The 121,896-nt window shown below is 43.6% G+C and overlaps 2 protein-coding genes, 1 long non-coding RNA gene and 2 pseudogenes across 10 annotated transcripts; 3 read left to right on the top strand and 2 right to left on the bottom strand.

Moving 5' to 3' along the window:
* The first annotated feature begins 1,857 nt into the window (after window positions 1-1,857).
* On the top strand, window positions 1,858-64,449 carry LOC106613092 (kinase suppressor of Ras 1). 7 transcript variants are annotated; one of them, XM_045724677.1, is made up of 20 exons: window positions 1,862-2,257; window positions 21,615-21,755; window positions 51,099-51,237; window positions 51,337-51,739; window positions 51,966-52,102; window positions 52,325-52,394; window positions 52,856-52,939; window positions 53,030-53,091; window positions 53,211-53,323; window positions 53,449-53,629; window positions 53,993-54,034; window positions 54,410-54,467; window positions 54,632-54,689; window positions 58,464-58,706; window positions 59,775-59,971; window positions 60,141-60,237; window positions 60,335-60,474; window positions 61,086-61,217; window positions 62,036-62,171; window positions 62,400-64,449. In XM_045724677.1, exons 1-20 carry the CDS (start codon window positions 2,123-2,125, stop codon window positions 62,544-62,546), a joined length of 2,715 nt encoding a protein of 904 aa, XP_045580633.1. In that variant the 5' UTR covers window positions 1,862-2,122; the 3' UTR covers window positions 62,547-64,449. The 7 variants fall into 7 exon arrangements, with proteins under 7 accessions (XP_045580639.1, XP_045580633.1, XP_045580634.1 ...); XM_045724678.1 differs by lacking the exon at window positions 53,993-54,034 and having other exon boundaries at window positions 1,864-2,257; XM_045724681.1 differs by lacking the exons at window positions 1,862-2,257; window positions 21,615-21,755 and adding an exon at window positions 31,883-31,998.
* A 2,801-nt stretch (window positions 64,450-67,250) lies between these two features.
* On the top strand, window positions 67,251-92,413 carry LOC106613095 (galectin-9B). Its single transcript, XM_014215012.2, has 8 exons — window positions 67,251-67,568; window positions 86,428-86,516; window positions 87,390-87,597; window positions 88,199-88,318; window positions 88,404-88,721; window positions 90,399-90,487; window positions 90,796-90,952; window positions 91,199-92,413. The coding sequence occupies exons 1-8, from the start codon at window positions 67,533-67,535 to the stop codon at window positions 91,343-91,345; spliced, it is 1,164 nt and encodes a 387-aa protein (XP_014070487.1). The 5' UTR covers window positions 67,251-67,532; the 3' UTR covers window positions 91,346-92,413.
* LOC106613096 (uncharacterized) lies at window positions 69,072-70,109 on the bottom strand. 2 transcript variants are annotated; one of them, XR_006771201.1, is made up of 4 exons: window positions 69,867-70,109; window positions 69,657-69,775; window positions 69,496-69,563; window positions 69,072-69,337 (listed from the first exon to the last, which is right to left on the bottom strand). It is a non-coding gene; the product is annotated as an uncharacterized lncRNA (long non-coding RNA). The 2 variants fall into 2 exon arrangements; XR_001330440.2 differs by having other exon boundaries at window positions 69,657-70,094.
* Window positions 92,414-111,084: 18,671 nt separating the features above from the next.
* On the top strand, window positions 111,085-111,710 carry LOC106613055 (phospholipid scramblase 2-like; annotated as a pseudogene).
* A 626-nt stretch (window positions 111,711-112,336) lies between these two features.
* LOC106613104 (phospholipid scramblase 2-like) lies at window positions 112,337-113,160 on the bottom strand (annotated as a pseudogene).
* Between the last annotated feature and the right edge of the window lie 8,736 nt (window positions 113,161-121,896).

The raw sequence follows: 121,896 nt of genomic DNA, 5'->3' as shown, positions 1-121,896 counted from the left end.
CACACACAGGGCTATCGTAGACAACCCTGAGGCTACGGCTGAGGACAGGAACAAGTACAAGAAATCTCGCTACGACCTCCGCAGAGTCATCAAACGAGCAAAACGACAATATAGGAATAAGGTGGAATCATATTACACAGGCTTCGACGCCCGCCGCATATGGCAGGGGTTACAGTCCATTAATCAGGTCAACACTTGCAATGCCGTGGAACCGGATGATATTCCAGGGCAAGTGTAACAGTATAGCTTCCGTCCCTCTCCTCGCCCCAACCTGGGCTTGAACCAGGGACCCTCTGCGCACATCAACAACTGACACCCACGAAGCATCGTTACCCATCGCGCCACAAAATCCGCGGCCCTTGCAGCGCAAGGGGAACAACTACTTAAGGTCGCAGAGCGAGTGACGTCACCGATTGAAATGCTATTAGCGCGCACCACCGCTAACTAACTAGCCATTTCACATCGGTTACACAAGATCTCAGAGCATGCTCAGAACAGCTGGCAGGTCATTTTCAACCTCTCTTTGTCCCAGTCTGTAATCCCCACATTTTAAAATGACTACCATATTTTCTGTTCCCAGGAACTCTAAGGCAACATGCCAAAATGACTACCGCCCTGTAGCACTCACATCAGTAATCATTAAGTGTTTTGAAAGGATGGTTATGGCACACATCAACTCCATCATCCCAGACACCAAGGACCCACCCCAATTTGCATACCGCCTCAACAAGTCCATAGACGACACAATCTCAAATGCTCTCCACAATGCCCTCACCCACCTAGACAAGAGGAATACCTATCTGAGAATGCTGTTCATTGACTACAGCTCAGCGTTCAACAGCATTGTCGCCTCCAATCTAGTTACCAAGCTTAGGACCCTGGGACTGAACACCTCCCTCTGCAACTGGATCCTGGACTTCCTGACGGGCCGACACCAGGTGGTGAGGGTAGGCAACATCACCTCCGCCACCCTGACCCTCAACACCGGGGCCCAACAGGGGTGTGTGCTTAGTCCACTTTTGTACTTCCTGTTCACCCACTACTGTGTGACTACGCATGACTCCAACACCATCATTAAGTATGCCGACGAAACAAAGGTGGTAGGCCTGATCACTGACGACGGTGAGACAGCCTATAGGGAAGAGGTCAGAGACCTGACAGTGTGGTACCAGGACAACAATGTCTCCCTCAACGTGAGCAAGACAAAAGAGCTGATCGTGGACCATAGGAAAAGGAGGGCTGAGTACACCCCCATTCACATTGACGGGGCTATAGTGGAGCTGGTCAAGAGCTTCCAGTTCCTCGGTGTCCAAATCCCTAAGGACTTAAAATGGTCCAAACACACCAACACAGTCATGAAGAGGGCAAGACAATGCCTATTCTCCCTCAGGAGGCTGAAAATATTTGGCATGGGACCTCAGATCCTCAAAAAGTTATACAACTGCACTATTGAGAGCATCCTGACTGGTTGCATCACCGCTTGGTATGGCAACTGTTCGGCATCCGACTACAGGGCACTACAGAGGGTAATGAGTTTTTTTGTGCTTACCAGTTAACCACATGTCTATAGTTAGCTAGCGGTCTATGGCTAGCTAGCTGTTAGCAGCCAACGGCTAGCAGTTTCTTACTGGCGATAAAAACAGATGATTGCCATAATTTTTTCGAAACAATACTGATTTATTTAATGTAACAAATTGAACCTTGTAAACAATTTGTTGTAATTCATGGTAACCTCATAAACAATTCATTTAGACTCGCCGTTTATTTGAAACGGGCGTTTATTTGCTGAAATGTGTGCCGTTGCCCCACAGAAGTTAAAAGACGACCTGGAACGCGGCCACTCTGTCAAACACCATGCAGAAATAAGTAGTTTACGTAGCTCTTGAGAATACACGGAACCAACTGTGTGCTCATTGAAGTGACAGAGCTAAGAAAGGAAAGGTCGTAGATTAACTGTTCTATTAGTTTTGTTTGCAGCTCTTGCCTGCTTTTTCGCTGTTCAAACTCGACTAAACCTATCAAGCCGTGCCAACGACGAGGAATGGATATTGTGCCAGTCAAATGTGGAAGGATGGTTCAAAGTAATTAACTATCGGACGGGGACAGGGAAGGTGGCGCAGCGATGGACAAGGACGCACTCTACCAGTGCGAACTCATCCAGAATATGATCGAGATTTCCATCTCTAGTTTACAAGGACTCCGAACCAAATGCGCTGCAGTGAGCGATCTTACTCAGCAAGAAATACGCACTTTGGAGGTACAGTATGGGTAGCATAGGCATAACATACACTTTGAGTGCTATCATAATACAATTCAGCTTGTTGGTGTGTGTGTGAGTGTGCGTGCGTGCGAGGGAGAGTGAGTGATGGTGGAACATGTAAATGTTTGATGTGTGTTGTTCTCATGATATAGGCTACTAGATTGTTTTTTGTAAATAGAAAACAATAGAATAGACATCGCAGGCTCCACATTCTTAAAATAAATTCAAATAATACACTAATCTCATGCATGTAGGCCTGGCCTATAGATGAACCGTCCTTGATGTGCTGTAGGCCTATAGTAGGTATATTGTATTTAGGTTCAACTTCCTTGCTCCTTCCATGCCCATAATCAATAACAGTTTCGTAGCCTAAGGCAACACTCAACATGTCACACATCAAAACAGCCTAACAATCAACATTTCAACCAATGTGTTAAAACTGTTTATTGCAGATTATAAACGAATAATTAACAGTTTATGAATTTATAGAACTGTAAGACAGAAACACATTGATGAAAGGAAATGGGGTACAATGAAGGATATGTCTGGCTGTCATCAGACAAAGTCTCTGTGATATTCTCACACATCTGTCCCCCTCAATGAATCCTGTCAGTTTCACTTCTCCCTCAAGTCAGTCTGCCCCTCAAGCAACTAACAATGCACATCTCTACTCCTCACTAAAGGAACATTGAGTAGCCACTTCCACTGCGATCCATTCACATTGTTAATCAACTGGGTATTACAAACAGAGCAACGTCCTTATAATGTAAAGCCCTTTAGGATCATACATTCTGTACATGGAGATGCCAACTATCATTATCATTGTAAATTATTTTGTACATAATGTTTCTGCCACCATATCTTATGACCGAAAAGAGCTTCTAGATATCAGGACAGCGATTACTCACCCCGTACTGGAGGAATACTTTTTCTTCAACGAGTCGGACAGGAAGAATTTACTTCAGACACCCGACAAGGCCTTCATCCCAGTAATTCGCAGGAGAAAGAGACGGAAGAATCGTGGATGAAGATCCGAGTGCCTTGTTAGGATCCGTCTCCGAGAGGGTAATCTACCTTTACCATTGGTCCTATTAGCCAACGAACAATCAATTGATGATAAAACAGACAAACTACGATCATGTATATCCTACCAACGGGATATTAAAAACTGTAATATCTTATGTTTCACCAAGTTGTGGCTGAACGACGACATTAATAACATACAGCTGGTGGGTTTTAAGCTTTTTCGGCAGGATAGAACAGCAGCCTCTGGTAAGACAAGGGGTGGCGGTCTATGTATATTTGTAAACAACAGCTGGTGCACGAAATCTAAGGAAGTCTCAAGGTTTTGCTTGCTTGAGGTAGAGTATCTCATGATGATAAGCTGTTGACCACACTATTTACTAAGATAGTTTTCATCTGTATTTTTTGTAGCTGTCTACATACCACCACAAACAGATGCTGGCACTAAGTCCTCACTCAATGAGCTGTATAAGGCCATAAGTAAACAGGAAAATTCTCACCCAGAGGCGGCGCTCCTAGTGGCCAGGGACTTTAATGCAGGAAAATTCAAATCTGTTTTACCTAATTTCTACCAGCATGTTAAATGTGCAACCAGAGGGAAAAAACTCTAGACCACCTTTACTCCACACACAGAGACATGTACAAAGCTCTCCCTCGCCCTCCATTTGGAAAATCTGACCATAATTCTATCCTCATGATTCCTGCTTACAAGCAAAAACTAAAGCAGGAAGCACCAGTGACTCGGTCAACAAGAAAGTGGTGAGATGAAGCAGATGCTAAGCTACAGGACTGTTTTGCTAGCACAGACTGGAATATGTTCCGGGATTCTTCCAATGGCATTGAGGAGTACACCACATCAGTCACTGGCTTCATCAATAAGTGCATCGATGACGTCGTCCCCACAGTGACCTTATGTACATACCTCAACCAGAAGCCATGAATTACAAGCGACATCCGCACTGAGCTAAAGGGTAGAGCTGCTGCTTTCAAGGAGCGGGACTCTCACCTGGAAGCTTATAAGAAATCTCATGCCCTCTGACGAACCATCAAACAGGCAAAGCATCAATACAGGACTAAGATTGAATCGTACTTCACCCGCTCCGACGCTCATCGGATGTGGCAGTGCTTGCAAACTATTACAGACTACAAAGGGAAGCACAGCCGCGAGCTGCTCAGTGACACGAGCCTACCAGATGAGCTAAATTACTTCTATGCTCCCTTCGAGGCAAGCAACACTGAAGTATGCATGAGAGAATCAGCTGTTCTGGACGACTGTGTGATCACGCTCTCCGTAGCCGATGTGAGTAAGACCTTTAAACACTGTTTCCCATGCTTGTTCAATGAACGATAAACAATTCATGAACATGCACCTGTGGAACGGTCGTTAAGACACTAACAGCTTAGGCAATTAAGGTCACAGTTATGATAACTTAGGACACTAAAAGAGGCCATTCTACTGACTCTGAAAAACACCAAAGGAAAGATCCCCGGGTCCCTGCTCATCTGCGTGAACATGCCTTAGGCATGCTGCAAGGAGGCATGAGGACTGCAGATGTGGCCAGGGAAATAAATTGCAATGTCCGTACTGTGAGACGCCTAAGACAGCGCTACAGGGAGACAGGACGGACAGCTGATTGTTCTCGCAGTGGCAGACCTCGTGTAACAACACCTGCACAGGATCGGTACAGCCGAACATCACACCTGCGGGATAGGTACAGGATGGCAACAACAACTGTTCGAGTTACACCAGGAATGCACAATCCCTCCATCAGTGCTCAGACTGTCCGCAATAGGCTGAGAGAGGCTGGACTGAGGGCTTGTAGGCCTGTTGTAAGGCAGGTCCTCGCCAGACATCACTGGCAACAACGTCGAATATGGGCACAAACCCACCGTCGCTGGACCAGACAGGACTGGCAAAAAGTGCTCTTCACTGACGAGTCGTGGTTTTGTCTCACCAGGGTGATGGTCGGATTCGCGTTTGTCGTCGAAGGAATGAGCGTTACACCGAGGCCTGTACTCTGGAGAGGGATCGATTTGGAGGTGGAGGGTCCGTCATGTTCTGGGGCGGTGTGTCACACCATCATTGGACTGAGCTTGTTGTCATTGCAGGCATTCTCAACGCTGTGCGTTACAGGGAAGACATTCTCCTCCCTTATGTGGTACCCTTCCTGCAGGCTCATCCTGACATGACCCTCCAGCATGACAATGCCACCAGCCATACTGCTCGTTCTGTGCGTGATTTCCTGCAAGACCGCAATGTCAGTGTTCTGCCATGGCCAGCGAAGAGCCCGGATCTCAATCCCATTGAGCACGTCTGGGACCTGTTGGATCGGAGGGTGAGGGCTAGGGCCATTCCCCCCAGAAATGTCCGGGAACTTGCAGGTGCCTTGGTGGAAGAGTGGGGTAACATCTCACAGCAAGAACTGGCAAATGACCCTCCAGCATGACCATAGGTATTAGGTATTCCATGAGGAGGAGATGCACTGCAATATTTAATGCAGCTGGTGGTCACACCAAATACTGACTGTTACTTTTGATTTTAACTCCCCCTTTGTTCAGGGACACATTATTCAATTTCTGTTAGTCACATGTCTGTGGAACTTGTTCAGTTTATGTCTCAGTTGTTGAATCTTATGTTCATTCAAATATTTACACATGTTAAGTTTGCTGAAAATAAACGCAGTTGACAGTGAGAGGACGATACTTTTTTTTTTTTGAGTTTATGTACATGTAGGTAGAGTTATTAACGTGACTGTGCATAGATAATAAACAGAGAGTAGCAGCCGCGTAAAAGGGGGGGGGGGGCAATGCAAATAGTCTGGGCAGCCATTTGATTAGATGTTCAGGGGTCTTATGGCTTGGGGGTAGAAGCTGACTTCCTGACGGACCTAGACTTGGCGCTCCGGTGTCGTAGCAGAGAGAACAGTCTATGACTTGGGTGGCTAGAGTCTTTGACATTTTTTAGGGCCTTCCTCTGACAGATCCTGGATGGCAGGAAGCTTGGCCCCAGTGATGTACTGGGCCATACGCACTACCCTTTGTAGTGCCTTGTGGTCAGAGGCCGAGCAGTTACTATATCAGGCAGTGATGCAACCAGTCAGGATGCTCTCGATGGTGCAGCTGTAGAACCTTTTGAGGAACTGAGGACCCATGACAAATCTTTTCAGTCTCCTGAGGGGGAATAGGTTTTGTCGTGCCCTCTTCACGACTGTCTTGGTGTGCTTGGAACATGTTAGTTTGTTGGTGATGTGGACACCAAGGAACTTGCAGCTCTCAACCTGCTCCACTACAGGCCCTGCGATGAGAATGGGGGCGTGCTCAGTCCTCCTTTTCCTGTAGTCCACAATCATCTCCTTTGTCTTGATCACGTTGAGAGAGAGGTTGTTGTCCTGGAACCACAAGGCCAGGTCTCTGAGCTCCTCCCTATACGCTGTCTCGTCGTTGTCGGTGATCAGGCCTGGTGTGGTGGATGTGTTGTTACCTACCCTTACCACCTGGGGGAGGCCCGTCAGGAAGTCCAGGATCCAGTTGCAGAGAGAGGTGTTTAGTCCCAGGGTCCTTTGCTTAGAGATGAGCTTTGAGGGCACTATGGTGTTGAATGCTGAGCTGTAGTCAATGAATAGCATTCTCACATAAGTATTCCTTTTGTCCAGGTGTGAAAGGGCAGTGTGGAGTACAATAGAGATTGCATCATCTTTGGATCTGTTGGGGCGGTATGCAAATTGGAGTGGGTCTAGGGTTTCTGGGATAATGGTGTTGATGTAAGCTACAGAAGTGAGTGCTACGGGTCGGTAGTCATTTAGGCAGGTTACCTTAGTGTTCTTGGGCACAGGGACTATGGTGGTCTGCTTGAAACATGTTAGTATTACAGACTCAGACAGAGACAGGTTGAAAATGTCAGTGAAGACACTTGCCAGTTCGTCGGCACATGCTCGGAGTACACATCCTGGTAACCATCTGACCCTGCGGCCTTGTGAACGTTGGCCTGTTTAACCTCTATGGGCTAGGTGGGACGCTAGCGTCCCCCCCGTGGTGCACTCCATCAACAGCAGGTGCATTTCAAGAGCGGCAAATTTGAAACCAAATAAATGTCAAAATTCAAATTTTTCAAACATACAACTATCTTACACCCTTTGAAAGATAAACATCTCCTTAATCTAACCACGTTGTCCGATTTCAAAAAGGTTTTACGGCGAAAGTATAAAGTTAGATTATGTTAGGAGAGTACATTGACAATAGCTGTGTGTAATGTTTTGTCAATTCAAAGACAGGGTCACCAAAACCATAAAACCAGCTAAAATGATGCACTAACCTTTTACAATCTCCATCAGATGACACTCCTAGGACATTATGTTAGACAATGCATGCATTTTTAGTTCTATCAAGTTCATATTTATATCCAAAAACAGCGTTTTACTATGGCATTGATGTTGAGGAAATCGTTTCCCTCCAATAACCGGCAGTCAAGTCAGCACCACAAATTAAATAATTAAAATTAGAAAACATTGGTAAAATATTATATTATCATTTAAAGAATTATAGATTTACATCTCTTGAACGCAATCAACTTGCCAGATTTAAAAATAACCTTACTGGGAAATCACACTTTGCAATAATCTGAGCACTGCGCCCAGAAAAATACGCGTTGCGATACAGACTAGCCGCCATGTTGGGGAGATCTAAAATCGAAAATACTATGTAAATAATCCATTACCTTTGATTCTCTTCATCAGATGTCACTTCCAGGTATCACAGGTCCATAACGAATGTAGTTTTGTTCAAAAAAGCTCATCATTTATGTCCAAAAATCTCCGTCTTGTTAGCACATGATCTAAGCCCGCCGGACTTCACTTCATGAACGAGGGGAAAAAATATATTTACGTTCGTTCAAACGTCAAACGTTGTATAGCATAAATCATTAGGGCCTTTTTTAACCAGAACATGAATAATATTCAAGGTGGACGAATGCATTCTCTTTTATAACGTATTGGAACGAGGGTACCCAACATGAACTCGCGCGCAGAGTCTAATCGGCCATCACCGTTCCATGGCTCTTGTTCGGTCAGATCTCACAGTAAAAGACTCAAAACACTTTGTAAAGGCTGGTGACATCTAGTGGAAGCAATAGGAAGTGCCAAAACATTAATCAACCCCTGTGTGTTTCAATGGCATAGGCTTAAAGGTAATTCAACACATCAGGTATCCACTTCCTGTCAGAAAATGTCTCAGGGTTTTGCCTGCCAAATGAGTTCTGTTATACTCACAGACACCATTCAAACAGTTTTAGAAACTTTAGGGTCTTTTCTATCCATATATAATAAGTATATGCATATTCTAGTTACTGGGTAGGATTAGTAACCAGATTAAATCGGGTACGTTTTTTTATCCAGCCGTGAAAATACTGCCCCCTAGCCCCAACAGGTTAACCTCTCTGGGCTAGGCGGGACGAATTCGTCCCACCTACGTAACAGCCACTTGCAGCCTGTGGCGCGATTTTCAAAACCTTAAAAATCCTATTACTTCAATTTCTCAAACATATGACTATTTTACAGCTATTTAAAGACAAGACTCTCGTTAATCTAACCACACTGTCCGATTTCAAAAAGGCTTTACAACGAAAGCAAAACATTAGATTATGTCAGCAGAGTACCAAGCCAGAAATAATCAGACACCCATTTTTCAAGCCAGCATATAATGTCACCAAAACCCAGAAGACAGCTAAATGCAGCACTCACCTTTGATGATCTTCATCAGATGACAACCCTAGGACATTATGTTATACAATACATGCATGTTTTGTTCAATCAAGTTCATATTTATATCAAAAACCAGCTTTTTACATTAGCATGTGACGTTCAGAACTAGCATACCCCCCGCAAACTTCCGGGGAATTCGCTAACATTTTACTAAATTACTCACGATAAACGTTCACAAAAAGCATAACAATTATTTTAATAATTATAGATACAGACCTCCTCTATGCACTCGATATGTCCGATTTTAACCTTAGCTTTTTGGTGAAAGCACATTTTGCAATATTCTAAGTACATAGCCCAGGCATCACGGGCTCGCTATTTAGACACCCGGCAAGTTTAGCACTCACCATAATCATATTTACTATTATAAAAGTTTGATTACCTTTTGTTGTCTTCGTCAGAATGCACACCCAGGACTGCTACTTCAATAACAAATGTTGGTTTGGTCCAAAATAATCCATCGTTATATCCGAATAGCGGCGTTTTGTTCGTGCGTTCCAGACACTATCCGAAATGGTAAAGAAGTGTCGCGCGCATGGCGCAATTCGTGACAATAAAATTCTAAATATTCCATTACCGTACTTCGAAGCATGTCAACCGCTGTTTAAAATCAATTTTTACGCCATTTTTCTCGTAGAAAAGCGATAATAAATCCGACAGGGAATCTCCTTTTCGGCAAACAGAGGAAAAAATCACAAAGGCGGGGGCGGTCGGGTCACGCGCATAAGCCCAGAGTCCCTTGATCGGCCACTTGAGAAAGGCGATAATGTGTTTCAGCCTGGGGCTGGAATGACGACATTCTGTTTTTTCCCGGGCTCTGAGCGCCTATGGACGACGTGGGAAGTGTCACGTTAGAGCAGAGATCCTTAGTAAATGATAGAGATGGAAAAGAAGTTCAAGAAATGGTCAGACAGGCCACTTCCTGTAAAGGAATCTCTCAGGTTTTGACCTGCCATTTGAGTTCTGTTATACTCACAGACACCATTCAAACAGTTTTAGAAACTTTAGGGTGTTTTCTATCCATATGTAATAAGTATATGCATATTCTAGTTACTGGGTAGGAGTGGTAACCAGATTAAATCGGGTATGTTTTTTATCCAGCCGTGTCAATACTGCCCCCTAGCCCTAACAGGTTAAACCCTTTACAATGAAGATTTGTTAAGTTATTTGGATTTTTACGAATTATCTTTAAAAGACAGGGTCCTGAAAAAGGGACGCTTCTTTTTTTGCTGAGTTTCTTACCTCAATTACCTTGACTAACCGGTGCCCCTGCACATTGACTCTGTACCGGTACCCCCTGTATGTAGCCTCACTATTGTTATTTTACTGCTGCTCTTTAATTATTTGTTTCTTTTATTTATTTGGGGTATTTTTTTTCTTAAAACTGCATTGCTGGTTAAGGGCTTATAAGTAAGCATTTCACTGTAACTGTTATATTCGGTGCATGTGACAAATAAAATGTGATTTGATAACATCACCTATTCTGTACAGGTCATATCAGGTACAGTACCACTAAACTGGCCCACTAGCCTCTCTCCCAGTGTTCTCAATCTCCCATGGGATTGTTAAATTCAAAGCACTGGAGAAGGCCGTCTGATCTGAATTTCTCATCGCTATTAATGTAGCAGCATCTAAATTTGGACTTCTCTCCCTCCCACACATTCTCAGTGCGGGCTGTTGAAAGCTAAAGATAGAGTGAGAAACAGTGGGAGGAGAGGAAGGAAGGGGAGAAAAAGGGGAATGAGGAAAGAAGGGAGGAATATATGAAGAAGGAGATATCCAACATGGCTGTCTCTTATTACAGCCGAATATCGAGTGGCTTTCTTTGAGACTGGACTGGGGCAACCAGGGAACCAGCAGATAACAACATGGTTACGAACAAAAGAGGCAGCCTAAGCCACTGCCAGGCCTTTCTCTCTTTCTCTGTATTTGTCTGTCTCTTTCCTCTCCCGCCCTCCTCTCTCCCTTCTCCCCCCTCTCTCTTTCACTCCCTTTCTCTCTTTTTATTCTCTACCCCCCCTTTCATCTCTAACCCACAATAGGCCTGTCTGTCTGTATAGGGTGGTCAGGCCTGAGCTAAGTGGCTGCATGGGGAGTTGGGTTACTCAGGTCTGTCCATGTAAACGGCCTGTATTGTGTTTACATTGGATATTGGAGATGAGCAGACTGTTCTACACTGTCATTGTCATAAAGAGATGGATAAAGGACTCTGACCACAAAGGGAAGATATTATGTCCATCAGGACTGGTGTGTGGGGGGTTGGGATAGGCTAGACTTGAGCGTTGCTGGACACCAGATGAGGAAGAATTGGAGAGATGTTTGGTGCTGCCTGAAACATGGATCTTATGTAATTGCAGAAGTGGTGTTGTCTTTCCGACTGGTTTTCAACTTCCTCATATTAGCTGTACTGCAATTGCACAATAATAAGGTCATTCTTGTGTGAAGAGGATCATTCTTGTGTACAAGAGTCTCTTTGAATAGTTTGAACCAAAACACTGTCTTAGAGGATTGAGCTGTGCAGCTCGTAAACCAGGGAAGTAACTTTTTTTAAATCATGTCATTGGTCTCGTAAACTGAAGTCGCTGTCCTTGTAAACTTCACAGGCCTGTGATGTTGAATGTATAGCGAGGTTAATCCTGGGTGCTACTTAGGGCTGTTATGGTGACCATATTACCACCACACCAGCAGTCACTAGTCATGACCGCAGTCAAATTCCACGTGACCATTTAGTCATGGTAACTAGGCTTCTCCAAACTGTGCACTGGCTGATGGTCATTAGTAGCCTACCAAACTTGCTAACTGCCAGTCGCTAACGACCTGATACTCAGGGCTCTATTGTCCCTCTAATCACTCTGACATCAGTGCAAATGCAATCGAAAATCAAATCAAGCACTTCAGGAGAGCACATGTTGCGCAACATTTTTATAAGCTATGCAATAGGTTGTGAAAACAGAGTTTGGATGGCCTCTGTTAAAAAAGGGAGGATCCCATCAGCTTTCTATAGGCTAGGCCTACTATATTTATTTCTCAACTTTTGTAATATTAATAAGCACATTGCTTCGCATTACAACCGGAGTAGCCTAACTGGCTAGCATGAAAATGAACTCTGGGAAAAGTGTCCTCTATGTGCTGTTTAAGTGCATACGTATGACATGTATTTTTTTTACCCTGCTTCTGTTCCGACAGGTACATGATAATGGCCTATTCTCAATCAAAACTAATTTCACACATATGGTGCATTCGGAAAGTATTCAGACCCCTTGAGTTTTTCCACATTTTGTTACGTTACAGCCTTATTCTAAAATGGATCAAATAAAAAAATGTACCTCCTCAATCTACACACAATACCCCATAATGACAAAGCAAAAACAGTTTTTTAGAAATTGTAAAAACAGAAATACCTAATTTACATAGGTTTTCAGACCCTTTGCTATGAGACTCGAAATTGAGCTCTGGTGCATCATTTTTGCATTGATCATCCTTGAGATGTTTCTACAACTTGATTGTTGTCCACTTGTGGTAAATTCAATTGATTGGACATGATTTGGAATGGCACACACCTGTCTATATAAGGTCCCACAGTTGACAGTGCATGTCAGAGCAAAAACCAAGCCATGTGGTCGAAGGAATTGCCTGTATAGCTCCGAGACAGGATTGTGTCGAGGCACAGATCTGGGGAAGGGTACCAAAAAAATGACTGCAACATTGAAGGTCCCCAAGAACACAGTGGCCTCCATCATTCTTAAATGTAAGAAGTTTGGAACCACCAAGACTCTCCCTAGAACTGGTCGCCTGGCCAAACTGAGCAATCGGCGGAGAAGGGCCTTGGTCAGGGAGGTGAACTTGGTCAGGGGGCATTTAACCCAACCTCTCTGAATCCGAGAGTTGCGGGGGGCTGCCATAATCGACATCCACATCTTCGGCACCTGGGGAACAGTGGGTTAACTGCCTTGCTCAGGGGCAGAACGACAGATTTTTACCAAGTCAGCTTGGGGATTCGATTCAGCAACCTTTTGGTTACTGGCCCAATGCTCTAACCACTACCACCCCAACCTGCTTGGAGTTTGCCAAAAGGCACCTAAAGGACTCTCAGACCATGAGAAACAAGATTCTCTGGTCTGATGAAACCAAGACGGAACTCTTTGGCCTGAATGCCAAGCCTCACGTTTGGAGGAAACCTAGCACCATCCCTACGGTGAAGCATGGTGGTGGCAGCATCATGCTGTGGGGATGTTTTTCTGCGGCAGGTACTGGGAGACTAGTCAGGATCGAGAGAAAGATGAACCGGACGTGCTACCTGTCCCAGACCTGCTGTTTTCAACTCTCTTGAGACAGCAGGAGCGGTAGAGATACTCTCAAAGATCGGCTATGAAAAAGCCAACTGACACTTACTCTTGTGTTACTGACTTGTTGCACCCTCGACAACTACTATGATTATTTTATTTGACAATGCTGGTCATTTATGAACATTTGAACACCTAGGCCATGTGCTGTTATAATTTCCACCCGGCACAGCCAGAAGAGGACTGGCCACCCCTCATAGCCTGGTTCCTCTCTAGGTTTCTTCCTAGGTTTTGGCCTTTCTAGGGAGTTTTTCCTAGCCACCGTGCTTCTACACCTGCATTGCTTGCTGTTTGGGGTTTTAGGCTGGGTTTCTGTACAGCACTTTGAGATATCAGCTGATGTAAGAAGGGCTGTATGAATAAATTTGATTTGATTTGATGAATGGAGCAAAGTACAGTGAGATCATTGATGAAAACCTGCTCCAGAGTGCTCAGGACTTCAGACTGGGGTGAAGGTTCACCTTCCAAGAGGACAATGACCCTAAGCACACAGCCAAGACAATGCAGGAGTGGCTTTGGGACAAGTTTCTGAATGTCCTTGAGTGGCCCAACCAGAGCCCGGACTTAAACTCGATTGAACATCTCTGGAGAGACCTGGAAATTGCTGTGCAGTGATGATCCCCATCTAACTTGACAGAGCTTGAGAGGATCTGCAGAGAAGAATGGGTGAAACTCCCCAAATACAGGTGTGCCAAGCTTGTAGCATCATACCCAAGAACAGTCGAGGCTGTAATCGCTGCCAAAGGTGCTTCAACAAAGTACGGAGTAAAGGGTCTGAATAAAGCGTCTGAATACTAATGTAAATGTGTAATTTACGTTGTTTTTTTTATCAATTTGCTAAAATTTGCAAAAAACTGTTTTTGCTTTGTCATTGTGGGGTATTGTGTGTATATTGATGAGGGAAAAATACAATTGAATCAATTTTAGAATCAGGCTGTAACGTAACAAAATGTGGGAAAAGGGGTCTGAATACTTTCTGATTGCACTGTATATTATTTAGTATACAGTCCCAGTCAAAAGTTTGGACACACCTACTCAAGGGTTTTTCTTTACTTTGACTATTTCCTACATTGTAGAATAATAGTGAAGACATCAAAACTATGAAATAACACATAATCATGTAGTAACCAAAAAAGTGTTAAACAAACCAAAATATATTTTATATTTGAGATTCTTCAAACTAGCCACCCTTTGCCTTGATGACAGCTTTGCACACTCTTGACATTCTCTCAACCAACTTCATGAGCTAGTCACCTGGAATACATTTCAATTAACAGGTGTGCCTTGTAAAAAGTTAATTTGTGGAATTTATTTTCTTCTTAATGCGTTTGAGCCTGTAACGGTCGTCATACGTAGTGGACCAAGGCGCAGCGGGTTGAGTGCTCATCTTAACTTTATTAGAACACTGAACAAAAACAAAACAAGAAAACGATCGACCGCACAGTATTGCAGGCTACACACACAGCTTTGCAAAAACAACTTCCCATAAATCCCATGACAAAAACACCCCTTATATATGACCTTCAATTAGAAGCAATGAAGAGCAGCTGCTTCCAATTGAAGGTCAACCCCATCAACTAAACATAGAAATAGAAAGACTAGAACATAGAAATATACTAACAGAACATAAACCAAAACCCCGGAACACTCTAAACAAACACCCCTCTACATAAACACATATCCCAACAAACCACGAACCACATAAAACAAACACCCCCTGCCACGTCCTGACCAAACTACAATAACAAAATAACCCCTTTACTGGTCAGAACGTGACAGAGCCAATCAGTTGTGTTGTGACAAGATAGGGGTGGTATACAGAAGATAGCCTATTTGGTAAAAGTCCATATAATGGCAAGAACAGCTCAAATAAGCAAAGAGAAACGACAGTCCATCATTACTTTAAGACTTGAAGGTTAGTCAATCCGGAAAATGTCAAGAACTTTGAAAGTTTCTTCAAGTGCAGTCGCAAAAAACATCAAGGGCTATGATGAAACTCTCTCTCATGGGACTCCCAATCACGGCCGGTTGTGATACAGCCTGGAATCAAACCAGGGGCCTGGAATCGAACCAGGGTGCCATTTCTAGCACGGAGATGCAGTGCCTTAGACCGCTGCGCCACTCGGGAGCCCCTAAATGGTCAGTTCGTCCATGGCCTGCATAGTTATCAGACATGTCACCCAATGAGCATGTTTGCATGTTGCATTTATAGTTTTGTTTCCGATTAGGAGGACCTGTTTCTTTGTTAACCGCTCAACACAGAATAGCCGCATGTGCGCACTCCCTTGGAAATCTTTTGGAGAAAATGTCCTTTCTATTTTATTCAGCTTTGTTCAATTGTATTCTTCTTACTACAAAATAATATAAATAATGCCACAGGAATTATAAGCAAATCTTGTCTGCTAAAATAACTAGTGTAGCCCACAGACGTATGGCATAGTCAGATCAGGGCCTAACATGAAGACAATTTACAGTCTGCTATTCTGTTCTTCTGAAATAGACTACATTTTCTTCATATCATGTTTCTTTAGACCTGCCTAAAATAAATAATGGATTTTTTTGTGATGGTGTAGGCTAAATTAAATGGATTTATTACTCTTAATTTGACTTTTTAAAATGTAGATGTTCCAAACGTCTGTAGGCTATGCGTGAAAGCAAGGAGATGCTAAAGTGTTTATGTTAATTAACGATCAATTACCTTGAGGCTGGCAGTTATTTGCATGACAATCACCGGCTGACGAAATGTCATGACCGCCACAGCTCTAGTCCTACTGGCACCTTGTTACAGGGCCCTGTGACTCCTTCAGTCTAAAGTTAAATCTACAGACTGACCACACCTAACTAACAGCCGTCATCTGATTTCCATACACTAACTAATAATGCCACGGTGGTTAGCTTCTACTCTGTAATCAGATCTGGCAACCCAGGGATGGACATGGCCCATATTATCTGCCCACATTGTCTGTTTCTGTGAAACCTGTCATTAAATAAACACTCAGTCATTAAATGACTATCAATTTGCAGAGATTTTAACTTTTGAGGCTCTTGTCACACTTTATTGGGAAGATCATAGTAGTACTAGTTTGATCTTTTTGACGATTATCTTAAGCAGCAGCTACGGTGCAGTCAGTGGAAGAAACAGAACAAAAAAATTATGGGTCGTGTAGTGTCAGGAAACTCCCATGTGGTTTTTCAAACGATCTGTCTCTCGTTCCCCTCCCCACCTCTCTTTCTCTTTGTCTTGTTTGATTTCTCCTTCCTTTCTTGACCTTTTTGCTCGCTCTCTTTGTCACATCTATCACTGTTTCCTTTGCCTTAACTAAGATACACAAATGTTTTTTCCATAGATGGAAACTTATATGGAGAAGTGATGCTTACCGTTTGCGTACTGTGGTATTTTTCATAACCGCAATATACAAGCGCAGCTTCAAGGAATGAACTGTGGTAGTGGTTGAGAATGATATCTTGAGAACCAGTATCGTCCCTCCCCCACACAGGCGTTGTCTGGTACTTAGAGACTAACATTCAAAGGTTGAGTACTGGCAGCCAAGGCCACCTCCTTTATTCTTTCTGTGAAAAGGCCCTTTCCTTGGGTCATTGTCACACACAATACACACAATTTAGTTACACACACTGTGGTAAAACATGTGGGCACAGATACGTGCTGCCTGTCTGCCCAATGGTCCCCACTCAGCTTGCCCTACCCCTCGCTGCATGTGCCTGCCATGTAACAGAGCTGGGAGATGGAGAGAAAGATAGACAGTGAATAACGACGAGCACCACAGCGGAACGAGGCCAGGCGTTGTCTGGTGCAAACCAACACCGCCTGATTTCCTCTAGTCGCTCAGTGAAGTACATCAAATCAGCCATGGCCATTCTCTGATAGGGAGAGACAGGAGGGCATTCAGAGACAGTCTCCCTCAGACTGGTCTAGTGCTGATGAAACTTTAATGCTGTTCCACTAGGCCAGGCTCCCTAAACCCTACCAGGACCATCAGTGACTAACGATGGGAGCCTAAACATGAACTAAAACCTATTTACAGTTGCCCACCCTCTTAACTCACTCACCTTCAGCACCAGCTTTTTGGTTGAAATAAGCTCAAATCCAGCTTTGAAAAAACAAAATACTTAAAACACTGACTGAAATTCTGCAGACGTATTACTTTCAGCTGGAAAAAAGTAATAGAAGTAATGCTTGTGGCTGGACAGAGGGATAAGACTAGAAGTAATGCTTGTGGCTGGACAGAAGGATAAGACTGGAAGTAAATCTTGTGGCTGGACAGAGGGATAAGACTAGAAGTAATGCTTGTGACTGGACAGAGGGATAAGACTATAAGTAATGCTTGTGGCTGGACAGAGGGATAAGACTGGAAGTAATGCTTGTGGCTGGACAGAGGGATAAGACTATAAGTAATGCTTGTGGCTGGACAGAGGAATAAGACTGGAAGTAATGCTTGTGGCTGGACAGAGGGATAAGACTAGAAGTAATGCTTGTGGCTGGACAGAAGGATATGACTAGAAGTAATGCTTGTGGCTGGACAGAGGGATAAGACTGGAAGTAAATCTTGTGGCTGGACAGAGGGATAAGACTAGAAGTAATGCTTGTGGCTGGACAGAGTAATAAGACTGGAAGTAATGCTTGTGGCTGGACAGAGGGATAAGACTAGAAGTAATGCTTGTGGCTGGACAGAGGGATAAGACTAGAAGTAATGCTTGTGGCTGGACAGAGGGATAAGACTAGAAGTAATGCTTGTGGCTGGACAGAGGGATAAGACTAGAAGTAATGCTTGTAGCTGGACAGAGTGATAAGACTAGAAGTAATGCTTGTGGCTGGACAGAAGGATAAGAGGTATATGTGAGTCCAGTTCAGTCCACTGGTTGCCAGGTAAAAGCTTGCTTTCTGGGATCTGGTGTCCGAAGGTAAGGTGGACAACTTGACTCTACTATAATCTAACTCAAGGATGGGCAACTGGCCCCCCCCTTTGAAGGCCCTCGGATTAATCCCCCCACTGCATCCCTCATGATAAATTCTGATTTTCTGTGGCCCCTAACCCCATCAAAGTTACCCATCCCTGCTCTAACTGATATCTCTAGTCCTCTCTGTGACCCCAGCCCAGCATCTCCCATAATCTCATTTTTTTACATAAACGGGTTCCACTGTCTGTGGCTGCAGGGTTTCCATGGTGCTCGGTTGTCATGGCAGTGGCACAAGTCGACGCCCCCATGAGAAAGGCTGCTCGGTGTTCCTCTGAGTTTGTATGTAATGAGGACTATTTGCTGTTTGCTGTTCTGAGGGGAGAACTGTTAAATACCCAGTCAGTCAAGGATGAACTGAAACTGGCCCCTCCATCTCCACCTTCTCTGTTCAGGAGGTAGGAGTGCATATCAATATTCTACAGAGAAATGTTGTCCTTGTTTCCTCTCCTTCATCAACATTCTACATTCATGTTCTTGAGAGCTTATAACGCTGAGGTGCTTCTAAGACAAAGTTATTATTTTTTAGGCCTGAGTGTACAAAACATTAAGAACACCTTCCTAATACTGAGTTGCACCCCCCCCCGTGAAAAACCCAGCAGCATTGCAGTTCTTGACACAAACCTGATGCGGTCATGAAATTTCGTCAGCCGTTGATTGTCAAGCAAATAACTGGTAATTGACTGTTAATTAACATCAACACATTTACACTAGTTCATTTAGCAGACAATTCTGTGGCATTTTATTATATTATTTTATAGTATGAAGAATACAATTGAACATAGCTGAATGAAATAGAAAGGATATTTTCTCCAAATGATTTGAGGGAGTGCACACATGTTTCTATTCCGTGTTGAGCAGTTAACAAAGAAACAGGTACTCCTAAATACTTAATTTAGAGTTATTTATGTAACTTTAGTTGTGATACAAACATTGGGCTATATGTTTTGATTTTTAATATATTCTAAGTGTGCGACTAATGATCATTTGAAAAAAGTTGCATGAAAGGCATGAGCTCTGCTTTGTTTTTTTTTGTGCAGGCTGCACACACTTCATCAGTCTCTCATTCTCAATTTGACAAGCACTTGATAATGCCTCAAATTTCCCAGCGGCATCCCCTTTGTGTGGCCGTAATGCCCCCTAAAAGAATCCATGCCTTTTGCGGCCAGTGAATATAATAATTATAATTCCCTTCTCCAGGCTGCATGCTCCAAAGCACATCTCACTCAAATGGCTCTCCGTCACGTGATTGGGTCTTTCTCACAAACTACAATTGAAGACAGACACATCGGGGATGCAACTGTGCGAGTCCTTATCCAATTCGGAAGTGAATATTGAAGATATTGGAAGAACTGTCCCAATTTACTTTTCGTCAGTCAACAAGATGAGTAGGCTTAACGAACAGCAAAAGCACTAGCCTATGTCAATCTACTATCCCCCATAGTACAAAAGTTGACCTATTCTGTGAGAGAAAGAAATATTCCAAACATAGTCTGGGACAGTTGTGGTTTAGGAAAGATCCCAAATGACTACAACTAGCATCAAAACAACTTTTTTAAGCAATGAGGCTGACACAACAGATCAGAACGTTTAGCTTAAAATGTTGATAAACTATTAGGCTATTTCTTAATAGTATGAGCGCAGCAATGTGCACATGGCAGTATGCTATAAGCGTGAATGTTCCATTAGCGGGAAAACACCATTCTCAAAAGTGACCGCAAATGCGATTATGCAAGTAATGCTTTTATTAAAAGGGTGCATTTTATGGTGAAAATGATCTTCCCCAAACTTGAAACTCACATGCTGCGTATGTATGACAGTTAGGTTTTAAACCCATTGTAAAGCTAATTAATGTGCTTACTTTTAAGTTATTTGGCCACTTTAGTTGAGATACAAACATTATCAAAACATATAGGCTTGTGGGCTAGGCTACATGATATGATTTGAAAAAGTCGGGGGAAAAAGGCATGCATTTCTTGCCTTACTGCACACAAGCTGGGCATCATGACAAGTGATAATATGTCATTCACAAGTGGTAGGCTAATAACAACTATTCTTGATGTAATCTTGTCTTTACATATACTAAATAATATATGTGTGAAATTAGTTTTGATTTAGTCAGGAGGAAAAAAATATGTAATCTATGCACTTAAATAGCGAATGGAGGACGCTTTTCCCATGGTTAATTTTCATGCCAGCCAGGTAGGCTATACTCCTGTTTTAAAGTGAAGCAATGTGCTTAATATTAGGAGAGTTGATAAATAAATATAGTGGGATACTGATGGGATACTCCTCTTTTTAATAGAGGCCATCACTCTGTTTTCTCACACAATTGCATAGCTTATAGAAATGTTGCTCAACATGAGCTCATGGGCTCTCATTAAGTGTTTGTTTAGATTTTACCGTGACTAAATGGTCACGTGGAATTTGACTGCCATCATGACTCGTGACTGCCGGTGTGGTGGTAATACGGTCACGGTAACAGCCCTACGCCTGGCACCTGCTACCATACCCCGTTCAAAGGTACTTAAATATTTTGCCTTGCCCATTCACCCTCTGAATGGCACACATACACAATCCATGTCTCAATTGTATGAAGGCTTAAAAATCTTTCTTTAACCTGTCCCCTCCCCATCATCTACACTGATTGAACTGGATTTAACAAGTGACATCAATAAAGGATCATAGCTTTCACCTGGATTCATCTGGTCAGTCTGTCACGGAAAGAGCAGGTGTTCTTAATATGTTGTGCACTCAGTATATATATTTCTCTGTCCTCTATTTCTCTCCTCTCTCTCTCTCTCTCTCTCTCTCTCTCACTTCGGCCCACTCTAACTCTTAGTCGACAGGGGGATTTCCTCAGCCTGAGCTCTTGTCTCGCTTCTCACCGGTATTTTGCATAGAACACCAGACCTCATGCTGAAAATAACAAGAAAGAAACACCATGCAGTTTGTTCTCAAACATCAGTGGGTTTCACACCAGCAGTTGTCAGTTTGTCGTCAGTCTCCTTTGTTGAAATGAAATGAAACTCCCACACACTGTGCTTGCAAAGGATCAACTGTTTGTTGTGCTGCAAGTTTCATTATCCACTCATTATCCACTCATTTTGTTCTACTTGGTTATAACAACAATCAGATAATGCTTTTGCTTAGCATCGTCTGTGTTTCAGTTATTTTCGGAACTTTCTTAATGAAATATTTTTGTTCAGACCAAGCGGCCTCTTAACGCTCTTGTAATTGTGTTGTCACCTCCTCCAGGTGAAACTGACTAAGTACATCTGTAAGCAGCTGCAGTGTAAGCAGAGAGTGCCTGAGAGACAGAGGACCCAGGCCCTGGCCAGCTACCCTCGACTGGGAGACTGGCTCTGCACCATCAACCTCAGACCTGAACTCATACAGGTACTATTTGTTCACACTGTGTGTGTGTGTGTGTGTGTGTGTGTGTGTGTGTGTGTGTGTTCTTGTTATGCTGACCCTATGGGGACATTGTTTGCACACCTTCCATGTGTGGACGTCTTGACAAACTGGGGACAAAATCATGTTCCCCACAAGGTAGACCATTGTAACTGATAGAAAATTGCATGCTAAAATATGTCTAGTGTGAATATTATTTGGGTTCAGTCCCCAGAAGGTGTTTTTTTCAGTCACGGTGTATGTGAGTGTGTATCCAGAGAGCGCCCCTGTACCTGGGTTTTGGTACTGCAGTGTGCATATTTAATGAGGCTCAGAATGCATTTGCATAACATTAGCATATTCGCGTATTTGTGTAGATTTTTTCAATGCATGTCAGTTATCCATAAAAGTAAATTAATAAAATATATATTACACCTGACCAGAAGTGTTCCCTATGAAAAATATGCTGACCAATCAAATCCTTTGACACACATATTATATTATATATTAGGTCTATATTACATAGTCAAAATAAACACTAGCTAAATGCATTGTATGAACAACCAAATAATATCAGATAGATTTGCAAAACTCCCATTGATAAATAAACACCAATCAGCAATGTTTTGCCATTAAAACAGCAAACACGTTGTAATGCATGTGTTAGCATAACACTAGCTGGCTAGGTTGCCTACAATAGGCTAGCTGGCTATGAAGACTAGTAGGCTAACTGTAACAACATTAAACAGACCCAAGCGAAAAGCAAAGTAGTTTGCAAGCATTATTGGAGTATTATACATACACTGAAACCGTTGTATCATACCTAAAACTCGGCAAAATGTCCCCAATTGGTCAAATATCTGTTAGTTTACTATTCTATGGGGACTTTTGGTCCCCACAAGTATAGTTAAACATGTGCACTCTATCACACACAATCTACACACGTATTATTCATTAGTTGAATTGTTTATATATTGTTGTATTTTAGAGAATTTTTCAAATTTAATCCTGTATGTTTGGGAATTTTTCTGCAATAATATGCTCAGTCCAAAACTTTGCACAGCCCATAGACTGATGCGCCTGCCTCAGATAAGATGCTTGCATGTCTACGAACTTTAGGGAGAGGGGACCCACATCATGTGAAGTCGGCACTTTTTTAGCTATTGCAGAGAAGTCTCCGCTCCGCATCAGTATGTAATGAGTCCCTAAAAAAACTGAGTCACCTTTGTGTGGAGACTAAACTCATCAAGTCTTGTTTCAAAGTTATCTTTCAGTTGAACTAAAAACTCTGACACCACTGGAATCATCTGTACTGATGATGACTGGATATACACTGTAGGGAAATTGATGATTTTGTTTGTGGGCTCATATCAGAGGAGAAAATAACACATTTATTTTAAAAAGCAATACATTTTTCAAGCATGCCAATAACGGTTTTACCTCTCCCCTGTAGTCCAAAATTAAGTCCATTCAAGTGATTTTAAAATGTCACTCAAAAACAAACCTTAGCTGCAAACTCCTCATCAAGCATTTTCACTACTATGTGTTGGGTTTGTTGTTGCGGCAATCGCAGAGAAAAGCAATTATCTCCTCCATAAACTAGCATACTTTCTTGAGAGCATTAGGCCTACCATTATTTAGCTATTGAAGGCTCTACAGTGCAGGTGGAAAGGCAACAACGAAATGAATGCTTAGTTAGCTAAAGTTAACTAGCGAGATAACTGCTACAAGTTATGTGTTGAATTGGTGATCTAGTTAGTCTGTCTGTCATTATGTTATACCTGCTCTCTCTCCTCGAGAGTCTGAAAGGAATTAAATACCCTAATCTAAGCTCTGTTCAATGTTTGTGTAATGAACAGAGAGCTGGTTTCAAGCGCAGGGCGCAGCAGGTTTTATTTGTAAAGGACCACAGGAGGAGGCAGGTAGCTGGGTCCAGGGACAGTCAGAAGGTCATACACAGGGGGTCCAAAAGTGCAACAGTACAGGCAGGGAAAAGGCTAGTAGTAGTCCGGGAGATCAGGCAATAAGTAGATAACAGGATATCCGATTGGCTAAAGTACAGGCAGGGAATAGGCAAAAGGCGTTGTTAGTGAGGTAGGCAAAAAATGATCATACACGGGAGGAGACAATCACGGGAAAACTAGCGCTCTGAAAGCCGTGTGTAACAAAACAAACAATACCTCACAATGATGGGGTGCAAAGAACTGAACTAAATAGTGTGTGATAATGACATACAGGTGTGTGAACAGGTGATCAGAATTCAGGTGATTGGGATCTGGAGAGTGAGCTGCGTTCAGGGGATCTAGGTGTTTGAGAGTGTGGGCTGGAAAGTGAGCTGCGTTCAGGGGATCTACGTGTTAGAGGGTGTGAGTTGGAAGCAGACGTTACAGTAAGCATCAAATTCCAGTGAGAAAGGCTTAGTCTGAAGCCATTCGGCTATGGATTTCACAATCCTATAATAACGTTACAAGTTATATCACCTTAAAAAGGGTTTACTTACAACCTCTGGGGTATAACATGTTGGGCAAAGTGGTATAGGAGAGTCTGACATATAACCCTTAACCTCTTACATCTAGACGTTCCGCTAGCGGAACACCTGCTCCATTATCCAATGATGGGCGTGGCGCGAAATACAAACTCCTCTAAAATACAAAAACTTAAATTTTTCAAACATATGACTATTTCACAGCATTTTAAAGATAAGACTCTCCTTTATCTAACCACACTGTCCGATTTCAAAAGGCTTTACAACGAAAGCAAAACATTAGATTATGTCAGCAGAGTACCAAGCCAGAAATAATCAGACACCCATTTTTCAAGCTAGCATATAATGTCACAAAAACCTAGAAGACAGCTAAATGCAACACTAACCTTTGATGATCTTCATCAGATGACAACCCTAGGACATTATGTTATACAATACATGCATGTTTTGTTCAATGAAGTTCATATTTATATCAAAAACCAGCTTTTTACATTAGCATGTGACGTTCAGAACTAGCAAACTTCCGGGGAATTCGCTAACATTTTACTAAATTACTCACGATAAACGTTCACAAAAAGCATAACAATTATTTTAAGAATTATAGATACAGACCTCCTCTATGCACTCGATATGTCCGATTTTAAAATAGCTTTTTGGTGAAAGCACATTTTGCAATATTCTAAGTACATAGCCCAGGCATCACGGGCTAGCTATTTAGACACCCGGCAAGTTTAGCACTCACCAATATCAGCTTTACTATTATAAAAGTTTCATTACCTTTTGTTGTCTTCGTCAGAATGCACTCCCAGGACTGCTACTTCAATAACAAATGTTGGTTTGGTCCAAAATAATCCATCGTTATATCCGAATAGCGGCGTTTTGTTTGTGCGTCCCAGACACTATCTGAAATGGTAAATCAGGGTCGTGCGCGTGGCGCAATTCGTGACAAAAAAATATTCCATTACCGTACTTCGAAGCATGTCAACCGCTGTTTAAAATCCATTTTTATGCCATTTTTCTCGTAAAAAAGCGCTAATATTCCGACCGGGAATCTCCTTTTAGCTAAACAGAGGAAAGAAAACAAAGCATTCGGTCGACGCGGGCACGCGCCTGAGTCTCACAGTACTGTAACCAGCCACTACCCAAACACGCTACTTTGTTTCAGCCAGAGCCTGCAAAGCCACGATTCAGCTTTTTACCGCCTTCTGAGACCCTATGGCAGCCGTAGGAAGTGTCACGGGACAGCTAAGATCCTCACTCTTCAATAAACAGAGACAAGAAGAACGACACCTTGTCAGACAGGCCACTTCCTGCCTGAAACCTTGTCAGGTTTTTGCCTGCCAAATGAGTTCTGTTATACTCACAGACACCATTCAAACAGTTTTAGAAACTTTAGGGTGTTTTCTATCCATATGTAATAAGTATATGCATATTCTAGTTACTGGGTAGGAGTGGTAACCAGATTAAATCGGGCACGTTTTTTATCCAGCCGTGAAAATACTGCCCCCTAGCCATAACAGGATAACTTGAGTTCAGTGTTCGCCAATTAGAATTAAGAGGGGCCTAGCTTTGTCAAAGATTTTTATAACTAAACCAAGATAGACCACAGCCTGTCGTTTCCAATGGGAACAAATTAGTCATAGTGGGCAGGACAAGCAAGGAAGTGGGCAGAGCCAAGCACGAGCTAGAGAGATTCTATTGGCGCGTTCTTGCATACATATGTGTAACGCCCTGGCCATAGAGAGGGGTTTTTTGTTCTTTATTTTGGTTAGGCCAGGGTGTTACATTCTATGTTCTTTTTCTAGGTTTTTTTTGTATTTCTTTGTTTTGGGCCGTGTGTGGCTCCCAATCAGGCACAGCTGAAGTTCGTTGTTGTTGATGGGGAGTCACACATAAGGAGCATGTTTTTCCTTTGGGTTTTGTGGGGGATTGTTTTCTGTGGTGTTCATTTTGGGACCAGACAGGACTGTTTGCTGTCGTTTCTTTTCGTGTTTTGTATAGAGTGTTTAGGTTCATTAAACTCTTTAATAATGAATACACATCCTCCGCTGCACCTTGGTCTAATTCTAATGACAGGCGTTACAATATGCATATTTTGTTTATGGAAAGCCTCTGTGTGCGTGTAAAATCCATCTCGTTCCATCTTCTCCCACTGCCAGCAAGTGGGCTTCCTCTCTCTACCATATTTGGTAGTGAGTGGAAACACTAAGCGGATGCTTCACATTGATACATCCGGTGAAATATCTGTCTCATTGTTCTATCTGTGGCTTCGTCCTTCATGACTGGCAAAGGCCTCGATTCTAGGCCGTAGGAAATCCTACAGTCTAGTCTCAAGATCAAGTTTGTGACTCAATTCAGACTCGTGTCCACAATTAATGAAGTCTTGAGGTATTGCTCACCTGAGGTAGAGTACCTTATGAAAAGCTGTGGACCACACTACCTACCAAGAGAGTTTTCATCTATATTTTTCATAGCTGTTTATTTACCACCACAAACTGATGCTGGCACTAAGACCACACTCAACGAGCTGTAAAAGGCCATAAGCAAATAAGAAAATGCTCATCCAGAAGCGGCGCTCCTAGTGGCTGGGGATTTTAATGCAGGAAAACTTAAATTTGTTTTACCTTATTTCTACCAGCATGTCACATGTATAACCAGATGAAAACAACTCTAGACCACCTTTACTCCACACACAAAGACACGTACAAAAAACTCTCCCTCGCCCTCCATTTGACAAATCTGACCAGAATTATATCCTCTTGATTGCTGCTTACAAGCTAAAACTAAAGCAGGAAGTACCAGTGACTCGCTCAATACGGATGTGGTCAGATGATGCGGATGCTACGCTACAGGACTGTTTTGCTGGCACAGACTGGAATATGTTCCGGGACTCATCCAATGGCATTGAGGAGTATACCACCTCCGTCACCGGCTTCATCAATAAGTGCATCGACGATGCCATCCCTACAGTGATCGTACGTACATATACCAACCAAAAGCCATGGATTACAGGCAACATCTAGACCGAGCTAAAGGCTAGCGCTGCTGCTTTCAAGGAGCGGGACACTAATCCGGACGCTTATAAGAAATCTTGCTATGCCCTCAGACGAACCAACAAACAGGGAAAGTGTCAATACAGGACTAAGATTGAATCGTACTACACAGGCTCTGATGCTCATCAGATGTGGCAGGGCTTGCAAACTATTATGGACTACAATGGAAAATCATCAGCGAGCTGCCCAGTGACGCAAGCCTACCAGGCGGGCTAAATGCCTTTTATGCTTGCTTCAAGGCAAGCAACACTGAAGCATGCATGAGAGCACCAGCTGTTCTGGATGACTGTGTGATCACACTCTCCGTAGCCAATGTGAGCAAGACCTTTAAACAGGTCAACATTCACAAGGCCCCGGGGCCAGACGGATTGCTAGGACGTATACTCAGAGCATGCATGGACCAACTGACAAGTGTCTTCACTGACATTTTCAACCTCTCCCTGACCGAGTCTGTAATACCTACATGTTTCAAGCAGACCACCATAGTCCCTGTGCCCAAGAATGTGAAGGTAACCTGCCTAAATGACTACTGCCCCATAGCACTCACGTCAGTAACCATGAAGTTGTAACGGCTGTCGTAGAGAGGGGACCAAAGCGCAGCATGGTAAGTGTTCATGATTTTATTTCACTATGAAACACTCGAACAAAAATAGCAAAAACAAGCCAACAGTTCTGTCAGGTACAGAAAACTAAACGGAAAACAACTACCCACAAACACAGGTGGGAAAAGGCTGCCTAAGTATGATTCCTAATCAGAGACAACGATAGACAGCTGCCTCTGATTAGGAACCATACTCGGCCCAAAACAAAGAAATACAAAACATAGAATGCCCACCCCACACCCTGACCTAACAAAATAGAGAAATAAACCGTCTCTTTCAGATCAGGGCGTGACAGAAGTGCTTTGAAAGGTGCTATAGAGGGTAGTGCATACGGCCCAGTACATCACTGGGTCTCTTAGGGGAGAGTGAGGAGGGTTGGTGGGGTGATGGGATGGTCGTGAATGTGTGGAGCCACTCTCCTGCATTGATTACAAAATGTCTTCTCCAGACCACAAGAACAAAGGGGAACTGTAATACGCCATCATTTATTTACTTGAATAAAGGCCATTTTCAATTTTGGTTTTTAAGAGGCCAATTTATTACTTGACTTGACACTGAATTTGATATTTATAGGTCTAGAAGCGTTTCAGTTGGCCATACTGTAAGTTGTGTGTGTGTGTGTGTGTGTGTGTGTGTGTGTGTGTGTGTGTGTGTGTGTGTGTGTGTGTGTGTGTGTGTGTGTGTGTGTGTGTGTGTGTGTGTGTGTGTGTGTGTGTGTGTGTACTGTCTGTGGGTTTGTGAAGAAAGAGACAGCAACTGAGCGACTATGTAATGAGATCCCTGTTCAATCCCCTCTGAAAGGTTCAAGTACCCAGGTTAGTTTGGTTAGTTTGCATCCGACTTAGAGAGGGCAATTATGTTGGACTCCTCAGATTCCATGTACTCTGGACCAGGTCCATTTTGCCCTAAGCTGATGGGGACATCATTTTGGGGCGGCAGGTAGCCTTGTGGTTAGAGCGTTGGGCCAGTAACCAAATGGTTGCTAGCTCGAATCCCGAGCTGACAAGGTAAACATTTGTCATACTGCCCCTGAACAAGGCTGTCATTGTAAATAAGAATTTGTTCTTAAATGACTTGCGTAGTTAAATAAAGGTTAAATAAATCAAATGAAATAAACATGGCATAACAGTTTGTTATTCAAGAGAAGACGTTCCTGCACATTGCTTACTATAATTTCAAGACAGGTGTGGTTTCCCATCAATATCCAATGAAAATCTCCACAATAGGAGCAGCTTGTGAGCCTTTTTACTTTAAACATTGTTGAAGAACATGGTTAACTCCAATGCAGAACATGGTTAACTCCTCCAATGCAGAACATGGTTAACTCCTCCAATGCAGAACATGGTTAACTCCTCCAATGCAGAACATGGTTAACTCCTCCAATGCAGAACATGGTTAACTCCAATAAAGAACATGGTTAACTCCTCCAATGCCGAACATGGTTAACTCCAATAAAGAACATGGTTAACTCCTCCAATGCCGAACATGGTTAACTCCAATGCAGAACATGGTTAACTCCTCCAATGCCGAACATGGTTAACTCCAATAAAGAACATGGTTAACTCCTCCAATGCAGAACATGGTTAACTCCAATAAAGAACATGGTTAACTCCTCCAATGCAGAACATGGTTAACTCCAATGCAGAACATGGTTAACTCCTCCAATGCAGAACATCGTTAACTCTTACGATACAGAACATGGTTAACTCCTCCAATGCAGAACATCGCTAACTCTTACGATACAGAACATGGTTAACTCCTCCAATGCAGAACATCGCTAACTCTTACGATACAGAACATGGTTAACTCCTCCAATGCAGAACATCGTTAACTCCAATACAGAACATGGTTAACTCCTCCAATGCAGAACATCGCTAACTCTTACGATACAGAACATGGGTAACTCCTCCAATGCAGAACATCGCTAACTCTTACGATACAGAACATGGTTAACTCCTCCAATGCAGAACATCGCTAACTCTTACGATACAGAACATGGTTAACTCCTCCAATGCAGAACATCGCTAACTCTTACGATACAGAACATGGTTAACTCCTCCAATGCAGAACATCGCTAACTCTTACGATACAGAACATGGTTAACTCCTCCAATGCAGAACATCGCTAACTCTTACGATACAGAACATGGTTAACTCCTCCAATACAGAACATCGCTAACTCTTACGATACAGAACATGGGTAACTCCTCCAATGCAGAACATCGCTAACTCTTACGATACAGAACATGGTTAACTCCTCCAATGCAGAACATCGCTAACTCTTACGATACAGAACATGGTTAACTCCTCCAATACAGAACATCGCTAACTCTTACGATACAGAACATGGTTAACTCCTCCAATGCAATGTAAGCATCCTTAGTGAACTATTAGTACCATCTCCCTTTATCTGTGTCAGATAGGATTTGGGTCTTTGTTTCTTTTGGACGGTAACATGCTTATGATAGGGCATATTTCATAGCAATTAAGGCCTTTGCTGGAAGCTGAATGCAGGCTTTTGTAGTTCCGCTCTGTCTCCACCCTTCCAGTTGGCAGTAGCAGCTTCATGGGGAGAGTTTCTGCCACTATTTTGTCAGGACTAGTACAGACACAAAAACATTTCATCTGGTGTTTTTATAGAGACTATTTGTTCTGCCAATGGAAAATGAGCGATCACTTTTTTCTGTCAATTTCTTCTCTCCAGGACCTGCATTTAGGACTGTCGTTGTACACTTTGGGTTCTGAAAACGACCCACCCCCAAACCCTATTGGTCTGTAGTAAACTCTTCACGTGATCCAATCCATGTTCCTGCTACTGTCCCTGGCCTCCAGCCATACCCCCCTCACTATGCCCAGGCTTATGTTTAGGTGTGTTCTGTTTTTACTTTGTACCAAAATGGCAGAACATGTATGCATGTATAATGCACACCCAGCAGGTTTATGCAGATGATGCTATTCAGGAGTTGGCAACTGTCAAAAACAGAATAGGAGGATTCTGTTTTGTTATATACGTGTCCTGGCCCACGTGTTGTCACTAATCTGTGTCTATCACAGACCAGTTTAACCTGCTCCTCTCTACCAAGCCCTCTTTGCAAATACAGCCCACTGGGCAAAAAGTAGTTGAATCAGCGTTATTTCCACGTCATTTCAACAAAACATTTAATGTGATGACGTTGGGAATTTCGTTTTTTTTTCACCCTTTGGATTGCAAATCAGAGGAAGATTTTCAAAAAGTAAATGAATATTTAATCGCTATTTGTGATTTTTGAAGCCTGTGCCGGTGGAAAAGTATGTTGATGTGGGGCGCCGTCCTCAAACAATCGCATGGCAGGCTTTCGCTGTAAAGCCTATTGTAAATCAGACAATGCAGTTAGATGAACAAGACTTTAAGCTTTTAACCGATATAAGACACTTGTATTTACCTAAATGTTTAATATCCATAATTTTTATTATTATTTATTTGAATTGCACGCTCTCCAATTTCACCGGAAGTTGTCGACAGGTGTCCCGCTGGCTGCAATATGAGAGATTCTGCAGAATCCTACAGAAAGGCTAAGATTACGTTTAAGATTAAGGCTAGCGAAAGAAATACATTTAAAAAGTGACACAGAAAGAAAGAGTGAGCCCCAGGAAAGAGATAGAATTAAAGACATAGTGTGGTATAGAGTTAGTGGATAGGTTTTAGTGTTTTCAGGGCCCCACACCAGCTAAAGTACATTCTCCTCTCTCTCGCTGACAATGAACACTCACCAAATCTGGCTCTGCCTGGCTCTAGCTCTGCATGGAGGGCCCAGAATGTGCACAGTCAGCTGCTCCCCCCTCTGTCCCTGCCTGCCACACTATTTATACACACGGTCCTGCCTCCCCACATACCACACACACACACACACTCACATGCATGGACGTAAGCACTCTCTCACACACACGCATGGATGTAGGCACTCTCTCACACACGCATGGACCTGAGCACTCTCACTCACACAGACACGTAACACTGGACAGTGTAGGATTGCCGCTACAGGCTACAACACAGGAACGTACGTGGCTGAACTTCAGGCCCTTAGCAGTGGATTCAACAGGTGGACTTACAGGGAAAGAGAGACAGAGAAGGTATTGTCAAACCAGGAGATAATAGTGTCAAACCAGGAGATAATAGTGTCAAACCAAGATATAGTAGTGTCAAACCAGGAAATAGTAGTGTCAAACCAGGAGATAGTAGTGTCAAACCAGGAGCTAACAGTGTCAAACCAGGAGATAGTCGTGTCAAACCTGGAGATAACAGTGTCAAACCAGGAGGTAGTAGTGTCAAACAAAGAGATAACAGTGTCAAACCAGGAAATAGTAGTGTCAAACCAAGATATGGTAGTGTAAAACCAGGAGATAATAGTGTCAAACCAGGAGATAATAGTGTTAAACCAAGAGATAATAGTGTCAAACCAGGAGATAATAGTGTCAAACCAGGAGATAATAGTGTCAAACCAGGAGATAGTAGAGTCAAACCAGGAGATAGTTGAGTCAAACCAGGAGATAATAGTGTCAAACCAGGAGATAGTAGAGTCAAACCAGGAGATAGTCGTGTCAAACCAGGAGATAGTAGTGTCAAACCAGGAGATAGCAGTGTCAAACCAGGAGATAGTAGTGTCAGACTAAGATATAGTAGTGTCAGACTAAGATATAGTAGTGTCAAACCAAGAGATAATAGTGTCAAACCAGGAGATAACAGTGTCAAACCAGGGGATAACAGTGTCAAACCAAGATATAGTAGTGTCAAACCAGGAGATAGTAGTGTCAAACCAGGAGGTAACAGTGTCAAACCAGGAGACAATAGTGTCCAACCAGGAGACAGTAGGGTCAAACCAGGAGATAGTAGGGTCAAAGCAGGAGGTAGTAGGGTCAAAGCAGGAGGTAGTAGGGTCAAACCAGGAGATAGTCGAGTCAAACCAGGAGATAGTCGAGTCAAACCAGGAGATAATAGTGTCAAACCAGGAGATAGTAGAGTCAAACAAGGAGATAGTAGTGTCAAACCAGGAGATAACAGTGTCAAACCAGGATAACAGTGTTAAACCAGGAGATAGTAGAGTCAAACCAGGAGATAGTAGAGTCAAACCAGGAGATAGTAGAGTCAAACCAGGAGATAGTTGAGTCAAACCAGGAGATAGTAGTGTCAAACCAGGAGATAGTCGTGTCAAACCAGGAGATAGTCGTGTCAAACCAGGAGATAGTCGTGTCAAACCAGGAGATAGTCGTGTCAAACCAGGAGATAGTAGTGTCAGACTAAGATATAGTAGTGTCAGACTAAGATATAGTAGTGTCAAACCAAGAGATAATAGTGTCAAACAGGAGATAACAGTGTCAAACCAGGGGATAACAGTGTCAAACCAAGATATAGTAGTGTCAAACCAGGAGATAGTAGTGTCAAACCAGGAGGTAACAGTGTCAAACCAGGAGACAATAGTGTCAAACCAGGAGACAGTAGGGTCAAACCAGGAGACAGTAGGGTCAAACCAGGAGACAGTAGGGTCAAACCAGGAGACAGTAGGGTCAAACCAGGAGACAGTAGGGTCAAACCACGAGATAACAGTGTCAAACCAGGAGATAACAGTGTCAAACCAGGAGATAGTAGTGTCAAACTAAGATATAGTAGTGTCAAACCAGGAGATAGTAGTGTCAAACTAAGATATAGTAGTGTCAAACCAGGAGATAGTAGTGTCAAACCAAGAGATAATAGTGTCAAACTAGGAGATAACAGTCGGTCAAACTAAGATATAGTAGAGTCAAACAAGGATATAGCAGTGTCAAACCAGGAGATAACAGTGTCAAACCAGGAGATAGCAGTGTCAAACCAGGAGATAGTAGTGACAAACCAAGATATAGTAGTGTCAAACCAGGAGATAGTAGTGTCAAACCAAGAGATAGTAGTGTCAAACCAGGAGATAGTAGCGTTAAACCAAGAGATAATAGTGTCAAACTAGGAGATAACAGTGTCAAACTAAGATATAGTAGTGTCAAACCAGGATATAACAGTGTCAAACCAGGAGATAATAGTGTCAAACCAGGAGATAGTAGGGTCAAACCAGGAGATAGTAGGGACAAACCAGGAGATAGTAGGGTCAAACCAGGAGGTAGTAGGGTCAAACCAGGAGATATAGGGTCAAACCAGGAGATAGTAGCGTTAAACCAGGAGGTAGTAGGGTCAAACCGGAGATACAGTGCGTTCAAAAAGTATTCAGATCCCTTGACTTTTTCCACATATTGATACATTACAGCCTTATTCTAAAATGTATTAAATTGTTTTTTTACCTCACCAATCTACACACAATACCCCATAATGACAAAGCAAAAATAGGTTTTAGAAATTCTTGCAAATGTATAAAAAGAAAATAAATTAAATATGACATTTACATAAGTATTCAGACCCTTTACTCAGTAATTTGTTGAAGCACCTTTGGCAGCGATTACAGCCTTGCTACAAGCTTGACACACCTGTATTTAGGGAGTTTCGCCCATTCTCTCAGATGATGGGGAGCATCGCTGCACAGCTATTTTCAGGTCTCTCCAGAGATGTTTGATCGGGTTCAAGTCCGGGCTTTGGCTGGGCCACTCAAGGACATTCAGAGACTTGTCCCGAAACCACTCCTGCGTTGTCTTGGCTGTGTGCTTAGGGTCGTTGTCTTGTTGGAAGGTGAACCTTCACCCAGTCTGAGGCCCTGAGCTCGCTGGAGCAGGTTTTCATCAATGATCTCTCTGTACTTTTCTCCGTTCATCTTTCCCTCAATTCTGACTAGTCTCCCAGTCCCTGCCGCTGAAAAACATCCCCACAGCATGATGCCGCCACCACCATGCTTCACCGTAGGGATGGTGCCAGGTTTCCTCCAGACGTGATGCTTGGCATTCAGGCCAAAGAGTTCAATCTTGGTTTCATCAGACCAGAGAATCTTGTTTCTCATGGTCTGAGGGTCCTTTAGGTGCCTTTTGCAAACTCCAAACGGGCGGTCATGTGCCATTTACAGGGGAGTGGCTTCCGTCTGGTCACTCTACAGTAAAGGCCTGATTGGTGGAGTGCTGCTGAGGTGGTTGTTCTTCTGGAAGATTCTCCCATCTCCACATAGGAACTCTCGAGCTCTGTTAGAGTGACCATCGGGTTCTTGTTCACCTCCCCAACCAAGGCCCTTCTCTCCCTATTGCTCAGTTTGGCCGGGCGGCCATCTCTAGGAAGAGTCTTGGTGGTTCCAAACATCTTACATTTAAGAATGATGGAGACCACTGTGTTCTTGGGGACCTTCAATGCTGCAGAAATGTTTTGGTACCCTTCCCCAGATCTGTGCCTCGACACAATCCTGTCTCTGAGCTCTACAGACAATTCCTTCGACCTCATGGCTTGGTTTTTGCTCTGGCATGCACTGTCAACTGTGGGACCTTATATAGACAAGTGTGTGCCTTTCCAAATCATGTCCAATTAATTTAATTTACCACAGGAGGACTCCAATCAAGTTGTAGAAACATCTCAAGGATGATCAATGGAAACAGGATCCACCTGAGCTCAATTTCGAATCTCATAGCAAAGGGTCTGAATACTTACGTAAATAATGCGTTTCAATTTTATTTGTAAATTTTTTCGCTTTGTCATTATTATTATCATCATTAAAATCAATTTTAGAATTGAAGGGGTCTGAATACTTTCCGAATGCACTGTAGTAGGGCCAAACAAGGAGATGGTAGGGTCAAACCAGGAGATAGTAGGTTCAAACCAGGAGATAGTAGGGTCAAACCAGGAGATAGTCGAGTCAAACCAGGAGATAGTCGAGTCAAACCAGGAGATAGTCGAGTCAAACCAGGAGATGGTCGAGTCAAACCTGGAGATAGTAGGGTCAAACCAGGAGATAGTAGGGTCAAACCAGGAGATAGTAGGGTCAAACCAGGAGATAGTAGAGTTAAACCAGGAGATAGTAGGGTCAAACCAGGAGATAGTTTGGTCAAATCACTGAGGTAGGCTAACGTTGCGTCTAATTGAAAATAACATTATTCCCCACTCACAGCAAGAAAGCAGGTGCATGTAAATTGTAATGGATTGCAATGGATTGACAACATTGTTTTATCAACATTGTTCTGTTGAGTCCATGAATGCAAATGCAACACTGCATTTGTAAGCTCACTGGCATACTTTTATTTACAAAGCCATTTTGGGTTTACTACCATTTTATTTTGCAATTTTTATTGTTCAGAAATGTGGTGAGTACTCTTTGTTCGCAGGACTTTATCCTGCTAACTGTTCCAAATGTCCGAACTGAATTTGGTAAAAGGGCTTTTATGTACTCTGCTCCATCGTCTTGGAACGCCTTACAAAATACTTTTAAACTGGAAGAACTTGTCCCGATTGGTATTTTTAAATCACTGATGAAGGATTTTGAGGCTGATTCCCTGACCTGTCAATGTTTTTAATTAGCTGTTTTATGATTTTGTTATACTCTTGTGAATTCTATGGTTTTTACTAGATTAATAGCAGTTTTTCATGTTGTCTGTTTGTAATTGTGTAATGACTTGGTGCTGCCTATCTTGTGAAATAGGCAGCACCTCTGCAGCACCTCTGGTGAAATAAAAAATAAAATGTACATTCTTGCAGAACAAGAATGTTTAGACTTTTCCTGTAAATCTGGTGAGCTGTTTTAAATGAATAGGTTAGACTACAAGCCATTCTCTACTTTAGCATCTGTGTGGACCATACTACCACAGCTCATCGGATGGGATTGTCAATTCACTCCATAAAGTTTTTCCCTCCCTATGAAAGTGTCCTGACAAAAATGCCCATTAATTTAGCCAGGGCTCCTCTCCATTCACTATATGACTCACAGTGCAGGAATGTATGCCTCATCACACAAAAAATGTCACCAGTCGGCTGACAGTCTCTGTTGTTGGGTACATTTGGGATCCGATGTGCTAAAAGAGCTAGCCTGTTCCCGATATCTGTTTGTGCTGTCTTGCCAATTCCTGGCGGTAACAATGACCATAGGAGTTAGGAAGACAGCACAAACAGATCTCAGACTAGGCTATAAAAGATCCCAAATAATGAACGCTCTTCTCCCAGCCCTCAGCCATTGTAAACCCTGGGAGATATTAGAGAGAGGGCCACTGTTTCCACAGGAAGAGGTGAGGAATGGCCCTCAGGGCAGAGCCCAGATCAGACGTGCCTCTCTACCACATTTGCATGACTGGACAGTTTTGTGAAGAGGCAGTGATAACCAGGGGAAAAGAGTTGTGTTTAGTTAGCATCGTTCCTTTCGTTCATATCAAATAATCAACCATTTTTATAAATATTTACTCATTTACTTGTATATAGCTACTTAAAGACTTGGGACTTTCATGTGTACACCTTCAACTAATGGGAGGTGTCGATATGTGTTAAGGATGATTTGGTATCAGCATGGGACCAGACTGAATCAACACATGTATGAAGAACCAGGGGTTAGTTAGTGTAATCTCAGGTCACTCCCCAAGGAGGGCAGGAAGGAGGTCGGTTACAGCAGAAAAAGTACAAAGTACCTCAACAAATCCTCTGTTTCCTGTGCCCTTGTGGAAGATATATCCCCCTCCCACCTTCCCCCTCTCTCTCCTCCATCCTCCCTTCTCACTATCCTCTGTTATCTGGTCTTATGGCCAGCCTTTGTCTTATCTGGAGCATCCAGGACGATGGCCTGTGGAAAAATGCTAGTGTTCAGAGGAAGTGGAGGCAGTCTTCTGAGATTGGGTGGCAAAGCACTGATTAGTTATGGGTCTCTCCTCATCTTCACAGTCCTGTCTGCAGGAAGGACTTCCTGAGCCATCAGAGACTGAGAAAGAGATATATGAATCAACCCCATAAAGTAGTCTCTAAGGCTGTTAGACTTGAGGTCACTGGCTGCATTCTGCACAGACTGCCTATCTGTTTGGATTCTCTACTACTACTGTTTCTAGCAGTCTCCTATTCTACTGCAGCTGCTTTGTGGGGTTACTTGGGCCCCTGTGTTTGGCGGGTTGCCGTTGTGTTGGGCTACTCTGTATGGCTTCCCTATGACATTGTTGTGTATGTATGCCCAGGGCAGCATGGAGATGTTCTCTTAGGCCCAATGCCTCTGAGGGGGGAGAGAAGAGAGGTCAGGGGGGATCAACTGAGTTTACCATCACCAGTTGCTGATGCACCGCTTTGGCATGCCAGAAGCAGGAAGACAGACAGTCTGGCTATCTGGCAGAGCCTGCTTGGAAATAAAAGAGAGAGAGACAGAGAATGAGGGAGGGAAGGGAGTGGAGGAACTGAGGGAGGGAGCGAGATAAAAAAAAAACAGGGAGTGTGAGAGACTGCGCTGGAGAGAGGAGTTGAGTTCTCACAGTGTTTTTGACAGCGGTTTGGAGCACTAGGGATATCACTGGGACATTAGAGAAGAGGCTACAACACAACAGGGTCCATAAGGAGCACATGGTACGTACTATAGGAAAGCTTTAGAACAATCTACTGAAGGAAAGCCTTTTGTACAGCAACATGGCTGATTTTACCAGGTGTTTCCTGTTAGCTGCAAGTTTCTTACTAGAGAGTGACTTGTTTCCGCAGTGCTGATAGAGCTTAAGCTCTGTGTACACAAAATTATTAACTGATAATACTGTGTTAGTACACAGTATATGGGATTTAGTTGCACAGTCAAGATTAATGTTGTTTAGTCGGGCCTCTTTTAATGTGGGGATTTAAGAGGCGGTTGTTTAGTGTAGTTTGTTGATGTTAACAGGTTTTAGTATGCTTCCGTCTGTGTGTGTTTGTGCGTGTCTGTGTGTGTGTGTTCATGTGCGTCCCTTACTAAGTTTCTTTTTCTTTGTTTATAGTATTTCATTTCACTCTAGATACAAACTTATACATACGAACAACAATTTACAGACGCACACAAGCGATGACTTCATCTCCTCTGCCCAGACCCACATTCTCACACCCCTATCCCTAGTGCCTGCGTTATTGTTTGCCACTTGGCCTTAAATTTATTCCATTTGTTTTTCTCAGTCACCGATACTATTTCAATAATAAATCCTTAGATTTTTCCCTTGTGGTAATGATTGACGGATTGATTTCCAAGTTTTTAGTGTACGTTTTTTCAAGATGAGTGATGAGAAGAGAATCGTCCAGCCCATTGGGTATCTCACTACACCTCCATAAGTTTCTATATGTATTCCAGTAGCTTCCAATAGCTTGGCCAATGAATGTGTTCACTTCCTGGCTCACGTGTATGTTCTGGGTGTCTGGATGAGTGTGTTTGTTTGATGATTTATAGAAGGGGGCTTATCCTGGGTGTTATTAAATCCTTGAGTCTATTGATTGACCCACCCGTGCATCAATCTAAGTAACATCATAAAAAAATCTGTCAGTTTAAGCTAGCGATATCGATTTTTTAAAAGGGCTGCGTCTCAATCCGTCTCATCCACCTATGTTGGCCTTCCGCATCTGCGGGAGAAGGTGGCCGAGCTACAGCTGTGTTTGTCAGACCATGGGACATCTCTAAAATTGGTGTTCTAACAAAACGTCTGTAGCGTCCGAATGGTTTGGCTTACACAGTATGGAAATATGAGACTCTTACGAACACTATCAGGAATCAAGGTAAGACCCAGATGCAGACACGTTGAATAAACAATGGTTTAATAGTCCAAGGGGCAGGCAAGAGACAGGTCAAGGCAGGCAGGGGTCAATAATCCAGAGATGGGGCAAGGGTACCGGTCGGCAGGCAGGCTCAGGGTCAGGCAGAGTGGTCAGGCAGGCGGGTACAGACACGGGACAGGCAAGGGTCAAAACCAGCAGGGCGAGAAAAGGAGAGGCTGGGAAAAAACTGGAGCTGAAAGGACAAACGCTGGTAAGCTTGACAAACAAGACGAACTGGCAACAGACAGACAGAAAACACAGGTATTAAGTACACAGGGGATAATGGGGAAGATGGGAGACACCTGGAGGGGGGTTGAGACAATCACAAAGACAGGTGAAACAGATCAGGGCATGACAAACACGAAGGTGTTCTCCATTTTGCTCTAAGACCCCCCCAAGTGTAACAGGACTCGTCTGAAGGTAACACAATAATTAATGGGACTATGGAGGTAGTTTTGTGCCAACAAAAATAAGGGGTTAAATATGTATCCAAAAGAACAAAAGTATTTCCTGAGCTTTCGTATATCTCCTGATATACGACAGACACTTCAAAACCTTATTCCTTATGATTTATTTTTTGCCATTTATGAATGTGTTATTCAATGCGTTTCCATGGGCTATAATAGTAAAGGCTTAGACTTTTAGAGGTTTAATGGGTGCAGGTGGGACAGGGATGAGATAAGTGGTTTGTCTTCATGGTGTGCGTGGTCATGCGTCTGTTTGTGGTCAAGGGACTGTTTAGTTGAGCTGTTTTTGGAAATCTCTCTCTGGTTCTGTGTAGTCAGTCAGTCAGTCATTCGTTCTGTCATTATTAGGTTACGTCAAAACCAAACACAGCCAGTCATGACATGCCCAGACATGCTGACACCCAGCCTTTTCATACACTTTCAATTTGAAGTTCTGGCCTGCCCCACACACAGTATAATAACCCACAGCACACAGTGTGTGTGTCTCTCTCTCACACACACCTGCTGTGTGTGCTCTGCTGGCCTTGTGTGTGTGTGTGTGTGTGTGTGTGTACATTTAACAGATGAGTGAATAGTTGGACAGGTTGTACTGACTCTTGTCTCTGGCTGGCATGACAGTGCAGTTGGTTGAGATTGTGTCATATAGTCCCAAGATAAAGAGTCTAAAGGTACTTTCAAACAAAACCATATCCCCATTAGACAACTTGCTTCCTGGTGAATTTCCAGCTCAGCTTGTCTTTTGTTGTGGGTAATAAGTCTGTCTGCTGATAAGAAGAAAGTGACTCCCTGGAGAAACAAATCATTCTATGGAGGGATTGAGTTCCATGGTAGACCATTGCCACCGCAATAAATATTAAGTGCCACAGTGCTTACCGAAGAAGAAATACCTTAGGCAATAGTGATACCTGCTACTATAGGAAATATGTATGACAGGCAAAGAAGTAATCAGGTTTTAATGGGGAGGTTCCAGCCAGGGGCTCTGTATCCTGGGACTCTATCCATCTGCCCAGATACAGAACAGTAACCCTGGTCTGGCCCACTTCCACCCACTCCACCCTCACTTTGTTAACACTGGAATAAGTGGACACTTATCTAGGCCTCTGGTCCCAACCACGTCCCTTACACAATTACCTTGTCTTTATTAATCTGTACATAAAAGGGATTACGTTCTATAGCACTTAAGATACAAGCTGTTGTATTGATTACCTATTTCTGCCACGTGTGCACACACACACACACACACACACACACACACACACACACACAACCGCTACACTATCTGTAAATATAATAGCAAAAGGTTGACTGTGTGGTTCCTCCAGGACCCACACACAACCTGTGCAGTCCAGCTAGTTTATTTCTGTCAAGCAAAACAAAAGTTACCAAAATAACAACAATAGGACCTGGCGTGTCTGTTGTCACCAGTTGCCGAACCTCCTGGGCCCTGCTGTGAAGGCCAGTGGTTCTTAGAGGATGAGGGAGTCAGTATGAGGGCTTGGGAAAGGTGGCTTGCTGTTCTACATCTGTGTAGTCAAATCAAATCCAATTGCATTTGTCACATGTGCCGAATACAACAGTTGTAGTAGACCTTACTGTGAAATGCGGACTTACTTTTATTTATTTTTATTTCACCTTTATTTAACCAGGTAGGCCAGTTGAGAACAAGTTCTCATTTACATCTGCGGCCTGGCCAAGATAAAGCAAAGCAGTGCGACAAAAACGACAACACAGAGTTACGCATGGAATAAACAAACGTACAGTCAATAACACAATAGAAAAATCTATGTACAGTGTGTGAAAATGTAGTAAGATTAGGGAGGTAAAGTGTAGTTCCAAGATGGCGTAGTAGTCGGTCGTGTGTTGTGTTCGTCTTTGTCTCATCCCTTGTCTTATCCCGTGTAAATAGCCGTTTTTTTCTTCTTTTTCTCGTATACATTTTAATCTCACTTTCTATCTACGAACTAAATATACTTTCCTGCAACCCGCCTCACCCAATGTGGTACGGATCTGCTATTTTTATTCCTTATAACTGGAACCTCCATCAGAAGCTAGCCAGCTAACTAGCTATTAGTCTTTGTTAGCCACGGATAGCGGTCTTCTCCTTTTAGCTCGGACACTGGCAGCTTTAGCTCAGACAATACATGCCAGTCTGTCTTTTATCTTTGGTGGTTATGATATCGTTTCGGACGTTGAGCGTGGCTAAGGTGCACCCATGACCAGCTCGGAAATCAGATTGCATAGCGGACAAGGTGCGGTGGGATTCGAAATGGTCGGTATTTTGTTTGTTGACTTGGCTTTCGAAGACCTTAGAAAGGCAGGGAATGATAGATATAGGTCTGTAGCAGTTTGGGTCAAGAGTGTCACCCCCTTTGAAGAGGGGTATGACCGCGGCAGCTTTCAAATCTTTAGGAATCTCAGATGATACGAAAGAGAGGTTGAACAGACTAGTAATAGAGGTTGCAACAATTTTAGCGGATCATTTTAGAAAGAGAGGGTCCAGATTGTCTAGCACGGCTGATTTGTAGGGATCCAGATTTGAGTGAAGGAGAAGCGGGGGGGGTTGGGCAAGTTGCTGTGGGGGTGCAGAGCAATTGGCCAGGGTAGGGGTAGCCAGGTGGAAAGCATGGCCAGCCGTAGAAAAATGCTTATTGAAATTCTCGATTATCGTAGATTTATCGGTGGTGACAGTGTTTCCTAGCCTCAGTGCAGTGGGCAGCTGAGAGGAGGTGCCCTCATTCTCCATGGACTTTTCGGTGTCCCAAAACATTTTGGAATTAGTGCTACAGGATGCAAATTTCTGTTTGACAAAGCTAGCCATAGCTTTCCTAACTGACTGTGTATATTGGTTCCTGACTTTCCTGAAAAGTTGCATATCGCGGGGGCTATTCGATGCTAATGCAGTATGCCACAGGATGTTTTTGTGCTGGTCAAGGGCAGTCAAGTCTGGAGTGAACCAATGGCTATATCTGTTCTTAGTTCTACATTTTTTTGAATGGGGCATGCTTATTTAAGATGGTGAGGAAATCACTTTTTTAAAGAACAACCAGGCATCCCTTACTGACGGGATGAGGTCAATATCCTTCCAGGATACCCAGGCCAGGTTGATTAGAAAGGCCTGCTCGCTGAAGTGTTTTAGGGAGTGTTTGACAGTGATGAGGTGTCTGCGGGCCCATTACGGATGCAGGCAATGAGGCAGTGATCGCTGAGATCCTGGTTGAAGACAGCAGAGGTGTATTTAGAGGCCAAGTTGATCAGGATGATATCTATGAGGGTTCCCATGTTTATGGATTTTTTTGGTTGTACCTGGTAGGTTCCTTGATAATTTGTGTGAGATTGAGAGCATCTAACTTAGATTGTAGGACGGCCAGGGTGCTAAGCATTTCGCAGTTTAGGTCATCTAACAGTACGAACTCTGAAGATAGATGGGGGGCAATCAATTCACATATGGTGTCCAGGGCACAGCTGGGGGCTGCAGGGGGTCTATAACAAATCGTACCAGTGAGAGACTTATTTATGGAAAGGTGGATTTTTAAAAGTCGAAGTTCGAACTGTTTTGGCACAGACCTGGATAGTATGACAGAACTCTGCAGGCCATCTCTGCAGTAGACTGCAACTCCGCCCCCTTTGGCAGTTCTATCTTGATGGAAAATGTTGTAGTTGGGGATGGAAATTTCAGAATTTTTGGTGGCCTTACTAATCCAGGATTCAGACACGGCTAGGACATAAGGGTTGGCGGAGTGTGCTATAGCAGTGAATAAAACAAATTTAGGGAGGAGGCTTCTGATGTTAACATGCATGAAACCAAGGCTTTTACGGTTACAGAAGTTAGCGACTGAGAGTGCCTGGGCAATAGGTGTGAAGCTGGGGGCTACAGGGCCTGGGTTAACCTCTACATCAACAGAGGAACAGAGGAGGAGTAAGGGTACGCCTGAAGACCATAAGAACTGGTCGTCTATTGCGTTGGGAACAGAGAATAAAAGGAGCAGATTTCTGGGGGTGGTAGAATAGATTTAGGGCATAATGTACAGACGTGAGTACAGTGGAGGTAAACCCTTGGCATTGAGTGACGATGAGAGAGCTTGCATCTCTGGAGACACCAGTTAAGCCAGGTGAGGTCTCCCCATGTGTGGGGTGTGTGACAAAAGAGCTATCTAAGGCATGTTGAGCTGGACTACAGGATCTACAGTGAAATAAAACAATAACTACCCGAAACAGCAGAAGACAAGCCATATTGACATTAGAGAGAGGTGTTTGTAGCCGAGTGATCATAGGGTCCAAAGAGCAGCAATAGGTGAGTCAGGGAGCTGTTCAGTAGTCGCTACTATGCTAGGCGAGCGGGAGTCACGGTATTCAGAAAGCTCGCGGGCCGGAGCTAGCAGATGGGTCTTCGGCGACATCACAACGGAAAAGCCTGCTGAAACCACATCGGATTATTACGTCGGCAGACCAGTCGTGATGGATTGGCGGGGCTCCGTGTTGGCAATAAAGGGTCCAGGCCAGTTGGCAAAAGTGGTATTGTAGCCCACAAATTAGCGAGTATACCTCTTCGGTTAGCCGGGAGATGGGCCGAGCTCAAGGCTAGCTCAAGGCTAACTGGTGCTTGCTTCGGGACAGAGGCGTTAGCCAGCAGTTGCAGCTAGCTAGCTGTGATGATCCGGTGTAATGGCCCAGAGCTTGCGGCAGGAATCCGGTGATGTGGTGGAGAAAAGGATTCCGATAGGCTCTGGGTTGATATCGCGCTGTGCAGACTGGCAGGTAGTGACCGAGCTAAAGCTGGCTGGTGTCCTAGCTAAAGGTGAAGACCGCTAGCTGTGGCTAAAAGTGACTACTAGCTAGTAGCTAGTTAGCTTCTGATGGAGGTTCCAGTTATAACGTATAAAAATAGCAGATCCGTACCACATTGGGTGAGGCGGGTTGCAGGAAAGTATATTTAGATCGTATGTTTAAAGTGAGATTAAAAATATATATGAAAAAAATGAGGAAACCGACTATTTACATGGGACAAGACAGGACAAGACAAACACACATCCGACTGCTATGCCATCTTGGATTAAGTAAGGAAAAAAGATGGCCTTAGCTTTCCTGTGTATATTGGTTCCTGTCTTCCCTGAAAAGTTGCATATCGCGGGGGCTATTCGATGCTAATGCAGTACTTACAAGCCCTTAAATTTTCTTAAGGCTAGCGGGACACTTGTCGACAACGTCCAGTGAAATTGGAGGGCGCGCAATTCAAATAGATAATCGTAATATTAAACTTTTATGAACATACAATTATCTTATATCATTTAAAAGCTTAAATTCTTGTTAATCTAACTGCATTGTCCGATTTACAATAGGCTTTACAGCGAAAGCATACCATGCGATTGTTGGAGGACGGCGCCCCACAACATATTTTTCAACCGCCACAGGCGTCATAAAATTACACATAGCGATTAAATAAATTACTTACTTTTGAAAATCTTCCTCTCTTTGCAATCCCAAGTGTCCCAGCTACAACATGAATGGTTGTTTTGTTAGATAAAATTATTCTTTATATCCCAAAAAGTCTGTTTAGTTGGCGCCATCGATTTCAGTAATCCACTCGTTCAACATGTAGACAAAGGAGTCCAAAAAGCTACCGCAAACTTTGTTCAAACAAGTCAAACTACGTTTCTATTTAATTTAAGTTATATAATTAAAGAGCAGCAGTAAAATAACAATAGCGAGGCTATATACAGGGGGTACCAGTACAGAGTCAATGTGCGGGGGAACCGGTTAGTTGAGGTAATTGAGGTAATATGTACATGTAGGTAGATAATAAACAGAGAGTAGCAGCAGCGTAAAATGGGGGGGGGCAATGCAAATAGTCTGGTTAGCCATTTCATGAGATGTTCAATAGTCTTATGGCTTGGGGGTAGAAGCTGTTTAGAAGCCTCTCGGACCTAGACATGGCGCTCCAGTACCGCTTACCCTGGGGTAGCAGAGAGAACAATCTATGACTAGGGTGGCTGGAGTCTTTGACAATTTTTAGGGCCTTCCTTTGATACCGCCTGGTATAGAGGTCCTGGATGGCAGTGATGTACTGGGCCATACGCACTACCCTTTGTAGTGCGTTGCGGTCGGAGGTCGAGCAGTTGCCATAACAGGCAGTGATGCAACCAGTCAGAATGCTCTCGATGATGCAGCTGTAGAAGCTTTTGAGGATCTGAGGACTCATGCCAAATCTTTTCAGAATCTTGAAGGGTAATAGGTTTTGTCGTGCCCTCTTCATGACTGTTGGTGTGCTTGGACCATGTTAGTTTGTTGGTGATGTGGACACCAAGGAACTTGAAACTCTCAACCTGCTCCACTACAGCCCCGTCGATGAGAATGGGGGCGTGCTCGGTCCTCCTTTTCCTGTAGTCCACAATCATCTCCTTTGTCTTGATCACGTTGAGGGAGAGGTTGTGGTCCTGGCACCATATGGCCAGGTCTCTGACCTCCTCCCTATAGGCTGTCTCGGTTTTGTTGGTGATCTGACCTACCACTGTTGTGTCATCAGCAAACTTAATGATGGTGTTGGAGTCGTGCCTGGCATGCAGTCATGAGTGAACAGAGAGTACAGAAGGGGACTGAGCACGCACCCCTGAGGGGCCCCCGTGTTGAGGATCAGCATGGTGGATGGGTTGTTACCTACCCTTACCACCTGAGGGCGGGATCCAGTTGCAGAGAGAGGTGTTTAGTCCTAGGGTCCTTAGCATAGTGACGAGCTTTGAGGGCACTATGGTGTTGAACGCTGAGCTGTAGTCAATGAATAGCGTTCTCACATAAGTGTTCCTTTTGTCCAGGTGTGAGATCTGTGGATCTGTTGGGGTGGTATGCAAATTGGAGTGGGTCTAGGGTTTTTGGGATAATAGTGTTGATGTGAGCCATGATCAGCCTTTCAAAGCACTTCATGGCTACAGACGTGAGTGCTACGAGTCGGTAGTCATTTAGGCAGTTTACCTTAGTGTTCTGGGCACAGGGACTATAGTGGTCTGCTTGAAACATGTTAGTATTACAGACTCAGACAGGAAGAGGTTGAAAATGTCAGAAGACACTTGCCAGTTGGTCAGCGCATGCTCGGAGTACACGTCCTGGTAATCCGTCTGGCTCCGCGGCCTTATGAATGTTGGCCTGTTTAAAGGTCTTACTCACATCGGCTACAGAGAGTGTGATCACACAGTCGTCCGGAACAGCTGATGCTATCATGCATGTTTCAGTTTTACTTGCCTCAAAGCCAGCATAGAAGTAATTTAGCTCATCTAGTAGGCTTGTGTCACTGGGCAGCTCGCGGCTGTGTTTCCCTTTGTAGTCTGTAATAGTTTGCAAGCTCTGCCACATCCGATGAGCGTCGGAGCCGGTGTAGTACGATTCGATCTTAGTCCTGTATTAACACTTTGCCTGTTTGATGGTTCATTGGAGGGCATAGCAAGATTTCTTATAAGCTTCCGGGTTAGAGTCCCGCTCCTTGAAAGCTCCCTTTAGCTCAGTGCGGATGTTGCCTGAAATCCATGGCTTCTGGTTGGGGTATGTATGTACAGTCACTGTGGGGACGACGTTATCGATGCACTTATTGATGATGCCAGTGACTGATGTGGTGTACTCCTCAATGCCATTGGAAGAATCCCGGAACATATTCCAGTCTATGCTAGCAAAACAGTCCTGTAGCTTAGCATCTACTTCATCTGACCCCTTTTTTATTGACTGAGCCACTGGTGCTTCCTGCTTTAGTTTTTGCTTGTAAGCAGGAATCAGGAGTATATAATTATGGTCAAATTTGCCAAATGGAGGGCGAGGGAGAGCTTTGTATGTGTCTCTGTGTGTGGAGTAAATATGGTCTAGAGTTTTTTCCCTTCTGGTTGCACATTTAACATCCTGGTAGAAATGAGCTAAAACAGATTTAAGTTTCCCTGCATTAAAGTCCCCAGCCACTAGGAGTGCCGCCTCTGGATGAGGGTTTTTGCTTATGGCCTTAGACAGCACTCAATGAGCTGTATAAGTGCCAGCATCAGTTTGTGGTGGTACGAAGAATATAGATGAAAACTCTCTTGGTAGATAGTGTCGTCCACAGCTTATCATGAGATACTCTACCTCAGGCGAGCAAAACCTCAAGACTTCCTGTTATTTACAAATATACATAGAGCGTCACCCCTTGTCTTACCAGAGGCTGCTGTTCTATCATTCCGATACAGTGTGTAACCCGCCAGCTGTATGTTATTAATGTCATCGTACAGCCACGACTCGGTGAAACATAAGATATTAGGTTTTAACGTCCCGTTGGTAGGATATACGTGCTTGTAGTTCGTCCACTTTATTATCCAGCGATTGTATGTTGGCCAATAGTACTGATGGCAAAGGCAGATTAGCCACTCGTCGCCGGATCCTTACAAGGCACCCCGATCTCTTTCTGCGATATCACCGTCTGACGGGGATGAGGGCCTCGTCGGTGGTCTGGAGAAAATCCCTCTCTTCCGACTCATTAGTCTCAGTGCTTTTCTCAGCTGCTGACTCAATGTTAAATGCATTGAGGTCCATTGTTGTGTGGACATAGTAACGTTATGGTCAGCTAGGTTATTAGGAATAGGCTTTATGAAGTAGAATTCTGATAACCAGGTCTCATCATTTCAGTGAAGCAGGGAAAGAAATACCTTTTTATTTCCATGAGTATTGTGATGTACTACAATTAAATGAACATGCCACAGTAAGAAACTAGGCAAAGGGCCTTTGAAGTTGATTCAAGCCCCAGTTTTCCCAACTGTAGAAGCGTATACTCAGTGGCTCTCCAGATCGTGACAATAACTAATAGACCTAGATAATATCCAACTCCTCAGTCTCCTGCCTCCCTCACTGTATCATGCCACAAGGCAAGACCCAGATGCAGACACAGGAGGCAGATGGTTGGAGTCTAACAATGTTTATTCATCCAAAAGGGTAGGCAAGAGAACGGTCGTGGACAGGCAAAAAGGTCAAAACCCGATCAGAGTCCAGGAGGTACAGAGTGGCAGACAGGCTCATTGTCAAGGCAGGCAGAATGGTCAGGCAGGGTCCAGAAACAGGAAAGGGTCAAAACCGTGAGGACTAGAAAAGGGAGAATGCAAAAAGCATGAGCACTGCAAAACCACTAGTTGACTTAGAAACATACAAGACGAACTGGCACAGAGAGACAGGAAACACAGGGATAAATACACTGGGAAAACAAGCGACACCTGGAGGGGGTGGAGACAATAACGAGGACAGGTGAAACTGATCAGGGTGTGACACACTGGGCCAAACACAACTTCATGCGCCCTTTTGTCCATTTCATCCGTTTACTATGGAGACAATGCAGGAACCACATGGTTGCCAGGTAATTAAGACTCCATCACAGAAACCCTGCTACTCTGGTTAGTATGGACCACTGGGCTGAGGACTGTCGCCAGGGAGACCGGAGGTGGGAGAATTCATTGTGGTAAAATAACAGGCGTTGATGGTGGTATTTGGGTTAAACCTTCTTTTCATGGCTTGCCAGTAGATTCCGGAATTCACCAGTCCAGCACTGGGGTACCTCATCTCAGAAATCTCTGAGTAAACTATACTGAACAAAACAGAAAAAAAAAAAAATTCTCCCCAATTTCGTGATATCCAATTGGTAGTTACAGTCCTGTCCCATCGCTGCAACTCCTGTACGGACTCGAGAGAGGCAAAGGTCGAGAGCCGTGCGTCCTCCAAAACAAACTCCGCCAAGCCACACTGCTTCTTGACACAACGCCCACTTAACCCGGAAGCCAGCCGCACCAATGTGTCAGAGGAAACACCGTACACCTGCCAACCGTGTCAACGTGCATTGCGCCCAGCCCGCCACAGGAGTCGCTAGTGCACGATGGGACAGGAACATGCCTGCCAGCCAAACCCTCCCTTAACCCGGACGACGCTGGGCAAATTGTACGCCGCCCCATGGGTCTCCCGGTCGTGGCCGGCTGCGACAGAGCCTGGACTCAAACCAGGATCTCTAGTCGCACAGCTAGGACCACTCCGTCACTCGGGAGGCCTCATACAACAATTTCTAATGTTTTACTCTGTTACAGTTCATATGAGGAAATCAGTCAACTGAAATATATTCATTAGGCCCTAATCTATGGATTTCACATGACTGGGAATACAGATATGCATATGTAGGTTAAAGATACCTTAAAAAAAATGGGTCTCAAAATGGGCCTGAGGTATTTCTGTGCATTAAAATTGCCATCAAAAAAATTTCAGTAGCTTATGCCTGCCCATACCATAACCCCACCGCCACCCTGGGGAACTCTGTTCACAACATTGAGATTAGAAAATCGCTCCCCCACATGACGCCATACACGTGGTCTGCAGTTGTGAGGCCGGTTGGATGTACTGTCAAATTCTCTAAAACGATGTTGGAGGCGGCTTATGGTAGAGAAATTAATTCAGTTCTCTGGCAACAGCTCTGGCTGACATTCCTGCAGTCAGCATGCCAATTGCAAGTTCCCTCAAAACTTGAGACATCTGTGGCATTGTGGCCACTAAGGCCTTTTATTGTCCCCAACACAAGGTGCACCTGTGTAATGATCATGCTGTTTAATCAGCTTCTTGATATGCCACACCTGTCAAGTGGATTATCTTGGCAAAGGAGAAATGCTCAATAACTGGGATGTAAACAAATTTGTGCACAACATTTGAGAGAAATAAGCTTTTTGTTCGTATGGAACATTTCTGGGATCGTTTATTTCAGCTCATGAAACATAGGACCAACACTTTACATGTTTCATTTATATTTTGGTTCAGTGTAGCCATCTCTTTAAGGGTAGTGTTTTTCATTGGACTTGAAATGGCCACCAAGTAACCTCCAGAGTGACCAAATGTCACATATTACACAATGTGCCCCCACTCCCTGGCTGCCCCGAAGTGACATAGTGTTGACACTGTCCTGTCTAAGGGTTGGGTTGATAGTGTGTCACAGCACATCTGTGTAGAATGTCATAGCAACTTGTTTGGGACAACCACACACCTCCCTGTCTCAGTCTTCTACCCATTTGTTTCAGATCTCTTTCCATCCTCTTTCTCATCCTCTCTCCATCTCTCTCTCTCTCTGTGTCCAGGCTGTACCAGTGAAGCTGTCCCTGGATGCTTTGCTGCAGATGTCCAGTTGTCAGGTGCAGGACACCATGAGACAGCTGGGCTCTGAACCAGAGGAGTGCTCCAGACTCACTGCTGCCCTCTCCTGCCTAAAGAGTGCCAGTGAGACATGTTTTCTGTCATTAATAACAGTGCTTATTGATGCTGTGTGCTCTGTAGTTTAGTACTGTTTGTAACTCTAACTTCTGACTTCTGCTTTAGGTGGGGACATCAGGGAAGACCCAGGAACCAGTATATCAGAGCCGCCCCGCCGTGACAGTAACACCTTACCTTCTCCGGACCGTCGCCCCTCCACTCCCACCACCCTACCCCGTGGCTCCATCCTCAGTCCGCATACCCACGCCCGTTCTGTCTCTGTGACTGTCGTACCCTGTGTGGACGATAAGGGGCATCAAGTCTACACAGGAGGCATGTTGGACGCTTTCCCCTCCTCGCCTCTGCTCCTCTCCAATTCCCCTCCCTCCAAGAGACGCGCCAAGCACCCTCCACGCACGTCCCCCTCCCGAAAATTGCTGCAACTCCCCTTCAATATCACCCTCACACGCAGCAAGAGCCACGAGTCACAGCTGGCCAACCGCATAGAAGAGCCAGTGCCCAACAACAAGTGGGTGTTTCTCTATTCTGTTGTCTTTAATTAAATTAAGGCAGCCATTTTGTTGTTTTCCTTTGTTGATTGAACTAGCTATTTTGTGTTTTCTCTATTGAATATGAGCGGCAATTTTCATAGCAAGTGTGGGTGTTTGAGTTAAAACCTATGGAATGAGTTGGTTTGTCTGTGAATGATGTGTCTGTTCTCTGAGTGACCCACACAGCTAGCCCTCTCTCTGCAGGGGTGGGAAGAAGAACAAGCTGCTCCTGAATGTGCACATTAACAGTAGCAGTGGGAACGGGTGTGAAGACTCCACCCGGACCCCTGGCCCAGCCACCGCCCCCTACACCCTCCCAGGAACCCCTACGCTGCTGGAGCGTGAGTCCTGATGCCACAGTGGAACCTGGGAACTCTGCCTTTCTGTTTCCCTCTCTACTTGATTGGAACTACATCACTTTTCTCCTCTCTTTCTTTCTCCCACTCTTTGTTTCTCTCTCTCTCTTCCTCCGCCTCCCACTTTCTAGCTCCTGTCCTCTGTTCCCTTTTCTGTCTAGCTCCTCTCACACTCCCTCTCTCTCTCTCTCTCTCATTCCATTCCAGATAACCTAGCATTGCACCGGGGGTCTCCACAGATGATGAGGAGGGATATCGGCCTCTCTGTAACACACAGGTAGGACACATCATCATCATGAAGACCTGTGTCACACCATACTTATGTATCTATCATTTAAGCCCTAGAGGCCCTCAGGGTCTTAGTGGAGTTTGTGATGGGACTGTGAAAAAAATACATCCCGGTTTTGAGCTCAGCGTTCTACCTTGGCACAGACCACGAACATTTCTTGCATCGGTCTGGTGAGAATGGCGTCTCAAGAATCTGAGAATTTGAGTTATGCAGACACTCAGCCAGACCAGTGTTTATCTGATTGGGAAGTGTGTATTTATTCATTTTGATATTGCGTGAAAGTTTTGGTTAAAGAAATAACAGATTCCAATGAAAACCATTTGGGATATGACAGAATTCCAACACACTTCTCTTGAACATCCTAGTTTGTCCACTACCCAGTAGGCAACTCCAACATTAGAAGCTGTGATATAACTGAAATATATTCATGCTTTGCTCTCTCTCCTAAGGTTTTCAACCAAATCCTGGCTCTCACAGACATGCCAGGTGTGTCATAAGAACATGATGTTTGGTGTTAAATGCAAACACTGCAAGTAAGAAGAAGCCTTCTATACATCGCTGCTTTCATTTGTTCACAAGTCATTCTTTGCTCCTCTGCGAACTACTCTCTCCTCTGCTTCCAGGTTAAAGTGCCATAACAAATGTACCAAAGAAGCTCTTCCCTGCAGGATATCTTTTCTCCCACGTAAGACCTGGTCCATTCCTGCATACAAAACGGCAAAAAAAGCACACTGTAATGATCCTTTTCCCGGTACATCCCAAGAATGTAAATTTAGTACTGAGTCATTGTTCCCTATATTTCAGTCCCGCAAATCCGCCGGGCAGAATCCGTACCGTCAGATATCAATAATCAAATTGACCGTACGGCAGAGTTACCAATCCAGTTTGGCACTTTACCTAAGGTGCTAACCAAAAAGGTAGAAAAAAATGTTTTAGCATACGTGTGTATGTGTATTAATAGTAATGTCACCATACATGGAATCTCTAATTTGTCCTGAACCTTAATTTATGAAACCTTTCTGTTGAAAACCTTCTCTTTCAGGACTACCCTCCCATGCTGAGTCAGATGGATTCCAGCAGTAACCCCTCCTCCACCACTTCCTCTACACCCTCCTCGCCCACCCCCTTCCAGCAGAACAACCCCCCCAGCGTCACCGCCACGCCGCCCCCCAACCCTTCGCCCGCCCCCCAAGGGCCCCGAGACAGCCGCTTCCACTTCCCAGGTCGGGCCCTCACAATGACAGGCACAAGCACGCTCTAGATTCCTACTCTGTTCCACAAACATGTAACTCCAAAGCTACAGTACTCCAGTATCTCTCACAGGCCTCCACCCCAAAGACTCTAGATTTATACGCTGTACTTCTAACTCACAACACTGAACTCCAAATCCACCCTAAGCCAGTAATAGAACATCTCTAATCATACTCCAATTCCTAATCACACTTCATTTGCTCTTTTACCACTAATCATATCCTATTATAACATCTCCTTAACTGCTTGTGGCTTATCTAACCTTATCTAACCCAATCATATCGCTCTCTCCTCTCCATTTTCCTCTGGTGGTTGTTTCTCCTCTTGTCCTTTAGCTGGCTGTTATTTACAACCTAGACAACAGTTTATCTTCCCTGGTGAGTTAACACTGAGTTAATACCGCTCCCTTCCTGTGTCCTGTAGTCCCGCCCAACTAGTAAAATACCATCCCCCTTTCATGTGTTGTCATCTGCCACTGTCCTTTATGACAAGCTTTTAGCAAAGCCATAGTATTACATGCTGATAGCTTTGGCTTTTACAGTGCATGGCAGCTCTCTGGTGGACAAAAAGGTGAACTGACTGAATGCAGCTTGGCGCTGTGTATGGTCTGACAGTTAGAGGCAGCCATCACAATTTAGAGGATGCATGCTCTGAAGTGAAGTGAAGACAGATAGAGTTAGTTAAATAATAGTTTTACTATAAATCAGATATTTGTGTTCTTTTGCTCAACATCCTCATTGTCCCACACACAGATGTTTCCTCTTCACCGTATCCTGTTGGACTACACTCTGAAGGCCACCATGACACTGGGTAAGAGGCAACAGCTTAGAGTCCGAGTAAAGACCATTTAAAATGCTGTGGTTTTTCATCCACATTGTCTACTGTAAGTCCCACCATAGTTTACCATAGTTTCTACTAGACAGGGTTACGTTAAAATGAGGAACCCCTGTTTATGGTGATGTTTGTCCCCACAGAGACACACAGCAGCTGGCACAATCAGAACCTCCATGTCAAGGACAGGAATGTGGAGCGGTGAGTACCCAAAATCCCTGGTGGCAGAAAAATAATAATAACAATTTATTAATTACATTTGTAAAGCACTTTTCATTATACAATAATAATCTCAAAGTGCATAAGATTAAATAGAAATAAACTAGTTTAAAAACAAATATGTACTGTGTGTCTAACCATATCATAAAAGTAACAATCAAAGTGTAGGAGGAAGGGTAGGACAGATGATAGAGAAGAACATTAAGGCCTGCTTTAAAAGCCCCAACAGTCTGAACAGCCCTGACATTATCAGGGAGGGAGTTCCATAGGTGTGGTGCTTGGGAGGAAAAGACACGGTCCCCCATTGTGCGGAGCCTGGTCCTGACGGCATGGAGGAGTTTAGCGTGGCTTGAACGTAGGAGGTGTGGAGGTTCATGGGGGAGAATTGGTCTGACAGGTAGGTGGGTCAGATGCCATTCAGGGTTTTTCAGACAAGGTGGAGAATGTTATAGTCAATTATTTGAGGAACAAGTAGCCAATGGAGCTCAGCAAGAATGGGGGGGGTGTGGGCAGACTTTTTAGTATGTCAAGAACTGCGTTCCCATTATCAATTCTGGAGAAAATGAATGCATGGATTAGCTTTTCTGCGTCAGATGTTGTGAGAGAGGTCTTAGGCGGGAGATGTTCTTCAGGTGAAAGAATGGCATTTAACAGACTAATGTGGGCATTGAAGGAGAGAGCAGGGTCAAATTTCACACCCAAATTAGTGATTACTGATGAGTGGGATGATGTGGCTGTCTATGGCAGGGCGGATGCTGCACGGCGAATGCTGTAGGGCGGATGCTGCACGGCGAATGCTGTAGGGCGGATGCTGCAGGAGTTGATCTGCTGGGGGCTGTCTATCTATCAGCATTGCCTTTGTCTTGATGCTGTTGAATTGGACACTGTGCTGTCTGAAGATCTGGCCAAGTGGGAGCATGTAGAGCAGGAAGAGGATAGGTGCTAACACCGACCCTTGTGGGACCATGCAGGCTATGGCGGACTCCTCTGATCTTGCCTCACTGAGGGTGACATTCTGCTTGCGGTTAGAGAGGTAGGAGTTAAACCAGTTTAGTGCAGTCCCACAGATTGGCAGTGTGCTCTCTGAGGCACTCCAGTAGAATGGTGTGATCTACTGTGTCAAAAGCAGCACTGAGGTCCAGAAGAATCAAGATGGTGGGGGATCCTGTATCTGCAGCCACGAACAGGTCATTTATAACCTTCACCAGGGCTGTCTCAGTACTGTGCAAGGACCTAAAGCCAGACTGGTGAGCTTCATAAAGCTGGTTAGCACTGATGTGTGAGTGAAGCTGAGTTGCCACTATCTTTTCCAGGACTTTAGATACAAATGGGAGGTTGGAAATAGGCCTGTAGTTTGAGATGAGGCCTTGGTTTCTTGAGCAGCGATGTTGAACAGTGACGGCACCTGCCTAGTGTGGAGAGAATTGATGAACAGGTTGAAAGCAGCTGAGCATGTTTTGAACATTGATGTTACAATAGGGTCACGGGGGCCACCGGTAGTCGTCATTCTTTAGATATGGGTGGTGGGGTAGGAGCTAGAGTGGGGTTGAGGTTGAAGGATACAATGTTCTGTCCAATGGTGTTGATTTTAGCCTTGAAGAAGTCAACAAATTGGTTGCATTGTTCGGTAGTTGCTGAGGAAGTGAAATAGAAGACGGTTCCATGTTTTGCAATGGGGAAATCACCCAGCAGCATTTACCTGATCAAGTGAGAGTTCTCTAGTCGAGTTAATTATGTGGTGCAATGATACTGATACGATCATTTTACCATAGAGAACCAGCCTTTTATTAAGTTTTCTATATTTCTCTAAGGAGATGGCGCCGAAGGAGATGGCTGCCGTTTTTTTACAGTCCCCTAACCAGTTGTGCTATTGTGTGTGTGTTTTTTCGTGTTAGTTGTAACTTGTTTTGTACATAATGTTTCTGCCACCGTCTCTTATAACCGAAAAGAGCTTCTAGATATCAGGACAGCGATTACTCACACCGCACTGGAAGAAGATTTTTTCTTTAATGAGTCGGTTGCGAAGGATTTTCTCCAGACACCCGACAAGGCCCTCATCCCCGTCATTTGCAGGAGAAAGAGATGGAGATATCGGGGACGTAGGTCTGGGTGCTTGTAAGGATCCGACCACAAGTGGGTAATCTGCCTTTACCATCGGTCCTATTAGGCGACGTACAATCATTGGATAAAATGATAGACAAACTATGAGCACATATATCCTGCCAACGGGACATTAAAAACTGTAATATCTTATTTTCCACCGAGTCGTGGCTGAACGACGACATGAATAAAATACAGCTGGTGGGTTTTACGCTTTTTTGGGGTGCGGTCTATGTATATTTGTAAACAACAGCTGGTGCACGAAATCTAAGGAAATCGAGGTTTTGCTCACCTGAGGTAGAGTATCTCATGATAAGCTGTAGACCACACTATTTACCTTGAGTGTTTTCATCTATATTCTTCGTAGCTGTCTATTTACCACCACATGCTGGCACTAAGACCGCACCGAATGAGCTGTATACGGCCATAAGCAAACAGGGAAACTCTCATCCAGAGAAGGCGCTCCTAGTGGCAGGGGACTTTAATGCAGGGAAACTTAAATCCGTTTTCCCTCATTTCTACCAGCATGGTAAATGGGGGAAAAAAACAGAGGGAAAAAAACACTAGACCACCTTTACTCCACACACAGATGCATACAAAGCTTTCCTTCGCCTCGCCCTCCATTTGGCAATTCTGACCATAATTCTATCCACCAGATTCCTGCTGATAAGCAAAAACTAAAGCAGGAAGCACCAGTGACTCGGTCAATAAAAAAGTGGTGAGATGAAGCAGATGCTAAGCTACAGGACTGTTTTTCTAGCACAGACTGGAATATGTTCCGGGATTCTTCCAATGGCATTGAGGAGTACACCACATCAGTCACAGGCTTTATCAATAAGTGCTTCGATGACGTCGTCCCCACAGTGACTGTACATACATTTTCTATTGGTCCTTAGATCCTCAAAAATGTATAGAGCTGCACCATCGAGAGTATCCTGACTGGTTGCATCACTGCCTGTTTTGGCAACTGCTCGGTCTATGACCGCAAGGCACTACAGAGGGTAGTGCGTTCGGGCCCAGTACATCACTGGGGCCAAGCTTCCTGCCATACAGGACCTCTATACCAGGCGGTGTCAGAGGAAGGCCCTAAAATTTGTCAAAGACTCCAGCCACCCTAGTCATAGACTGTTCTCTCTGCCACCGCACGGCAAGCGGTATCGGAGCACCAAGTCTAGATCCAAAAGACTTAACAGCTTCTACCCCCAAGCAATAAGACTCCTGAACAGCTAATCAAATGGCTACCCAGACTTTTTGCATTGCCAACCCCCCCCCCCCCATGCCCTCTTTTACGCTCTGTACCGGTACCCCCTGTATATAGCTTTGCTATTGTTATTTTACTGCTGCTCTTTAATTATTTGTAACTTAAATTTTTTATTTAACACGTATTTTTCTTAGAACTGCATTGTTGGTTAAGGGCTTGTGAGTGAGCATTTCACTGTGACAAATACAAATGTTATTCTATTTGGGTTTCAGTTTTTATTCCAATCTCTCTAACTGTGCTGTTGTGAGCAAATAAACCAGCAAAAAAATCTAACAGACTTCTGAAACTGATTTCCAGAAATCTCAATCTGCAATTGATTGAATATCCCCCTGATTGTATGTTTTGTTTGAGTTGTCATGACACAATTTGTGCATGCTTTGTCTCTGTGTATTCAGGAAGAGGAGGAATACCCAGGAGAGGAGGATGAGGGAAACGGTAGCAGGGAGGGCAGAGAGAAGGGCCACTCAAACGGAGAGTGTGATGGGGATAAGATAGAGGACCTGCCCAGCTACCGGGGCCGACTGGCCGGTGGCCAATGGAGGGGGCCCATCTCCCGTAAGGCCAGCCAGACCAGTGTATATCTGCAGGAGTGGGACATCCCCTACGAGCAGCTGGAGCTGGGGGAGCTCATTGGCAAGGTGAATGACTCCAGCTTTACATAGTGGTAAATATGCACTCAGTCGTCAGTTTATTAGGTACACCTACCCGTTCACGAAAATGGTTCGCTCCTACAGACAGTGAGTCATGTTGCCATGGCTTGCTATATAATACAGGCAGACAGGCATCGAGGCATTTGGTTACTGTTTGATTGAAAGTTAGAATGGGCAAACCGAGTGACTAAAGTGTCTTTGAGCGTGGTATGACCATCGGTGCCAGGCACGTTGGTTCGAATATCTCAGAAACGGCCAGCCTCCTGGGGTTTTCACGTAAAACAGTGTCTAGGGTTTTACCAAGAATGGTGGTACAAACAAAAATCATCCAGTCAGTGGCAGTCCTGTGGACGAAAACAGCTTGTTGATGAGAGAGGGCGAAGGAGAATGGCAAGAATCGTGCAAGCTAACAGGCGGGCCACAAACAGGCAAATAACGGTGCTGTACAACAGTGGTGTGCAGAACAGCATCTCGGAAAGCACAACTCGTTGGTCCTTGTCATGGATGGGCTATTGCAGCAGACGACCACACCGGAATCCAGTCCTATCAGCTAAAAAGAAGAAGAAGCGGCTCCAGTGGGCAAGCGATCACCAACACTGGACAATTGAGGAGTGGAAAAACATTGCCTGGTCTGACGAATCCCGGTTCCTGTTGTGTCATGCTGAGTCCAAGGCCCCATCCTGCCTGGTGTCAACGGTACAGGCTGATGGCGGTGGTGTAATGGTGTGGGGAATGTTTTCCCGGCGCACGTTAGGTCCTATGCTACCAATTTTGCAATGTTGGAACACCACAGCGTCTGAACATTGTGGCATCCCTTCATAGCTACAGAGGTGTCTGACCCGGTACTAGATGGGTGTACCTAATAAACTGGCCAACAAGTGTATATGACAACAGCTGTATCTACACAGAGGTGGGGTAGTAGGGCTCATATTCAAAGTGAATTGGTATCTGCATGTCTCCTTTAAAAAAAAGGCCAATGGACTAAATTAGAGTTCCTTGAATGGGAACAGAAAAAAATAGCTAACACAAGAACCCATACATACTTCCCTATTCCAGGGCCGTTGGGGGAAGGTTCATAAGGGGCGCTGGCATGGAGAGGTGGCCATTCGGCTGCTGGAGATAGATGGTAATAACCAGGACCATCTGAAGCTGTTTAAGAAGGAAGTGATGAACTACAGACAGACCCGCCACGAGAACGTGGTCCTCTTCATGGGGGCCTGCATGGCCCCGCCACACCTCGCCATCATCACCAGGTTAGGGGGAGGGAAGTGGGAAAGGAAGGTGGGGATGTTTAGGGGAGTTGAGCAGGGAAAAGCTGGAACCCTTCAATCAATCTATGAGAGGTATTAAATGTGTCTTGGTTTAACAAATGAGGAAACCAGGAAAGGCTTTGTTTGGACATTTCCTCTTGTTTTCTCTCAGTTTCTGCAAAGGTCGGACACTATTCTCTGTTGTAAGAGATGCCAAGAACACGCTAGACAACAACAAGACAAGGCAGATCGCTCAGGAAATTGTTAAGGTGTGCTACTACTCAACTTCTCTTGAATTGTAAGTACATTGTAAGCAGCCTACTCTTCCTTTCACTGAAAGTGACTAAACTCTGACCTCTTCCTCAGGGTATGGGCTACCTTCATGCTAAAGGAATCGTTCACAAGGACCTGAAGTCCAAGAATGTGTTCTATGACACAAACAAAGTGGTAATCACAGACTTTGGCCTTTTTGGAATGTCCGGAGTGGTACAAGAGTACCACAAGAGGTAAGCAAAAAAAAACGGTCAAAAGTTAAATACACTAGCCTCCCAAGTGGCGCAGCTGTCTAAGGCGCTGCATCGCAGTGCTAGCTGCGTTACTACAGATCCTGGTTCAATACCGGGCTGTGTTGCAGCCAGCCACGACCGGGTTAGGGCAGGGTTTGGCCGGCCGGGATGTCCTTGTCCCATCGCGCTCTAGCGACTCCTGTGGCGGGCCGGGCGCATGCACGCTGATGCGGTTGCCAGGTGTACTGTGTTTCTTCCGACACATTGGTGTGGCTGGCTTCCGGGTTAAGCGGGCCTTGTGTCAAGAAGTAGTGCAGCTTGGTTGGGTTGTGTTTCGGAGGTCGCATGGCTCTCAACCTTCGCCTCTCCTTAGTCCATACGAGAGTTGCAGCTATGTGACAAGACTGTTACTACCAATTGGATGGATATGACAAAATTGGGGAGAAAAGGGGGTACAAATTATTATTATTATTTTTTATATATATATATATATAAATAATAATATACAAAAAATTGTTAAACACACTGAGGAGTATACTTCTACACCTTTTCAGTCCAGATGAAGGATAAAAAATGTTTTTCCATCTGTGGGTGTCTGTGTGTGTGTCCAGGCAAGAGAACGAGCTGAGGCTCCCTCATGGCTGGATCTACTACCTGGCCCCTGAGATCGTCCGCAGGATGGGCACTGGGAACCATGAGGACCGCCTGCCTTTCTCCAACGCTGCAGACGTCTATGCCTTTGGGTACACACAACTTCCTCTCATCTTACATCCTGCCATAATAATAATACTGCATTTATACTGAACAAAAATATAGACGCAACATGTTGGTCCCATGTTTCATGAGCTGAAATAAAAGATCCCAGGCATTTTTCATACCCACAAAAAGCTTATTTCTCTCAGATTTTGTGCACAAATGTGTTTACATCTGTGTTAGTGAGCCTTTCTCTGCCAAGATAATCCATCTACCTGACAGGTGTGGCATATGAAGAAGCTGATTAAACAGCATGATCATTACACAGGTGCACCTTGTGCTGGGGACAATAAAATGCCACTCTAAAATGTGCAGTTTTGTCACACAACCCAATGCCACAAATGCCTGAAGTTTTGAGTGAGCGTGCCATTGGCATGCTGACTGCAGGAATGTGCAACAGAGCTGTTGCCAGAGAATGGAATGTTCTTTTCTGTACCATAAGCCGCCTCCAACGTCATTTTAGAGAATTTGGCAGTGCATCCAACCGGCCTCACAGCCGCAGAACTGTAACCACGCCAGCCCAGGACCTCCACATCCGTCTTCTTCACCTGTGGGATCATCTGATGGGGGGGATGCTGAGGAGTATTTCTGTCTGTATCATTGAAATTGTTTCATGTTGCGTTTATATTTTTGTACAGTATACTTAAATATAGGACATCTGAATGTTTTAAAAAGAAAATGTGGGCGATACATACATAAATAGGCTGAAATGTGGCTCCCTATGAAATGAATGTGTGAGTATGTGTATGCTGTTTGTATACAGGGTTAGGACTTGGGTGCTAACCATACAGTATATTTCAATCCCCAGCACCATTTGGTATGAGCTGCAGGCCCGTGGCTGGCCACTCACCAACCAGCCGGCAGAGGCCACCATCTGGCAGGTGGGCAGTGGAGAGGGCATCAAGAAGGTCCTGGCAAAGGTCAGCCTGGGCAAGGAGGTTACGGTAAGGTCAAAGAGCAGTGTGATGTCCCCTGGGAAGCTTAGTGTACTTTATTGACATGATAATAAACCAAACAATATTATTCTCAGTGTGCGAGTGATATAAAACAGACTAACATTGTACTACCAGAGCCAAAACGTTTGGATGGATTATCTTCTACTGTACATTGTGTTTATAGCCATAAGGATGGATGTGGGATTAGATAAATACCCCCTCCCTCCTGTCCTGTAGGAGATACTGTCTGCCTGTTGGTCCTTCAAGCTGGAAGAGCGTCCCTCCTTCACCCAGCTGACTGACATGCTGGAGAAGCTGCCAAAGCTCAACCGCAGGCTCTCTCACCCAGGACACTTCTGGAAGTCAGCCGAGTATGTATCCTAAAGACCAGGATCCCATTTGAGATATACTGAATATACTTACTGTGTGTGTAATATATATATATATATATATTACTACTTCTGCAACGTCTATGGGGATGCCACTCTGATGGTTTTGGGCTCTCATGGCTGGATGTACCTGTTGATCCCTGTCCCTCCAGTGATGTCACATTGGATGGAGCAGGGAGAACAGGTGGTGTTTATATGAGTGTGTGAATAAGAATGTGTTTATGGTGGAGGGGTGTAGCCATCCGATAAACCTGGGCCTACTGTATGTTTTTTTTGTAGGACCTTTGATTTAAATAACTAAAATGGATGAATGTGATGCAAATTACCAGCTTTATACAGTGAGAAGAAATGTCTTTAATAGGGAATTTTTGCTAAAAACAAATTTTTAAGTAAAAGTTGAACAGGACAAAAGGTTTGGTTTCTTCAGTGAAAGATGATAAAACTAAACTCACATCATTTGGTTCTGTGTCTTGTTGTGGAATGCTGACAACAGTTTGAATGTATGTTGAAACTGTTAGGTTTGTGACTGTTCATTTCAGCACTGATTGTTTTGAATGCCTAAATCTGGCCATGTTTTAAAAGAGAGGATACTTTATAATAGCACCAACCCCTACCCCTCTCCCTGTCTCTGCTGTCCATCTCTGTGGGCAGTGATTGGAGGCTTGAGTGTCCCACCCTTCTGTGAATATTTCTGTCATACCTCTCTTGTCATCTCTGTTTGGGTCTCACTCCCTCCCTCCCTCTTGCTCTTCCACTTCCTCTCTGGGTGCCGCTGCTCTCTCCTGGATGACCACTGACTGACTCCACCTGTTCCTGCTCCACTTCACCCTCCCTGTCTCCCTTGGACCCCTCCTCCTCCTCTTTACTTCCACCCCCCTCAAACTCCCTCCCCAACATCAACTCTTGTTTCCCCAAATTATTTTTTCCCTCCTCCACTCCTCTCCTTGATCTATCCCATTATCTTTCTTCTTCTCTCCTTGCTCTCTGTGTGAAGGCCCTGGGTTCATCATCATTGCCTGTGGGACCATTGCAGTCAGGGTCTGCAGTTTCGCTGCGCCTACATATACAAATAACACACATCTCAGTGACAACCGGTGCTTATCAATCCATAGGAATAGCCTGTTTGGTATTAGATTCAGAGGAATTCAGAGGAATGGACAACCCAGCAGAATGACTGGTACCACAGCCAATTGTGCCACCAATATATAGAGTCATGTATCATTGTCAACTTGTTAAATGTACCATAATGCACTGCCTGGGTTGTTTGTTGTTCTCTGCCTAACTTCAGTTTGTGTATTGAGATTTTGGTGCTAGTAGTGGCTAATGCAAACAGTCTTGTCTAACCACTTGCTTTCTTTGAATTTTCCTCTCTTTCTCTCCTCTTTTTTTCCCTCTCTCTATTTCTCTCTCACCCTACAACTTAGGTTGTAGCCTTCAGTATGCAAGACGAAGTAATAATGAGGTTCATTGTAAGATGTTGACTTGCCTCTTGTGCACTCTTTGTGTGCCTGTGTCAGCCTGCTTGTTTGGTTGGTTGCTGAATGTAATGTGCTGGATAACCACAGATGAACCCTGTGAAAGACTGCAGTGATTTAATGTTAGCAGTGATAACAAAGATAAATGTATCTGCTATATAGATAGAATTGTTTTATTTAATGTACAGATAAAATAAATGTTGTGTACAAAGTTTTTACATTACATTATAGGTACTTCACATTTAATTATGTAGAGCTTTTAAACATTTTTCCCCTCACTAAACACTCGGTAAACAAATTGTACAATATTTAAAGATGGTTGGTGTTTATGTCATAAGAATGTATATTTTTGTACAGATTGTGGCTACACTCAAGGTGTTTCTGGTTTCTTCAGTGAAAGATGATAAAACTAAACTCACATCATTTGGTTCTGTGTCTTGTTGTGGAATGCTGACAACAGTTTGAATGTATGATCAGTTAGATAAAGGTATCATTCATCCACCTCTGGCCTGCTGGCCCCCCTACCTCTGAGGAAGCACAGTTCCCGCTCAGCCCAGTCAAAACTGTTCGCTGCTCTGGCACCCCAATGGTGGAACAAGCTCCCTCACGACGCCAGGACAGCGGAGTCAATCACCACCTTCCGGAGACACCTGAAACCCCACCTCTTTAAGGAATACCTAGGATAGGATAAAGTAATCCTTCTAACCCCCCCCCCCCTTAAAATATTTAGATGCACTATTGTAAAGTGGTTGTTCCACTGGATATCATAAGGTGAATGCACCAATTTGTAAGTCACTCTGGATAAGAGCGTCTGCTAAATGACTTAAATGTAAATGTAATTGTAATGTATCACTTTACATTAAGGATTTAAGCAGCTAAATTACAAGCACACTAGACACCATTTATACAGTTGATTTATCTCCAAGTGTTTGACTTGATTTAAAGGGGCAATCCGGGATTCAAAACTTTGACTGACCTTAAATATGGGTGTCACTGACTCACCAGTTCCCAGAAGAGAGAGGATGCAGAGAACAGACATGTTCATGATGACCAAGACAATGGTGGTCCCAATACACTTCTGCTACTGATATGCAGGATTACATCAAAAAGTGTGTTGTGAAATATACAGTATGTGCAAAATGTCAGTACAAAGTAGCACATGGTTATTTCTCTTCTAGAACATTGAGACAAATACAAATAAATGTGAGTCTATTTGTGGCATTATTACTAAAATACCAAAATTATAAAGATTGTCACTGAATCCAAGAGAGACAAATGGAAGTGCCTCCTTATCAGAAAGTTCTGATTTCTTCTCATTCAAAATGTCCATATATACTGAACAAAAATATAAACGCAACATGCAACAATTTCAATGATTTTACTGAGTTTCAGTTCATATGAGGAAATCAGTCAATTAAATCATCTATGGATTTCACATGACTGGGAGCTATGGGTGCAGCCATGTGTGAGCCTGGGAGAGCATAGGCCCACCCACCCACTGGGGAGCTGGCCCAGCCAATCAGAATGAGATTTTCCCCCAAAAAAGGGCTTTATTACTGACAGAAATACTCCTCAGTTTCATAATCTGTCCAGGTGGCTGGTCTCAGATGACCCTGCAGGTGAAGAAGCAGGATGTGAAGGTCCTGGGCTGGCGTGGTTACACGTGATCTGCGGTTGTGAGGCCGGTTGGACTTACTGCCAAATTGTCATTGGAAGTGACATTGGAAGTGGCTTATGGTAGAGAAATTACATTCAATTATCTGGCAACAGCTCTGGTGGGCCTTCCTGCAGTCAGCATGCCAAAAAATGCACCTGTGTAATGATCATGTGGTTTAATCAGCTTCTTGATATGCCACGCCTGTCCGGTGGATGGATTATCTTGGCAAAGGAGAAATGCTCACTAACAAATTTGTGCACAAAGTTTGAGAGAAATAAGCTTTTTGTGCATATGGAACATTTCTGGGATATTTTATTTCAGCTCATGAAACATGGGACCAACGTTTATATTTTTGTTCAGTGTAAATAGAAATTTGGGGATGTTCTGCTAGAGATATCATCTGCAAGTCATATTCCCTTGGTTTGAAGATTTTGCAACACCAGTGATAATGATTTGTAACGTCAATTTTAGGGCATGACCTATGACATTGTTAACCTGTGGAGTATGCAACATTTTATCAGGACACTGGTGTTTGTACACACTTAAGGTGGCCACACTGACAGTAAACAAGCAACTTTAGCTTCAAATGGTGTTCAGTTTTTGTCCTTTCCCCAAAGGAAAAAGCTGACATAAAAAATATGATATGGTAGAAGACCATGTTTTAAAAGGTATCTTACTGTTTGGCTAGAGCAAAAGCCTCCACCCTCACTGGCTCTCCCAGCCAGAGTAAGGGTGTACTGTAACCTCTAACTTGGATGTGGGGCCCCTTAGTCATCATCCTGTTCGGAAATTGCTCATGTGGTTCCCCGTCATTGAAAGCACTCATGCTGCATTCGTATCCAAGTGGGAAATGACCACATACGACCTGGAAAAATCCACTTGAACAACTCTCCCTCCAACTGGTAATTACTAGTGGCAAACTCATCTATCAGCTCCCAGTTCTCCGACATGGTGGCCTCTGACATCACATACTAAGTAAATGACCTCGATAACAGCATTTTCGGCAGTTAAATGCAACAACAAAACATTATTTATAAAAAGCAATCTATGAATATGGGTTTTGATCACTATCATTTGTTTGCAAACATGATAGCTGTATTTTTGGCTTTTGGTTTACCCAGCTTGTTGGCCATTAGCCAATCAGCGTTTCTCAACTAGTTCAAAGCATTTGAATGCATCCGACTAGTATTTATGACTGCACAACTGGTAAATTCCACCTCCCAATTGGTTACAAAAGCAGCATAAAAACAAACACCATTGTTCTGTACCCCTGCCTTCCTCAGTAGGCTAAAGAACAGTTGTAACCTACAGTTAGTTTTCTCGGTTTGAGGTGGCAATAGGGCAATTAATGAGGATATGGAATAAGAAATTATTTGAAATTAAAAAGGTTCCATTTGGGTTCTATTTTCCATGGTGACGTTAGCATGCATGTGTATGTGCATGGAGACAAACTGACCTTTACACACAGCAAACTTTGTCCAACTTTGGCTCATCTTCCCGACAACATCACATGACTGTGAGTGATTGCTGGTTAATGATTAAAAAAGCATAAGAATATATCGGCGCACATCGTCTCTTGACTAGTCTATGTGTAGGCCTACCAAGTAAGGTAAATCCGATAACGCGCAACTGCAGCATATATACATGTATTCGACAGATGTATTCCTTAGATTAAAACCCCTAAATATAACGAGACATTGTAAACTAGGCCACATTGTTACTTACTTCCTCCTCCGCCCCCTTCAACGCATGAAAAAACTAAACATCTCTGAAATTCTATCATCACCGAGAGGAGAGCTTTGAGCAACTTAGAAGAAAGACGCTTCAACTGACAGTGAGATTTGGAGAAATGGCATTTTATAACCAAGAACCTTTTCATAATCCGGTATGTTTATTATAAGCATTTATGTGATTTGTTGTGTATTTAAAATGTAGATGTGCTTAATGTTTAACTTTGAGAGTTGGGCGTGTGGATACGGTCACATCTGGTAATCATAATGGGCTCCCTCCGCTCAGTAATATACATTATTCAGCCAGTTTTAGTCTGACTTGTTCCGTTAACAGATGTAATGCTAAAATAAATAGATGCATAACTAGACATTCATAGTATCAATTCATGCTATTGTGCAAATGTAATATTTATGTTATTAGGCGACAGTGAATGTCTCGCGTATACCGTTATGTAGACTTACGCCTATTTATTTGTATTTATTATGGATCCCCATTAGCGGCTGCCAAAGCAGCAGCTACTCTTCATGGGGTTCAGCAAAATTTAAGGCAGTTTATACAATTTAAAACGTTCACAACACACTGTGAACGATATTCGCCTGTAGTCTTCCACTAGCAGCAGCTAGGGACCGTCAACATAGTGACTAATCAACATTTTAGAATTTCAATAGCTATTTAACCATTATTCCTAAAACTTTCAAAACGGGTTCTAGCTAACCCGATGTCATAGACACACATTGCACACATTTATTTTTTGTCAATTTACATCTCGCACTATTTTAAATTATTTATTTACATTTTTGAATTTCAATAGCTCCTTGGTCATGTGACCTAATGACTTCAAACAAGGTTCAGAATGTCCACTGACTACCCTTCTATATTGCACACCCTTTAGTTTGTCCATTTTCATCTCTCAAGATTTTACATGAATTTTTTAAAATGTCACATTTCAAAAGCTCCTTGGTCATGTGACCTAGGGACTTCAAACAAGGTTCAGAATGTCCTACACATTGTACACCCTTTAGTTTGTCCATTTTCATCTCACACGTTTTTACATTAATTTTTGTAAATGTAAAATTTCAATAGCTCCTGACTTCAAACATGGTGCAGAATGTACCCTTCTATATTGCACACTCGTTTATGTACTGTAAAATCACACGGTGTAACATACATTTTTCATAGTTTTAAATTTCAATAGCTCCTTGGTCATGTCAATTACACACAGTGTAAGTGGATATACAGTGTAAGTGGATATACACCCATATTGCATAACCTCTAGTTATGTCTCTTCTATATTGTTGTACATTAATGTTAGTTTGACAATTAGGAGGTTCAGTCCAGTGTTGTGTTTACCCTTTTCTTTAATATTTATCTATAATAATTGGTAGTTCTAAGTACTTATTTGACCTGTTTTTTATTTTTTCACAGTATTTAACAGCACTACACAATAGGAGAGGGACAGATAATATCTCCTTTTGTCGTTAATATCAACCATAAAGGGCAAAGTACGAGAGTCATGCTATAAATTGTCCAAAGCAGGGATGGAGAGTGAGCTAGTGAGGTAGGCTGCAGTGAGTTTGCTGGTCAATACATATACTGAACATGTAACCACAGTAATGGTGGCCAGTAAATCAATGAATAAAAATTTAACATTGACAAATTAAACAGAAATTGTAGACCTTTAATCTTTTCCAACATGTCAACGGACACTTAACTTCAATTAAGTATGAAACATTTCACAGTGTTAACTTTCTCTTTATCCCTGGTTGATGTACATTTCAGAGCCTCTTCAGTGTGGATGGGGTATAGCATACATTTTCAACAACAAAGACTGCACTTCCAGTTTGTGTTCTTTACTCTGTTGAACTCTGTCTTCATTCCTAGGCACAGCACATGGAACCACCGTTGGCATGCAAAACATTCAATCTAAAACAAAACAAAGCGTAACACGTTATAAATAATATCAAATATCAATGTAGTATGACGAATTATGAATTAGCCATCCATTCTGTTATATCATAAATTGTCTTACATGCCGTCACTGTTGTCAAAAGATTATAAACATGTTAAATAAAGTTACTAACCCAGTCAGGGCCACATCCAGGTTCTTTATCAGTGGCACAAATGAAGCAGTTGTTGGCTTTGTTGAACTCTGAAATCATAGGCATGATCTGAACATATGACACATCTACATGAAAATAAAGAATTTACATTTATTTACATTTAATTAAATGTCATTACATACCAGACATTTTTAGTATATCCTCAGCCATTTCTTTTCGCAGTTGCTCCGTGTGTTTTTGAAGGTTCCATATCAATTTGGGAGGGGATGTTGGGGAAGTTCTGTGCAACTTCCTTGGCCATCTACACCAAAAATAAAAATAGAGTTTTTGACCTAAATGTCACATAACACCTAACAGCTAACCATTCATTATTGAAAATACAACTATCAAACCTGCATTACTGTAACGGCTTGTCTGTTGTGTGGCGGAAAGAAGCGCAGGAAGCAGCGAACACTGTGTGGTAATTTTAATAAACCACAAGCACAAAATAAAAGGTTTCCCAACAACAGGGAAAATACACTCGACAAGCACACTCGAACAAACCGCAGTCGACACACAGAAAGACAATCCCGCACAATAGGGAGCGGGCCAGCTGAACTAAATAGCCCTCTTAATGACTAACTCAGGGCAGGTGAGAAAACATAAAAAAAGGGAAAAACAAAAAGGGAATCGGTGGTAGCTAATAGGCCGGTGACGACGACCGCCGAGCGCCACCCGAGCAGGAGGGGGCGCCACCGTCGGTAGGAATCGTGACAATTACAAAGACCCCACAGCTGAAGGTGTCCTGCTGCATGGTGTGAGTTATTTCCCTTCCTTTCCACTTTATGTCCACCCAGTCGTCTTTTCTATGGCAGGATCTTCTCATTTTGAAGTATTCTCTTTTTTTATGTAAACATAATGGAATTCTGATTAGTTATAGGCAAATACACAAGCCAAATGTGTATGCTGTTTTCCTTATCACTATAATCTAGTAGTAATTTAGTAGTAGAGGTAATTTCCTTTATGCCCCATTCTACACACAGCCTAAATTATAGGCACTGAACCATTTATAGGACAATAATATAAGTAGCATATAGGATCCAACCGTATCACAGAGTGAATAAATGTAGAGCGTTTGTAGACTTTAAGAAAAAATATTAAGTGACAGTTTCATCAGTACGTGCTTAAAGAAAGTCACATCACAAAGATCACAGATGACAGTGCCCACCAACTCTATGACAATAGAGAATGAATTGTAAGCACCAAAGTGTGTTTGTCAAAATATCTGAAAATGTCAGTTGTTGAACATAATACTTCTATTTGCAATAGTGTAACAGTATAGCTTCCGTCCCTCTCCTCGCCTCAACCTGGGCTTGAACCAGGGACCCTCTGCGCACATCAACAACTGACACCCCACGAAGCATCGTTACCCATCGCACCACAAAAGCCGTGGCCCTTGCAGCGCAAGGGGAACAACTACTTAAGGTCGCAGAGCGAGTGACGTCACCGATTGAAACGCTATTAGCGTGCACCACCGCTAACTAGCTAGCCATTTCACATCGGTTACACTCACCCCCCTTTTGACCTCCTCCTTTTTCCGCAGCAACCACTGATCCGGGTCAACAGCATCAATGTAACAGTATAGCTTCCGTCCCTCTCCTCGCCCCAACCTTGGCTCGAACCAGGGACCCTCTGCGCACATCAACAACTGACACCCCACGAAGCATCGTTACCCATCGCGCCACAAAAGCCGCAGCCCTTGCAGCGCAAGGGGAACAACTACTTAAGGTCGCTGAGCGAGTGACGTCACCGATTGAAACGCTATTAGTGCGCACCACCGCTAACTAGCTAGCCATTTCACATCGGTTACAATAGCAATTTATGATATATGCAGTTGAGGAATATTCCATGTACCAACACTACATGTAGAACGGACATAAGACATTCCCACATACAGTATTTTTTTATTTCTTATATTTTTTATTTCACCTTTATTCAACCAGGTAAGCCAGTTGAGAACAAGTTCTCATTTACAACTGCGACCTGGCCAAGATAAAGAAAAGCAGTGTGACAAACAACAACACTGAATTACACATGGAATAAACAAACGTACAGTCAATAACACAATAGAAAGTCTATATACAGTGTGTGCAAATGAAGTAAGATTAGGGAGCTAAGGCAATAAATAGGCCGTAGTGGCGAAATAATTACAATTCCGCAAATAAACACTGGAGTGATAGATGTGCAGAAGATGAATGTGCAAGTAGAGACACTGGGGTGCAAAGAAGCAAAACTTAAAAAAAAAAATAATAATAATATGGGGATGAGGTTGTTGGATGGGCTATTTACAGATGTGCTATGTACAGGTGCAATGATCTGTAAGCTGCTCTGATAGCTGATGCTTAAAAATAGTGAGGGAGATATTAGTCTCCAGCTTCAGTGATTTTTGCAATTCGTTCCAGTCATTGGCAGCAGAGAACTGGAAAGAAAGGTGGCCAAAGGGGGAATTGGCTTTGGGGGTGACCAGTGAAATATACCTGCTGGAGCGCATGCTATGGGTGGGTGCTGCTATGGTGACCAGTGAGCTGAGATAAGGCGGGGCTTTACCTAGCAAGGACTTATAGATGACCTGGAGCCAGTGGGTTTGGCGACGAACATGAAGCGAGGGGCAGCCAACAAGAGCATACAGGTCGCAGTGGTGGGTAGTATATGGGGCTTTGGTGACGAAACTAATGGCACCGTGATAGACTGCATCCAATTTGCTGAGTAGAGTGTTGGAGGCTATTTTGTAAATGACATCGCCTAAGTCAGGGATAGGTAGGATAGTCCGTTTTACGAGGGTATGTTTGGCAGCATGAGTGAAGGATGATTTGTTGCGAAATAGGAAGCCAATTCTAGATTTAATTTTGGATTGGAGATGCTTAATATGAGTCTGGAAGGAGAGTTTACAGTCTAGACAGACACCTAGGTATTTGTAGTTGTCCATGTATTCTAAGTCAGAACCATCCAGAGTAGTGATGCTGTTGCGGGCAGCGATCGGTTGAAGAGCATGCATTTAGTTTTACTAGCATTTAAGAGCAGTTGGAAGCCACGGATGGAGAGTTGTATGGTTAGTTAACACAATGTCCAAAGGAGGGCCAGAAGTATAGAGAATGGTGTCGTCTGCATAGAAGTGGATCAGAGAATCACAAGCCGCAAGAGCGACATCATTGATGTATACAGAGAAAAGAGTTGACCCGAGAATTGAACCCTGTGGCACCCCATAGAGACTGCCAGAGGTCAACAGGCCATCTGATTTGACACACTGAACTCTATCTGAGAAGTAGTTGGTGAACCAGGCGAGGCATTCATTTGAGAAACCAAGGCTGTTGAGTCTGCTGATAAGTTCCTAACTTCCCTGAAAAGTTGCATATCGCGGGGGCTATTCGATGCTAATGCAGTATGCCACAGGATGTTTTTGTGCTGGTCAAGGGCAGTCAGGTCTGGAGTGAACCAAGGGCTATATCTGTTCCTGGTTCTACATTTTTTGAATGGGGCATGCTTATTTAATGTACTCCAGTAAAAAAGGGATGGTTTAGATTAAAAACTATTGCCATTTGTCCCCGTTCATAGAGGCATGAGAGACTAGTCAGTGGTAGAATTGAGTTTGCACTTTATTGGCCCAAACACCCACAGACCCACAAGGTTGAGGTTACTCATGGACAGTAATTAGTCTTTTTTTTTTTTTTGCATTGATGCATTGTGTCTTCTAACTGTCCAAGAATAGGATCCAAAGTGTTAGGAAATATTTGTTCCCATAAATACAAAGGAGGATGTCTCTCCTCATACCTCTGGCACTATAGTCAGACTGCCAGACTGTGCACCACAGAGCCAATCAGGAGAGAATACATACAGGTCAACGGTGCCAATTGAAAGTCAAGGGGTGTGTCTGTGCCTTTTGGATTACCGTAATTTCCGGACTATAAGCCGCAACTTTTTTCCCACGCTTTGAACGTCGCGGCTTAAACAATGACGCGACTAATATATAGATTTTCCCCGCTTTCAATAAAAATTAAAAAAAAACACATTCTGTGACGTGCTCAGTTTTTTGGCGGCATGAAGCTTTCATTAGACCAATGAAATTGCCGAACGGGTTAAGGTCAAACATTTTTTCTGTTTACTGTTTAGATTAAATTGAGCGCTCTCAAACTTCCCATCATTCTGATTACGGGAGTCATTTTGTCACCCTGATTCCTGGGTGTACAACAAAGTATTTGCAGCCACTCGACATCAGTGTAAGTCTTGCATTTAATGTGGCGCTCCGTGTTCAGCGGGAGGCTTGAATGACAAGTGGGGAGAAATCCTTCACTAAAACGGGCCGCATGCAAAGAGCAACTTATGGTCAAGTCTGCCAGTGGGTCCAGACAGCGTGGAGCATTGTCAAAAAATCCACTATCATCAACGGGTTTCGAAAGGCTGGACTGCTGCATGTTGAAGAGGGCTCAGCGGGCTACTGTTTACTGCTAATTTTGTATTTTTTGTTACAAGCCGTGTTTCGTTAAAGCCTATTTATTTTTGTTACAAGCCGTGTTTCATTAAAGCCTATTTATTTTTGTTACAAGCCGTGCTTCGTTAAAGCCTGTGTAAAGTTCATTTGTTTCAATGTACCGGTAGGCACCTGCGGCTTATAGACATTTGCGGCTTATTTATGTTCAAAATAATACTTTTTTTTAAATTCAGTGGGTGCGGCTTATATTCAGGTGCGCTTAATAGTCCGGAAATTACAGTACTCTCTCTTTACAGAGAACCCTTGTGGTTCAAGTCAAGAGCTACCCTTCCCCTTTCAGTCTGCTCTGTGCATGTCTGAAAGTGACAGAGCCAGCAGCCAAGAGAGTATTTCACAGTATGTCATAGAAAAGTATTAGACTTATGAATGTAGGTAAAATGCTAATATGTATTAGATCCAGTACAATAGAATAACTAAGACCTGAATTTGAATGTAGCGTGTTCCGATTCCTCTTCTCTTTCTGTCCAGCAGGGTCAACCAAAAACACTTGGCCTGATGGTTCATGCAGATATTGGGGAAGCAATATAGAAATGTATTGATCCCTTAAATTATTTTACTACTAAATTACCCATATCACAACCCTCATACCTCTTCACAAAAATGTACCTAAATCAATTTTGGAAAAAGGATTTTACTCACAAAAGACTTAGGAATTTATTTTTCCAGTTAGAAATAGTAGGCCATGCATCAAATAACTACTTTCATCAGAAAAACAAACCCTCAAATGCACTATTGCATTTTGTAAGTTGTCTGCAGGTGGCTTGTTGTGAATGCACTCAAATATCAAGCCATTATCAGGTTATGGAAACTGCGTGTTAATACTCAACTTAGAAGGATTTGTCTTAATGTACAGTAAATGAAAGTGATGCTATGAAAAGGATTCTTTCACCTTATGAAGCTCACTGTGACTGACAAATCACTGCCTATTACTGTGATTAAAAAGAGCATATGAAACATTGTTTTTCATGTGGCCTAACTGTGCGCCTTCCTTTAAGCACCTCTGTTCAAACACCTCTCCTGTCCTTGATCCATACCACATACAGCCATTTGCAGATCTTTTCAGTGTCCATGTGAAAGATAGTTATTGCGAGGCTGGAACATTTGTTAACTTCAACAACTAAAAAATTAACACCCATGTGAAATGAAGGCCTGCAAAGCTTACATATTTAAGTCTAATAGCATGAGATGAAAGTAGACAAACATCAGAGTGTGCGATATGAAGGTATAGTCAGTGGACATTCTGAACCTTGTTTGAGATCACTAGGTCACATGACCAAGGAGCTATTGAAATTTTACATTTTGAAAAATTAATGTAAAAACGTGTGAGATGAAAATGGACAAACTAAAGGGTGTGCAATATAGAAGGGTAGTCAGTGGACATTCTGAACCTTGTTTGAAGTCATTAGGTCACATGACCAAGGAGCTATTGAAATTCGAATGTAAAAAAAAAAGTTTACTTTGTTTACGCTCCCTAACTAATTCAACTAGGAATACAAAATGCTTCTCATATTTACACATGCTTATTAGCTTTGGAAAGTGAATTAATGTCCAAATCGTGAAAATAAGACCTGTGCAATGTTGTGCGCAGTTTTTCCAATATAATGACAGTTATTTGGAGTCTGTGGCTCAAGTGGTTTAAAAGCTATTGAGGTTTGAAAGAGCGAATATCCGTTGAATATCCAACTTGAAACTGTCTTTACCTCGGTTGTGCCCTCAGGCCCCTACTCCACCGCTACCACATATCTACAGTACTAAATCCATGTGTGTGTGTGTGTGTGTGTGTGTGTGTGTGTGTGTGTGTGTGTGTGTGTGTGTGTGTGTGTGTGTGTGTGTGTGTGTGTGTGTGTGTATGTATGTGTCTGTGCCAATGTTTGTGAAGCTTCATAGTCCCCGCTGTTCCATAAGGTGTTTTTTTATTATCTGTTTTTTAAATCTAATTTTACTGCTTGCGTCAGTTACTTGATGTGGAATAGAGTTCCATGTAGTCATGGCACTATGTAGTACTGTGTGCCTCCCATAGTCTGTTCTGGACTTGTGGCATGTCTTGTGGGGTATGCATGGGTGTCCGAGCTGTGTGCCAGTAGTTTAGACAGACAGCTCGGTGCATTCAACATGTCAATACCTCTCATAAATAAATATAGTGATGAAGTCAATCTCTCCTCCACTTTCAGCCACGCATATTATTAATATTAGCTCTCTGTGTACATCCAAGGGCCAGCTGTGCTGCCCTGTTCTGAGCCAATTACAATTTTCCTAAGTCCTTTTTTGTGGCACCTGACCACACGACTGAACAGTAGTCAAGGTGCAACAAAACTAGGGCCTGTTGGACCTGCCTTGTTGATAGTGTTGTTAAGAAGGTAGAGCAGCGCTTTATTATAGACAGATTTCTCCCCATCTTAGCTACTACATTTACATTTAAGTCATTTAGCAGACGCTCTTATCCAGCGCAACTTACAAATTGGTGCATTCACCTTATGATATCCAGTGGAACAACCACTTTACAATAGTGCATCTAAATCTTTTAGGGGGGGGTTAGATGGATTACTTTATCCTATCCTAGGTATTCCTTAAAGAGGTGGGGTTTCAGGTGTCTCCGGAAGGTGGTGATATGGTTTGACCATTGCAGTTTACAATCTAGTGTTACTCCAAGCAGTTTAGTCATCTCAACTTGCTCATTTTCCACATTATTTATTACAAGATTTAGTAATAGACATTATAATAACATTATAGCAGGGGATGTAAAGCCATAAAACATACATTTTTCCAGCAGCAAACTATGATCAATAATGTCAAAAGCTGCACTGAAGTCTAACAAGACAGCCCCCACAATAATTTGATCATCAATTTCTCTCAGCCAATCATCACTCATTTGTGTCAGTGCTGTGCTTGTTGAGTGTCTTTCCCTATAAGCATGCTGAAATTCTGTTGTCAATTTGTATACTGTGAAATAGCATTGTATCTGGTCAAACACCATTTTTTCCAGAAGTTTACTAAGGGTTGGTAACAGGCTGATTGGTCGACTATTTGAGCCAGTAAAGGGGGCTCTACTATTCTTGCGTAGCGGAATGACTTTAGCTTCCCTCCAGGCCTGAGGGCACATGCTCTCTAGTAGACTTAAATTGAAGATGTGGCAAATACGAGTGGCAGTATCATCTGCTATTATCCTCAGTAATTTTCCATCTAGATTGTCAGACCTTGGTGGCTTGTCATTGTTGATAGACAACAATACTTTTTTCACCTCTTCCACACTGACTTTACGGAGTTCAAAAGTACAATTCTTGTCTCTCATAATTTGGTCCGATATACTTGGATGTGTAGTGTCAGCATTTGTTGCTGGGATGTCATCCCTAAGTTTTCTTATCTTGCCAATGAAAAAGTCATTAAAGTAGTTTGCAATATCAGTGGGCTTTGTGATGAATGAGCAATCTGATTCAATAAATGAAGGAGCCGAGTTGGATTTTTTGCCCAAAATTTTATTTAAGGTGCCCCAAAGCTTTTTACTATCATTCATTATATAACTTATCTTTGTTTCATAGTGTAGTTTATTTGTATTTAGTTTAGTCACATGATTTCTTCATTTGCAGTACACTTGCCAATCAGTTGGGCTGCCAGACTTAATTGCCGTACCTTTTGCCTCATCCCTCTCAACCATACAATTTTTCAGTTCCTCATAAATACATGGGGATTTAACAGTTTTTACAGTCATTTTCTTAAAGGGTGCGTGCTTATTAGTAACTGGAATACGTAGTTTCATAAATGTGTGAAGTGCAGCATCTGGTTGCTCCTCATTACACACCACAGACCAGCAAATATTCTTTACATCATCAACATAATACTTCTTGTATGACCTCTTATACACTATATTAGGCCCAGCCTTTGGAACGTAGGGTTTTCCTAGATATGGCTATTATATTGTGATCACTACATCCTATGGATTTGGATACTGCTTTAAAGCAAATTTCTGCAGCGTTAGTAAAAATGGGATCAATGCATGTTGATGATTTAATTCCTGTGCTGTTTGGAACTACCTTGGTAGGTTGACTGACAACCTGATCCAGTTTTGCAGACACTGGTAACAGTTTGAAGTTTTTTCCTGAGTGGGCAGCTTGATGATACCCAGTCAATATTTCAATCACCCCCCCCCAAAAAATACTAATAATTATCACACAGGTAGTAATAAGGGATGTAGTAAAGAGGAAAGAGTCAATGGCCTCTAGCCTACATACAGTATTGATACCCCATAAGTTTTTCCAAATTTTGTTACGTTACAGCCTTATCCTAAAATTTATTAAATTGTTGTTGTTTTTTTCCCAGCAATCTACACACAATACCCAATAATGACGAAGCAAAAACAGGTTCAGACATTTTTGCAAAGAATTTACATAAGTATTTAGACCCTTTACTCAGTACTTTGTTGAAGCACCTTTGGCAGCGATAACAGCCTCGAGTTTCTCCCATTCTTCTTTGCAAATCCTCTCAAGCTCTGTCAGGTTGGATGGGGAGCGTCGCTGCACAGCTATTTTCAGGTCTCTCCAGAGATGTTAGATCGAGTTGAAGTCTGGTTTTGGCTGGGCCACTCAAGGACATTCAGAGACTTGTCTCGAAGCCACTCCTGCATTGTCTTGGCTCTATGCTTAGGGTTATTGTCCCGTTAGAAGGTGAACCTTCACCTCAGCCTGAGGTCCTGAGTGCTCTGGAGCAGGTTTTCATCGATGATCTCTCTGTACTTTGCTCCGTTCATCTTTCCTTCGATCTTGACTAGTCTCCCAGTCCCTGCCACTGAAAAAGATCCCCACAGCATGATGCTGCCACCACCATTCTTCACCGAAGGGATGGTGCCAGGTTTCCTCCAGACATGACGCTTGGCATTCAGGCCAAAGAGTTCAATCTTGGCTTCATCAGACCAGAGAATCTTGTTTCTCATGGTCTGAGAGTCCTTTTTAGGTGCCTTTTGGCAAACTCCAAATAGGCTGAGATGTGCCTTTTTACTGAGGAGTGGCTTCCGTCTGGCCACTCTATCATAAAGGCCTGATTTGTGGTGCTGCAGAGATGGATGTCCTTCTGGTAGGTTCTCCCATCTCCACAGAGGTACTGTCAAGCTCTGTCAGAGTGACCATCGGGTTTTTGGTTACCTCCCTGACCAAGGCCCTTCTCCCTCGATTGCTCAGTTTGGCTGGGTGGCCAGCTCTAGGAAGAGTCTTGGTGGTTCCAAACTTCTTCCATTTTAAGAATGATGGCCACTGTGTTCTTGGGGACCTTCAATGCTGCAGAAATGTTTTGGGACCCTTCCCCAGATCTGCGCCTCGGCACAATCCTGTCTCTGAGCTCTACGGACAATTCCTTCGACCTCATGGCTTGGCTTTTGCTCTGACATGCACTGTCAACTGTCGGAACTTATATAAACAGTTGTGTGCTTTTCCAAATCATGTTCAATCAATTGAATTTGCTACAGGAGGACTTGTAGAAACACATCTCAATGGAAATCAAATCAAATCAAATTTATTTATATAGCCCTTCGTACATCAGCTGATATCTCAAAGTGCTGTACAGAAACCCAGCCTAAAACCCCAAACAGCAAGCAATGCATGTGAAAGAAGCACGGTGGCTAGGAAAAACTCCCTAGGAAAAACTCCCTAGAAAGGCCAAAAACCTAGGAAAAAACCTAGAGAGGAACCAGGCTATGAGGGGTGGCCAGTCCTCTTCTGGCTGTGCAGGGTGGATATTATAACAGAACATGGTCAAGATGTTAAAATGTTCATAAATGACCAGCATGGTAAAATAATAATAATCATAGTAGTTGTCGAGGGTGCAACAAGCACGTCCGGTGAACAGGTCAGGGTTCCATAGCCGCAGGCAGAACAGTTGAAACTGGAGCAGCAGCACGGCCAGGTGGACTGGGGACAGCAAGGAGTCATCATACCAGGTAGTCCCGAGGCATGGTCCTAGGGCTCAGGTCCTCCGAGAGAAAGAGAGAAAGAGAGAATTAGAGAGAGCATATTTAAATTCACACAGGACACCGGATAAGACAAGAGAAATACTCCAGATGAAACAGACTGACCCTAGCCCCCCGACACATAAACTACTGCAGCATAAATACTGGAGGCTGAGACAGGAGGGATCAGAAGACACTGTGGCCCCATCCGATGATACCCCGGACAGGGCCAAACAGGCAGGATATAACCCCACCCACTTTGCCAAAGCACAGCCCCCACACCACTAGAGGGATGTCTCCAACCACCAACTTACCGTCCTAAGACAAGGCCGAGTATAGCCCACAACGATCTCCGCCATGGCACAACCCAAGGGGGGGCGCCAACCCAGACAGGAAGACCACGTCAGTGACTCAACCCACTCAAGTGACGCACCCCTCCCATGGACGGCATGGAAGAACACCAGTAAGCCAGTGACTCAGCCCCTGTAAAAGGGTTAGAGGCAGAGAATCCCAGTGGAAAGAGGGGAACCGGCAAGGCAGAGACAGCAAGGGCGGTTCGTTGCTCCAGCCTTTCCGTTCACCTTCACACTCCTGGGCCAGACTATACTTAATCATAGGACCTACTGAAGAGATAAGTCTTCAGTAAAGACTTAAAGGTTGAGACTGAGTCTGCGTCTCTCACATGGGTAGGCAGACCGTTCCATAAAAATGGAGCTCTATAGGAGAAAGCCTTACCTCCAGCCGTTTGCTTAGAAATTCTAGGGACAATTAGGAGGCCTGCGTCTTGTGACCGTAGCGTACGTGTAGGTATGTACGGCAGGACCAAATCGGAAAGATAGGTAGGAGCAAGCCCATGTAATGCTTTGTAGGTTAGCAGTAAAACCTTGAAATCAGCCCTTGCCTTAACAGGAAGCCAGTGTAGGGAGGCTAGCACTGGAGTAATATGATCAAATTTTTTGGTTCTAGTCAGGATTCTAGCAGCCGTATTTAGCACTAACTGAAGTTTGTTTAGTGCTTTATCCGGGTAGCCGGAAAGTAGAGCATTGCAGTAGTCCAGCCTAGAAGTAACAAAAGCATGGATTAATTTTTCTGCGTCATTTTTGGACAGAAAGTTTCTGATTTTTGCAATGTTACGTAGATGGAAAAAAGCTGTCCTTGAAACAGTCTTGATATGTTCTTCAAAAGAGAGATCAGGGTCCAGAGTAACGCTGCGGTCCTTCACAGTTTTATTTGAGACGACTGTACAACCATCCAGATTAATTGTCAGATTCAACAGAAGATCTCTTTGTTTCTTGGGACCTAGAACATGCATCTCTGTTTTGTCCGAGTTTAAAAGTAGAAAGTTTGCAGCCATCCACTTCTTTATGTCTGAAACACAGGCTTCTAGCGAGGGCAATTTTGGGGCTTCACCATGTTTCATTGAAATGTACAGCTGTGTGTCGTCCGCATAGCAGTGAAATTTAACATTATGTTTTCGAATGACATCCCCAAGAGGTAAAATATATAGTGAAAACAATAGTGGTCCTAAAACGGAACCTTGAGGAACACCGAAATTTACAATTGATTTGTCAGAGGACAAACCATTCACAGAGACAAACTGATATCTTTCCGACAGATAAGATCTAAACCAGGCCAGAACTTGTCCATGTAGACCAATTTGGGTTTCCAATCTCTCCAAAAGAATGTGGTGATCGATGGTATCAAAAGCGGCACTAAGATCTAGGAGCACGAGGACAGATGCAGAGCCTCGGTCTGACGTCATTAACCTCTATGGGCTATGTGGGACGCAAGCGTCCCACCCCTGGTACACCCTATCAACAACAGGTGAAATATCAAGAGCGCCAAATTTGAAAACAATGAAATGTCATAATTCAAATTTCTCAAACATACAACTATCTTACACCCTTTGAAAGATAAACATCTCCTTAATCTAACCACGTTGTCCGATTTCAAAAAGGCTTTACGGCGAAAGCATAAAGTTAGATTATTTACATTTTTTTACATTTACATTTAAGTCATTTAGCAGACGCTCTTATCCAGAGCGACTTACAAATTGGTGCATTCACCTTATGATATCCAGTGGAACAACCACTTTACAATAGTGCATCTAAATCTTTTAAGGGGGGGGTTAGAAGGATTACTTTATCCTATCCTAGGTATTCCTTAAAGAGGTGGGGTTTCAGGTGTCTCCGGAAGGTGGTGATTGACTCCGCTGTCCTGGCGTCGTGAGGGAGCTTGTTCTACCATTGGGGTGCCAGAGCAGCGAACAGTTTTGACTGGGCTGAGCGGGAACTGTGCTTCCTCAGAGGTAGGGGGGCCAGCAGGCCAGAGGTGGATGAACGCAGTGCCCTTGTTTGGGTGTAGGGCCTGATCAGAGCCTGAAGGTATGGAGGTGCCGTTCCCTTCACAGCTCCGTAGGCAATCACCATGGTCTTGTAGCGGATGCGAGCTTCAACTGGAAGCCAGTGGAGAGAGCGGAGGAGCGGTGTGACGTGAGAGAACTTGGGAAGGTTGAACACCAGACGGGCTGCGGCGTTCTGGATGAGTTGTAGGGGTTTAATGGCACAGGCAGGGAGCCCAGCCAACAGCGAGTTGCAGTAATCCAGACGGGAGATGACAAGTGCCTGGATTAGGACCTGCGCCGCTTCCTGTGTGAGGCAGGGTCGTACTCTGCGAATGTTGTAGAGCATGAACCTACAGGATCGGGTCACCGCCTTGATGTTAGTGGAGAACGACAGGGTGTTGTCCAGGATCACGCCAAGGTTCTTAGCACTCTGGGAGGAGGACACAAGGGAGTTGTCAACCGTGATGGCGAGATCATGGAACGGGCAGTCCTTCCCCGGGAGGAAGAGCAGCTCAGTCTTGCCGAGGTTCAGCTTGAGCTGGTGATCCGTCATCCACACTGATATGTCTGACAGACATGCAGAGATGCGATTCGCCGCCTGTTTATCAGAAGGGGGAAAGGAGAAGATTAATTGTGTGTCGTCTGCATAGCAGTGATAGGAGAGACCATGTGAGGATATGACAGAGCCAAGTGACTTGGTGTATAGCGAGAATAGGAGAGGGCCTAGAACAGAGCCCTGGGGACACCAGTGGTGAGAGCGCATGGTGCGGAGACAGATTCTCGCCACGCCACCTGGTAGGAGCGACCTGTCAGGTAGGACGCAATCCAAGCGTGGGCCGCGCCGGAGATGCCCAACTTGGAGAGGGTGGAGAGGAGGATCTGATGGTTCACAGTATCAAAGGCAGCAGATAGGTCTAGAAGGATGAGAGCAGAGGAGAGAGAGTTAGCTTTAGCAGTGCGGAGAGCCTCCGTGACACAGAGAAGAGCAGTCTCAGTTGAATGCCCAGTCTTGAAACCTGACTGATTAGGATCAAGAAGGTCATTCTGAGAGAGATAGCAGGAGAGCTGGCCAAGGACGGCACGTTCAAGAGTTTTGGAGAGAAAAGAAAGAAGGGATACTGGTCTGTAGTTGTTGACATTATGTTAGGAGAGTACATTGACAATAGCTGTGTGTAATGTTTTGTCAATTCAAAGACAGGCGTCACCAAAAGCAGAAAACCAGCTAAAATTATGCACTAACCTTTGACAATCTCCATCAGATGACACTCCTAGGACATTATGTTAGACAATACATGCATTTTTTGTTCTATCAAGTTCATATTTATATCCAAAAACAGTGTTTTACTATGGCGTTGATGTTGAGGAAATCGTTTCCCTCCAATAACCGCCAGTCAATCAGTACGACAAATTAAATAATTACTACTCGAAAACATTGGTAAAATATTATATTGTCATTCAAAGAATTATAGATTTACATCTCTTGAACGCAACCAGATTGCCAGATTTAAAAATAACCTTACTGGGAAATCACACTTTGCAATAATCTGAGCACTGCGCCCAGAAAAATACGCTTTGCGATACAGACTAACCGCCATGTTGGAGAGATCTAAAATCGAAAATACTATGTAAATAATCCATTACCTTTGATTCGCTTCATCAGATGTCACTTCCAGGAATCCCAGGTCCATAACAAATGTAGTTTTGTTCGAAAAAGCTCACAATTTATGTCCAAAAAGCTCCGCGTTGTTAGCACATGATCTATGCCCGCCGGACTTCTCGTCATGAACGAGGGGAAAAAAAATATTTACGTTCGTTCAAACATGTCAAACGTTGTATAGCATAAATCATTAGTGCCTTTTTTAACCAGAACATGAATAATATTCAAGGCGGACGATTGCATTCTCTTTTAAAACGCATTGGAACGAGAGTACCCAACATGAACTCGCGCGCCAGAGTCTAACCGGCCACCACCGTTCCAAGGCTCTTGTTCGGTCAGATCTCACAGTATAAGACTCAAAACACTTTGTAAAGACTGGTGACATCTAGTGGAAGCCATAGGAAGTGCTCAACAATTAATAAGCCCCTGTGTGTTTCAATGGCATAGGCTTAAAGGTAATTCAACACATCAGGTATCCACTTCCTGTCAGAATTTGTCTCAGGGTTTTGACTGCCATATGAGTTCTGTTATACTTACAGACACCATTCAAACAGTTTTAGAAAATTCAGAGTGTTTTCTATCCAAACATGAACAATAATATGCATATTCTAGCTTCTGAGTTGGTGTAGGAGGCAGTTAAAAATGGGCCCATATTTTTTTCAAAATTCTCAATACTGCCCCCTAGCCCCAACAGGTTTTAAAAGGTCATTTACCACCTTCACAGGTGCAGTCTCAGTGCTATGATGGGGTCTAAAACCAGACTGAAGCGTTTCGTATACATTGTTTGTCTTCAGGAAGGCAGTGAGTTGCTGTGCAACAGCTTTTTCTAAAATTTTTTAGAGGAATGGAAGATTCGATATAGGCCGATAGTTTTTTATAATTTCTGGATCAAGATTCGGCTTTTTCAAGAGAGGCTTTATTACTGCCACTTTTAGTGAGCTTGGTACACATCCGGTGGATAGAGAGCCGTCTTTCAGTAGTTTAGTTGGAATAGGGTCCAGTATGCAGCTTGAGGGTTTGGAGGCCATGATTATTTTCATCATTGTGTCAAGAGATATAGTACTAAAACACTTTAGTATCTCCCTTGATCCTAGGTCCTGGCAGAGTTGTGTAGACTCAGGACAATGGAGCTTTGGAGGAATACCCAGATTTAAAGAGGAGTCTGTAATTTGCTTTCTAATGATCATGATCTTTTCCTCAAAGAAGTTCATAAATGTATTACTGCTGAAGTGAAAGCCATCCTCCATTTGCGAAGGATGCTTTTTAGTTAGCTTTGCGACAGTATCAAAAAGAAATTTCGGATTGTTCTTATTTTCCTCAATTAAGTTGGAAAAATAGGATGATCGAGCAGCAGTGAGGGCTCTTCGATACTGCACGGTACTGTCTTTCCAAGCTAGTCGGAAGACTTCCAGTTTGGTGTGGCGCCATTTCCGTTCCAATTATCTGGAAGCTTGCTTCAGAGCTCGTGTATTTTCTGTATACCAGGGAGCTAGTTTCTTATGACAGATGTTTTTAGTTTTTAGGGGTGCAACTGCATCTAGGGTATTGCGCAAGGTTAAATTGAGTTCCTCGGTTAGGTGGTTAACTGATTTTTGTCCTCTGACGTCCTTGGGTAGGCAGAGGGAGTCTGGAAGGGCATCAAGGAATCTTTGGGTTGTCTGAGAATTTATAGCACGACTTTTAATGCTCCTTGGTTGGGGTCTGAGCAGATTATTTGTTGCGATTGCAAACGTAATAAAATGGTGGTCCGATAGTCCAGGATTATGAGGAAAAACATTAAGATCCACAACATTTATTCCATGGGACAAAACTAGGTCCAGAGTATGACTGTGGCAGTGAGTAGGTCCAGAGACATGTTGGACAAAACCCACTGAGTCGATGATGGTTCCGAAAGCCTTTTGGAGTGGGTCTGTGGACTATTCCATGTGAATGTTAAAGTCACCAAAAATTAGAATATTATCTGCTATGACTACAAGATCCGATAGGAATTCAGGAAACTCAGTGAGGAACACTGCATATGGCCCAGGAGGCCTGTAAACAGTAGCTATAAAAAGTGAGTGAGTAGGCTGCATAGATTTCATGACTAGAAGCTCAAAAGACGAAAACGTCATTGTTCTTTTTTTTGTAAATTGAAATTTGCTATCGTAAATGTTAGCAACACCTCCGCCTTTGCGAAGGTGTTGGATGCACCTGAGCTTAATTTCGCGTCTCATAGCAAAGGGTCTGAACACTTATGTAAATAAGGTATTTCTGTTGTGTATTTTTAATACATTTGCAAGCATTTCTAAAAACCTGTTTTCACTTATTCATTATGGGGTGATGTGTGTAGAGTGACGAGGAAAACATTTAATTTAATCAATTTTAGAATAAGGCTGTAACGTAACAAAATGTGGAAAAAGGGAAGGGGCCTGGATGCACTGTAATAGCTCTTTTAATTGATCTATACTTATTCTATTCAGTTTATCATCAATGATTCTGTTTAATATCTGTCGCAGAGACTCCCTTTCACCGGCACTATCCAAGGTGGGCTGCAGGAGGGGAAGACGATCACTATTACTGGGAGACTTCACCATGGGGCAGACAGGTGGGTCACCACTCACCAATATAAACTTTGTTAACACATTTCCTCATTATTTGTCTTCCAGAGATTCAGGGGTTGCGTTCTAGTCCAGATTATGCATACTACAGATTTTCTGTGCAGATTTAAAACTTGTTTGGAGAACTGTTTAAAACGATCAGAACCTTTTTTCAATTTTCACCTAAAATGACATACCCAAATCTAACTGCCTGTAGCTCAGGACCTGAAGCAAGGATATGCATTTTCTTGATACCATTTGAAAGGAAACACTTTGAAGATTGTGGAAATGTGCAATTAATGTAGGAGAATATAACACATTAGATATGGTAAAAGATAATACAAAGACAAAAAACATGCATTTTCTCTTTTTTTGTTCCATCATCTTTGAAATGCAAGAGAAAGGCCAATAAATAACTTAGGAGTCTAGGCGCAATTTTAGATTATGGCCACTAGATGGTAGCAGTGTATGTGCAAAGTTTTAGACTGATCCAATGAACCATTGTATTGTTGTTCAAAATGATGTACCAAGTCTGCCCAAATGTGCTTAATTGGTCAATTGATACATTTTCAAGTACATAACTGTGCACTCACCTCAAACAATAGCATGGGATTTTTTTCACTGTAATAGCTACTGTAAATTGGACAGTGCAGTTAGATGAACAAGAATTTAAGCTTTCTGCCCATATAAGACATGTCTATGTCCTGGGAAATATTCTTGTTACTTACAACGTCATGCTAATCACATTAGCACACGTTAGCTCAACCGTCCCGCAGGGGGACACCGATCCCGTAGAGGTTAACATCTCCGGATCCACATGCTCTCCCTCGCTCTCACCCTCTCTCTCTCTCTCGCCCTCTCGGTCTCTCTCTCTCGCTCAGGTTCCATGTGAATTTGCAGTGTGGTTCTAGGGCAGGGGCGGACATTGCCCTTCACTTCAACCCACGATATGACAGTCACCCTGGATATGTGGTGGCCAACACCTTGCAGCAGTCCAGATGGGGGACAGAAGAGCGGAAGCAGCATTCCCCCTTTCAGCATGGCTCTGGCTTCAGCCTCGTGATCACCGTCCAGAGGGACGGCTTCCAGGTCACCCAAACCCGCCCATACTATAGTATATGGAGTATAGAGATGTAGGATCTTAATTTAAGCCAAAATAATCCTGCAGCAACAAGAAATGTGAATTATTATTAGGATTATAATTAATTGGGTTGATCATTTTTTTGTGAGGACAAATCAAGTCTGACATTTTTAAAGGGAAATGACAAACTTTAGAATTCTTTTTAAACCTTGAATACACTAAAGGTTTGCTTTTCCTCCTGTGTAGGTACATTTTCAGCAACAAAAGAGTGATCAGATTAAGATCCTACATCTGTACATTCCGACTACACAATAACCTTTTCCGTCTGTTTGTGTGAATGATTGTAAAAGATTATGCTTACAGAGCTCCCCCTTGATTTTAATGAAGTCAGTGACTCATGATCTAACATGGTGCTTCACTCTCGTTTTCTTGAAATTGTATGTTATTCTATCTTTATTCTCTTTTTATCTATTTTACAGTGTGACTCAATTTATGCTAGTCTGTTAAGGAGTTCAAATGGATTTCAATTCATGGGTTAACTTGGAATACTCACTGTCCTCAGGTCCATAATGACTCTGCTCATGGTCGTTCTCTGTTCTCTGCCTTCAGTTGAATGCGAATGGGAAACATTTCATGACCTTTAAGCACCGTATTCCGTTTGACGCAGTGGACACCATCTCAGTCGAGGGAAAAGTGGAGGTGACCTCCATCGCCTTCCAGAACCCTGCAGTGAGTAGTACCTAACACATTAATTAGATGTACAGAGAATTTGAAGGTAGTTCAACTGATTTTAAAGGGATTTCATCTCTTTTAGCCCACCTTTCCTGCACAGCCAGGATTCCCTTCTTATCCGGGATTTCCGGCACAACCGGGATTTCCGGCGCAACCAGGATTTCCGGCGCAACCGGGATTTCCAGCGCAACCAGGATTTCCGGCGCAACCGGGATTTTCGGCGCAACCGGGATTTCCGGCGCAACCGGGATTTCCGGCGCAACCAGGATTCCCGGCGCAACCAGGATTCCCGGCGCAACCAGGATTCCCTTCTCACCCAGGATTCCCTTCTCACCCAGGATTTCCCGCTCAACCGGGATTTCCCGCGCAACCGGGATTTCCCACGCAACCAGGATGTCCAGTAAGTTAACTTCTTACATCTAGGGGTTCCGCTAGCGGAACGCCTCGTCAATATCCACTGGATGAACTTGGCGCGAAATACAAAAGCCAAAAAAATGCAATAATTTCAATTTTTCAAACATATGACTATTTTACACCATTACACAAGACTCTCGTTAATCTAACCACATTGTCCGATTTCAAAAAGGCTTTACAGCGAAAGCAAAACATTAGATTATGTTAGGAGAGTACATAGCCAAAAACAATCACACAGCCATTTTCCAAGCAAGCATATATGTCACAAAAACCCAAAACACAGCTAAATGAAGCACTAACCTTTGATGATCTTCATCAGATGACACTCCTAGGACATTATGTTATACAATACATGCATGTTTTGTTCAATCAAGTTCATATTTATATCCAAAAACAGCTTTTTACATTAGCATGTGATGTTCAGAACTAGCATACCCACCGCAAACTTCCGGTGAATTTACTAAATTACTCATCATAAACGTTGACAAAATACATAACTATTATTTTAAGAATTATAGATACAGAACTCCTTTATGCAATCGCTATGTCAGATTTTAAAATACCTTTTCGGCGAAAGCACATTTTGCAATATTCTGAGTACATAGCTCAGCCATCACGGCTAGCTATTTTGACACCCGCCAACTTCGGGGCACACTAAACTTAGAATTAGTATTAGAAAAATTGTATTACCTTTGCTGATCTTCGTCAGAATGCACTCCCAGGACTGCTACTTCCACAAGAAATGTTGTTTTTGTTCCAAATAATCCATAGTTATGTCCAAATACCTTGTGCGTTCAGGTCACTATCCAAAGGGTGACGTGCGAGCGCATTTCGAGACAAAAATCCGCTTTATGAAGGCTTTAGAGAGCCAATGGAATCCTTAGAAAGTGCTATGTAACAGCACAGATACTGTAGTTTCGAAAGGGAATAGAAAGAAGAACTACATTTCTCAGACAGGCCACTTCCTGCTTGGAATCTTCTCAGGTTTTTGCCTGCCATATGAGTTCTGTTATACTCACAGACACCATTCAAACAGTTTTTAGAAACTTCAGAGTGTTTTCTATCCAAATCTACTAATAATATGCATATTCTCATTTCTGGGCAAGAGTAGTAACCAGTTTAAATCGGGTACGTTTTTTTCATCCGGCCGTGAAAATACTGCCCCCTATCCCAGACAGGTTAATCTGAATCAATAATGATAATTTATTGGCCAAACACTTCTTGGTTATCGGATTCATAATTTTGGGGGGGCAGATCTGTAATTTGTATTCCTTTCATTGTCTTTCAGTCTCTATATGTTGGTTTTATGTTCAGTACTACTGATATTGCCTGTGATGAGGAATTTTAAGATCACTAAAGTTCATATTTAGTTTAGAGTGATCTACTTCCTCATTCAGTACAGTGACTGTATCGTTATGTGAGTATAACCCCTGTCATTGTCTTTAGGCAGATTTCTACAGTAAATATACAGTAACCTGTTTACAGGAAAGTGTAGTACATTAATCAACATGCTGTCAAGATCCCTCTCTCCAGTTGCTCCTCACAGGCTCCTCCTCCATATGTCCAGCCACCATTCTTTGTAAATGACCTTCTACTTACTGTATCACATCAATGTCTGTTGGTCATAATGAGTGATTTATTCAAATCTTACATTTTCATCCAGGCTGTTCCATACAAGAACATGATCAATGGTGGACTCCACCCTGGACGCACCATCAACATCCAGGGAGTGGTTAACCCCAATGCCAATAGGTCTGATCCTGTCTTATTGTCTTTACTGTAAAGGGGAACCACAGTGAGACATTCACTTCCCCTGGAGTTATAGGCACAATTATACTATCATTTTATATCTTTTAATGTTGTTCCCCTTAGAAAAAAAAGTATACAAGAACTTTAGCAATTCTAGTTCACCTCATTTGCATGGTATTGAAAGTGTGTCAATGACCCCTTGGCTTAGAAAGAGGTAGGCTTACAAAACATCCTGGAGGGTGCAACTATAGCAGTTCTCCTGTCATGGTTTCTCACCAACACTGATCTTAACCTTTTCTCCTTGTCTATAGGTTTAATGTTAACCTACTCTGCAACTCTGAGATTGTGCTGCACTACAACCCCCGATTTGACGAGACCCTAGTGGTACGCAACAGCAAGCTGAAGGACCAGTGGGGAAAGGAGGAGCGCTCTGGTGGAATGCCCTTCCACAGGGGCCAAGCCTTCACGGTAACTACCCACCATGAACACGAAGCTGCTTGTATACGTTCTTCGTTTCAAGGATGAATAATTATTTTTTGTTTCAGCACCAAGCATGCCACTCAAGCCCTTTCCTGATACAGAGTTCCTTGATGGTTTAGTCACTCAGACTCTGGCATGATGCTCATTAGAGAGATGATCACTTTAAAGATTCCGGACTGTTTCTCTCTCTATATCAGAGACTGAGTAGTAATAAGGCTAGTTTTGTATTTTCAGCTGTCTATTTCCTGTGAGGCTCAGTGCTACAAGATAGTGGTCAACGGGAATCAGACGAGCACCTACAAACACCGCCACACCCTCCTCCAGCAGGTCAACGTCCTGGAGGTGGATGGAGACCTCAGTTTGACCTCCGTGATGGTTTAGGGCTGTGGGTCACAACTCTGACTCAGCCACTTGTTTAATTTTGACCCAAACCACCACATATTTTTTCGATCTGTTCTTGCCGCAGTAAAAATTACATTCACTTTGTTTCCTTACTGCTAGCAGTGCCTGTTAGACAACCCCATTTGCACATGTATTATTAGTGAGTGCCGTGCCATCGACTTCAAGGATGAGAAATGTGTTCCTGTTTGTTATAAATCGAGGTAGAAAGCCATTAGAAATCACATTGTGTGATAGAATGACGTTATCTCTCATGAGAAGTACCCTGAGGACAATGCCTAGTAATTCCATATGTAGCCTAGTTCATCACCAGTGGTCTCTAGACTCTTTTTTATAACATTAAGTTACAGTATTAAGTGTGACAATATGTTGCGTGAGACTGGCTATGCCAAAACCCTCATTCACAAAGTCAACTGCAGTATGTGTTTAGACAGCAGTGATTTGCTGACATGGCTACGCTAGTTGTCATAGTAACAATGGGTGTGTGCACCGTGGTGTAGGCTGATTGGTGGTGCTCGTGCTTCCTATCACTCAGAAGTTAAGGTGACAACAATGCCTGCCATGGACTTTTCCCAGTTGCTTTGAATGTTCAAAATCATAGTGTTAGAACATTTTTAAAGCCTCAGAGGATAAGATTATCCAGCTTTCAAAACAAGTCCTTTTTGGCTAGCTACATCAGTCAAGCTAACTAGGTAGCTGTTTTGCTTTCTACCACATTCACTAATTTGTTTGTAAAAAATTAACAACTAGTTCCACATGTTCTTGTCAAACTGTCAACAGCGTAGCTAGACAGCAACAATCTATGCCAAATAACAGTCTAAAAACCACTTGAGGGCAAATAAATCAGATTTGATTGTTCAGACACAGGTCGCATGGCCAGGAATCAGATTGTATGTGGCTTGAAATATCTGATTCCATGTGCTTTTTGGCTGTTCACACTGCAGGAAAAAGAACCTGATTCGAATCGAATATGCAAAAAGAAAGGATTTGAGTCACTTCAAACTGCCTATATGAACAAGGCTTAAATGAAAATAAAACATGTTTTAAGAACTGTGTTTCAGCTATGTTACTTTACTAAAACAATAACTGTCTACCTCATGGTTCAGCTGTCAGAGATTTGAGTACTAAATGTATCAGGGTAATTGCATGCATAGGCTTACAGGCTTAGGTGTCCACTGTATGATATGAATATTTGATATTGTATATATATTATATAAAGGAAGAGAAGCTTAGGCCTAATCCCAGAGAGAAAGAGATATGTGGATTGCATGTTACAACGCCAACATCCAGCGGCGCAACTTTCACCCCCACATTCTGAAATTGCATTTTTGTCCCCCCAGTTATATCATTGTAATGTGATACAAAAGGAGGCACCTGTTTGCTTTAGGACCATGCCTCCGAGCGGTCGCGTAGGCTGTTTGGATTGTTTATCAGACTGTATTAAAAAAAGATTGTCCCCCCACTTCTAAAACCAAAGTTGCGCCCATGCCAACATGCATTTCCTTATGTCAGATGGCTACTGCGTCTGCTATACAGATATATACCTACATGAGGGTAACTGCCTGGCAAAAACAGAGTAGGCCTACATTTATCATCCATATAAAATACACGCACACAGAAATCAGAGCCATGGATAGCCATATATTTAGTTGAAATTGATTGGACTCAATTTTAGTTGTCACTGTATTAGACTAAGCAGAGGTGATTTGATGATGTTAAAATGGTGCTGGAATAGTGGAGGCAGCTCCTGTTTTCTTTGCGACTTGTGGTAACACTCTGTGATTCTAAGTCAATAGTTGTTTAGAGGTCCGAAAATGTTGGAAACATTAACTTGCTTGACCATGCTGTAGGTCATGTAACTGTCTGTTACTGTACATGCAATATGCTTTGTGGACTTCACTGGACAGAGGTTGTTATCTGGTTTTGTGATAAAACAAAGGTGTGGTTGAATTTATTCTGCCACTGTGTCTTCTTATTGTCTCAGCCTTTATGCCTAGATATCACGGTCTCGAGACATATGAATTAACAGGTTATAGAGAAAACAATGCAATTATCACAACCCATAGGTTGTAATGAAGGAGGAGGCGTGGCTTCCCCAGTGATTTTACCCACGCACCGCTACTGTCTGTGGGCAGACTGCTCTCCAATGTGATGGGGCGGTGCAGACAGAACATGCTTTCCATCTGATCCTGCAACTAGGGTTGCAAAGGGTCGGAAACTTTCCGTTAAATTTCCAGAATTGTTCTGGAAATTTTCCATGAGAAGTTAAGCCTGGGAATTTGGGGAATTTTGCTTAAATTCATCAAAAACGTTAGCTTGTAACAGTGAACTTATTGTGGGATACACAAGGCAATTCTAGGTCTTGTGGCATATTTTGGTTAAACTATCCCCAATTCAATGGAATTGCAACCCTCTGCACGCACAGTGCACTCTTCCATCACATGTACAGCTGATTCTCAAGATCTTGCACACTAATGAGATGTTATTGAGCTCACACTACTACACTGTCTGAGCCAAGGACTACATGCTTTCTGGTAAGTTTTGATTACAATACTGGGTGGGGTGAATATATTTTATTTGACATGCATGATTTTTTGTTAACTAGTAAATAGTAGCCAACAACAAAGTGTGTTTAAATCAATTCTAACTTGTTAACAATAGCTGCTAGTTAGTTATTGCTACCATGTGGGTTTTAGCATGCTTGAGCCTGCTAAATGAGGAGTTTAAATTCACCTGTTTCCACACGTTTCAATTTAAAACATTTACCTTGTTTAATCTAACTGCTTAACTATTTATCTGTACATGGAATTGTATTTGGGGGTTTTTTTCTCCTTTTTTTTCTAATCTTTACAGGAAAATGCCACGGGCACTCTGATGTGTGGAGACATTTCACTGCAGCTAATGTAGAAGGAAAAGCTGGGTACATTTGCAAATACTGTGCCAAATCATATGTGAAGAATGTAACAAAGATGCAGAATCATCTGACCAAGTGCATAAAGTTCCCTCAGCGCTCACAACAAGCAACCTCTGACAAAAGTCCCTCTACTTCTATTTGAGGTGAAAATGATGAATCAGACACCTTGTCGATAGCAACAGCTCATGGTCCTCCTGGACTCAGAAGTTTGTTTGACTCAATGGAGTAACGTAGTCAGAGAAATGCTGATGAAAGTCTTGCTCGAGCTCTGTATGCAACTGGTTCACCTCTGATGCTCACAGGAAATGTGTATTGGAAGAGATTTCTGAATGTTGTTCACCCAGCATACACCCCTCCAACCAGACATGCTTTATCTACTAATTTGCTGGATGCAGAGTTCAACAGATTTCAAATAAAGGTCAAGCCAAAATCATAGAGAAAGCAGACTGTATTGCAATCATCACTGATGGGTGGTAGAATGTTCGTGGGCAAGGAATAATTAACTACATCTCCACCCCTCAACCAGTATTCTACAGGAGTACAGACACAAGGGACAACAGACACACTGGTCACTACATTGCAAATGAGCTGAAGGCAGTCATCAATGACCTTGGACCACAGAAGGTATTTGTACTTGTGACAGACAATGCTGCGAACATGAAGGCTGCTTGGTCTAAGGTTTAGGAGTCCTACCCTCACATTACACCCATTGCTGTGCTGCTCATGCATTGAATCTGCTCCTCAAGGACATCATGGTACTGAAAACAATGGATACACTCTACAAGAGAATCAAGGAAATGGTTAGGTATGTGAAGGGTCATCAAGTTATAGCAGCAATCTACCTCACCAAGCAAAGTGAGAAGAATAAGAGCACCACATTGAAGCTGCCCTGCAACACCCGTTGGGGTGGTGTTGTCATCATGTTTGACAGTCTCCTGGAGGGGAAGGAGTCTCTCCAAGAAATGGCCATATCACAGTCTGCCGATATGGACAACCCCATCAACAGGATCCTCCTGGATGATGTATTTTGGGAGAGAGTGGTAAGCAGCCTGAAGCTCCTGAGTAGACATTGCACGGATTGAGGGAGACAATGCCATCCTGTCTGATGTTCAGACTCTGCTTGCAGATGTAAGAGAAGAAATCCGTACTGCCCTACCCACTTCACTGTTGCTCCAAGCAGAGGAAACTGCAGTTCTGAAATACACCGAAAAGCGTGAAGACTTCTGCCTGAAGCCCATTCACGCCGCAGCATACATGTTGGACCCCAAGCACGCTGGCAAGAGCATCCTGTCTGGTGCAGAGATCAACAAGGCCTATGGTGTCATCACTACCGTGTCTTGCCACCTTGGCCTGGATGAGGGCGGTTCTTGGCAGTCTGGCGAAGTACACTTCCAAGCAAGGGCTTTGGGATGGAGATGCAATATGGCAGCAATATGGCAGTCGTGCCAACATATCTCATCAGCCACCTGCTGGAAGGGACTTTGTGGATCTGAGGCTCTTTCCCCTGTTGCCTCCATCATCCTCCAAATCTCACCAACATCAGCCGCCAAAGCACGCAACAGGCTGACCAATACAAGGGTTGAAAAATTGGTGGCCATCCGGGCAAATTTGAGGCTTTCTGAGCCTGACAACGAGCCATCCTCATCAAGATTGGAAAGTGACAGTGAAGATGAGGCCTCAGAGTCAGATGTTCAAGAGGTGGACATTAAGGATGTCCAGGCAGAATACATGGAAGCCTGAGAGGAAGACAACCAAAGCTTTACTTTCTAGACTATCATTTTATGTTGAAAAGGTTTTTGGGAGATGCGATGGATCATTGGGGATCATTCAATATTCCCTTTCTTTTGTTGTTCAGTGAAATCATCCCGTGGAAAAGTCAACTCATTTAATTAAAGTTAAAAAAAATCAAGTACATTTTTGTTTCTATTGGAAGGATTTAATCATTTGCAATTATGTCTACTTATGATAAGGTAAAAGGTTTATGTTTCTGTCTCCATATGATATGGTAAACATATCCAATGCAAAAAACATCTACATTTAATGGTATTAATATTAATTTGCTAATATTTCCGTTAATTCACAAATATTCCTGTTAATTCCCATATATTCCCACGGAAAGTTTCCACCTCTGAATATTCTCCAAAATGTGCAACCCTAGCCAGACACGACAGGGAAAGTTGCAAAGAAAATACAGTACTAACGGACCTTCAAAGAGGACTTGACATACTCAGATGGACTGCTGTTCAAAAGTTCAAAACTTGTCATTACTCAGAAAATGAGAGAAGAAATTATGGAAAAAATCCATGAAGCACACAAGGGAATCGTAAAATGTAAGGGATGTTCAGTTCTGGCCAGGCATGGCTAAATAGATTGAAGATGTTGTAACAAAATGTGCAGTCTGCAACATACACAAACAACAACCAAAGAGAGCCGCTCATGTCTCATCCAGTCCCAGAGAGAGTTTGGGCCAAAGTTGGAGTGGACCTCTTCCACTACAATGACACAGAATATATACTACACTGCTCAAAAAAATAAAGGGAACACTAAAATAACACATCCTAGATCTGGATGAATAAAATAATCTTATTAAATACTTTTTTCTTTACATAGTTGAATGTGCTGACAACAAAATCACACAAAAATAATCAATGGAAATCCAATTTATCAACCCATGGAGGTCTGGATTTGGAGTCACACTCAAAATTAAAGTGGAAAACCACACTTCAGGCTGATCCAACTTTGATGTAATGTCCTTAAAACAAGTCAAAATGAGGCTCAGTAGTGTGTGTGGCCTCCACGTGCCTGTATGACCTCCCTACAACGCCTGGGCATGCTCCTGATGAGGTGGCGGATGGTCTCCTGAGGGATCTCCTCCCAGACCTGGACTAAAGCATCCACCAACTCCTGGACAGTCTGTGGTGCAACGTGGCATTGGTGGATGGAGCGAGACATGATGTCCCAGATGTGCTCAATTGGATTCAGGTCTGGGGAACGGGCGGGCCAGTCCACAGCATCAATGCCTTCCTCTTGCAGGAACTGCTGACACACTCCAGCCACATGAGGTCTAGCATTGTCTTGCATTAGGAGGAACCCAGGGCCAACCGCACCAGCATATGGTCTCACAAGGGGTCTGAGGATCTCATCTCGGTACCTAATGGCAGTCAGGCTACCTCTGGCGAGCACATGGAGGGCTGTGCGGCCCCCCAAAGAAATGCCACCCCACACCATGACTGACCCACCACCAAACCGGTCATGCTGGAGGATGTTGCAGGCAGCAGAATGTTCTCCACGGCGTCTCCAGACTCTGTCACATCTGGCACGTGCTCAGTGTGAACCTGCTTCATCTGTGAAGAGCACAGGGCACCAGTGGTGAATTTGCCAATCTTGGTGTTCTCTGGCAAATGCCAAACGTCCTTCACGGTGTTGGGCTGTAAGCACAACCCCCACCTGTGGACATCGGGCCCTCATACCACCCACATGGAGTCTGTTTCTGACCGTTTGAGCAGACACATGCACATTTGTGGCCTGCTGGAGGTCATTTTGCAGGGCTCTGGCAGTGCTCCTCCTGCTCCTCCTTGCACAAAGGCGGAGGTAGCGGTCCTGCTGCTGGGTTGTTGCCCTCCTACGGCCTCCTCCACGTCTCCTGATGTACTGGCCTGTCTCCTGGTAGCGCCTCCATGCTCTGAACACTACGCTGACAGACACAGCAAACCTTCTTGCCACAGCTTGCATTGATTTGCCATCCTGAATGAGCTGCACTACATGAGCCACTTGTGTGGGTTGTAGACTCCGTCTCATGCTACCACTAGAGTGAAAGCACCGCCAGCATTCAAAAGTGACCAAAACGTCAGCCAGGAAGCATAAGAACTGAGAAGTGGTCTGTGGTTACCACCTGCAGAACCACTCCTTTATTGGGGGTGTCTTGCTAATTGCCTATAATTTCCACCTGTTGTCTATTCCATTTGCACAACAGCATGTGAAATTTATTGTCAATCAGTGTTGCTTCCTAAGTGGACAGTTTGATTTCACAGAAGTGTGATTGACCTGGAGTTACATTGTGTTGTTTAAGTGTTCCCTTTATTTTTTTGAGCAGTGTATGTGTGGATTACTATTCAAAATACCAAGAAATCTCCAAGCTCAGTAGGACAACAAGTAAACATCATTACAGCACTAGTCAATCTTCGCAAGGCATGGGGTTCCTGACGTTTTGTGCTCCGACAATGGAAGACAGCTGGTGAGTCAATAAATGTCAAAGTTCTCTACCAGCTGGGAGTTCAAACATGTCACGTAGAGACCTAGATTTCCACAGTCAAACGGCCAAGCTGAGAGAGCAGTTCAGACTGTGAAGAACCTTCTGAAAAAAGCACAAGACAGCAACGGAGATCTTTACATAGCTCTCCTTGAGTACAGAACCGCACCCCTGGATGAAGTAGGTCTCTCTCCTGCACAACTACTAATGGGAAGAAGGCCGAAGACAAAGATTCCGACATCAAAGAGATTATTAAAGCCAGGACTCTATCAGCATGTCAAGAGCCGTCTCACAAGCAGACAACAGAGACAAAAATACTATTTTGACCAAGGCACACGTAAGATTTTGGTGATGAAGGAAGGAGAATGAGTCAGGATCAAACAAGACAACAAATGGCAACCAGCAATTGTACTTGGAAAACATGACCGGCCAAGCTCATACATAGTACAAACACCAAACGAGAAGGAACCAGAGACACCTGTTAAAAACACATGAAACCACACACCCAGAGAGACACTCCGAAACCAAAATGGACTTACCTTATCCTGTGGAAAGAGAACCTGAAAAGTGTCAGCCTGAAAGAAAACTACTCATCTGTGTGTTCTCCAGTACCAACAACACCAAAACAAACAGCGGAAAGCAACAATATAAACACTGAAATCAACTTGTTATTTAAAAAAAAAATTTATTTCACCTTAATTTAACCAGGTAGGCCAGTTAGAGAACAAGTTCTCATTTACAACTGCAACCTGGCCAAGATAAAGCAAACCAGTGCGACAAAAACAACACTGAGTTAAACATTGAATAAACAAACGTACAGTCAATAACACAATAGAAAACATCTATATACAGTGTGTGCAAATGAGGTAAGATTAGGGACGTAAGGCAATAAATAGGCCGTAGTGGCGAAGTAATTACAATTTAGTGATTAAACACTGGAGTGATAGATGTGCAGAAGATGAATGTGCAAGTAGAGATACTGGGGTGAAAGGAGCAACAACAACAAAAATAACACTATGGGGATGAGGTAGTTGGATGGGCTATTTACAGATGGGCTATGTACAGGTGCAATGATCTGTGAGCTGCTGTGACAGCTAACGCTTAAAGTTAATGAGGGAGATATGAGTCTCCAGCTTCAGTGATTTTAGAAATTAGTTCCAGTCATTGGCAGCAGAGAACTGGAAGGAAAGGTGGCCAAAGGAGTAATAGGCTTTGGGGGTGACCAGTGGAATATACCTGCTGGAGCACGTGCTACGGGTGGGTGCTGCTATGGTGACCAGTGTGCTGAGATAAGGCGGGGCTTTACCTAGCAAAGACTTATAGATGACCTGGAACCAGTGGGTTTGGCGACAAATTTTAAGCGAGGTCCAGCCATTGAGAGCATACAGGTAGCAGTGGTGGGTAGTATATGGGGCTTTGGTGACAAAACGGATTGCGCTGTGATAGACTGCATCCAATTTGCTGAGTAGAGTGTTGGAGGCTATTTTGTAAATGACATTGCCGAAGTCAAGGATCGGTAGGATAGTCAGTTTGTTATGCATGTTTGGCAGCATGAGTGAAGGATGCTTTGTTGCGAAGTCTAACCAGATGCCTAGGTATTTGTAATTGTCCACATATTCTAAATCAGAACCGTCCAGAGTAGTGATGCTAGGCGGGCGGGCAGGTGAGGGCAGCGATCGGTTGAAGAGCATGCATTTAGTTTTACTTGCATTTAAGAGCAGTTGAGAGGCCATGGAAGGAGAGTTGTATGGCATTGAAGCTCGTCTGGAGGTTAGTTAACACAGTGTCCAAATAAGGGCCAGAAGTATAGAGAATGGTGTCGTCTGTGTAGAAGTGGATCAGAGAACCACCAGCAGCAAGAGCGACATCATTGATGTATACAGAGAAAAGAGTCAGCCCAAGGCATATTGACATCAAGGAGAGGCATGCGTAGCCGAGTGATCATAGGGACCAGTGGGTAGCTAGGCGAGCTGGAGACACAGCGATTCAGACAGCTAGTGGGCCGGGGATAGCAGGCTAGCAGAAGGTCCTTAGGGGGACGTCGCGATGGAAGAAGTATGTTGTAGCCCCCTCGAACAGTTACGTTGGCAGACCAGTCGTGTTGGATCGGCAGGGCTCCGTGTAGGCAGTGAAAGGGTCCAGGCCAATTGGCAAAATAGGTATTGTAGCCAAAGAAATTGGCTGATGGTCCTCTTCAGCTAACAGTCCGATATCCTCTAGACAGCTAGCAGGCCGCGGCTAGCAGGTTAGCGGATGGGCCTTCGGTTGACATCGCGACGGAGGAGCCTGTTGAAACCCCTTGGGCGGATTACGTCGGTAGACCAGTCGTGATGGATCGGCGGGGATACGTGTCAGCAGAAAAGGGGTCCAGACCAATTGGCAAAATATGTATTGTAGCCCAAGGAGTGGCTGATGGGCCTCTTCAGCTAGCCGGGAGATGGGCCTAGCACGAGGCTAGTTCCAGGCTCACTGGTGCTTGCTTCGGGACAGAGACGTTATCCAGGGGGTAGCCACTCGGATAGCAGCTAGCTAGCTGCGATGATCCAGGTGAAAAGGTTCAGAGCTTGCGGTAGGAAACCGGAGATGTGGAGAAAGGAGGGGTGTATGCTGGGTGAACAACATTCAGAAATCTCTTCCAATACACATTGCCTGTGAGCATCAGAGGTGAACCAGTTGCATACAGAGCTCGAGCAAGACTTTCATCAGCATTTCTCTGGCTACGTTACTCCATTGAGTCAAAAAAACTTCTGAGTCCAGGAGGACCATGAGCTGTTGCTATCGACAAGGTGTCTGATTCATCATTTTCACCTCAAATAGAAGTAGAGGGACTTTTGTCAGAGGTTGCTTGTTGTGAGCGCTGAGGGAACTTTATGCACTTGGCCAGATGATTCTGCATCTTTGTTACATTCTTCACATATGATTTGGCACAGTATTTGAAAATGTACACAGCTTTTCCTTCTACATTAGCTGCAGTGAAATGTCTCCACACATCAGATAGTGCCCGTGGCATTTTCCTGTACAGATTAGAAAAAAACGGTCAAAAAACCCCAACTACAATTCCATGTACAGATAAATAGTTAAGCAGTTAGATTAAACAAGTCCTTTGTAAAATAAATGTTTTAAAATGAAACATGTATGGAAACTGTTGAATTAACAAGTTAGAAATGATTTAAACACACTTTGCTGTGGGCTACTATTTACTAGTTAACAAAGAAATCATGTATGTCATATATATTCACTTCACCCAGTATTGTAATCAATTCTTACCAGAAAGCATGTAGTCCTTGGCTCAGGCAGTGTAGTAGTGTGTGCAAGATCTTGAGAATCAGCTGTACATGTGATTAACCAAAATATGCCACAATACCTAGAATTCACTTATGTATATCCCACAAAAACTTTTTTTTTGTAACAGTATTTTTATTGGAGTTTCACAATTTTCACCCATATTAAGAGATACAACAACAAAGACAAGGCAAAAAAACAGCACTCACTTACACATATCCGTATGTATGCACGCACATACACACACACACACACACACCATTTTCCTCTCCCCGCTCAGCGCTTCTCTCACCCCATCCCCCTCATTGCGTCTCTCAATACATACATTTTAAACAAACAGAAACATAAATTAAAAAAAAAAAGCTCAGTTTAAACCAAGAAGTTGGGTTCCCCACATGGAACGTACAGTGTAATTCTGAAATACATAGATCACCATTCTAAGAGAATCCTTGCAGCATAATAGCTGATACTTCAGGTTCTAGGTAATTTAGGTAAGGTTCCCATACTTTGTAGAACTGATCTGTCTTAGAATGCAATGTACATGTCAGATATTCCAGCGGCACCCATTCAAATAGTATCTTATGCCAATCTTTAATAGAGGGAACCTTATCACTAATCCACTGTAAAAGTATGTTTTTCCTCGCTGCGAAGGTGAGGATGTTGTAAAGCCTCCTCTTACCCACAGAAGTAACATGCCTACTAGCGAGACCTAACAGTAGAGAAACTGGGTCCAATTCTAGATCGACCCCTAGGATCTTTTAAATTTCTTGCAGAACGCCAGACCAATATCTTTGTATTTTGGTACATGACCATAAACAATGTGTTAGGGTGCCTGTATCAGTTTTACATTTAAGATATTGAGGAGAAGAGGAAGAGGGGCTAAAAGCATGTCTGCGATTTGGGGATATATGCAATCTGTGTATTATTCTTAATTGAATTGCTCTAGTACGATTACATATAGATATTGTTTTTGCATATTTCCAAATGTCCTCCCACATCTCTTCGTCAATAGTAACAGACAGTTCTTTCTCCCACACTTGTTTCACCCTCTGTGTCGACAGCAGAAAAGGACCTTAAAGCATCATAAAACAGTCTTACAGACATTTTCCTTTGTGGGAAAAAAAGCATTCTTTCAATGACAGACATATCAGGGTTGCCAATTAAGGTGGTGCTCTTCAGAATATAATGTCTTACTTGTAGGAAACGGAAAAAGTCCTGCTTTGGGAGTTGATATTTCTCGACCATCTGCTCAAATGACAATAAAATCTTATCCGCAAATAAGTCATTTAGTCTGCGTATGCCCTTATTAAGCCAAAAGTTAAAGCCGGCATCCAGCAATCCTGGGCCAAAATCTGGGTTGTTAAGAATTGGGGTAAGAGCAGAGGTTAGTTTGGACCTTTCCTATTTTGAAAGAGAAGTCTCAATGTCTAACCAAATAGAGCAGTCATCATTTGTGATCCAGTCAGAAATATAACATAGGTGGGCACACCACTGATAGAACCTGATATTGGGCAGATCCAAGCCACCCATAGAACTTGGCAGCTGCAATATTGCCATCTTAAGTCTTGGCTTGTGTTTACTCCATATAAAGGAACTTAGCCATCCATTTACATCCTTTATTACCTTATTGGAGAGTAATACTGGGATCATTTGGATTGGGTAAAGTAGCCTAGGTAAAATGTTCATTTTCAAGAGGGATATTCTACCCAACCATGAAATCGGAAGAGAGTTCCAGCGCTCCAGATCCTGTCTTATTGTGTCAAACAAGGGAACAAAATTGGCTTTGTACATTTGTTGGAATTTAGGAGTTACAAATATACCCAGATACGTAAAACCTGAGGGAGATCATTTAAAAGGGAAGGGGGGGAGAAGTATTAGGTACAGAGTGAAGGTTACCAAGTGGCATAGCCTCTGATTTAGTTAGGTTAATCTTGTAGCCTGAGAATTCACTGAATAATTCAATAATATTAATAAGAGATGTGATTGAAGTCTCGGGATTAGAAATGAATATCAGGACATCATCAGCATACAAGCTTATTTTATGGTGAACATCACCAATGAGCAGCCCCTCGGCCAGTGGTTCCATAACGAGTGCAAATAGGAGGGGGGACAAAGGACAGCCCTGTCTGGTACCTCTGTGTATAGAGAAGCTATTTGACCTTAGTCCATTAGTAAGGACAGCAGCCTGAGGATCATCATATAAAACTTTCACCCATTTTATAAAGTTGTCCCCCAGACCAAATTTATTCAGAGCAAAGAATAGGTAAGACCACTCCACACGATCAAATGCTTTCGCAGCATCTAGGGAGAGCACAAGACCATCCATAGCACTTCGTTGGTAGACTTGAATTACATTAAGAAGCCGTCTGACATTGTTACATGACCTACGGCCCTTAATGAAGCCAGTTTGGTCTCCTTTCACAATTAGTGGCAGTGAGTCCTCTAATCTTGTGGCTAGAATTTTAGAAAGCAATTTTCTATCCACATTCAGAAGGGAAATTGGTCTGTACGAGGAACAAGACTCCGGACATTTTCCCTTTTTGAGAATAAGTGATATGTTGGCTTCTCGCAGCGTTTGGGGGAGCTGGTCATTTGAAAATGAGTGGTTAAACATATCACGCAATGGCTCAAGGATCAGGCCATGGAACTCTTTATAGAACTCACTACAAAACCCGTCTGGTCCTGGGGCCTTACCATTTTGCAGATTCTTAATTGCGAACATTATCTCTTCCTCAGTAATAGGGGCATTAAGGAGAGACCTCTGTACTTCGGAGATAGTAGGGAGCTCAATCTTAGAAAAGAAGTTCTCCATTAACTTGGGTGCGTCATTTGGCAGTTCTGAGGCATAAAGATTTGCATAAAATGTCTTAAATTAGTCATTTATCAATTTATTTTCATATAAATGATTGCCATCAGAATCAGTAATAGCCGCAATTGACTGTGAGTCAGCTCTCTTTTTAGCTAGGTACGCCAAGTACTTTCCTGGCTTATCGCCATGTTCATATAGCTTTTGCTTGACAAATCTCATTTTCTTTTCAGCGTCCTGTGTTAGGAGAGAGTCCAACGTTGATCTAAGGACTGATATTTCCTTTAATAGGGCAGGAGTCGGAGTTTTAATGTAGTCCTTCTCTTTAGTTCCTAATTCACCCTCTAGTGTTTTTTGCTTTTCACGCTTTTTCCGCCTCTTAGTGGCTACGTATGACATAATCAGACCCCTGGCGTACGCCTTACAGGTTTCCCAAAGGAGTGAGGGGTTATCTGTTGATTGAGAGTTAATAGAGAAAAATGCTTTAAACTCTGTAATAAAATATGATGTGAATGTATGGTCTTTAAGAATGGTTGTATTCAACCTCCAATGTCTTGACTGATTGAATGCCACGTTGAGTTTTATGTCCAGGATCACCTCCGCATGATCAGATATGACTATGCTTCCTATCCTAGCGGATAAAACAGACTGCAGCGACTTCCTGGGCATAAAAAAGTAATCTATTCTAGTCTGACATCCATGAGGTGCAGAGAAAAAAGTGAACTCTCTGTTGGAGGGATGAAAAGCTCTCCAAACATCAGCATACCCCAGATCATCACAAATAGCTGTAAGTGACTTAGCTTGAGGAGAGAGTGAGGCTATACCGCTGGGAAATTTATCAATAAGGGGGTTCAACAAACAATTAAAATCTCCTCCAACCACTGCAGTGTCTGAGTTTAATTCTGAAAAGTCTAGAAATACCTTAGTGACGAAGTCAGGGGGGTGGGCAGGGGGGAAGTAAATATTCATTATGGAAATGTTCTGCCCTTGTAAAGTACCATTAATTATAACAAAGCGACCCAATTTATCTTTCACACACTTCAAGACCTTAAGTGGTAGGTTATTTTTCACAAGAATTGCTACACCTCTACTTCTGGATGTAAATGATGAGAAAAACACTTGACCAAACCCCCCTTGTAATTTCAGATGCTCCTTATCATCCAAATGAGTTTCTGGCAACAGGGCAATATAAATATTTTCTTTTTCAAAAAAGACAGTACCTTCTTCCTTTTAATGGGGTTATGGCTCCCTCTAATGTTCCATGTACATACACGTAGTCTGTTACCTGCCATTGCGCTTTGACCATTCAATATCCAGACTGAATCCTACTGTAAAAATGGGGTAGTACCTTTTTCCATGTGTTGAACTCTCCTCTATCTCACTGAGCATAAACAAACGATATGAACCCTGAACTCGAACTATACTAAACCCAAAAATTAAACATGTAAAGATCCAAAAGGGGTTTTCCCACTAGCTAACATGCAGGGGATTTCAACCTTCCAATGTAGACTCTTAAGTCCGCATTGCCACTCAATAGCCTCATCCTTTATATATGTGGAAATTAAAATCAATAGAAGAAGATTGAGGCTCTTCCACCTAAAACCAAGCCTGGGCACCAATATAGATTCATACATATCTCAGTCTGAGCTATAGCGGCAGTTACTTTAGCAAGAAAAATAATAACGATACGAATATTACTGAACAGGAGCACATGAGAACTTACACCACTGTTTCATGATCAGATTCAAATAAAATAAAACGTTATCCAATGCTGCGGAGGTGCAGCTTAAAGTTATTTACCCGAGAGAGTCAATAAACGCAGCAGCTTCTTCAGGTGTGTAGAGTTTTTAAGCGATCTGTTGACCTTAATCTTCAATGTGGCCGGGTACAGCAGTGCGTAGTCCATCTTCATTCTCTTGAGTCGAGCCTTCACCTCAAACGCTTTGCGCCTTCGTACAACCGCTGTGGAATAATCATTGAAGAATGAGACCTTTGGACCTTTACGTTGACTACCGTCAGAACCGATGTTTCTAGCCGCATCCATGACGCGCTGCTTGTCGGTAAAGTTGTGGAACTTTATAACCACTGGTCGTGGGCGCTGATTGGGACCGGGTATTGGTGCTTGAGAGCGATGGGCTCTGTCTAGCTTCACACGACCAGCCTTAGTGTCCATTTGCAGGTAGCCAGGGATCCATTCCTCAAAAAATGTTACTGAACGTGTCCCTTCAGAATTTTCCGGGAGTCCCACAACACGGATATACCATCTGCATCCTCGATTATCCAAGTCGTCAATGTGCTCCGCCATTTCGCGCACCTGTTTCTCAAGTGCTTTTATCTTAGTGTCCATAGATGTAGTTGAAGTTTTCACAGTAGCAATTCTTCCTTCCGCCTCATCAACACGTTTGACAACCCTCTGTAGTTCAGCTGAATGGCCTGCTATTGCTTCCAGGACTGTTCTTATCTTAACATTGATCACTTTAGTAATGTTATCCGTCATCCTTTGAATCACCAGGTCCATTGTGCCTGGATCCGCAATGTTGTTAGCTTCGCTAACGTTAGCTAGCTCCTCCTGCACATCTACAGGGATGGCGGTTTTGGTCGACTTCTTAGTAGTTCTGTTGGGCATGTTGTTGGAGATTTTTGAGAAATAGCCGTCAAGGCTCATTGTAGGGTAACTTATTTAGCCAATTCTACCACTTTTTCAAGCTAGGAGATTAATGTAAGAATATACATTTACGAATGCCGCGTGAGCTCGCTGAAACACCGCGTTCTCTCTACGGCGCCATTTTGTCCCCCTATAAGCTAACTTTTTTAAATGAATTTAAGCATAATTACCAAAATTCCCGGGCTTAACTTCCCATGGAAAAATTCTGGAAATTTACCGGAAAGTTTCCGACCCTTTGCAACCCTATGTCTGGCCATCCCCTTTTAACTGTTTCTGTGACCAGTCTTAACTCTTCATCTTCTGCTGTTGCTGTTTTGAATTGCTGCCATTTCTCTTCTGAAACAGGAAGTTGATGAGCGATGTACTTTACATCCAGCTCACCATCCAGCAATTTCTCTCTCTGTTCCTTCAGGTATGCTTAGCTCAGTGCATCAGCGATGTACATCTCCTTTCCTGGTTTGTATTTCACATGTAGACAGTATCTCTGTAGTTTAATCAGCTTTCTCTGCAGTCTGGCTGGTGCTTTCTGGAGCAACTTCTGGAAGATTGTTTCCAAGGACTTGTGGTCTGACTCCACCTGGATCTGGTTTCCATACAGGTACTGATGAAACTTCTCACAGTCATACACCATCGCCAGTAGCTCTTTTTCAATTTGAGCGTATCTCTTTTGACAGTCTGAGGGATCTTGACCCATATGCGATTGGCTGACCATCTTGCAGGATCACAGCTCCCAAGCCTTCTGAGCTGGCATCCACAGATAGTGTCACTGTTGATAAAACATTTTTTACATCGTAGTACTTTAACACTGGCGCATTGCTGACAAGTGTTTTCAAGCTTTTGAAGCTGTTACTGTGAAGACTCTCAGCACCACTGAATGTCTCCTTCCAGCAGTTGTGTGTCAGTAGTGTGCTGATATCTGAGAGATTTTGGATGAACTTTGCGAGATACTGCAACATTCCCATGAACCTCTGAAGTGTTGCTTTGTCCTCTGGCTCTGGCATTTCTTGTATTTCTCTGACCTTTTCGGAGTCTGGTTTCAGGCCTTTGTTTAACACATGTCCAATTTAGCGAATTTCTGTCATTCTGATTTTGCACTTTCAGTTTCAAGTTAATGCTTCTCAGTCTGTCTAGTAGCTGTCTCAGTCTCCAGTCGTGCTGCTTGGTGTCATCACCCCAGACAAGAATGTCATCCATGATTTTCATGACACCTTCCAAATGCTGGGCGAGGCATCTCTGGAACACCTCTGGAGCGGACGCGATTCCAAACAGCAGTCTCTTGAATGAATACCTCCCAAACGGCGTATTGAACGTGCAGAGTCGGGAGCTCTCTTCATCCAGTTGGATTTGCCAGAATCCTTGGTTTGCATCAACTACTGAAAATACCTTGGCGTTAGGGATTTCAGCAACAGCATTTCCCTGTCCTTTGTTCAAGCTTGAATATTCTCTGTACTAAGCTCATTTGCAGACAAGCTGATCTTCCAAGTATTGCAGGTGCATCTTATTCTATCACTTGAAATTCCAGTTCAAACACTTTCTCTTTGTATTGACATTTGAGTGTTTTCTTGCCCTTTGGCTCCATCTGGTGGCCTGAATACGTCACTAGCAGTCGGATTTTTGCATGGAATCGCCACTCACATTCACTGTCAGCGTTTTCAAGTCTCTCATGGACAAGACATTACACTCAGCTCCTGTATCCAGCTTAATAGTATGTTTGTGGTTGTTTATTTTCAGTGTTTCTGGCCACTGCTCATTCTCAGTATTTTTCTCATTGACATTCACTAGCCACATTTTTCTTGGCTCACAATACGTTCGGAAAAGCTATTTTAATACATCCAAGTCCTCTACATCATCATCAAAATCAAAAGTATTGGATACCTTGATTGCATCATCTCCGGCTACATGCAGGAATGTGGCACATTTCACTTTTTCTGATTTCTTGGAGAAGCCACTGGCGATGATATAGAGGTTGAATTTCTAGATCCACATATAAAGGTTGAATTTCTGGATCCACACTCCAATTTTCGGCTACATTTCCCTCTAGGTTCAGCGTAGTTGGCGGTCTCATTTGTTTGATATTTTGGAATGTTGAGCTTTCCTTGTATTACTTTTTAACTTCTGACACCATCTAATATATTAGCACACTGAGGCAGGGATTTGGGTAGAATAACAAAATTTATCAGATGTCATGGGTCAAGTGCAAGTACAGATGATCACGTAGGAATTAGTAACAGTGCCACCCTCAGGCACTCCAGGTAAGTACATGTACATACATGACACCTCAAATACACTACAAGTTTTACATTTCCTGCATTTCAGGAAAGTACTCCTGCAACAGGGTGAACAAATTAAGGTCCTACATATGTACAGTATTTCTTACACTCTTCTTTTTTGACTGGAATTGTGTTGTTTATTGGTAATAAGTGTAGCAATTATTCCAGTTTAAAATAGTTTAGCAAAATACTTTACTCATCAGATGGTGCTGCTGTCTCCTCTTGTTGTAATAAAACGAGTCTGTGACCGTGGTTGCGGGACACATTTTTTGGGTGTGCCCTTTTTTTTGGAGTACATGGCCCCCAAAAGATCTTTTCACGTCACTGATGGGCAGTGAATTCTATTCGCGACAGCCAGGGTGGTGCTAGCCTCGGGATTCGCTAGCGAGCGCTGTTTCGTTCCTCAGGAACGCAAGCATACCATAGACAAGTGCTTGCAGCGTGCATTCGTAGAGGGAACAAAAATCAAGACTTCGGACACACTTGTGTTGGAGCGCACCAAAGCACCTTTCTACACCCACACAGCCTACGGAAGTGAAGAGTATCTGGTCACAGGTCAGTAGATCGTTAAACTGATACATCAGTCATTCAGCCTATTCATTTTCATCAGGAAACTACTCGAAATGTAGCTATGTGTTAACATCTATCTGTGCATGTTGACGGGAGAATGTACAGACAGCTAGTAAGGTTACTAAGGAAACGCATCCAGAGCTCTTAAAAAAATCCATGCTGTAGGCTAGGTTGGAGATGGTAAACATTATTTTAGCCTTTCTGTGTCTGTCATCCTCATCAGAACACTTCAGGACAAACAGGTACGTTCATTTTATTTTGCTACTGTAAAAAAAGAGTTTGTAACACACTGAATCATGAATACAGTGTTTTATAAGCCCATTGCCCATGTGAGCTGGGCACCCTGAAGATGCAAGACACTAATAATAAATAAAATAAATACAAAGCCCGTAGGCTTATTCCTACACAAGTTAGCTGGTCTAGTTAGGCATGCTCTGCTACACTTGATTATGCCTACTTACCTTTTTTTGAAATGAATGATTATTCTAAATTCTCTCTTAAAGCAATAGGCTATATATACCTAAACTATTAGTTTTGTATTTCTCTTAGGCTACCTGCTGATTTAGAAAATATGGAATTCCATTTTTGGTGTGTGTTTTGTTGGGTCTTTTCGGAAGTGAAAGTGCATTGTTCCCATGCCACCCAAGGTCTTGGATTAATTGGCACTGGCTTAGGACAGGCGATCATGAACGAGGCCATGACGTTGGTGCCACATGGCCATAATACTTCCCACCCAGCATACAAGAGCCCCTAAGTCCCTCTACCCCCAGGCCTCTACCCTGCACCCATGAGCCCCGGAGTCCCTCTACCCCCAGGCCTCTACCCCGCACCCATGAGCCCCGGAGTCCCTCTACCCCGCACCCATGAGCCCCATAGTCCCTCTACCCCCAGGCCTCTACCCCGCACCCATGAGCCCCAGAGTCCCACTACCCCCAGGCTTTGTGCCCCCTAAGGATACTGTGATGATGCCTGCCCCTCTCAGACCACTAGCCTGCCCTCCAGGACTGGAATACCTGACTCAGATCAACCAGCTCCTCATCCATCAGAAAGTGAATCTGGCTGAAGTGGTTCTGGGCTGGGAGGTGAAACATAACAACATTGTAAAGAACAATGTCGGGCAGCAAGTGTTTGCTGTAGCAGAGGAGAACGACTGCTGCACTCTACAGTTCTGCGGCCCCGCAGGACTGTAAACTCCTGCTGCTTCCCCTGCTGTCTGCAAGAGCTGGAGGTGCAGAGTCCCCCTGGTAGCCCTATAGGATGCGTGGTGCAAAACTGGCACCCTTTCTACCCTTAACTTACCATGCAGAACGAAAGGAGAGAACCCCAGTTCAAGATCAAGGGGCCGTTTTGTGACTAGATGCGGACCAGATGTTGTCTTTGAGGTGAAGCCAGTGGATGAGACAACGGCAGTGGGGAAGATCAGTAAGAAATGGGTTCGATTGCTTCAGGAAGTTGTCACAGATGCAGATAACTTTGCAATCTCCTTCCCCATGGACCTGGAAGTGAAGATGAAGACGCTGTTGCTGGGAGCCTGCTTCCTCATCGACTTCATGTACTTTGAGAAAAATAAATAACTTAATGTCTCAAATGAACCTTTACTCCCACACTTTCTACTGTTAGTGGACTATGATAACTCTTGAATGTGAAATAAATGAATGATCCTCTCCTTAACACTTTTCTGTATAATTAACGTTTTTTTAATGAACTCTCTATTGTTCTGACATACAATGTATCATAAGTGCACCTTCTAAGTAGGCTACAGTAATAAAGTGGATGAATTAAAAAGATAGGTGCATGGCTGTAGACATTAGAATGCACAGTATTTTCATACAATTGACAGCGTGACGACACTAGCGGTTAGGGCGTCATTGTAAATAAGAATTTGATCTTAACTGGCTTGCCTAGTTACATAAAGGTTAAGCAAAAAATGTAAAATTCTCTGCTCTGTTTGGTGCAAGGTGAAGTCTCAAAGCCATTGCAGAGTCTAGTGGAGTGAAAATCTACCCTACGTGTGTGGCAGGGCCTGAGGAGAGGCCACTGTCAAGAACGAGAGCTAAGAGTGGTCTCAGGGTACATACATTAGGCTCAGGATCCAAGATTGATGTACGTACTAAAGACTATATTTGAAACTCATAATTAAAATAACACACTTTCAGTTGACAACTTATGATTTAGCAAACAAAGGACAACAGAACATAGTAACCCACTATCTCCTGGACCTCTTTTCACTGAATAAATGCAGCAGGTGATATCCCAGATTATGCCTTTAACATTCTATTAACGTCACATTTCAACATACTTTACGTTTAGCATCATTGGATGGAAGTCCTAAATTCACACTGTTTTTGTTTCATTTCAATCCTAGTGTTGTTCAGTGGGCAGAAAATGGCACCCATAGGGTTAGAAATGTAATCAACCTCTTCTACTTCTCTCAAGTTACATGAAGTCGATTTAGAAGCAGGCTCCCAGCAACACCGCCTTTACCTTCACATCCAGGTCCATAGGGAAGGAGATTCCAAAGTTATCTGCATCTGTGAAGACTTCCCGTAGGAATCCAACCCACTGCTTACTGATCTGCCCCAGCACCACTGTCTCATCCAGAAACTTCACATCAAAGTTGATCTTGAGCTGGGGCTCTCTCCTCTTGATCTGCACAGTGAGTTTGGGCAGGTAAGGGTGCCACTCCTGCACCACATAGCCTATGGGGCTACCAGGGGGACTCTGCACCTCCAGCTCTTGCAGGCAGCAGGGGAAGCAGCAGCAGTCACACCTCAAAGGCCGCATCAGGGTCATCACTTCCTCTCCCAGGTTGTCCTGGATGTGAAGGGTGAAAGGTCGGTCTCGGCCCAGAGTGCAGCATTCCTTCTCTGCTACAGCAAACACTTGCTGCCCGACACTGTTCTTTACAATGTAGTTATGTTTCACCTCCCAGCCCAGAACCACTTCAGCCAGATTAACTTTCTGATGGATGAGGAGCTGATCAATTTAGTCAGGTTTTCCAGTCCTGGAGGGCAGGCTTGTGTTCTGAGAGGGGCAGGCATCATCACAGGATCCTTAGGGGGCACAAAGCCTGGGGGTAGAGGGACTTTGGGAATCATGGGCGCGGGGTAGAGGCCTGGGGGTAGAGGGACAACGGGGCTCGTGTTTGCTGGGTGGGAAGCATTATTGCGCATACCTCGGCCATGATTGCCTGTCCTAAGCCAGCAGGGCCAGGGATCATCACAGGAGCCTGAGGGGTGTAGTCTCGGATCCTCCATCCTCAGGGTCTGGTGGGCAGTATGGCACCTTCCTGTAGTGGCTGGCATGGATCCAAGTAGACCTATTAGCTACGCGAACAGCAACACCTGGTATGGTCCAGTCCACCTCTGCTGGTTCCAATGCCTTCATCTCAGGTCTCACCACCACTCAGTCACCTGGTTGCAGTTTGTGCAGGATCCCCACCAGAGGCTGGGGCAGAGCTGCTTTCACCCTGGGAAAAATAGTCTTCAGAACATTGTTTAGAGCAGTACAATAACTTATCATGTCATTGTCGCAGACCCTCAGGTTCAGCTTGTTCTGTAGGAAAGGGGCCAGGATCTCCTGGGGGGCCAACCCAGTTGTTATGTGTGCCCGCCCCCTCATGTACATCAATGCGAGTGGCATTACCGTGACCCAAGGGAGGCCAGTTCCTGCCATGAGTTTCACCATCGTAATGTTCAAACAATTCAAAATATGAATTTATACTTTCAGTTCTACTTTCCAATGAACTTCTCATTTCCTTTCTTTCCCACTGTCTTTGTTACTTTCTATTAACTACATATCTCTTCCTCTCAAATACCTGACTTTCCATTTTACAATCTCTACTATACTCTACCGCTGTCTTTAATAATGCGTTACTCTACCAGGTAAATCTACCACTCCCAACTTTTGACACATGGTACTGGTACTTGTTACGAACCGGCTCAGAGTTCGCAACAAAAGGGAGACAACGTGGAGACAAGGAGTATCAAAAATATATATTTATTAGCTACCACAACCAAAAACAACAAGGTGTCTGCATGGAGAGAGTCTTCCCCAATGACTGTGGAAGAGGTCTCTTTATCCTGGGACACAGCCGGGCCCAGGTGCTTCCCATTTAGCTGACGACCCTTCCAACTCCGCCCACCGGCATCCTAACAAGGAAACAAGAACAGAGAGAATACGGCAGACAGAGTGGGAGGGTCGTCACATACTGGCCATGCGCCAACTTAGCAAGGTAGGGAAAACAAGAACGTGGCAGAGTTGGCAGCCCAGCCGGGCCCAACCACAGTTTCTGCACATTGTCATATGTACACAGCCTCTTCCACTTCCTCAGCTCGACAGGACCTACAGAAGATCGCAAGTCTGAAATGTCATTGGGGGAGAATAGATTCATAATAGGATGTGAACCCATCTGCAACGCAGGAGAATCAGTAGACACAGCTGCTGCTTTGGCTGCCAAATCAGCCATTATGTTGCCCTTGGAGAGTTAGTATGAGCCAAACATTTACATATAGCTATTTCCGAAGGGAGAGGATAGCTTTCAATAGGTTATCAACAAGTTTCCAATGAGTAATAGTTTTCCCAGGGGACGTGAGGAACCCACGCTGTTTTCACAATGTAACAAAATCATGTACTACCCCAAATGCATAGCGGCTATCTGTGTAGATAGTAACTGACTTATCCTTCGCCAGTATACAAGCTCTTGTGATTACAAAAAGTTCTACAGCCTGCGCTGAGAGATGTGGTGGCAATTTAGCACTTTCAAGTGTGGTTGCCGCTGTTGATACAGCATAGGCAACAAGTGGTTCTCCTTTCTCAGACCTCTGAGTGGAGCCATCTATAAAGATTTCCAATTCAGCATTCTGCAAAGGGACATCAGTCAAATCTGACCTTGGTTTAGATACAAGCTCCACCAGCGCTATGCAGTCATGGGTTTCTCCTGTCCTTAGTTGGTAACAATGTAGCTTGATTTAGCACAGTGCACCTTTTCAGGGTCACATGTGACATGGTTAGAAGCACATTCTGATAGTGCCTTGCTGGAGTCAGATGAGCAGTCTTAGCCTGTGAGATGAGAGCATAAACAGCGTCTGGTACATGCACAGTTAGTTCACACATAGCAACAATGTCAGCACACGCCAGTACAGCCTCGGTAGCTGCAGCAAACAACACACCAGACACACTCGCCACGCCATCCAATTGCTTAGAATAGTAACCCACTGGTCTCTGTTTCCCACCCATGGTCCTGAGTCAACACAGAAGACATAATCCCATTCTTCTTTCACACACAAACAGATTGAAAGGGTTTAGAATGTGTACAGGGAGACCCAGACATGGAGAAGTAGTCATGAGTTGTTTCAGTTTCGGCAGTCAGTCATTCAGGGGTCCATTTTATCTTATCATTCATAGCCATCTTGTGACCGTAAATGAGATCTAAGAAAGGCTGGACATCCTCGGCATAGTCAGGCAGCCACGCCCTACAGTACCCTGTCATACCAGTCTGTGACATCATGTGTCATTTGGTAACAGGCTATGGGACAGAGAGAATAGCTTGTACTCTCTCTGGACCCAGCTGTCTGCCATTGGGAGTGATCTAATTTCGCAAAATCCTTTACAGTTTGGGAGAGAAGTTGCAACTTTTAATTTTAATATAATATATATGTGCCAATGCAGCTGAAAAAAATTGCGGGGGACTCAATGTACCTCCTTCCGAGGAACGTGAAGCAAACCAGAACTGTGACTCTGGTGCACCGGGAGTACAAAAAAAACGCATTAGCCAAATCAATCACAGAGAACCATTCTGCTGTGGGTGGTACCGCCCCCAACAGAGTAGTAACATTAGGAACCACTGGGGCACGGGCAAAACTGCATCGTTCACAGGCCTTAAGTCCTGGACAAACTTCCAATTACCTGAAGGTTTTCTAACAGGCAAGATAGGGGTGTTACAGGGTGATTCTGGACAGGGAATTAAAGCGCCATTAGCTAACACGGATGCATGAACAGGGTAATATCTGCTATTGCCTCAGTACTGAGTGGATACTGTGCTCTAGACGGGTGCCTGGTATCTTTAGGAGTGACTACCATTGGCTCAGCTCCCTTCATTCTCCCAAAATCATACTTGTCCCTTGCCCATAGGCATTCAGGAACCCCTCTCAGGAGGGGCGAGTCTTCACTCAACAACATGATATTGGTAGAAAAAGAAACCTGATCAACCCCATGCACACCCCTCTCAGTTGGCGTTTCCCAACAGAATGGGTAACAACTTGTCAGTGTGCTGGGTGAATAATTTGACCCATCAGGGCGCATCTCCCAGTCAATAGCATCAACCAAGCATTTCATCCACATTCCAGTATCTGCCCATTCTACTCTGTCTGATTTTGCCAGGGACACGTGGTGCGCTATCCTCAAACAGGTAGAGCTCTTTCTGTGTAGGGGTTAGATTAACCCCTAAAGCACAGAAATCCCTGCTACAGTATACACCCTCACACTGCACTGACTCATCCTGTAATGTAGCACACAGCCATTGCTTCTCATAATGGAGATCTCTTGTCAATGGTGCAAAATGGGAGGTGCAATGTATGCCCGCTTCAGACTTGAAACCGCCCTCGTAGCCCCAATTGGTTTTAGCCATTGAGAAAACACGAACAATATTGGGCACCTCATTATCAATATCCACTGAATAGTACCAGTCACACAGTTCTTACATCAGCATCAATTGCTCCCCTCCTCCTTCTCCTGTACTGTACAACTGTTAGCCCACTGGGACCACACGTTATGTTAATACCCAATTTACATAGGAGGTCTCTGCCCATGGAATTGACAGGGCAGTGATCAGAGAAGAGGAATTGATGCTGACATTTCTCTTCACAAAAGGAGACAGGCATAGTTACATGATCTCTGAATGGGAGGCCTGAAGCCCCTACAGATTGGACTGTTTCACTAGAAATGGGAGGCTTCTTATTAGCCTTACAGTCAATCACAGACATTGTAGCTTCTGTATCAACAAGAAATATTATTGACTCACCATTGACACAAGCCTCCACGGTTGGCACTACTCTGGGAAGGGTGTGACTCTTTAAAAACAAATGCTCTGGTTGCTCTGATGATTCAAACACAACTGTCCCTATCTTCTCATCAATACTCCTCCTGTCCCTGTCCTGGATTGTACAGGGTCGTCTGTGCAGGCATCCCCGTCTGCCAAGCCCCAGGTTGGCCTCTGCCTTGAGGGACTTCTTGTGGGCCCCTACTGTTGCTGTTGCTGGACCCCGTGAGGTAGCCCGCCCTGCCATTGGTTGGGGGGTGGCTGCCACGGCTGTTGTTGGACGGGGGGGCGTCCATGCAGGTGCTCCACTCCACTTCCACTTCCCTCTCCTCTGGGGTCTCAGTCCGCCCCACCTTTGCTCTTCTGTGGCTCAGAGCAGTCAGCAGCAAAATGACCCAGCTTCCTACAGTTGTAGCACTTGTGCCCGGCACCCCCACGTCCTGCCCCCACCGGAGCTGCACCCTGGTAGAACGTCAACTGAGCAGCCTGCAGCTTCTGTGTCTTCACCTTTTCTTCTTTATTTTTTTCTTCCTTCTGAGTACTTTGTTGTTTCTCAGCATGCTTGCAGTGCTGTACTCCCGTTGCTAATGGCTCAGTCTCCCAACTGATACAGGTAGTCCTCACAGCTATCTCCAGGTCCGGTGTTAGACCCCTCACCAGGGCATCTTTCAGCAGATCCCCATATGCATGTTCGTTTGGTCTGATACCACTATGTAGCCTGCAACAGGTCTCAAGTCTCTTTCTGAAAGCCTCCAGGCCCTCATCTTTCTTCATAGGGCATTCTCTGATGGCAGTCCAGTCGGTCTTGGTTGGATACATCTCGACAATCCTGGTGAGGAGCTCCATTATCTGGTCCTGGTACGCACCATTCTCAGCCCACAGGTAGTTGCAATCAAACTGTCCCTGTACATCCGCCCACCCGAGTCCCAATCAAACTGTCTCTACATCCGTCCACCCGAGTCCCAATCAAACTGTCTCTGTACATCCGCCCACCCGAGTCCCAATCAAACTGTCTCTGTACATCCGCCCACCCGAGTCCCAATCAAACTGTCTCTGTACATCCGCCCACCCGAGTCCCAATCAAACTGTCTCTGTACATCCGCCCACCCGAGTCCCAATCAAACTGTCTCTGTACATCCGCCCACCCGAGTCCCAATCAAACTGTACCTGTACATCCACCCACCCGAGTCCCAATCAAACTGTCTCTGTACATCTGCCTACCCGAGTCCCAATCAAACTGTCCCTGTACATCCGCCCACCCGAGTCCCAATCAAACTGTCCCTGTACATCCGCCCACCCGAGTCCCAATCAAACTGTCCCTGTACATCCGCCCACCCGAGTCCCAATCAAACTGTCTCTGTACATCCGCCCACCCGAGTCCCAATTAAACTGTCCCTGTACATCCGCTCACCCGAGTCCCAGTTTATTTTTACAGATATGGGCTATCTCGGTAGCAGATGGTTTGTATTGACCCACCAATACCCTGATCTCTGCTGAATATTTCACAGCGTCCTGGTAGGTCTTCTACAATGTCTTTGATTTCATCATGTCTCCACGTCCTCTGGACATACACAATTGGATTCCAGGCTGTGGCGGCAGCGTCATTGGCATTGTCAGGTTGACGCTGAGGGTTGGGACAGGCCATCAGAGGATATTGTTGATACAGGCCTGATGCTGGGTCGTACAGGGAGAGGGTAGAGGCACGCCTCTCCGTCCTGGCCCGTAGACGGTCCTTCAGTGGGAGAGTCAGCAGGGGTGCCCCTCTGTCCTCACTTTCCACACTGGAGCTGGGTGGAGGAGCCTTGAGAAAAGGATTGTTGGTCTTCATTCCCTTTTGGCGTGCTCCCCCCACTGCGTCTTCAGTGGGACGGGCCGGGGTCACCCTAGACCCTGTCAGGACTTCAGTCAGGCTTCGCGCCAGATGATCACCGGGGTGTTGGGAGATCACTGGGGTCGTCACCGGGGTGTTGGGAGATCACTGGGGTGATCACCGGGGTGTTGGGAGAGACAGGGGGTGGGGCAGCAGGTTGCAGTGGTTTGGCATCCGCCGGATCAGCTGGAGGCGGCGGAGGAGGCGGCAGATTCGGCAACATTGGATAGAGAGTTTGAGGAGTAGCATAGGGAGGGGGACAGTCTCTGTCATCATCATCTTTCCTATTCTTTCTGACTGTTTCATATTTTCCCTTCTTTTCTTCTTCCTCAATCTGAAATACCATATTCTGATGGGGCTTTCCCCGAAATGGGTCCTGTCTCTCCTTTTGTTTGTCAGCTTCCATTTCCCATTTCCTGAATTTTACCCAGTCTATTTGATCCATTTTCCCTAGTTTACCTTCTTTCTCTACCAATTTCTGTCTTACCTTGTCTAACAGCATCACACTTAGTGTCCCTGTCAAAGGAAAACCACCCTCTCTATGCCATAGAGAAACCTGTTCCAAAATATCCCTTCCCCACTTATCTACCATGACCTTCAAGGCTCCCATAGGACGGTCCGGAATGCCTGGTTCTTTGTCCACACACACTCAAAGATAACATAGACACACACAGGGGTAGACAAACAAAGAAAACCAGTTAGCACTGTTTATGATTTTATATTTTATCCATATGAACAGGGAAATTCATATCTTCATTATAATACTGCCAAGTTTGTGGCCCCAGAAGGGGGTATTATCTCCACACGAGGATATCGCCTACTGCGATTACTGTGGTATAGATTCTCTTATGTCTATCCAAATGTACAAAACTACCTACAGAGTACCGTGTCTTCTATCTAATTGTGTAACACGGTCCCAAAAATCCAATTTTACCTCGTATCTTTTAACCTCTATGGGCTAGGCGGGACGAATTCGTCCCACCTACGTAACAGCCACTTGAAGCCTGTGGCGCGATTTTCAAAACCTTAAAAATCCTATTACTTCAATTTCTCAAACATATGACTATTTTACAACTATTTAAAGACAAGACTCTCGTTAATCTAACCACACTGTCCGATTTCAAAAAGGCTTTACAACGAAAGCAAAACATTAGATTATGTCAGCAGAGTACCAAGCCAGAAATAATCAGACACCCATTTTTCAAGCTAGCATATAATGTCACATAAACCCAGAAGACAGCTAAATGCAGTACTAACCTTTGATGATCTTCATCAGATGACAACCCTAGGACATTATGTTATACAATACATGCATGTTTTGTTCAATCAAGTTCATATTTATATCAAAAACCAGCTTTTTACATTAGCATGTGACGTTCAGAACTAGCATACCCCCCGCAAACTTCCGGAGGAATTCGCTAACATTTTACTAAATTACTCACGATAAACGTTCACAAAAAGCATAACAATTATTTTAAGAATTATAGATACAGACCTCCTCTATGCACTCGATATGTCCGATTATAAAATAGCTTTTTGGTGAAAGCACATTTTGCAATATTCTAAGTACATAGCCCAGGCACCACGGGCTAGCTATTTAGACACCCGGCAAGTTTAGCACTCACCATAATCATATTTACTATTATAAAAGTTTGATTACCTTTTGTTGTCTTCGTCAGAATGCACTCCCAGGACTGCTACTTCAATAACAAATGTTGGTTTGGTCCAAAATAATCCATCGTTATATCCGAATAGCGGCGTTTTGTTCGTGCGTCCCAGACACTATCTGAAATGGTAAATCAGGGTCGCGCGCATGGCGCAATTCGTGACAAAAAAAATCTAAATATTCCATTACCGTACTTCGAGGCATGTCAACCGCTGTTTAAAATCCATTTTTATGCCATTTTTCTCGTAAAAAAGCGATAATATTCCGACCGGGAATGTCCATTTAGCTAAACTGAGGAAAGCTTTCGGTCGACGCGGGCACGCGCCTGAGTCTCACAGTACTGTAACCAGCCACTACCCAAACGCGCTACTTTGTTTCAGCCAGAGCCTGCAAAGCCACGATTCAGCTTTTTGCCGCCTTCTGAGACCCTATGGCAGCCGTAGGAAGTGTCACGGGACAGCTAAGATCCTCACTCTTCAATAAACAGAGACAAGAAGAACGACACCTTGTCAGACAGGCCACTTCCTGCCTGAAACCTTGTCAGGTTTTTGCCTGCCAAATGAGTTCTGTTATACTCACAGACACCATTCAAACAGTTTTAGAAACTTTAGGGTGTTTTCTATCCATATGTAATAAGTATATGCATATTCTAGTTACTGGGTAGGAGTGGTAACCAGATTAAATCGGGTACGTTTTTTATCCAAGCGTGTCAATACTGCCCCCTATCCTAAACAACCTCCACCTCAGGTGAAGTGCCCGGAATAACAAAACACTCACAATAACATCTAACTATCGTAACCCAGGGAATACCTGGCCAGCGCATTTAAAATAAATGGATTTCACCACTTCTGGGGATCAATCAGACACTTAGACACGTAGACTCCCCCTTCAGACAGCGGTCCCTCATCCAATGGGACTTCACCAGGTACCATGCTTCCCACAGAACCCACAGTCACCCTGGCCCCTCGCCCCTACAGACCGCACCAATCCCCACTGTAATCAATTCAGTGTCAGGACAGCTCTAGGTCGCCCGCAACCGAGCAGTGACAGAGTATCTTTGAGCCTGCAAACCCTCAGATTACTCTCCTCTGACTCAGCCCTGCTTACGCCTCCAAGGTGCTGCCTCACACAGGACCACACTCAGAGCCTACGTAACAGAGGCTTTTCTTAAAAACTTGACTTTGTGTGGTTCGCTCACCTCC

The sequence above is a fragment of the Salmo salar genome, chromosome ssa09, assembly GCF_905237065.1.
Source record: "Salmo salar chromosome ssa09, Ssal_v3.1, whole genome shotgun sequence".
NCBI lineage: Eukaryota > Metazoa > Chordata > Actinopteri > Salmoniformes > Salmonidae > Salmo > Salmo salar.
This window is presented reverse-complemented; position numbering and strand designations above follow the sequence as displayed.

Coding starts and splice junctions, on each gene's coding strand:
- LOC106613095 (XM_014215012.2), top strand. CDS start 67,533: ATGGCATTTTATAACCAAGAACCTTTTCATAATCCG. Junction 87,598..88,198: donor TCCAGAGGGACGGCTTCCAG/GTCACCCAAACC, acceptor CTCTGCCTTCAG/TTGAATGCGAATGGGAAACA. Junction 88,722..90,398: donor CCACGCAACCAGGATGTCCA/GTAAGTTAACTT, acceptor ATTTTCATCCAG/GCTGTTCCATACAAGAACAT.
- LOC106613092 (XM_045724677.1), top strand. CDS start 2,123: ATGGACAAGGACGCACTCTACCAGTGCGAACTCATCCAGAATATGATC. Junction 52,395..52,855: donor GGCCTCTCTGTAACACACAG/GTAGGACACATC, acceptor CTCTCTCCTAAG/GTTTTCAACCAAATCCTGGC. Junction 53,324..53,448: donor CTAAGGTGCTAACCAAAAAG/GTAGAAAAAAAT, acceptor CTTCTCTTTCAG/GACTACCCTCCCATGCTGAG.